The 142,521-nt window shown below is 42.4% G+C and overlaps 5 protein-coding genes and 1 pseudogene across 9 annotated transcripts; 2 read left to right on the top strand and 4 right to left on the bottom strand.

Annotated features, from left to right (window-relative positions):
- Window positions 1-1,804: 1,804 nt before the first annotated feature.
- On the bottom strand, window positions 1,805-7,520 carry LOC140710517 (uncharacterized). Its single transcript, XM_073012397.1, has 4 exons — window positions 7,433-7,520; window positions 7,050-7,324; window positions 6,118-6,882; window positions 1,805-2,215 (listed from the first exon to the last, which is right to left on the bottom strand). The coding sequence occupies exons 1-4, from the start codon at window positions 7,518-7,520 to the stop codon at window positions 2,111-2,113; spliced, it is 1,233 nt and encodes a 410-aa protein (XP_072868498.1). The 3' UTR covers window positions 1,805-2,110.
- Window positions 6,558-35,002, top strand: UGDH (UDP-glucose 6-dehydrogenase). 4 transcript variants are annotated; one of them, XM_008017609.3, is made up of 13 exons: window positions 6,849-7,170; window positions 9,014-9,138; window positions 12,594-12,762; window positions 19,883-19,984; window positions 23,206-23,406; window positions 23,516-23,713; window positions 24,168-24,315; window positions 25,406-25,500; window positions 28,362-28,492; window positions 29,057-29,190; window positions 29,916-30,007; window positions 30,427-30,537; window positions 33,823-35,002. In XM_008017609.3, exons 3-13 carry the CDS (start codon window positions 12,601-12,603, stop codon window positions 33,931-33,933), a joined length of 1,485 nt encoding a protein of 494 aa, XP_008015800.1. In that variant the 5' UTR covers window positions 6,849-7,170; window positions 9,014-9,138; window positions 12,594-12,600; the 3' UTR covers window positions 33,934-35,002. The 4 variants fall into 4 exon arrangements, with proteins under 4 accessions (XP_008015802.1, XP_008015799.1, XP_008015800.1 ...); XM_008017610.3 differs by having other exon boundaries at window positions 6,888-7,170; window positions 9,069-9,138; XM_008017611.3 differs by lacking the exons at window positions 6,849-7,170; window positions 9,014-9,138 and adding an exon at window positions 6,558-6,654.
- Window positions 35,003-52,505: 17,503 nt separating this feature from the next.
- Window positions 52,506-55,552, bottom strand: LOC103246200 (WD repeat-containing protein 5 pseudogene; annotated as a pseudogene).
- Window positions 55,553-56,874: 1,322 nt separating this feature from the next.
- On the bottom strand, window positions 56,875-74,934 carry LIAS (lipoic acid synthetase). 2 transcript variants are annotated; one of them, XM_008017613.3, is made up of 11 exons: window positions 74,799-74,933; window positions 73,301-73,473; window positions 71,959-72,052; window positions 70,627-70,707; window positions 69,029-69,185; window positions 68,889-68,946; window positions 66,567-66,695; window positions 64,111-64,256; window positions 62,968-63,038; window positions 61,385-61,496; window positions 56,875-57,394 (listed from the first exon to the last, which is right to left on the bottom strand). In XM_008017613.3, the coding sequence occupies exons 1-11, from the start codon at window positions 74,841-74,843 to the stop codon at window positions 57,342-57,344; spliced, it is 1,119 nt and encodes a 372-aa protein (XP_008015804.3). In that variant the 5' UTR covers window positions 74,844-74,933; the 3' UTR covers window positions 56,875-57,341. The 2 variants fall into 2 exon arrangements, with proteins under 2 accessions (XP_008015804.3, XP_037864548.2); XM_038008620.2 differs by lacking the exons at window positions 68,889-68,946; window positions 69,029-69,185; window positions 71,959-72,052 and having other exon boundaries at window positions 74,799-74,934.
- Window positions 74,935-75,017: 83 nt separating this feature from the next.
- On the top strand, window positions 75,018-79,722 carry RPL9 (ribosomal protein L9). Its single transcript, XM_008017615.3, has 8 exons — window positions 75,018-75,073; window positions 75,544-75,590; window positions 75,675-75,790; window positions 76,306-76,401; window positions 77,288-77,420; window positions 78,900-78,980; window positions 79,198-79,314; window positions 79,634-79,722. The coding sequence occupies exons 2-7, from the start codon at window positions 75,545-75,547 to the stop codon at window positions 79,302-79,304; spliced, it is 579 nt and encodes a 192-aa protein (XP_008015806.2). The 5' UTR covers window positions 75,018-75,073; window position 75,544; the 3' UTR covers window positions 79,305-79,314; window positions 79,634-79,722.
- A 5,348-nt stretch (window positions 79,723-85,070) lies between these two features.
- KLB (klotho beta) lies at window positions 85,071-129,870 on the bottom strand. The gene is made up of 5 exons (XM_008017616.3): window positions 129,046-129,870; window positions 100,942-101,452; window positions 97,544-97,812; window positions 86,283-87,426; window positions 85,071-85,472 (listed from the first exon to the last, which is right to left on the bottom strand). The coding sequence occupies exons 1-5, from the start codon at window positions 129,868-129,870 to the stop codon at window positions 85,087-85,089; spliced, it is 3,135 nt and encodes a 1,044-aa protein (XP_008015807.3). The 3' UTR covers window positions 85,071-85,086.
- Between the last annotated feature and the right edge of the window lie 12,651 nt (window positions 129,871-142,521).

Consider the following 142,521-nt stretch of genomic DNA (forward strand, 5'->3'; position numbering starts at 1 on the left):
GGCTGCTTTCATAGGCTGGCATTGAGTGTCTGCAGCTTTTCCAGGCATACGGTGCAAGCTGTTGGTGGATCTACCATTCTGTGGTCTGGAGGACGGTGGTGCTCTTCTCACAGATCCACCAGGCAGTGCCCCAGTGGTGACTTTGTGTGGGGGCTCTGACCCCACATTTCCCTTCTGGCACTGCTCTAGCAGAGGTTCTCCATGAAGGCCCCACCCCTACAGCAAACTTCTGCCTGGGAATCCAGGAATTTCCATGTATCTTCTGAAATCTAGGTGGAGGCTCCCAAACCCCAATTCTTGACTTCTATGTACTCGCAGGCTCAATACCACATGGAAGATGCCAAGGTTTGGGGCTTCCACCCCCTGACGCAACAGCCCAAGCTCTATGTTGGCCCCTTTCAGTCACTGCTGGAGCAGTGGAGACACAGGGCACCAAGTCCCTAGGCTGCACACAGCATGGGGACCCTGGGCCTGGCCCATAAAACCACTTTTTCCTCCTAGGCCTCTGGATCTGTGATGGGAGGGGCTGCCATGAAGACCTCTGACATGTCCGGGAGGTATTTTCCCCATTGTCTTGGGTACTAGCATTCGGCTCCTTGGTACTTACGCAAATTTTTGCAGCCAGCTTGAATTTCCTCTCGGAAAATGGGATGCTCTTTTCTATCGCATTGTCAAGCTGCAAATTTCTCAAACTTTTATGCTCTGCTTCCCTTATAAAACTGATAAAACTGAATGCCTTTTTTTTGTGAGATGGAGTCTCAGTCTGTTGCCCAAGTTGCAGTCAGTGGCATGATTTCGGCTCACTGGAACCTCCACCTCCTGGGTTCAGGCGATTCTCCTGCCTCAGCCTCCCAAGCAGCTGGGACTACAGGCGCACACCACCATGCCTAGCTAATTTTTGTATTTCTAGTAGAGACAGGGTTTCACCATATTGGCCAGGCTGTTCTCGAACTCCTGACCTCTTGATCCACCCTCCACAACACCCAAGTCACCTCTTGAATGCTTTGCTGCTTAGAAATGTCTTCCGCTGGCCAACATAGCAAAACCCTGTCTCTACTAAAAATACCAAAAATTAGTCGGGCATGGTGGCGGATGCCTGTAATCCCAGCTACTCGGGAGGCTGAGGCAGGAGAATTGCTTGAACCCAGTGAGCCGAGATCCCACCACTGCACTCCACCCCAGGCAACAGTGCAAGACTCCATCTCAAAAAAAAAAAAAAAAAAAGAAGAAAGAAATATCTTCCTCCAGATACCCTAAATCATCTCCCTCAGGTTCAAAGTCCCACAAATCTCTAGGGCAGGGGCAAAACGCCACCAGTCTCTTTGCTAAAACATAACAAGAGTCACCTTTGCTCCAGTTCCCAACAAGTTCCTCATCTCCATCTGAAACCACCTCAGACTGGATCTTATGTTCATATCACTATCAGCATTTTTGTCAAAGCCATTCAACAAGTCTCTTGGAAGTTCCAAACTTTTCCACATTTTCCTGTCTTCTTCTGAGTCCTCCAAACTGTTCCAATGTTTGCCTGCTACCCAGTTCTGAAGTCACTTTCACATTTTCAGGTATCTTTTCAGCAACACCCTACTCTACTGGTACCAATTTACTGTATTAGTCCATTTCCATGCTGCTGATGGACATACCCAAGACTGGGCAATTTACAAAAGAAAGAGGTTTATTTGGACTTACAGTTCCACATGGCTGGGGAAGACTCACAATCATAGTGAGGGCAAGGAAAAGCAAGTCACATCTTACATGGATGGCAGCAGGCAAAGAGACAGAGCTTGTGCAGAGGAACTCCTTTTTTTTTTTTTTTTTGAGGCAAAGTCTTTCTCTGTTGCCCAGGCTGGAGTGCAGTGGTGCAATCTTGGCTCACTGCAACCTCCTTCTCCCAGGTTCAAGCAATTCGCTCTGCCTCAGCCTCCCTAGTAGTTCAGATTACAGGTGCCCACCACCATGCCCAGCCAGAACTCTTTTTAAAACCATCAGATCTCATGAGACTTATTCACTATCACAATAACAGCACAGGAAAGTCTTGCCCCCATGATTCAATTACCTTCCACTGGGTTTCAAGATGACATGTGGGTGGGGACACAGCCAAACCATATCACAGCTACTCTGAAAGCTGAGCTGGAGGGTCACTTCGGCCTGGGAGGTTGAGGTTGCAGTGAGCCGTGTTCATGCCAATGCATTCCAAACTGGGTGACAAAGCGAGACCCTGAGAAAGAAAGAAAAAGAAAAGAAAATAAAAGAGAGAAAGAGAGAGAGAGAAAGAGAGAAAGGAAAGACAGAAAGACAGAAAGAGAGAGAGAGAGAGAGAGAGAGAGAAAGAAAGAAAGAAAGAAAGAAAGAAAGAAAGAAAGAAAGAAAGAAAGAAAGAAAGAAAGAAAGAAAAGAGAAGAGAAGAGGAGAGGGGAGGAAAGGAGAGGGGAGGGGAAGGGAGGGAAAGGCTTACGTTTTACCCAAACAAAACCTTATTATGATTGATATGGTTTGGCTCTGTGTCCCCACCCAAATCTCATCTTGTAGGTTCCATAATTCCTACATGTTGTGGGAGGGACGATAACTAAATCATGGGGGCAGGTCTTTCCTGTGCTGTTCTTGTGATAGTGAATAGATGGTTTTAAAAATGGGAGTTTCCCTGCACAAGTTCTCTCTTCTCTTGTCTGCCGCCATGTGAGACATGCCTTTCATCTTCCTCCATGATTGTGAGGCTTCCCCAGCCATGTGGAACTGTAAGTCCAATAAACCTCTTTCTTTTGTAAATTTCCTACTCTTGGGTATGTCTTTATTAGCAGCATGAAAAAGAACTAACACAGTAAATTGGTACCAGTAGAGTGGGGCACTGCTAAAAAGATATCCAAAAATATGGAAGCAACTTTGGAACTGGATTAATAGCCAGATGTTGTAACAGTTTGGAGGGCTCAGAAGAAGACAGGAAAATGTAGGAAAGTTTGGAACTCCCTAGAGGCTTGTTGAATGGCTTTGACAAAAATGCTGATAATTATATGGACAACGAAATCCAGTCAGGTGGTCTCAGATGGAGATGAGGAACTTGTTGGGAACTGGAGCAAAGGTGACTCTTGTTATGTTTTAGCAAAGAGACTGGTAGCATTTTGCCCCTGCCCTAGAGATTTGTGAAACTTTGAACTTGAGAGAGATGGTTTAGGGTATCTGACGGAAGAAATTTCTAAGCAGCAAAGCATTCAAGAGGTGACTTGGATGCTGTTAAAGGCATTCAGTTTTTAAGGGAAACAAAACATGAAAGTTTGGAAAATTTGCAGCCTGACAACATGACATAAAAGAAAATCCCATTTTCTGAGGAGAAATTCAAGCTGGCTGTAGAAATTTGCATAAGTGAAAGGATCTGAATGTTCATCACCAAGACAGTGGGGAAAATGGGTATGTCAGAGATCTTCGTGGCAGCTCCTCCCATCACAGGCCTGGAGGTTTAGGAAGAAAAAATGGTTTTGTGGGCTGGGCCCAGGGTCCCTCTGCTATGTGCAGTCTAGGGACTTGGTGCCTTGTGTCCCAGCTGTTCCAGCTGTAACGAAAAGGGGCTGAGGTATAGCTTGGGCTGTTGCTTCAGAGGGTGGAAGCCCCAAGCGTTGTCAGCTTCCACTTGGTGTTGAGCCTGTAGGTGCACAGTAGTCAATAATTCAAGTTTGCAAGTCTCTACCTAATTGATATAAAAAGCAGATAAACAGACCAGGCATGGTGGCTCATGCCTGTAATCCCAACACTTTGGGAGGACGAGGCGGGTGGATCACCTGAAGTCAGGAGTTTGAGACCAGTCTGGCCAACATGGCAAAAACCCCCTCTCTACTAAAAACACAAAAATTAGCATGATGTGGTGGTGCACACTTGTAGTCCCAGCTATCTGGGAGGCCTAGGCAGGAGAATCTTTTGAACCTGGGAGATGGAGGTTGCAGTGAGCTGAGATTGCACCATTGCATTCCAGCCTGGGTGACAGAGCGAGACTGTCTCAAGGAAAAAAACAACAACAAAAACAAAACAAAACAAAAAACAGATAAACAGAGAAAAGTTGAACTGCCATTAGAGGAAGATGGGGAGATGTGGGGACCCAGAGCCTTGTCTTTAACTTCCTACTAATTCTCTATCCTCACAGATTTCTTACACACTACCAGAGGATTTAGGGCTCCATGAAACATGATTTGAAAATAACTAGCCTACCTTGGCAGTTCTCAAAGTTTGTGGTATCAAGACCCCTTGGCATGTTTAAAAATTGAAGAGTCAAACAAATTTTTTTCATGTGGATTGTAACTATTGGTATTTACCATATTAAATATGAAAACTGATTATATATAAAAGATTATTTCCTTAAAATTGACAATAAGCCCATTACATGTTAACATAAATAGCATATTTTAATGAAAAATTACTATATTTTAAAAACAAAAAATAAGATTGGCATTGTTTTACATTTTTGTAATCTCTAATATCTGACTTAAAAAACAGCTTAATTCTATCTGCTTTGATAGCACATTATAGTCTCCACAAAACTTTATTGCACACTTGTGAGAGAAAAAGAGTTAAAAAAGCAAGCAACACATGAAAACGTTTTGACCTCATGGATCCCAGAAAGAACCATGGAGATTGTCTACAGTCCCCAGCTCACATTTGGAGAACCGCTGTCCTAAATCCAAAGGTCCATTCTAGCTGGCACTGATAATTGATTTAATTTCTGAAATCCTATTAACCATTTTGAAGAGTCTGATTCTACCAAAATACTAAAAAAAAAAAAAGAAAAAAAAAAATGTGAGGTGAATACTAAATAGAAAAATGTTGAATTCAAAATGAAGGGACTAATCATAGATAAGTGGTTTTTATTACAAAGCAAATTGTATTAGGTAACTTAAATCTACATATGTCCCAAGTTCAAAAAGATGCCCTACTATAGCACTTATGTACTGCAATTACTTTATATATCTCTTCTACCCAACCTGTCAGCTTTGCAAGAAGGCAATGAGTCTTTCTTGTTTGGTTATTTTTTTGAGACGGAGTCTCGTTCTGTTCCCCAGGCTGGAAGGCAGTAGTGCGATCTCGGCTCACTGCAACCTCCAGCCCCCGAGTTCAAGCAATTCTCATGCCTTAGCCTCCTGAGTAGCTGGGATTACAGGTGCCCACCACCTTGCCCGGCTAACTTTTTGTATTTTTAGTAGAGGCGGGGGGCGGGGGGGGGGGCAGGGTTTCACCATGTTGGCCAGGCTGGTCTGGAACTCCTGACCTCAGGTGATTCACCTGCTATGGCCTCCCAAAGTGCTGGGATTACAGGCGTAAACCACCGTGCCCGGCCAAAGGAATTGAGTCTTAATCCCTTTTGTATCTTCAGCCTTTAGGATAACGTCTGACACACAACAGGCATTAAATATTTGTTGGATGAATGAACTGAACTGCATAGAATGTAGAAAGCCTACATATTACTGGCCAAGCACCGTGGCTCACACCTGTAATCCCAGCACTTTGGGAGGCCGAGGCGGGCGAATCACCTGAGGTCAGGAGTTTGAGACCAGCCTGGTCAACATGGCAAAACCCCGTCTCTATTAAAAATACAAAAATTAGCCGGGCATGGTTGTGGGAGCCTGTCGTCCCAGCTACTCGGGGAGCTGAGGCAGGAGAAATCGCTTGAATCCGGGAGGAGGAGGTTGCGGTGAGCGGAGATCGCGCCACTGCACTCCAGCCTGGGCTTCCAGAGGGAGACTCCGTCTCAAAACAAACAACAAGCAAGCCTACATATCCTGCCACGTGTGCTACAATCCACAGCAAACTGTTTCATCCACATTCAACGACTTTCTTGAAGTCGCCTTCATGATCCTATCAAGAAAACCGTGATTTATATGGTATTTTAATGTGCCTTTATAAATTACTAATCATTTTCTTCATGATGTATGTTAAAATGGCTTACGTCACCTGATGTAATCCTTAATGAGGGAAATAAAAGGCCATGACTATGCCTGGCTTTTTTTTCTTATATCTTAGATTTGAGGTTTAGTTAAAAAGACCTCGAAGCGGCGAAAGAAAGGAACAGAGCTGCCCTCCATATTAAAAATGAGCAGGCTCCATAGGTGAATTGTACTCTTCCTCACGCACGGCACTTACATGTTGCATACTCTCTGCTCCACAGCATGCACAGACATCCCAAATCCCGGATTGGGACTGAGAACATCTCTGCAAAGAGCAACGGGAGGGCGTGGGGGTCCCGCCTCTCCCGCCAGGGACCAGGGAGTGGACACTCACTGGTCCAGTCATGAGGAACTCAGCATCCTCCTGACGGAAGGCGCCTCTTTCCCAGAAGCGATGGGTCTGGAGGAATCTGACTAAACCTTGGGTTGCCGGCCCGGAGGGCGTGGTTGACCCAGGGGCCTCGAGGTTGTAGGCGAGGATAATCCGCCGCCGGGACAGACCTGCAGAGTCCAGGGGACCGAAACCCGAGGGCGGCGCTCCAGGGTGCTGAGGCGACCGGAAAGGCGGCCAGGATCTTCCGGGCGCCCGGCCCACCCACCACCCACCAGCCGCGCAGCCCTGAAGCCTGGCAGACGCGGACCGCACGCGGCCTTTGCTTCGGCCAGGACAGGGCGGCGGGGAGACGGCTGCTAGACAACAAGTCTTGACCCCTCCGCTACCCACGACTGCCGGGTAGGCGAGCAAAGGGCCTACACCTCCGGTTGCCCCAGTCCTCTGGTCCAGCGGACACGCCACGCACGCAGTCCCGCCCAGCGCCGCTCGCGGTAGGGGCGGAGCGGCTGAGCTGGCCCAAGCGGATTTGCCTAGCTCGGTCAGGGGCGGGGCAGGCCCTCCCCGCCAGGACCAGCCCCCGTCTCGCCGCCCCTGGGCCCTGTAGGAAATAGGGACCCGGCCCTGGGCCTTGTGGAGTGGGATGGGGAGCTAGGAAGCGGCTGAGGGCAGAGTCCAGGAGGGCCTGGCTGCGGGGGAATGAAGCCTCCGCCTTCTCAGGCAGAAGCCTTTAAATACGGGCTGAGGCCCGGGACTCAGGAGTGTAGCGCGTGGCAGCCTGAGGGAGGGGCGTTCGCCGAGAGGGAGCTCAGACGGAGCTGGGCGCGGGTGGAGAAGCTGCGGCAGCGCGGCCCGTAGGAAGGTGCTGTCCGAAAGATCGGGATAAGAGCGGTCCCTGCGCTTGCTGCTGGGAAGTGGGTAAGCGCCGCTCCCAGGCTGGCCCCGCCGCCCGTGCGGGATGATCCAGGTCTGGGCGGGATGTGGAGGGAGCGGGGCTGGGGTGTGCGCTGCTCCCGGTTGCTCGCTGCGCTGGGTCCCGGGCTTCCCGACTCACGACCTTCGTCTCTTTGGGCTTTAGGGCGGGAACCGCATTTTGAAACTGCTGTCCTGGGGATGGGGTAGCCTGGGCTTCTTATTCAAGACTCGTGAGTCTTCCAGCCCCTTCTCTTTCTGCTTTTACCCACTTTCCTGACTTGGATGAGATTTCCCTGCCGCCTCCAAAGCCGAACGCCCACCACAGGAAGCGGTTCTCTCGTTGGGGACCACATTTTGGCCGCAGAATCGTAGTCTTTTGTTTGTGTTTAAGAGTCTGCTCACCTGAGGGGCTCCTGCTTTTCTCATGCCGCCTCTCTTAAGAAACCAAATAGAAACGAAGCCAGAAAGCCCTCTTGAGAGCAAAATCCTGAGACTATCGTGATATGTATCTGGGATGTCCTGGAATCCATTGTTGGACCTCCACACCATAGAATTACTCTGTTTGATGTCGGGGAAGGCCTTTCCTGGGTGTCTCGGGAGACCATGTTTGTGTGAGATCTTGAAAAATTATACGTCCTATAAATATACAGGAAGATAACTTAGTAGGGTTATGAATTCTAGTGTGGAGAAAAGAGGGGTTCGCTGGTAGGGATCTATTCATGGGCATACAGAGCAGTAGCTATCGACAGTCCTCAAAGACACAGTGAGCCTTTGATTTTCTTCAAATCCCCTAAGAAATGGAGAACAGTAGTCTTTCTTCAGGGGGATTCTGGAAATCAAAGAGCTGACTGTCTGCTCTGAGATGTGCTTGTTAGTGGCCAGGATCCAGTTTAAGGTAAGGGGTAGACAACCCTGGTTGAAAAGATCTCATTTCTTCTCCCATTGCCGTACTCGTTTTTCTAACAAAATCTATTAACTGGATAAGCATAATCCATCTTCCTTCTTGTTTACTTCCACAGCTTTACATGATAACCCTTAGACATAAAATTAGTACCGGCTTTCTTACTGATTAAATATTTTTCTCTGTTCAGGCATCTTTTACTGTTTAATTTCTGGAAATGATTAAAATGTTTGAAGCTGATGTATCCAACTATAATGCCTATCGTTAGCTCCTGGGTACCTATGCAAAGTATGCTGTAGAGAGCTGGGGCTAGAAGGATTATTTTCTGTTTAGATTGTAGTAGGGCATTTGTTATTTGTTAGTGACCCCTTCTGGGTTGGAGTGTTTATTTGAATTTATGAAATTTTACATGAAGAGTGGTTTTGGAATGGTTTGGTTTGTTGTGACTCTCCCAAAATACAGAGGTAAAAACTCATTTCAAAATAACCCATTTAATGAGGAGACACTCTCATGTCTCTGACAGCAGAATAAGAGTGCCAGAGGGTACATAAAAGTAGAAATAGCAAATGGGGCTGGGCGCGGTGGCTCACACCTGTAATCCCAGCGCTTTGGGAGGCTGAGGTGGGTGGATCACCTGAGATCAGGAGTTCGAGACCAGCCTGGCCAATATGGTGAAACCCCATTTCTACTAAAAATATAAAAACTAGCCAGGCATGGTGGTGGGTGCCTGTAATCCCAGCTACTTAGGAGACTAAGGCAGGGGAATTGCTTGAACCCAAGAGATGGAGGTTGCAGTGAGTCAACACGGTGCCACTGCACTCCAGCCTTGTGACAGAGTGAGACTCCGTCTCAAAAAAATAAAAATAAAAAAGAGAAAATGGAATTGGAAGACATCTGTGTCATGCGAGATGTGTCACTAACACTATGTCAAACTCCATGTTAAAGCTTATTGAAGATTTTATTGAAACTTCCAAGTGACCATTTATTTGGACTTGCACAGATCATACATCAGCCTCTTCATTGATTTTCCCATTGTCATCTATAAGCCGTATTTCATGGGAAATAGCAAGGTGAGAATACCCCAAATAAAGCTTGTGTAAAACATATCCAGTTCTATGATACAGGTTCACCGGCCATCAGTAGTCTACCCCAACTGATGTATGTAAAGCAAGTTGAAATGTGGTCTCACAATCAAGGCAGATAAGAAGTAACTCCGGGGAAACATGCTGAAGTTCTTTAGGTAACTCAGGAAAAGAACTTGGCCAGGTGTGATGGCTCATGCCTGTAATCCCAGTACTTTGGGAGGCTGAGGCAGGTGGATCAGCTGAGGTCAGGAGCTTGAGACCAGCCTGGACAACATGGTGAAACCCTGTCTCTACCAAAAAATACAAAAATTAGCTGGGCATAGTGGCGGACACCTGTAGTCCCAGTTACTTGGGAGGCTAGGTGGGAGAATCGATTGAACCTGGGAGGCGGAGGCTGCAGTGAGCCCAGCTTGTGCCATTGCACTCCAGCCTGGGCAACAGAGTGAGACCTTGTGTCAAAAAAAAAAAAAAAAAAAAAAAAAGAACCTGATAGTATTCTGGTCAATTACTGCAAAAATACTATGATCGGTAATCTGAACTAAAGCTGTTTACACAGACGTCTTCATCTCAAAAAGAGAGGCCTGTGTGGAGAGTTACTCATTCATTCAATTAATAATCATTGAGAGTCTGCTATTCTAGGAGTCAAGGATACAGCAGGGAGCAGCAGCAATCACTGTTAGCCTGGCTGTGCCTTACTAAACTTTGAACTCCTTAAGTCCGGGAACTAGAACGAGTAGACACTGATTCTCATTTAATAAATGTGTTAGCAGAACCTGTCCTGGTTGAGATTAAGGGTAAAGGCTACCCTAATAACTTTTGGGCTAGGAGATTAAATGGTAACCCTAAAAGATCCTCTGGTCCAACATTACTTTGAGATTCTACTTTTTAGGTATTCTAGATATACTGGGTTTAATTAAGTGAAAAAAACCAGGTGTTAATAGTATGTATGGTATTCTATTGCCTTTAGAAAGACAAAATTATTAGAATATATGTATATGTACTTGTAGCTGGGAGGATGTACAAGAAAACGGGTTGCTTGTGTGGAAGCAAAGTAGGGGATAGCAAAGTAGATAAGGAAGGGGTTGGAGTGAAACTTCTCATGTATACCTTGTTACAAAAGATTTAATTTTGAACCATATGAACATTATCTACTCAGAATAAATAATTCTTTTTTTTTTTTTTTGGAGATGGGGTTTCATGCTTGTTGCCCAGGCTGGAGTGCAACATGGCACGATCTCAGCTTACTGCAACCTCCGCCTCCTGGGTTCAAGCGATTCTCCTGCCTCAACCTCCCAAGTAGCTGGCATTACAGACAGGTGCCACCATGCCCCACTAATTTTGTATTTTTAGTAGAGATGGGGTTTTGCCATGTTGATCATCCTGCTCTTGAACCCCCGACCTCAGGTGATCCACCCTCCTCAGCCTCCCAAAGTGCTGGGATTACAGGCGTGAGCCACCATGCCCGGCCAGAATAAATAATTTTTAAAAATTTATTTCATATGGCTAAGAATATTCTTTTATTTAATTAAATCATATTCAAAATTCTGTCCATTTTTACTATTTTACCAAAATTCTATTTCTTTTCATTGTTTTTTAAAAATCATGAGGGACCTGGCACAGTGGCTTATGCCTGTCATCGTAACACTTTGTGAGGCTGAGGCAGGCAGATTGCTTGAGCTCAGGAGTTCCAGACCAGCCTGGGCTACATGGCAAAGCTCTTCTCTACTAAAAATACAAAAATTAACCTGGTGTGGTGGCATGCACCTGTAGTCCCAGCTACTTGGCGGGCTGAGGCACGAGAATCACTTAAACCCAGGAGGTGGAGGTTGTAATAAGCCGAGATGATGCCACTGCACTCCAACCTGTGTGACAAAGTGAGATTCTGTCTCAAAAAAAATAAATACCAGGGTGGCTCATGCCTGTAATCCCAGTACTTTTGGAGGCTGAGGCGGGCGGATCACGAGGTCAAGAAATCGAGACCATCCTGACCAACATGGTGAAACCCCAACTCTACAAAAAATATAAAAATTAGCTGGGCGTGGTAGCGTGTGCCTGTAGTACCAGCTACTCGGTAGGCTGAGGCAGGAGAATCGCTTGAACCCAGGAGACGGAGGTTGCAGTGAACTGAGATTACATCATTGTACTCTAGCCTGGCGACAGAGTAAGACTCTGTCTCATTAAAAAAAAAAAAAAAAAAAAAAAAGTCATGAGGGATCAGACTCCATGAGTTGATATCTGTACCACTAAAGATCAATGTATAAGCCAGATTAGTGGTTTATTAACACAGGCTACAAACAGTCCAGGATACTTACATGGATTAGTCAGCTCGTTTTCTTCTAGTAGGGAAATCTATCCAGAGAACTAAATGAAAATTTAGAATATTGTTTAATACAGATTCAAACCAAAAGGAATTGGATAATCTTAAGTATATGATTTGTCTTTTTTCATAATAGGGATATTCTTCTTGCCAGGCATTCAAATTAGGCCAGCCTTCCAGAGTGCGTTCTCTGATCCATACAGGAGTACACTAAAAATTCTTAAACTCTGTGGTTACCATTTTCCTTTTCTTTGGAATCTGAATGGGTTAGATTAGATGATGTCTGAGGTCTTGGCAAGGCAAAACCATTCTTTGCTTCTAAGAATCTGATCAGTTTGACAGTTCTCCTTATAACAGATAAATGAGCATAGTTATGTATAAATCAGTTCCTTGCCATGTTGATTAGTGTGAATCAGTTCACCTAATGCTTTTGAAAATCTATCAAAATCTGTGTAACCCACTTTTCTGCTGGCACTGGAAAGAAAAAAAATCTGCGTAACAGCTTTGGTAATTACAGAAATTACATTTTCTTTAACCACCTTGTGGTTTCTGATTAAAGTTGAAATGGAGTTTAAGATTATTGCCTAGTACCTAAAAGTAAACTTTGAAAGCCAAAGTAGTGTGTAGGGCATATAATCTCAGAGGCCAATTCTGGACTGTGGAACTAATCTTATTCCATATCATTGTAATCTAAACCTGTTATAAACACATCTTTGTACACTAGCATTTATTTAAGCAGAAATTGTACAATTATGTTCATCCTGGAACTTTCTGTCAGCAATCAAGGTTGTCCTAGTGTGTTATAGCTCTAAGGAATGTTTTGCTTTGATTCTTTACTTTCTAAATATTAGGTCATTATAATCTTTGTGGCTCCCTTTCAGTAATATCAGTTACTGTGATTATTTCCATATGTTTCATGCTAGTGCAGCTGAGAACAGGCTAGGTCATCCAATTGGAATGTTATTTTTTAAATCACTATTTTCATAATTCCTTAGAGTGAATCTAGGAAATCTTTCCAGATATCTGTCACCTTGACAGTTTTTATAAAGTAATGAGTGTACAATATGATTTCTTTAAATTTTCTGTTTTCAATACTAGAACAGTCTTACTTTTTTCCTTCTAGTACAATCATGTTTGAAATTAAGAAGATCTGTTGCATCGGTGCAGGCTATGTTGGAGGACCCACCTGTAGTGTCATTGCTCATATGTGTCCTGAAATCAGGGTAACGGTTGTTGATGTCAATGAATCAAGAATCAATGCATGGAATTCACCTACACTTCCTATTTATGAGGTAAGCTTATTAAACAACTCTGTGTTTTTATGCTCTTTGTTTTTTTACTTTCTTTATTAAATAATTTATATGCACTATTAATATAAAATCTATAACCGTAACTGATAAGAAATTAAATGAAAAAAATCTGGATACAAAACATATGGACATTAAAACACATTACTTTGGGTAATGTGGGTAGGAAAAATGACCAGAAAGAAGTCTATCAGAATGGTTGTATTAGTGCAGTGAGATTATGGCTAATTTTTTCTCTTCACTGCTTTCATTTTTTTTTTTTTTTTTTAGACAGAGTCTCGCTCTGGCGCCCAGGCTGGAGTTCAATGATGCAATCTTAGCTCACAGCAACACCCACCTCACAGGTTCAAGCAGTTCTCCTGCCTCAGCCTCCTGAGTAGCTGGGATTACAGGAGCCCACCACCACACCTAGCTAATTTTTGTATTTTTAGTAGAGATGGGGTTTCACCATGTTGGCTGGGCTGGTCTTGAACTCCTGAACTCAGGTGATCCACCCACCTCAGCCTCTCGAAGTGCTGGGATTACAGGTGTGAGCCACTGCACCTGGCCTTCTTCCCTATTTTCCAATCTTGTCTGTTAGTATCATTACCATATTATAATAAAGTTAAAAAGTGGTATCCTGTAAAAATAAAATAAATAAAACTTTTATAATATTAATATAAGTTTAATATATTTTTGGATTATTATACTAACATCACATAAACCTTAGATGGATAAATGGCATCTTTCATATTTAGAGTTTGGTGCCACAAATCTTTTTAACTGGAATTTCAAAATTTTTGTGAATTTACACAATTTAGAAAAATATGCTGCTAACTATTTTACTGAGCTATCTGGTTTCCTTTTTTTAATTTTTGATATTTCACTGTAAAAAGAGTTCATCATATTATGCTTTTGAAACTCAACAGGAAAGCATTTGAAAATTTGATGGTAGCATTTTCTAGCTAATATTAATATGTTTGTTTTTTTCCCCAAGAAAAGCTTGGTTATTTTTTGTTTGTTTTTTGAGACAGAGTTTCGCTCTTGTTGCCCAGGCTGGAGTGCAGTGGCCCGATCCTGGCTCACTGCAACACCTGCCTTCTGGGTTCAAGCGATTCTCTTGCTTCAACCTCGTTAGTAACTGGAATTATAGGTGCCCACCACCACTCCCAGCTAATTTTTGTATTTTTAGTAGAGACGAGGTTTCACCATATTGTCCAGTGTGATCTCGAACTCCTGACCTCAGGTGATCGCCCCTCCTCGGCCTCCCAAAGTGCTGGGTTTACAGGTGTGAGCCACCGCACCCAGCCAAAGCTTATTTATTTATGACTATTATCAACCATAGACTTTAGTTGCCTTAGACTTTTAGAAGGAAAGTCTCAATCCAGTCTTATAGGAATAGAAGATATGGGAATCTATGAAAAAGCACCCATAGAGTAGTAGTCACTCAAAAACACAGATTTACTTATTATATCTGAATCAGATTTAGGATTGAAATATTGGCGGCGCAGTGGCTCACAAGTGTAATTCTACCACTTTGGGAGACCAAGGCAGGCGGATTACCTGAAGTCAGGAGTTTAAGACCAGCCTGGCCAACATGATGAAAGCCCGTCTCTACCAAAAATATAAAAAATTAGCTGGGTACAGTGGCGCGCATCTATAATCCCAGCTACTTGGGAGGCTGAGGCAGGAGAATCTCTTATTCCCGGGAGGCGGAGGTTGTGGTGAGCCGAGATCACGCCACTGCACTCCAACCTGGGCTACAGAGCAAAACTTCGTCTCAAAAAAGAATATATATATATATATTACTATATTCGATTTAGGGTAATTTTTAAAAATGTTTTGGAAAGATAACTTCATGGAGAGTTCTGTAATGCTGATATTGATAACAGGGTTGCAAGTCATTTGAAACCCTGTAAGCCATACTTATATCCAAACATTCAGTAATGAATTCTGCCAGCAGTATATTCTAGTCTTCACAAATAAGCCAGGCGTGGTGGCATGGCCTTTTAGTTCTGGCAGCTCAGGAGGCTGAGACAGAAGGATCACTTGAGCCTAGGGGTTCAAGTCCAGCCTGGGCAACATAGTGAGACCCCCATCTCCAAATAAAAAGAAAAAAAAAATACGGCTGGGCACAGTGGCTCACACCTGTAATCCCTACACTTTGGGAAGCCGAGGTGAGCAGATCGCTTGAGGTCATGAGTTCGAGACCAACCTGGCCAACATGGCAAAACCTTGTCTCTACCAAAAATACAAAAATTAGCCAAGTGTGGTGGTGCATGCCTGTAAGCCCAGCACCTCAGGAGGCTGAGGTGAGAGAATTGCTTGAACCTGGGAGGCAGACGTTGCAGTGAGCTGAGATGGCACCACTGCACTCCAGCCTAGGTGACAGAGTGAAACTCTGTCTCCAAATAAGTAAATAAATAAATAAGAATAATGATACCCATCAGAATAGTTAAAATAATATTACTGACAATACCAAGTGTTTAGCAGTTAGAATTTTATGCTCTGCTTGGTAAGAATATAAATTGGTACAGTCACTTGGCAGAACTGTTTGACAGTATCTACTAAAGCTGAAAATATAGGCCAGGCGCAGTGGCTTACACCTGTAATCCCAACAGTTTGGAAGGCTGGGCGAGAGGATTGCTTGAGCCCAGGAGTTCAAGCCCAGCCTGGGCAACATTGCAAGACCCCTGTTCCTTTTCTTTCTTTTTTTTTTTTAAATGCCAACCGCGGTGGCTCACACCTGTAATCCCAGCACTTTTGGAGGCCAACGCCATCCTGGTCAATATAGTGAAACTTTGTCTCTACAAAATATTTAAAAATTAACTGGGCATTGTGGCATGTGCCTGTGGTCCCAGCTACTTGAGGAGTTGAGGCAAGAGAATCACTTGAGCCCAGGAGGTTGAGGCTGCAGTGAGCCCTGTTGGCACCACTGCACTCTAGCCTGGGCAACAAAGTGAGACCCTCTCTCGAAAAAACAACAACAAAAAACTATTAGTCTGTGACCCAGCAATTCCAAGTGTATATCCAACAGAGATGCTTACATATGTGCAGTAAAGGACAGAAGTAACAACCTAAATATTAATCAGCAATAGAATGGATACATGAAGCTGGGTGCGGTGGCTCATGCGTGTAATCCCAGCACTTTGGGAGGCTGAGGTGGGCAGATCACCTGAAGTCAGGGGTTCTAAACCAGCCTGGACAACATGGTGAAATCCTGTCTCTACTAAAATGATACAAAAATTAACCAGGTGTAGTAGTGCATGCCCGTAGCCCCAGCTACTCCGGAGGCTGAGGCAGGAGAATCACTTGAACCTGGGAGGTGGGGGTTGCAGTGAGCTGAGATTGCACCATTGCACTCCAGCCTTGGTAACAGAGTGAGACTCCATCTTAAAAAACAAACAAACAAACAAAAAGAATGGCCACATGAATTATGGTATAATACTGCAACAAAATACTGTACTGTGTTGAAAATCAAGGAAACTACTCCTGCACTTAAGAATATGGTTAAAATCTTACAAAAGTAGTGTTGCCACACACAAAGGAGTACATACTGCATAATTCCATTTGCATAAGGTTCAAAAATAGGCAAACTAATCTATGATTATAGAATTCAGCATGATGGTAATTTGGGAACAATAGTGACTCGGAGAGGGCATACAGTGGGCTTTGACTTACTGTTAATTGTTCTTTCTTCTCTCATTACATGAATTACTGAGAAAATAGTAGATTCTGTTAATATTTAACAGTTAAAACACATCCGTTTGTGTTACCATATTTATTGAATAGATATTGCTTTTTAAGCTTTGTTCATTAAAAAATACAGTGTAGGCTGGGTGTGGTGGCTCACACCTATAATCCCAGCACTTTTGGGAGGCCAAGGCAGGTGGATCACCTGAGGTCAGAAGTTCGAGACCATCCTGGCCAACATGGTGAAACCCCGTCTGTATTAAAAAAAAAAGATACAAAAAAAAATTATATGGGTGTAGTGGTGCACGCCTGTAATCCCAGCTACTGGGGAGGCTGAGGCAGGAGAATTGCTTGAGTGCGGGAGGCAGAGGTTGCAGTGAGCCGAGATCGCGCCACTGCACTCCAGCCTAGCAACAGAGAGAGACTCCATCTCAAAAAAAAAAAAAAAAAATTAATAACTACTTTAAAGAAAAAAAAAATGGATAATTTGCCTTTTTTTTTTTTTTTCATTTTACTGAGGATAATTTTACCCTGTGAAAGAATTTGAGTTCTTCCATTAAAGTACCATATACATTCTAGATACCAATTATGATAATTACATAATGAACCTAATAACAGATAGAACCTATATTATTAACTGCTTCTGCATCAGTTTTGGAGATCTACAAAGATCCCACTGATTTTAATAAAATTATGTAAGTCTTTATTAAAGTTTTATTATATGTATATGAATTCTGCATTGCTCTAATTTTAGTAACTTTAAATATTAGGAGATTATACACAGGACTGAATTAAATTTTATTCTCTGCAAATCCCGACTCTATAAAACTTTTCCCTCGTTTTCTAGAATCTAGCCAAAATAACCAAGGAAACCTGTTACTGTGATTGGTGACATCATATTTATGGTTGCAGTGGTTCATATATTTTGCTTGTCCCGTTATTTTAATCAAACTAATGGAAATTCAAATGTACATTTTTCACATCCTCCAGTTACTTATGTTAAGAGACCTTGGAACCATTGAAGAAAAGGGAGTTGCCTCTATATGTAATGCCAGACCTATGGCCCCTGAAGGGGCTTTCACTTTGCTATAGACATAGTTTTCTAAACATCCATAATATTATGGATGGATATTGTTTGAAGTTTCTCCCCTAAGAGTGAGCTTCAGTGGTTTAGGTCTGTTTTTTGCTTTTTATGATGGAAGATTTCAAGCATGTAATTAAAGATAATAGTACAATGAATCTCTGTGTGTCTATCATCTTGTTTCACCAGTTATCTACATGGCCAGTCTCCCTTCCCAACTACCACCATGCTGATTACTTATAATTTCATCCATAAATACTTTATCATGTATCTCTAAAAGATAATTTTGGTTTTCTTTGAGACAGGGCCTTGCTCTGTGGCCCAGGTTGGAGTGCAGTGGCTCGATCTTGGCTCACTGCAGCCTCCGTCTGCTGGACTCAAGTGATCCTCCCACCTCAGCCTCCCGAATAGTTGGGACTACAGGCACATGCCACCATGCGCAGCTATTTTTTAAAATTTTTTTCATAGAAATGGGATTTCGCCATGTTGCCCAGGCTGGTAGCCCACAATAGTTGGGTTTCAAGCAATATCTATTGGTTGAATAAACCAGTTTGTTTATTGGCTAGAAATTATCACAGTCTAGGCCAGGCACAGTGGCTCATGCCTGTAATCCCAGCATTTTCGGAGGTTGAGGTGGGTGGATCGCTTAAGGCCAGGAGTTCGAGACTAGCCTGGCCAACATGTAAAAACCCCGTCCCTACTAAAAATACAAAATTTAGCCAGGTGTGGTGGTGTGTGCCTGTAATCCCAGCTGCTTGGGAGGTTACGGCATGAGAATCACTTGAACCTGGGAGGTGAACATTACAGTGAGATGAGATGGTGCCACTGCACTCCAGCCAGGGTGACAGAGCAAGACTCTGTCTCAAAAAAAAGAAATTTTTCAGTCTAGATTTTGCTGGTTGGGTTCCTTGGAGTTTTTCAACTTATTCTTTATTTAATGTAAATTGGTAGTTAGGTCTAAAGGTACAGGTCCAATCAGATCTAGGCTTGAATTAAGAATATTTGTTAAGTGGTTTTATACCCCTCCATATTCTTAACATAAATATATCTCCTGTTAAACTGGGAATTTTTAAAAAATTAAAGGGTTCCTTGCAATAGGACTTAGAAAAATGTATATTTATTTAAGTATATATGGAGTAAATTGACTTTTACAGCCAGTTGTATTGGCCTGAATTATTGGGAGTAAAAATGTGCATTCATAATGACAATGCAAAATCATATATTTGCTTGAAATCAAAGAGGACCTTGAATTTTCTGAAAATTGTGTTGATACTCATAGTTAATAGTTAACTCTTATGAGTAAGGCACATGGTAAACAATGACAAAGCATTAAATGAGCTGCTCTTCTGATTGTAGCAAGTTTAATGGCAATTTCCATTTTGCTTTATTTACTAAAGTATACTTATGAGACAGGGCATGGTAACTTACTCCTATAATCCCAGCACTTTAGGAGGAGGAGCAGGAAGGATTGCCTGAGCCTGGGAGGTCAAGGCTGTGTGAGCTGTTATGCAGCTGCACTCCAGCCTGGGGGACAGAGTGAAACCCTGTATCAAAAAATAAAATAGGCCAGGTGTGGTGGCTTATGCATGTAATCCCAGAACTTTGGGAGGCCAAGGCAGGTGGATCACCTGAGGTCAGGAGTTCAAGACCATCCTGACCAACATGGTAAAACCCCATCTCTACTAAAAGTACAAAATTAGCCTGGTGTGGTAGTGCATGCCTGTAATCCCAGCTACTTGGGAGGCTGAGGCAGGAGAATTGCTTGAACCCGGGAGATGGAAGTTGCAGTGAGCCGAGATCATGCCACTGCACTCTAGCCTGGGTGACAGAAAGAGACTCTGTCTTATAAAATAAAATAAAATAAAATAAAATAAAATAGGCTGGGCATGGTGGCTCACTCCTATAATCCCAGCACTTTGGGAAGCTGAGATGGGAGGATTGTTTGAGCCCAGGAATTTGAGACCAGCCTGGATGACCCAGTGAAACCCCGAAACCCCATCTCTACCAAAAAAAGATACAAAAATTAGCCAGGCCTGGTGGCTTCTGTGGTTCCAGCTACTTGGGAGGCTGAGATGGGAGGATCATTTGAGCCTAGGAGGCAGAGGCTGCAGTGAGCTGAGATTGCACCACTGCACTCCAGCCTGGGCGACAGAGTGAGACCCTGTCCCTATTTAAAAAATGAGATGTGCACTTATGGCCTTTGGTATATGATCCTTAACTTTTCTACAAAGGTAATTTGAGCACAACCTAGACCTCTAAATTACAATGTTACCATCCCCTTCAACAAATGTAATTCTATACTATTAGGTTATCTCATATCACTGGCAAGCTATATGTCTTTTTTGTTTCTAGCCAGGACTAAAAGAAGTGGTAGAATCCTGTCGAGGAAAAAATCTATTTTTTTCTACCAATATTGATGATGCCATCAAAGAAGCTGATCTTGTATTTATTTCTGTAAGTATTTTCCTTTGCTGTGTGAATTTTAATGTGTTCTTGTCTATATAAAAGTTTCATCATACTTTAATAGTAAATCCATTGATATTAAGCCTCAACATTGCTGAGTATAGAGTTGTCCAGTTGACTTTTGGTTGTCACTTTATCTAACAGTTCACAAAACCCCATAATCATCTGATCAAATATATCATTTCAAGTCATTGAACAAGTAAACTCAAACAAAGTTCTGAGATTTAAAACTAGGAAATGGGCGGGTGCAGTGGCTCACGCCTGTAATCCCAGCATTTTGGGAGGCCGAGGCGGGTGTCAAGAGATCGAGACCATCCTGGCCAACATGGTGAAACCCTGTCTCTACTAAAAATACAAAATTTAGCTGGGCATGGTGGTGTGCCAGTCCAGCTACTCAAGAGGCTGAGGCAGGAGAATCGCTTGAATCTGGGAGGCAGAGGTTGCAGTGAGCCGAGATCGCACCACTGCACTCCAGCCTGGCAATAGAGCGAGACTCTGTCTCAAAAAAAAAAAGAACTAGGAAATGCTGGTAACATGAAACCACATGTAATGATAATATATTTCATATTATCATTATTTCTTGTTTCCAGTGGTTGGCAGAGGTGAGATGAAGAAAATCAGTTTGCAAACTTACAGGCATCTCCTCTCTAAATGAATTTTACATTAATTGTTTGTAACTTGGCATATGTTGGTTAGATTATCAGGCTAACCAACAGACATCTTTACCTCGTAATGTGGCTTTATAATGAAAAAAACAGAACCAACACTTGAGATTAAACTCTAGTAATCCACTATTTGAACCAAGGCAACTTACATCTTGTTGTCCTAGTAACCATCGGTTCAAATATTCTATGTGTAATGATATGGCTATCACCAGTTGGAAGCTGAGTGACAGTGTTATTTGACTTAAGATCTTTATGAGCTGGGCATAAGGGCTCATGCTTGTAATCCCAGCCAGCACTTTGGGAGACCAAGTCAGGCGGATCGCTTGAGCGTAGGAGTTTGAGACCAGTGTGGGCAACATGGTGAAACCCTGTCTCTAATTAGCTGGCCGTGGTGCTATGTGTCTGTAGTCCTGACTACCTGGGAGACTGAGGTCGGAGGATTGATTGAACCCCAGACCTTGAGGCTGCAGTGAGCCATTATTGTACCTTGCACTCCAGCCTAGGTGACAGGAGACCTTGTCTCAAAAAAAAAAAAAAAAAAAAAAAAAAAAAAAAAATTCAGTCTCCTCTTTTTGACCTCCTTAATAATTTCAGAGAAATTGATGCATGCAGCTTCTATGATTTACCTACCCATCCCCTATTTAAACTATTTAAACTTGCAGAAAGTTAGAGTAGAGGCATTAAAAAAAAAAAAAAAAAGAAAATATTTTGGAGTAGCTAGGTATCTGGAAAAAAATCAATGAGTTACTTAGTCTAATTTTTAGGTGACCAGAGCCTGGAATGGTAATAGAAGAATTTTCTGCAGAAAGGACATTTAAAAATAATCTGTTTTTGCATGCCAGACAGGAATTATTTTGTAGCGATCAGTTTTCAACTGTTGTTTTCAAAGCTCCTTTATCAGGGGAAGCTGTCTGGTCATCTCCCATCTCTAGCCAGTTTCACCCTACATCATGAGCTGTCTGCCTTTCTGTACACCATTATATCTAACTCTTGCCCTAAGTTGTTCCATGCATATAAACAACTTTTTCCTCCTGCTTTTCATACCTCAACTCAATCTTCAAGTTTTGATTTATTTTCACTTGGTTCCTTTATTTAGTCTCCCATTGGGTTATAATCTCATCAAGAGAAGAGAGTTAGTACTACTTACTATTAGTTCAATAATTCCTATTCCCTTTAAGTTTTAGACTTTTCAGAGCACTTTCATTTTTGTCAGAGCATCATAACGTTCATGTGTTAGTTTTTAGAGAGCCTGCTATCCTCATTTTCCAATGAGGTCATTGAGGCAGAGGCAGCCACACTTCTCCAAGGTTACATGTAATCCAAAACTAAATGCCTAGACTCTGGGCTCATGATTTTTTTTTTTTTTTCCCCCCTCTAAAGGAAAGTCTTCATCCATTGGCCGGGTGCGGTGGCTCATGCCTGTAATCCTAGTACTTTGGGAGGCTGAGGCAGGCAGATCACTTGAGGTCAGGAGTTTGAGACCACCCTGGCCAACATGGTGAAACCCCGTTTAAAAATACAAAAATTAGACAGGCGTGGTGGCACGCCTGTAATCCCAGCTACTCAGGAGGCTGAGGCAGGAGAATCGCTTGAACCCAGGAGGCAGAGGTTGCAGTGAGCCGAGATCGTGCCACTGCATTCCAGCCTGGGTGACAGTGCAAGACTCTGTCTTAAAAAAAAAAAAAAAAAAAGGCAAGTCTTTGTCCACATAGTATTCTATATCCTAAAGATGATAGGTAATGTTTAGCTTTAATGAGCTCAGAAAGCATTTGTGAATAATATTGCAATATTTTAAAAGACTGTTGATATAGGACTATAAAAATAGGGGAATAAGAAAGGAGACCAGGCGCGGTGGCTCACGCCTGTAAACCCAACACTTTGGGATGCTGAGGTGGACAGGTCACCTGAAGTCAGGAGTTCAGACCAGCCTGGACAACATGATGAAACCCTGTCTCTACTAAAAATACTAAAAAAAGCAGTGGGGTGTGGTGGCGCATGCCTCTAGTCCCAGCTACTTGGGAGGCTGAGGCAGGAGAATCGCTTGAACCTGGCAGGCAGAGGTTGCAGTGAGCCGGGACTGCACTACTGCACTCCAGCCTGGGCAACAGAACAAGACTCCATCTCAAAAAAAAAAAAGACTTTAAAGCTTATTTTTAAGGACTATAATGATATATTACATACAATAAAGAAAGAGAATAAGAAATAAGAAAACGCTTACGTTTCATTTCAGATTGTGAAGTCCTTTAGGATAACTGTCTCATTCATTTATATATCTTCAGGGCTTACCTGGAATCTGCCTGCCCTAGTTATCTGGCATATAGATAGTAGCTTCCCAACAAAAATTTATTGAGTGAGTTCTCTAGATGCTTCAAGCTATTTCTTCTGATGATTATATTTATAAAATGTATTATTTCTGTGGAACTAACAGAGGATTAAATCAGGACTACTGATGATTGTTAACTCCACACTTTAACCAGGACTTCAGGATATATCTTGAAATCCCTATCTCATAGGCACTCTGTTCTTTATCCCATATACTTTCATCAGGTGAATACTCCAACAAAAACCTACGGAATGGGGAAAGGCCGGGCAGCAGATCTGAAGTATATTGAAGCTTGTGCTAGACGCATTGTGCAAAACTCAAATGGGTACAAAATTGTGACTGAGAAAAGCACGGTTCCAGTGCGGGCAGCAGAAAGTATTCGTCGCATATTTGATGCAAACACAAAACCCAACTTGAATCTACAGGTATAAAAATGAAGCATTAGAATCTGGTTGTTCTTATGTAAATACTGATGTGTTAAAGTTGCCCAAAATTAATTCTAGCTTAAAACTTTCCTTTGCATTGGGATTCTAGGTGCTGTCCAACCCTGAGTTTCTGGCAGAGGGAACGGCCATCAAGGACCTAAAGAACCCAGACAGGGTACTGATTGGAGGGGATGAAACTCCAGAGGGCCAGAGAGCTGTGCAGGCCCTGTGTGCTGTATATGAGCACTGGGTTCCCAGAGAAAAGATCCTCACCACTAATACTTGGTCTTCAGAGCTTTCCAAACTGGTTAGTATATAGCATTCAACTCTCCATTAAATTAAAGCCAAATACTTATTTATTTTAAGCCTGATAAGCTACACAGATACTTTTTTAATAGTAGTAAGAGGTTATGCTTTTGAAGATCATATTCTTGCACATTTAAATTATGAAATAATTTTCACAAAGGAGATCATATATCAGGGTATAAAATATTCTGAAAAATTATGAAATCTTAAAATAGTAATTTGATTTTTATCACTCTTTCCTTCTCTTTACCCTTTTTCTTAATCATCTGTCCTCTCTAATTTAAAACATTTTCCCTTTCTAACCCATCCATTGTCTCCTCAAATTGAGCTCATCAGTATCTCATGTATCTCCCTCAGTAATTTGCATCAACGCAATGAAATATAAACTAGATGTGTAAAATTGCTGTTTTAGCCTATCTTACTCTTCTCTGTGTGTGTGTGTGTTTTTTTTTAAGGCAGCAAATGCTTTTCTTGCCCAGAGAATAAGCAGCATTAATTCCATAAGTGCTCTGTGTGAAGCAACAGGAGCTGATGTAGAAGAGGTAGCAACAGCAATTGGAATGGACCAGAGAATTGGAAACAAGTTTCTAAAAGCCAGTGTTGGTAAATTCAAATTTTTCTCTAATAAAGAGAGCTACTATTTACTGAAGGCATATTATTTGCTGGTACCAGTGCTTTATATATCTCACTGAATCCTTATAACCTGTTAGGAAGATGCTGTTATTTTCTTTTTTAGAGATGCTTCAGACCCAGGGAAATTTGTGCAACTTGCTCAAAGTCATGCAACTGAGTGACCAGATGTTTCTAACTCCAAAGCCATATTATTCCTTACTGCATACTGCATTGCACTAGAGCAAGCGTGGGCAAACTATGGCCCTTGGGTCAAATCCAGTCCACAGCTTGTTTTTGTAAATAAATTTTTTTGGAACACAGCCATGACCATTAGACTACATATTGTCTATGGCTGCTTTTGAGCTACAGTAGCAGTTTAATAGCCTCCTCAGAAACTGAATGGTCCACAAAGGCTGAAATATTTACTGTCTGGCCCTTTGCCATGAAAGTTTGCTGACCCAGGCCAGGCACAGTGGCTCATGCCTACAATCCCAGCACTTTGGGAGACTGAGGCCAAGGCAGGCGAATTGCTTGAGCCCAGGAGTTTGAGACCAGCCTGGGCAGCGTGGTGAAGCCACAGCTCTACAAAAAAAATAAAAAAAATTAGTCAGGCATGGTGGTGCACACCTGTAGCCCTAGCTAAGGTAGGCTAGGTAGGAGGATCACCTGAGCCTGGGAGGTCAAGGCTGCAGTGAGCCATGTTCATACCACTACACTTCAGTCTGGGCGACAGAGGGAGACTCTGTCTCAAAAAGAGAAAAAGTTTGCTGACCCTCTGCTAGAGTAAAGAATGTGGGGCAGTCATACTAGATGAATGAGAAAAAAATAGGCGATAAAAGGAAACAATATAAAAAGTTAAACGTAGTCATAATGAAACTTTAGTTAGAAAATTATTTGGAAGTTACTTGTGGAGTTGTTGCCTGCAAATTTTACATAATTTATAAGCCTATTATTTATCTATCTGAATTTTATTATTAAAAAGTCTTAGTATAAGGTTTCTGATTTATATAAAGAAATTTGTCACATGATTGAGTTTTCTCGTTCTTACATGAAAATACTGGTTATTTTTTTCTTTCTGTAGGGTTTGGTGGGAGCTGCTTCCAAAAGGATGTTCTGAATTTGGTTTACCTCTGTGAGGCTCTGAATTTGCCAGAAGTAGCTCGTTATTGGCAGCAGGTATTAATCTTTATAGGTAATAATTTCTGTTTAGCCAGGCGTAGTGGTTCACACCTGTAATCGCAGCACTTTAGGAAGCCAAGGCAGGAGCATCACTTGAGGCCAGGAATTTGGGACTGACCTGGGCACCATAGTGAGACCCCATCTCTACAAAAAATTTAAAAATTAGCCAGGCATGGTGCTGCACACCTGTAGTCCTAGCTACTCAGGAGGCTGAGGTGGGAGGATCACATGAACCTAGGAGTTGGAGGCTCCCGTGACTTTTGATCCCTCCACTGCACTGTAGCGTAGACAACAGAGTGAGACCCTGTCTCTAACATAATAATAGTAATAGCAATAATAATAGCAATTTCTGTTTAGCTTCTCGTTAAGCATGTCACTTTTTGTCCATGAAATATTTTTGATGGAATTTATTTATTCCAGGAAGTCAAACATTAGTATATTCAATTTGCTTATTTTATGTTTATTTATTGGGTATCTGTGTTTTTAATTTATCTTTCCTGCTAATCAATGTTGATGGAAGTTTGTGATAAACCAGTATTCTAATTTTATAGCTAAATTTGCTCCCAGAGTAAAACAAAAACAATTATCCTTAATTATAATTCTTCTCTTTTTTTTTTTTTGAGACAAGATCTCACTCTGTCACCCAGGCTAGAATGCAGTGGTGTCATCCCTGCTCACTGCAGTGACCTCCTGTGCTCAAGTAGTCCTCCCACTTCAGCCTCCTAAGTAGCTGGGACTTCAGGAATGCACTACCACGTTGGCGAATTTTTTTATTTAAAAAAATTTTTTTTGTAGAGACAAGGTCTCACCATATTGCCCAGGCTGGTCTCAAACTCCTGGGCTCAGCAGTCCTCCCGTCTTTGCCTCCCAAAGTGCTGGGAATATAAGTGTTAGCCAGTGAACCTAGCCTAATTCTTCTCTGTCTTGAAAGGCATAAAATCAAAGTAAAGTAAGAACCTATATTATAACGTTGGTCGGGCGTGGTGGCTCACACCTGTAATCCCTGCACTTTGGGAGGCTGAGGTGGACAGATCACTTGAGGGTCAGGAGTTCGAGACTGGGCTAGCGAGGCTGAGGCATGAGAATCGCTTGAACCCAGGAGGCAGAGGTTCTAGTGAACCAGGATTGCGCCACTGCACTCCAGCCTGGATGACAGAGCAAGACTTCGTCTCAAAAAAAAAAAAAACAAACAGAACCTATATTGTCATGCTTTCAAGTGGTTTTGTATTTGTTGTTATTTGTTTTGAAACTTTCAGACTCACAGAGCTAAAATTAGAAACCCTTCCCAAACTGGAAGCATTAAGCAAGCTCTGGGAAGTAGAGTTGATGTTTACTGAATGCTTACCCTGTACTGGGTACTCTTTTGGGCACTTCGCATACAGTATCATTTAATACTCATCACTAACATTATCCCCTTTATTTGATGAGGGAACTGACATGGAGATATTAAGTAATTTGTCCCAATTACTAGTTGGTATATATGCCTTTCCCAAATATTTTCCCCCTGAGTTTATAATTTTTCAGGTTTCAGCAGTAGATATGGGAGGGAATCTAAAGAAATGCACGTTTCTTTTTTTAAAATGTTTTACTTTTTAGAGACAAGATCTCACTGTGTTGCCCAGGCTAGATTCCAACTCTTGGGCTCACGTGATCCACCTGAGCCTCCTGAGTAGCTGGGACTACAGGCGCACCACCCTGCCTAGCCAGAAATGCACATTTTTAAGGGAAAACAGATAGACTTAGTATCATTCCAGTCAATCCATCATGATGGCTTTATCTCACTGTTCATCATGTGAAAATTGCAGATAAACTCTTAATTTTCCAGCACTTTGGGCTAATTGCTTAAGCTCTCAAGGTTTGATTGAGATGGTCCCTGGAAGCTTAAAGCCTTAAAAAAAAATTTCTTTTGCTTTGCCTACCTGGTTACCAACCTAAATTTAACAGATTAAGTGATCGGAGACTCTTCTCATATAACATTTTGTTCATTAAAAACCTTGTCAAATATTTGTGGTGGTATGGTTCATCCAGAGGTAGCTAGAACCATAATTGTTTGTTCCCTGCCCACTTTCCACTGAAACTGAATTTTTGTGAATAGTGGAGCACAAGCAAATGAAGGAATACTTTGGGGTTTGATTGCTTATAGCTTGTTTCCACAGAGTTTAGAGACACGGGCTAAGGAGAATATGGTTTCCTATGTGCCTTATTTAGGCTGGTCTCATAGCTGAACCTGAAATGCGCTCAGAATTAAAACTTGGTTGTGCACTCCAATTTTTGCATCCATCCTAGCCTTATGCATGGAAAGTCAAGCCAAATGAAATTACAAATTTTTAGGATGGCTTTTTTTTTTTTTTTTTTTTTTAATTTAAGACAGGGTCTGGCTCTGTCACCCAGGCTGGAGTGCAGTGGCATGATCTTGGCTCACTGCCACTTCTGCCTCCTGTGCTCAAGCCATCCCACCTCAGCCTCCCAAGTAGCTGGGACTACAGGCACATGCCACCATGCCTGGTGAATTTTTGTATTTTTTGTAGAGACAGGGTCTCACCGTGGTGCCCAGGCTGGTCTTGAACTCCTGAACTCGAGCAATCGCCCACCTCGGCCTCCTGAAGTGCTGGGATTACAGATGTGAGCTACCACTGCTGGCCTAGGATGGCTTTAAGGAAGGGGATGGGTGATTCTTTTGTTGTTGTTGTTGTTTTGTTTTAAATCCACAGGCACTAGAGTTTGGTTAATTTTTGCCTCCTGTTAATATGTAAGTGTTGTATTTGTACAATAGCACTCACCATAAAACTCTGAGTAATGTGTGTCATAGGCCATACCTCTTTTAACTAATCATTGCACAATTGTACATGTAATTTCAGGTGATAGACATGAATGACTACCAAAGGAGGAGGTTTGCTTCCCGGATCATAGACAGTCTGTTTAATACAGTAACTGATAAGAAGATAGCTATTTTGGGATTTGCATTCAAAAAGGACACTGGTGATACGAGGTATCAGTTTTTAAAAATATTTCAAGCCCTTTGAGATTGTGTTAACTCCTCATCTTAATTTTTTGATTGGTGGATGTGTGCATAAAATATATGTATATATATAATATAAAGAATAAAAATAAACATCCATATCTTCACCACTCCACCAGCTTAAGAAATATAATTTTACCTGGCTGGGTGCGGTGGCTCACGCCTGTAATCCCAGCACTTTGGGAGGTGGAGGCGGGCGGATCACGAGGTCAGGAGATTGAGACCATCCTGGCTAACATGGTGAAACACCATCTCTACTAAAAATACAAAAAAATTAGCCAGGCGTGGTGGTGGACGCCTGTAGTCCCAGCTACTCGGGAGGCTGAGGCAAGAGAATGGCATGAACCCGGGAGGTGGAGCTTGCAGTGAGCCAAGATTGCACCACTGCACTCCAGCCTGGGTGACAGAGTGAGACTCTGTCTCCAAAAAAAAAAAAAAAAAGGAAATATAATTTTACCTGTATCTTAAACTCCCTGGTATTAGAATATAATGCCATGTAAAGCTTAGCAATACTGATTTTTTTTTTTCCTATAGAGAATCTTCTAGTATATATATTAGCAAATATTTGATGGATGAAGGCGCACACCTCCATATATATGATCCAAAAGTACCTAGGGAACAAATAGTTGTGGATCTTTCTCATCCAGGTGTTTCAGAGGATGACCAAGGTAAGGCTCTGAGTCTCATGAATCATTTTGAGTACAGACCTTAAAACTTTTTATCTTCTGGAAACCTTAGGTTGTTCAGTTTTATCATTTATATCATTGGTAGGCCTTCTTTTAAACCTCATTTCTCTGAAATTAAAGTCTTAGGCATGTCATCAACATTGATTTGAAGTGATCAGCTGTGGATTGGTCCATTGATTTTTCCAACATATCCCACAAAGCCCCAAAATTCCAAGGAGATGATTCCAAGGCAGAGTTTGGGGCCTGCCACCATCACTCCCACTGATGCTAAAATCAGATTATTCCCAACTCTTCTGCAGTCCTAGTGTTAGAGTATCTATAGTACTATCCCCCTTATGTGTGGTTTTTCTTTCCATGGGTTCAGTTATCTGCAGTCAATTGCAGTCTGAAAGTACTAGAAAGAAAATTCCAGAAATAAACAATTCATAAGTTTTAAATTGTGTACTGCTTCATCCTGCCTGGGACATTTATCATTCCTTTGTCCAGCATATCCACATTCCACATGCACTCGCCCATTAGTCACTTAGTAACTTTTGGCAATCAGATTCAAAAAACAAGTATGTGTGTAAGTATATATAGGGGTTCAGTATTCTCCACAGTTTCAGACATCTACTGGGGGTCTTGGAATGTATCCCTGCAGATAAGGGGGGAACTACTGTAATGTCAAATAACTCCTTATTTCTGTTTTTTTGTTGTTGCTGTTACAGTGTCCCGCCTCGTGACCATTTCCAAGGATCCATATGAAGCATGTGATGGTGCCCATGCTGTTGTTATTTGCACTGAGTGGGACATGTTTAAGGTAAGGTAACAGAAAAGATACTAAGGAAAATTCTAGAGGTGTTCCACTATCAGCTGAGGTTGAGTATGTGTTCATGTATGTGTTTTTTTTTTTTTTTGAGACAGAGTCTTGCTCTATCACCCAGGCTGGAGTGCAGTGGCGCCATCTCGGTTCACTACAAGCTCTGCCTCCCGGGTTCTCGCCATTCTCCTGCCTCAGCTTCCCGAGTAGCTGGGACTACAAGCACCTGCCACCACGCCTGGCTAATTTTTTGTATTTTTAGTAGAGATGGGGTTTCACCATGTTGGCCAGGATGGTCTCGATCTCCTGACCTCCTGATCCACCCACCTCGGCCTCCCAAAGTGCTGGGATTATAGGCATAAGCCACTGCGCCCAGCTCATGTATGTGTTTTAATTGTTCCTATGGTTTGTCTTTACAGGAATTGGATTATGAACGCATTCATAAAAAAATGCTAAAGCCAGCCTTTATCTTCGATGGACGGCGTGTCCTGGATGGGCTCCACAATGAACTACAAACCATTGGCTTCCAGGTAATCATGATCCTGGACCCTTTTTCTTCTTTTTGTTTCATCTTTAGTGTTTGATTCAACAACTGGAGACTATAATCTAGTCAAGTTGACATCAAAAGACCATCACAGCAGCTCAGAATATGTTTGGCTGATTAAGATGATACCTAGGGAAGTTCTAGGGCAGTTCTTTTGGGGAACCAAATCAATATCAGAAGTTTATTTCAACAATTAGGAAAGTGCTCATTTGCTTTTTAAACCCATTGTGTGGGTTTTAGAATTTTCTTATTTTCCTTAGCAGTAACCTAACTCTGGGGCAACATGTCAGTTCTTTTGGAAGTCCCTTTGGGATTTTTCTGACTACTCTACTTCCTCCCTAAATTTGTGATCTAAAGGTAGAGAAAGAAAGAGGTCTTGGTCAATCAGCAGGTGTTCATCCTATACCTTCTGAGTACTCAGCACTGTCCCAGTGCTGTGAGGGGTCTGAATGAAATATATGGGAGTTTCAATGGTACTGGCCCGCTTCTGATTCAAAGTTTATCAACTGGCCAGGCATGGTGGTTCACACCTGTAATCCCAGCACTTTAGGAGGCTGTGGAGGTGGATCACTTGAGGCCAGGAGTTTGAGACCAGCCTAGCCAACATGGCGAAACACTGTCTCTAAAAAAAAATACAAAAATTGCCGGGCGTGGTGGCTCAAGCCTGTAATCCCAGCACTTTGGGAGGCTGAGGCGGGCATATCACAAGGTCAGGAATTCGAGACCAGCCTGGCCAATACTGTGAAACCCCATCTCTACTAAAAATACAAAAATTAGCTGGGCGTGGTGGCACACGCCTGTAATCCCAGCTGCTCCAGAGGCTGAGGCAGGAGAATCGCTTAAACCTGGGAGGTGGAGGTTGCAGTGAACCAAGATCACACCACTGCACTCCAACATGGGTGACAGAGCAAGACTCCATCTCGGGAAAAAAAAAAAATAGTAATTAGCCGGGCGTGGTGGCCTGCGCCTGTAATCCCAGCCACATGGGAGGCTGACGTGGGAGGATTACTTGAGCCCGGCAGGCAGAGGTTGTAATGAGCTGAGATCATGCCGTTGCATGCCAGCCTGGGTGACAGAGCGAGACCCTGCCTCAAAAAACAAAAAACAGCTTGTGAATTATGGAACATTTGGAAAGCTGACAGAAGCCTCCACCCAGAACAGTGTATTTATATGTTACATCTATTTCAGTTCTCCAAGGAGTCCCAAAAGTATTAATAAGAAGCTACTTTCCATTTCCTTAGAGCAGTGTGTATATGGGGATAGGAGGATGGGGAGGTGGAGTAAGTTAGGGAGAATAAAAAAATATGCCAGGGGGTTGCAGTCAACGTAGTGCCCACGCAGAGCAGAAAAGCAGCAGTGTTTGATAGCTTGCTACACACATCTCAGCACCAGCTGTCTTGGAGAGGTACAAGTAAGGCCTAATCTGCTATTCAAAAATATCTGATCTGGTTCTCTTAAACCTCTCACCAACTTGGTGAAGGTCCTTATTTAGAACTCAGCGCCCATTTCTCCTTCATGAGAGATTTGCTTGTGGAAAGAATCAAATGGCATCCTTGTCTGTGAACTCTTCCATCCAAGACCTTGGGGACTCTTCTATTCCACCCCTCCCTAGTGAGTAACAGCATGACTGTTTTCCCCGGTCATGACTAAACTCAGGAATGTTATTTTTAAAAGGTTATTTGCAAGGCATAGACACATTTTCTGTCATTCCTGTTTTACTCATCTAAGGGGAAACATATGTAGAGAAATACATATTTTAAATGATTTTAAGTTATTGTAAAAGTTAACTTTCCTAGTGAGGATTAAAAAAACTATTAGGAATGGAATCACTAAATAAGGAGAATTTGTAAGTCACTAAGACAACTGGTTAATATAAAGCAGAAGCCCTTTTTTGTGGTATGAGTCAGAATTAAATATTAATTTATAATTCAAAAGACAGGAAAATTGAGTAGTATATTTATCTCTGCTGTGGAGGGGAGATGAATTCATGACCGTTGAAGTAGTATTTTTAATAAGAAGATGATTTTGAATATATGGAATAAATGAAAAATGTAATAGACAAAACAAAAATTGATTGTCATTTAGTGAAGGCTGGCTTCTTGTATGCTAAGCACTTTACCTAATTTAATACTTACCACAACCCTTTGAGTTAAGTGGTGGTGACACAATTTACAAGTGGGAAGAAAGACCTGTAGAGTTTAGGTAATGCAGCAAGTGCCAGTCAGGATTCCAGACTCCGAAGTCTGAATTCTTAAGAATTATGCTGTTGGCAGCGCACAGTGGCTTATGCCTGTAATCCCAGCACTTTGGGAGGCCAAGGCGGGTGGATCACGAAGTCAGGAGTTTGAGACCAGCTTGGCCAACATAGTGAAACCCGCCTCTACTAAAAATACAGAAACATTAGCCTGGTGTGGTGGCGGGCGCTTGTAATCCCAGCTACTTGGGAGACTGAGGCAAGGAGAGTCGCTTGAACCTGGGAGGCGGAGGCTGCCATGAGCCAAGGTCGCGCCACTGTACTCCAGCCCGGGCGACAGTGTGAGACTCGATTTAAAAAAAAAAAAAAGAAAGAAAAAGAATTATGCTGTTACAAACAGGGCGTAGTGGCTCATGCCGGTAATCCCAGCACTTTGGGAAGCCAAGGCAGGCAGATCACTTGAGGTCAGGAGTTCGAGACCAGCCTGGCCAGCATGTAAAACCTCATCTCTACTAAAAATACAAAAATTAGCGAGGTGTGGTAGTGCACGTCTGTAATCCCAGCTACTCAGGAGGCAGACAGGAGAATTGCTTAAACCTAGGAGACGGAGGTTGCAGTGAGCCAAGATCGTGCCACTGCACTCCAGCCTGGGCGATACAGCAAGACTCCATCTCAAAAAAAAAAAGATTATGCTGTTAGCTTTTGCAGGATTTTTAGTACAAGGGAAATTGAAATGAGAATGGAGTTTGAAATAAAATATGAACTCACCGGAATTTGGTCAGTTAATTTCATGCATGTTTCTAAAGACAGTGGTGGCACATAATTGACTACTTTGAGGGAGTCAGGTGTGGGAATGACAGGAGTGAGAAAGTCTAGCTATGAATATTAAAATGAAGTGTAGATTAATTCTAGAAACAAAAAATAAGGAAGAAACCAAAGATCTCTCATAGCAACCCAGACAACTTGAGAATCCTTTTCTAAGAAAAAAATCTAGATTCCCCCTGCTCCCATTTCGGTACATTGTAAATTCTTACACTTATGTAATTGTTAATAGTTCTCTTAAAATTTTTTTTTCAGATTGAAACAATTGGCAAAAAGGTGTCTTCAAAGAGAATTCCATATGCTCCTTCTGGTGAAATTCCAAAGTTTAGTCTTCAAGATCCACCTAACAAGAAACCTAAAGTGTAGAGATTGCCTTTTTATTTGTGATTTTTTTTTTTTTTGGTACTTCAGGATAGCAAATATCTATCTGATATTAAATGGTAAACGAACCAAGTGTTTTTAAGGAAACAAAACTATTTTTTTAATCATCAGATTTATACTAGCTATATGGGTATTAGCATATCTGGTAATTATGAATCTAGAATTTTTTTACATATTTTTATAATACTGTTATCTCAGTTATTGGATGAGTAAAAGATAATCATGTTGGTTTTAATAGTGTCAATTTTTGTAAAATAAAAATTAAACTTCAAACACTTTATAAATTGTCCACAGGCCGCACTTTAATATCACATTATAAAGGGAAGGACAGTCTTCATTTTTCCTGGTTATTGGTTTGCTTGTCATTAAAGATGTATTTTGAATCCATGAAATTGCTATGCTAAATAGCCTTTACATGTATGGTCTGGTTAAAGTTCCTTTGTTCCTTTTGTTTTAATAAAATGTGTCTCTGATTTTTTAACTCAAAAGGATCATCACTGTTAATTTCTAGTCACCCCAAATATGGTTAAAAGATTTTTTTTTTAAATCATAAAGAGAAAATTAGTAGTAGTGTTTCTTTCTCTCCCCATTATTTCTTGGTTTTCCTCACTAATCTTTTTTTTTTTTTTAAGTCCAAAAGCCAAAAATATTTATCTTGGTTTTACATTTTAATTTCCATTCTTAATTGTAATTTTTTTCTTTAAGGAAACCAATATAATCTCATGTATAAAAACTTAAATATTTTACAAGTTATGTATAGCATCATTCTAAAATAAGAAATTTTTTTTGTTTTCCGTCTGCTTTTTTTCTTATGTCTCTTGTTGAGTTTTATATTTTCAGTGATTATTTTTGCTTGTGTTAGATCATTATTAAAATGTATCCGATGTCCATTTGATACTTGTGTTCTGCTGAGAATGTACAGATTGCATTAAACAGCCCAGGTCTCATCCTTCAGGAATTTTGCAGTTCAATGAGAAGAGGGAGACAAATATAAAGATGAGGACAGAAGCATCTGTACAGATAAAAATTCCATAAATAAAACGTTCTCCATCAACAACTGTATGGGTGTAATTTTTGTCAATGCACAAGTAACTGAGTCATGACAGCCTGACATTGGATGGGGAAAAAAAATGACACCTCACTTTTTAGAGAAAAGGATATTATATTCTCTCAAATGATGCAACAAAGGGAGGGAATTTAGCAAATAAACATTGGCAAACTGTAGCCCATGGGTCAAATCTGGCCAGCCACAAGTGAACTAAGAATGGTTGTTACATTTTTACATGGTCACATGTTAAGTGGTTTGACCAGGCATGGTGGCTCATGCATGTAATCCTAGCACTTTGGGAGGCCAAAGAGGGAGGATCACTTAAGGCCAGTTTGAGACCAGCCTGGGCAACTTATTGCCTAGGCAGTAAGACCCCGTTTCTACAAACAAAGCACAAACATTTTAAATGGTTATACAAATCCCTACATAATATCCTCAACTTTACCTCTTGGCTGGCAAAGCCTAAAATATTTCCTACCTGGTCTTTTAAGAAAGTCTGCATACCTCTGAAAATGACAAATACTAGAGTTCGAACATAAGGTGAGCGTTTACTCATAAGACTTTGAAGTAAGGATGAGTTTATTAATTAGAATTTGCTTTACATTTATGCTTGAAAATATTCTTGTATTTACTTAGTAATTTTATATTCTAGTAAAGGCATTGTAAATCCAAAGATATATGAAGATGTATGCTAAAGCAGATAGAATTAGGCACTTGTCCAAATGAGGAATTTTAAATTTTTAAATGTTTTTTTTTTTTTTTTCTATTTTTAGACATCTAATGCTATAGATTCTAACTTTTTCTCCTCTTGTCTAGACATGCCAAATGCTGGCAAAAAAAATTGCTTTTTTTGTTTTTTTTTTTCTTTTTTGTTTTTTTTTTTTTTGTTTTTTTTTTTTGAGACAGAGTCTTGTTTTATTGGCCCGGCTGGAACGCAGTGGCACGATCTTGGCTTACTGCAACCTCTGCCTCCCAGGGTTCAAGCCGCCACACCCAGCCTAAGAATTGCTATTTGGATATTGCCAAATCTGTAAAAACACAACAATAAGCAAAATCCTTTTAAACAAAGGAATCCTGAGTTCATCTCGTTGGTGGAATGAAGCAATTCTATAGCAAATAAATCCTTTGAAAGAACTACAAAAAGAAGAAAAAAGAAATAGGTACTTGGGCCAGGTGCAGTGGCTCATGCTTGTAGTCCCAACACTTTGGGAGGCTGAGGTGGGGGACACCTGAGGTTAGGAGTTTGAGACAAGCCTGACCAACATGGTGAAACTCGTCTCTACTAAAAATAAAAAAAAAAATTAGCCAGGCATAGTGGCACGCATCTGTAATCCCAGCTACTCAGGAGGCTGAGGCAGGAGAATTGCTTGAACCTGGGAGCGGAGGTTGCAGTGAGCCAAGCTGGCACCATTGCACTCCAGCCTGGGCAACAAAAACTAAACTCTGCATCAAAAAAAAAAGAAAAAAGAAAATAAAGAAATAGGTACATGTTTTAAATTGCAAGATGTTTCAATGCCTGGAACTGATAAGTAAACAATTATTGTAAAATATAGTTACTGGCCGGGCATGGTGGCTCATGCATGTAATCCCAGCACTTTGGGAGGTCAAGGTGGGTGGATCGCTTGAGCTCAGGTGTTCACGACCAGCCTGGGCAACATGGCGAAACCTCGTCTCTAAAAAAATACAAAAAATTAGCCAGGAGTGGTGGTGTGTGCCGGTAGTCCAAGCTAATTGGGAGGCTGAGGTGTGAGGATCACGAGCTCAGGAGGTCAAGGCTGCAGTGAGTCAAGATTGTACCACTGCACTCTAGTCTGGATGACAGAGTGAGACCCTGTCTCAAAATAAAACAAAAACAAGTTACTGGTAAATGGAGGAAAATGGGCAAAAGAGGGCTCATAGAGCCAGATAAACTTGCTGTTTGAAATGGGAGGAAAAACTCAGTAATTAGGCATGTAGCTTAATAACAATTTGAGACCTTCATGTGAAAAGCTGAATGAAGATGGTTAGTCTTTTTTCTTTCCTCAACCAGTTAAAGACAATTTTTTTTTAATGATACAAACTTTCAGTTTTTAAAAATATACATATTTAAATGTTTATACCTGATCCCTACCCCCAGGAAAAGTTTCGATTTTTTATTAGCTAACATATTTTTGGTAGGGCAGATGAATATTGGTAAGATTATTAACTGTACTTAAAACTGAAAATAACATATGGACATGATAAAAAGACATTCACATAGATACAAAAGAATATATAAACAAAATCTCTCTCCTACAATTTTCTCTCCTACAGTTCCACTTAAGACTTCTTGGCTAAGCTACCCGAAAGCCTTATTTTTCCGTCTGTAAAACAGATAATCCATCTCTAACTCGAGTTGTTATAAAGATTACATGAGATGAATGTTTACACCAAGATCTTATTGGCACAATCACTGGCAGGCAATGAGCACTCCTGTTAGCACCATAACAAGCTGGTCCCACCGCACCAGAACCACATGTAGGCTCTGAAATCACTAAAGGGACAGTAATTACCACTGAACATTTTGGGCAGGCACCGTGCAAAGTCCTTTAGGTGCATTTTCTCATCTGTTCCTCACGTAAGTCTCTGTTTCACTTCATTTTTTACTTCCCCATGTGATTCTAGGACTGATTTAAGTCTTTTGAGGTAAGTTCTGATCCTGTGTTTCAGACTGCAGGCAGAAGGCTCAAAAGATTTAGCAGCTTGCTCAGGGTCACACCTTAATAAGTGGCAGAACCAGAATTCAGGACAGACTATGTGACTTTTCTCTCCAACTCTTAATATTAGTCATTCTGCTTCTCTGGATATATAAAGGTGCCCAGGTAAAAGTCATTCTCAAATGCAAAGAGTTAACCAGCCGTCAGGCCAATACTTGTCATGCAGACTTAAGCCAATACTTTGTTATGCAGTACTTGTCACTGGTGCCTTATCTTCCTATTTCTCAAGAAAAAGCTAAAAATCTGGATTTGGTGGTTTGATTTTTTTTTTTTTTTTTTTTTTTTTTTTTTTTTTTTGGAGATGGAATGTCTGTCGCCCAGGCTGGAGTGCAGTGGTGCAATCTTGGCTCATTGCAACCTTCACCTCACAGGTTCAAGCTATTCTCCTGCTTTAGCCTCCTGAGTAGCTGAGATTACAGGCACCCACCACCATGCCTGACTAATTTTTGTAAAAAATCTGGATTTTTATATAAAATCTCTCAATTTATAAGAGTTGGCACAATGTTTAAAAATGAATTGTTATACTATACAGACCAAAATATCTTTGAAGGGCAGATCTAGATCAAAGGTTGCTGGTTTTTAAAAAAAAGAAAACCCTAAATTCTGACATAATTTTAGATTTACAGAAAAGTTGAAAGAATAGTACAAAAAATTCTGTATACCCTTCACATTCTGTAAATATTAATATTATATTTGCTTTGTTTTATCCTTCTTATATACATCACACATAAAATTTATATTTATATAATTTTTTTTCCTGAACAATTTGAGATTAAGTTGCAAGACCTGGTGCGGTGGCTCATGCCTGTAATCCCAGCACTTTGGGAGGCTAAGGTCAGGAGTTTGAGACCAGCCTGGACAACATGGTGAAACCTCATCTCTACTAAAAATACAAAAAATTAGCCGGGCATGGTGGTGCACACCTATAGTCCCAGCTACTTGGGAAACTGAGGCAGGAGAATCATTCAAACCTGGGAGGCAGAGGTTGCAGTGAGCTGAGATCATGCCACTGCACTCCAGCCTGGGTGACAGAGCAAGACTCTGTCTTTAAAAAAAAAAAAAAAAAAAGAGTAAGTTGGAGACATGATGCCCTTTTCTCCTAAATACTTCAGGGGTATCTCAGTTTCTGTGGGTCAGGAATTCAGGAACAGTTTAACCAAATGGTTCTGGGTCAAAGTCTGGTTGTAATCAAAATGTCAACCGGGGCTTTAGTCATCCAAAGGCTTGACTGGGGCTGGAAGATTGTCTTCCAAGATGGCTTGCTCCTATGACTGGCAAGTTAGTGCTGGCTGTTGACAGGAGGCCTCAGTTCTTTGCCAACTGGATCTCCTCATAGCACTGCTTGAGATCTTCATGACACAGCACAGCAAGCTGGCATCTCCAAGAGTGAACAAACCAATAGAGGACAAGACAAAACCTCCAATGTCTTTTATTATCTAGCCTCAGAAATCATACCCCATCATTTCTACAAGATCCTATTGTTTAACCAGATAGCTCTATTCACTGTCTGAAGAGACATGGATACCAGGAGGTGATAATCACTGAGAGCCATCTTGGAGGTTGGCTACTGGAGTTTTATTTCCTTAAAAAATAAGGAAATAGGGCAGGTGCAGTGGCTAACACCTGTAATCCCAGCACTTAGGGAAGCCAAGGCAGGCAGATTGCTTAAGCAATCTGGCACAACCCCATCTCTACTAAAAATACAAAAATTAGCCAGGTGTGGTGGCACATGCCTGTGGTCCCAACTATTTGGGAGGCTGAGATGGGAGGATCATTTGAGGTGGAGGTTGCAGTGAGCCAAGATCTCACCACTGTACTCCAGCCTGGGCGACAGAGTGAAACTGTGTCTAAAAAACGAAACAGGCCAGGCACAGTGGCTCATGCCTGTAATCCCAGCACTTTGGGATGCTGAGGTGGGTGGATCACCTGAGGTCAGGAGTTCAAGACCAGCTTGGCCAAAATGGTGAAACCCCATCTCTACTAAAAATACAAAAACTGCCAGGCGTGGTGGCTGGCACCTGTAATCTCAGCTACTCAGGAGGCTGAGGCAGGAGAATTGCTTGAACCTGGGTGTGCTGAGGCTGCAGTGAGCCGAGATTGTGCTACTGCACTCCAACCTGGGCGATGGAGCTAGACTCTATCTCAAAAACAAAACAAAACAAAACAAACAAGAATATTGTTACTCCTTTAAACTTTCATCCACTGGTTTTAGCATCTACTAATGATTCCTGTCTGAATTATGATGACAATGGTAGCTTCCAGTTTTTGATCAAGTTTGAATCTTGCTTTTACCACTTCGTAGAAATGGGGCCTTGGCCCAGAATGTCAACTTTCTTAAGTCAATTTCTTCATATATAAATCAAGGATAATACAGTATGCTTCAGAAGGCCATTTGTGAGGATTACGTTAGATAAGAGTGTAAAGCACTTGGCACAGGGTGTGGTACACAGTAAACACTCCACAAACGTTAGGGAGACTTTGTTGGTTGCCCATCGAGAAGGATCCATTCTCCCTTCTTCATTCCTAACAGAGCCCCAGTGTTCAGATGTTCATCCCCACCTGCTTACCTCACCTTCAGATCCAAGGATGGTCCATCTTACTTTTGTTTAACATATTTCCTTTGCTGATGATTTTTCTTGCCAATGATTGCTTCAGAAACAACCTTGTGACCAGTGCTGGCGATTGAGAATTGAGGGGTGGTTCGTTAGTAAGGCTCCTGGGACACATTCCTTAAACAGCTACAAGGAAAGTTGCCCTCTCTCCTCCTTCTGGATGTCATGGCTGGATATGGTGCCTGGATAACAGGTGTTTGGTTGTGACAGCCACAGCCACCATCCTACCAGACCGGGGTGAAGCCAACACCAAAGATGGCAGAGACAATAGAAGGAGAAAACCTAGATCCTCAATTATTTTGTTCAGTCCCCGAATCAATGAACCTTGAAGCCCACTTCCTGTTTGGTGATATAAGTGTCCTTCTTAATGACACGTTTGAATAGGACATTTCTTACTCGAAGCTGAAAATACCCTAATTTTAGAGGTATTGTATTAACATTATTAAGAAGAGTGGCCAGGCACAGTGGTTCACGCCTGTAATCCTAGCACATTTGGGAGGCTGAGGCAAGTGGATCACCTGAGGTCAGGAGTCAAGACCAGCCTGGCCTACATGGTGAAACCCCCATCTCTACTAAAAATACAAAAATTAGCTGGGCATGGTGGTGGGCATCTGTAATCCCAGCTACTTGGAAGGCTGAGGCAGGAGAATCACTTGAACTCAGGAGACAGAGGTTGCAGTGAGCAGAGATCGCGCCATTGCACTCCAGCCTGGGCGGCAAGAGTGAAACTCAGTCTCGAAACAAAAGCAAAAACAAAAATTAGCTGGGCATGGTGGCGGGTGCCTGTAATCCCAGTTACTCAGGAGGCTAAGGAGGGCGAATCACTTTAACCCAGGAGGCGGAGGCTGCAGTGAGCCAAGATCGCACCTTTACACTCCAGCCTGTGCAACAGAGTGAGACTCTGTCTCAGAAAAAAAAAAAAAAAAAAAGAAGAAGAAGTAGAAGAAAAGAGAAGAACAAGCACCAATGGCTTTAGACAGAATAATGAAGTAGCATCTCAAGGAAAGAATCAGAAGTTTGCTCCGGGTGCAGTGGTCACATCTGTAATCCCAGCAGTTTGGGAGGCCAAAGTTGGAGGATCAGTTGATGTCAGGAGTTCGAGACCAGCCTGGCCAACATGGTGAAACCCTGTCTCTATTTTAAAAATACAAAAATTGGCCAGGCGTGGTGGTTCACGCCTGTAATCCCAGCAGTTTGGGAGGCCAAGATGGGCGGATCACCTGAGGTAAGGAGTTTGAGACCAGCCTGGCCAACAGGGTAAAACCCTGTCTCTGCTAAAAATACAAAAATTAGCCGGGCCTGGTGGCAGGTGCCTGTAATCCCAGATACTCAGGAGGCTGAGGTGGGAGAATGGCTTGGACCGGGTATGCGGAGGTTGCAGTGAGCCGAGATCACGCCACTGCACTCCAGCCTGGGCAGCAGAGCAAGACTCCATCTCAAAAAATAAATGAATAAGTAAGTAATCAGAAGGTTGCTAAAGCAAAATTGCTTGAACTGCAGCTGAAATGGAAGTGAGCACATGGCCTCCACCCTCCTGGGGACTCCTAGCTATTAGAAAGGGTCTGAGGTTCTACAGGAGGTTTGGGGTAGGGGACATGGAGGAGGGTTCAGTAAGACAACTGAGCTGGTAAAGGTAAGGTCTAAGTGTAATGTGTAAAGTAAGTTCATTTGTACTCACCTTTAAGTAACTCTACTTAGAATATTTCAAATTAGGGCCGGGCACGGTGGCTTATGCCTGTAATCCCAGCACTTTGGGAGGCCGAGACGGGTGGATCACCTGAGGTCAGGAGTTCAAGACCATCCTGGCCTACATGGAGAAATTCCATCTCTATTAAAAATACAAAAATTAACCAGGCGTGGTGGCATGTGCCTGTAATCCCAGCTACTTGGGAGGCTGAAGCAGGAGCATTGCTTGAACCCGGGAGGTGGAGGTTGCAGTGAGCCAAGATCACACCACTGCACTCCAGTCTGGACAAGAGCAAAACTCCATCTCAAAAAATAATATTTCAAATTAGGTGTCTGTGCACCTACTATAAGGCAGATACTGTGCGATGCTAAGAAACAGAGGGCATAGATGAATGAGAGAGGTCTTAAGAGAGGCAGGTACACAAATAACTGGCCCAACCGAGAAAATAGCCATAAACGATTTTTTAAAATGCTGTGTGGGCACAGAGGTAATGCCTCCAGCTGAGGAAAACAGGAAGGCTTCCCGGAGGCAGGGTGGCTTTTGAGGTGGATCTTAATGGAGAGACGTGATATTAGTAGGGGAAGGGTGGGTTCCAATGGGCAGGTCCATGGCAGAAGCAATGGGAAGAAAAAGATGGAAGCAGGAAGATTCAGGCTGCTTTTAGGGAAAGCAAGTTATCTTTTTTCTGGAGTTGAAGGGAGTACGAGGAGGAATAGCTGGAGAAGACTGGAAGATTAGACCAAGGACAAATTGTAGAAGGCCCTGAACTCTACACTGAGCTTGGACTTCATTTGGTCGTCAAAATGGAGACACTGATGGTTACATAACATTGGCAATGTACTTAATGCCACTGAACTGTACACTTCAACATGGTTAAAATGGGCCGGGCATGGTGGTTCCTGACTCTAATTCCAGCACTATTGGGTCCTGACTTCTTACATAGTGTTATCAGGGGCTTGCCTTGGCCTGGGCTGTGTCTGTTACTGCTTTTGGGGATGAGACAGCCTAATACAGGAAAACTTGTTTTTCTCTTTTAGTTTTTATTTTTTCTTTCTGTAATTTCTGCCTCATTCCCCCCTTTGATGCTTTTTATAAATAAAGTTTAATAGAAAGCGTCACTATTATTTAATTCTTCATGGCAGCATAATTTTCTTCAGTTGGCAATGACTGGTACTTACAGCCATTAGTCGAGCGGTGGTTGTTTCGTCTACTAAGACTTCTATAGTCGATTGAATGGTTCTGACAAGCAGGGGTAAGAGGCAAGGGAGTATTAAGCAACCACTTAATATAACCAGCACCACTTCCATTAATGTTTTAAATCCACCAAAGGACGAAAACCAACCTCTGAAGAGGGAGTCTGGGGACTCTCTTGGTTTTCAGGTATGAGCTTGGGATTATAGCATATATAAGGCTGGCCATCTCTTGGGTCACAGACTGAATAAATTGTCTAGTTGTGCATGCAAGTCCCCAGATGGTTTCCTGTTCACTTATAATATGTATAGTACAATAAAGTCTTAACTCTTGTGTTTCTTAACCATGTGGTAGCAGGCAGTGCGGGCGTTGCTCTGTGAGTCTTTCTCTTTTTAGCATAGATATGGGAACTAGCAAGAGCAAAACAAGGATTGGCATGCTTCTATCTAGCATGGACAGAAGAGGTGTTTACCCAGAGAAGTGGGGTGGCTAAAGCGACAGAACAACAGCAAAACAATTAATATTATAAGGAAAGTCATGGGACTTAAGATTTCTGGCTACATTTACTTCCCTGATGATGATTCTTCAAGCTTCAGCCGTGCATAGACTAGTCAGCCTTTGGGGTGACTAGAGCAGGCCTGTTGTTTCTACCAGCTTCCACCGTGCGTAGACTGGTCAGCTTCCGGAGTGACCAGAGCAGGGCTGCTGTCTCTACTGGCAGCTTGGTTTTGTCACAGGATGAGTCGGGTCGGGTGGTCTGGATCTTGCTGGCTGCTCTACCGGTCTTGGGCCGCCGGTTTCAGCCGACTGTGGTGCATCTAAGGCACGATTCTTGCAACTTTAACAGCAGTGGGAGTGGACAAGATTACAGTATGGGGCCTGTCTCTTATGGGTCCCAAAGTGGTTGGATTCCATTTTTTTAACCTAAACAAAGCTCCCAGGTTTAAATAGGTGTGCTGGGTCTGTTAGACTTACAGGTACTCTTTCATGTACCCAGCTATGAACTGTTTACATGGCTATCCCTAAACCTGCGTTTGGTTTCTCAAAGTTAGTTTTCGTAGCTCACGGAGATCACCTTTAATCTGACCTATGATTAGGGGTGACCGGCTAAACAAAATCTCATCAGGCAAATACCCAGTTTGCTTAGTGGGAGTGCACCTGACTCAGAGGAGGACCATGGGCAAGACTTGATCTAATCTCAAATAAGTCTCCTGACAATATTTCTTCAGTAGCTGCTTGCGTGTCCGTCTGGTTCATGCGCTCCACTTTTCCTGAGCTTTGTGGCCGGTAGGCCGTGTGTAATTTCCATTTTATTTTTAACAGCCATGTTAGGTCTTGAACTATTTCAGCTACAAATGCCAGTCTGTTGTCTGACTCTAGAGTTAGAGGCAGTCTAAATCTGGGAATAATGTCTCTTATCAGTACTTTAGTTACTTCCTGCACCTTTTCTGTCTGGGTGGGGAAAGCCTCGACCTACTTTGAGAAGGTACAAAGGCCAACATGTACCCATAGCCTCCTGCTCGGGGCAGCTCGGGAAAGTCCAGAAGCAAGTTTTCACAAGGTGTGGCCTCTATTTCTTGAATTCCTGGGGGCCAGGTAGGCCCCTGCCGAGGGTTGTTCTTTTTTTTTTTATTTTTTGAGACGGAGTCTGGCTCTGTAGCCCAGACTGGAGTGCAGTGGCCGGATCTCAGCTCACTGCAAGCTCCGCCTCCCGGGTTCACGTCATTCTCCTGCCTCAGCCTCCCGAGTAGCTGGGACTACAGGCGCCCGCCACCTCGCCCGGCTAGTTTTTTGTATTTTTTTTAGTAGAGACAGGGTTTCACCGTGTTAGCCAGGATGGTCTCGATTTCCTGACCTCGTGATCCGCCCGTCTCGGCCTCCCAAAGTGCTGGGATTACAGGCTTGAGCCACCGCGCCCGGCCCCGAGGGTTGTTCTGAACACGGGTTAGACACTGTTCACAAACGGCTCAGGCAATGGCAGTGAGCCGTGGCACACAGAAATGGCGTCTAAGTACTGTCTCTAATGCCATTTTTTAAAAATATGAGTTCTTTGATGGAATTGTTTTACAAACTTAGGAGCTACCATTTCAGGAATGGCTAGCCTCCCATCTGAGAATTTCCACCATCCTCCTTCAATGTAATTTCCAGCCTCTTGGGCACATTACGCCCTTTCATTTGGAGAATAATTTGGGGCCTCTGGCAGGGGAAGCTCTGGGAGGAGAGGCAAAGCTAAGATCTCCTCTTTACAGTGCAGGGTAGTCACTTCTGCCCGTTTTGCCTCCCTGTCTGCTTTTCTGTTTCCTTTGGCCTCTAGTGTTCCTGCCTTTTGGTGCCCTTTGCAATGCATAATGGCTGCTTTTTTTGGAGCCCACATAGCATTTAAGTGCTGTAGAATTTATTCTTTGTACTTTATTTCTTTGCCTCCTGCAGTTAAAAGTCTTCTTTCTTTATATATAGCTCCATGCACATGTAATGTAGCAAAGGCATACTTAGAATCCGTGTAGACATTGCCTTTTTTTTTTTTTTTTCCTGAGACGGAGTCTCACACTGTCACCCAGGCTGGAGTGCAGTGGCGTGATCTCGGCTCACTGCAAGCTCCACCTCCCAGGTTCATGCCATTCTTCTGCCTCAGCCTCCCGAGTAGCTGGGACTACAGGTGCCCAATACCACGCCCAGCTAATTTTTTGTATTTTTAGTAGAGACGGAGTTTCACAGTGTTAGTCAGGATGGTCTCGATCTCCTGACCTTGTGATCCACCCGCCTCGGCCTCCCAAAGTGCTGGGATTACAGGCGTGAGCCACCGCGCCTGGCCAAACATTGATTTTTTTGTCTTTTGCTAGCAATAGGGCCCTTGTCAGGTCTATTAGTTCTGCCTTTTGAGCTGATGTTCCCGGTGGGCAGAGACTGTGCCTCTACTACTGAGTTTAATGTTATTACTGCATACCTGGCTTTTCGGGTCCCTTCCAGTACAAAACTGCTTCTATCCGTAAAGTATTCAACATCTGGGTCCCCAAGGGGTTGTTCTGTAAGATCTCTCCAGCTTGAGAACACCTTATCTACTACATCTACACCGCAATGAAGGCGGCCTCCTGGTTCTGACTCTACTACTACCAGTGCCTGATTTACAGCCAGCCCTGGTGGATTATCTTCAGTCCATACTCCAGGAATTTTAGTAAGTAACCTATACATTTCATTTACTCCCAGTTCTGGAGCCTTTTTTGCATATAGTCTCCATTCCTCAGTCTGTGGGACAGTAAGGGTTAACATCATGGCCTTCGGCTCAGTTAGGCTCAAAGTCACATTTCCTTGTGGCCCAAAAGCAATCTGTGCTTGCAGTTTTTGGAGTAGGTCTCTTCCCAGCAAGGGAACTGGACAATTTGGGAGGTATAGGAATTTATGTTGGACCCCTCGTCCTCCTATAACGTACCTCCTTGACTGACAGAAAGGCCTTTTCTCTGAGACTCTAGTGGCTCCTAATTGTGTAGCTCTTGGTTAGTGGCCCTAGAGGTCAGGTCACTACTGAGTGTTCAGCCCCAGTATCTACCATAAAGTCCATTAGCTGGCCCCCAACTTCTAATGTGACTGTTGGTTCCTGGGGGCCTAAAGAGAAGGAGCCCAGTCTGTCCTAGTCTTCATATCCTTCAGCCCCTGCCAGTCTGATTAGATACTTATCTGGTTCTCTCAGGGTGCAGCAGCCCATGGCCGATGACCTCTTCATACCATGGCCCTGATTACTCTCCTCATTACCTTCTGGACATTCATCCTTCCAGTGTCCCTTCTTTTTGCATCATGTACATTGATCTCTCTCTAGCCTCAGCCGGCTCTCAGATCTCTGCCTAACTTGATCTCTTCTACATCCATGTCCACGTCCACATCCTCTTACAATACTGGTTTCCCTTTCTACGAGGGCTACCGCTAACAGATCGGCCTTTTTCTTTTTTTTTTTTCTTTTCTTTTTTTTGAGACGGAGTCTTGCTCAGTTGTCCAGGCTGGAGTGCAGTAGTGTGATTTCGGCTCACTGCAAACTCTATCTCCCAGGTTCACGTCATTCTCCTGCCTCAGCCTCCCGAGTAACTGGGACTACAGGTGCCCGCCACCAAGCCCGGCTAATTTTTTTATATTTTTAGTAGAGATGGGGTTTCACAGTGTTGGCCAGGATGGTCTCGATCTCCTGACCTCGTGATCTGCCCGTCTCGGCCTCCCATAGTGCTGGGATTACAGGCGTGAGCCACCACCTGCCTTTTTCTTAAGCCTCTGATCTGCTTCCTTCTTTGCCTCTTGGTCACGGTTAACATACATCTTAGTGGCCACCTCTATAAGCTGGGTGGCATTCATGCCTGCATAAACCCTTCTAGCTTTTGCAGCTTCCATTTGATATCACCCTGGGCTTGTCCTACAAATGCCATGTTCACCATGCGCTGATTTTCAGCTGCTTCAGTGTCAAATGGAATATAAAGCTGAAATGCCTTACACAGTCTTTCATAAAACTGGCTAGGGCTTTCATCTGCTCCCTGGAGCACCTCTGAGATTTTCCCTATATTGATTGCCTTTTTTTCTGCCATTTCTCAACCTTTGCAGGATTGCCTCTCGGTACCTCTGCAGGTGCTGAAACTGGGTGACATCATTTGGGTCCTAGTGCGGGTCTGCTTCTGGGAACCGGCCTTGAGCATACGCTGAGCATTCACTGTGCCTGCTAGTACATTGGCTTCTAGCCAGTGGAGGGCTGCCTGAGTTATCCTCCGGCACTCCTCAGTATTAAACAGCATCAGGAGGAGCTGTTTGCAGTCTGGCCAAGTTGGATTGTGTGTTAGAAAGATAGACTGCACCAGATCTATAAGGGCCTTAGGTTTCTCCTTGTAGGAAGGGGTATGGTGCTTCCAGTTTAGGAGATGAGTAGTTGAAAATGAATGAAGGTTCGTTCTCTTCCCTGGATTTGACCTTGTTCATTATGATAGAGGGGGGTCCTCTTGTCTCCCTGAGAGGTATTTGCATAGCCTGAGTGCGGCCTGACTGGAGAAGTCTTGCCTGATTTTCCTGATCTTCCACTTTAACTTCCTGGAGCTCTGATTCTTCCCTATTGGGTGAGGTTGGGGGCGTGTACCCATCTGGACCTAACCCCTCAGGGGCTGCTCGTCTCAGTAGAGGTGGGTAGATTGGAGTATAGGGAGGAAGCGTTTTTTGCCTTCTCTGGAGCTTGCAAAACTGGTTTTTCCTGCTCTCCTTGAGACTTTTCCTTTGTCTCCCTGTTGGCCAGCAAAGCTGATTTTACTTTCACTTTGGGCATGGCTCCAGCTAGGAGTGTTCTGCAATAAGCTGCTAGGCAGGGCTGCATTCAGCCATGAGTGGATATTAGGTGAATTGGTCCAGGTGCCCTGGCTGTCCTCCAACCCCGGTTACAACCCTAAATACATGGCCAATTGCTTCCCTACCTATAGCCTTTTCAGCCGGCCAGCTGACATCAAAAGAAGGCTATTCTATTTCACAGAGGGTCCTCAACCCTTGGGGGGTTAACTTGATCCTATAGTCCCCTGCGTAACCCTTTCTGAAGTTCTTTAACCCCATTCTAATGGGGTAGGTTTTGACGATTTTCCTCCCATTTCCTCCTTCCCAGGCATAGCATACTCACTCTTCCTTTGTTTCAGACCAATTAGACCTGGTGGGTCCCACTTCGCTTGGAGCATACAGTCTCTACTAAGAGACCTGCAGGCCCCACATGTCACTCTCCGCGTTGGTTCCTCCTGGAACAAACTTTCACACACCTTCACACATTTCCCCTCTCCCAGTTCCCCTTTCTCAACTGTGTTTGCGAGCCACTCTCGCGTCCTGGGTTGGCTAGGGTGTAAGTTTCCCCGACCTTTACAAGCCATTCTTGCATCCTGTGTCGGACTACTAGTTGCAACCTGGGAGGTGATCAGCTCCCCTTTCGTCCTTGTGGGACGGATCCTGCGTTGGGCCCCAATACCTTACCGTGGTCCTGAAGTGCGCTGTCCCTGGAATCGTCCTGTACCCCTTAGGTTCCCTTGCACTGTCAGGGAAGGGACGCTGCTGGGTCGCAGAAGAGCTGATCTCCCCTCCAGGTTGAAGTTCTCCTGATGGCACGCCTGGGGTCACTGGTATCCTGCCAGCCCAGGGCTCCAGCCCCACAGGCAAAGGAGACAACAAACCTGTCGTCTCCTCTCCTGGATGGCTCACCAAAATGTTGCAGGGATCAGAGGACCAGAGAGACCAAATGGGTGTTACAGGAGGATTTTTATTAAGGTGTACACCAGCTCAGTGGACTCACAACCAAAAAATTGAGACCAGAACAAAGACAGGGCTTGATTTTTGTAAGCAAGCTTACAGAAGCAGAATAAAGACAGTTAATCAAGCAGTGACACGTCTTGTAATCTCTAGCACAGCTGTGTTACAGCTGTGACCTTGCAGCTGCATTGAAGCAGAAACAGGAACTTACAAAACTTGCAAAATATTTGTGGGGAGGGGGTAAAGGATTAAAAGAGGAATTTTGTTTTTCTTATCCTTATATTGGGGGGTGCTGGGAGAGTCTCCAGAGCACATTCCTTTTGGGTTCTGACTTCTTAGATAGTGTTATCAGGAACTTGCCTGGTCCTGGGCTCTGTCTGTTACTGTTTTCTGGGATGAGACAACCTAATATAGGAAAACTTGTTTTTCTCTTTTAGTTTTTATTTCTTCTTTCTCTAATTTCTGCCTCACTATGGGAGGTCGAGAAAGGAGGATCACTTGAGGCCAGGAGTTCAAGACTAGCCTGGGCAACATAGTGAGATCCCAACTCTACAAATACTAGAAAAAAATTAGCAAGGAGTGGTAGCATGTATCTGTAGACCCAGCTACTCAGGAGGCTGAGGTGGGAGGATCACTTGAGCTTGGGAGGTCAAGATTGCAATGAGCCGATCTGTGCCACTGCACTCCAGTCTGGGTGACACAGCAAGATCCTGTCTCGAAAAAAAAAAAAAAGGTTAAAATGGTAAAAGGAAACATTGAGGTGTTTTTTATTTTTGTAGTCACTTTCTTTTTTTTAATTTTAAAATTTTATTTACCATGTATGTGTGTGCGTGTGTTTTTGACAGAGCTTCACACTCCTGTTGCCCAGGCTGGAGTGCAATGGTACAATCTCGGCTCCCTGCAACCCCTGCCTTCTGGTTCCAGCAATTCTCCTGCCTCAGCTTCCCAAGTAGCTGGGATTACAGGTACCCGCCACTACGCCTGGCTAATTTTTGTATTTCTAGTAGAGAGAGGATTTCACCATATTGGCCAGGCTGGTCTCAAAGTCCTAACCTCAGGTGATCCACCCACCTTGGCCTCCCAAGGTGCTGGGATTACAAGCATGAGCCACTGCACTCAGTCGATTTTTTGTGCTTTTTTGAGATAGAGTCTCACTTGCCCAGGCTGGAGTGCAGTGGCACAATCACAGCTATCACATTAAAAAAACAACAAAAAAACGCCAGGCGCAGTAGCTCATGCCTATAATCCAAGCAGTTTGGGAAGCCACAGTGGGTGAATTGCTTGAGTTCAGGAGTTTGAGACCCACCTGGGCAACATGGAAAGACCCCATCTCTGCCAAAATGACAAAAAAAAAAAAAAAGGCAGGTGTGATGGTGGGGACCTGTAGTCCCAGTTATTTGGGGGCTGCAGTGGGAGGATCACTTGAGCCAGGGAGGTTGAGGCTGCAGTGAGCCAAGATTGTGCCACTGCACTCAAGCCTGGGCAACAGAGTGAGACCCCATCTCAAAAAAAAAAAAAAAAAAAAGGCATTAACTTTGTTAGTCATTTAGAGACTCATCCTAGCTTTCCAGAGCATGTGGTCCCCAACTAGCTGTTATCATCACCAGATACTGGCAGTGTGTTCAAGTTTTAGACCAAAAACTCAGGTGTGTTCTTGCAGTGTTTTGTAGTGTTAGCCTTGCAAACTAATACGTATAAGCAGACTTAAAGCTTCAGAGGATAAGTTGGATACAGTGACTGCTTGCTCCCTTCCTCCCTTCCTTTTTCTTGAATACAGACATGTAAGAGACTACTCACTAGATAATGCTAGTAACATGGGAGATTATTTTAGGTGCATATACATCTTTTTTAATTTTAATAGGCATTTATTTTAGGAGCATTAGAATAAACATAATTTACAAATTACATTAGCATATAAACTTGGATGCTCCAAGAGGGACCCAATATTACAGTGTCTTAAGCAGAATAGTAATGTATTTCTCTCTTACATAAAAGTCCAGGTAGGTGGTCGAGGGCTGGAAAAGGCCCAAGCCTTCCTCATCTGGTCGCTCTGCTGTCCTTGACACGAGTCTCCCATTTCATGTCCAGGGTGGCTGCTCCCACTCTGAGCATCATGTTTTCATTCTAGCCAGCAAGGAAAAGGGAAAAGAGGAAGGGAAAGGTACCGCCTGCTCTGTAAAAGCAGATTCAAAAATAGCAGCCCTGGCTGGGCGCAGTGGCTCACGCCTATAATCTCAGCACTTTGGGAGGCCGAAGCGGGTGGATCACTTGAGGTCAGGAGTTTGAGACCAGCCTGGCCTACATGGTGAAACCCCATCTCTACTAAAAATATAAAAAATTAGCTGGGAGTGTTGGCGCACGCCTGTAATACCAGCACTTTGGGTGGCCAAGATGAGTGAATCACTTGAGCCCTGGAGTTCCAGACCAGCCTGGGCAACACGGTGAAATTCTGTCTCTATTAAAAACACAAAAATTAGCCGGGCATGGCTGTGTGTGCCTATAATCCCAGCTATTCAGGAGGCTGAGGCACGAGAACCACTTGAGGTGGGGGTTGCAGTGAGCCCACATCGCATGACACACTCCAGCCCAGGAGACAGAGTGAGACTCCGTTTCAAAAACAAAACAAAACAAACACATCTCCTGCTACTCCTCTTTCAAGTTTCTGTATTAAATTTAACTGGAAAGTATCCAGAGATTCCAAGATGAGGTGTTTTACAATTTTTAAAAATTATTTACTATTTTTTTTTCTTTTTAAGCTATGCTACTAACTGAAATTTACTATTATTTAGCTATATTGGAACTGTTCTCAATACTGTGCAACCAAAACAAATAAGTAGACTCTTGAGGCTGAAGACTGCAACTGTTATCCATAAATCCCAATTTTGCATGTGTATCAAAATAGCTTCATTTTTCTTATTCACTATTTTTATTTACAGAGTAAATGTTACAAATCTGAAACTTTAACATACACTGTGCTAATAAAATGCCATTTTAATTATTTTACATTGATGTTCCATGAGATTTTTATTTATTATATTTATTATTTTTTAAAATTGAACTTCACCCTTTTGAAACAAAAAATTAAAAATTTTTGTTCACTCTGTTTGAACACAATAGACTAGGAACTCTTCCCTAGACGGTATTAGAAGGCACTTCCCTAGACAGTGTTACAGGCATGTGCCACCAATGTTAGAAGAATTAGCGAGAAATGTCACCAGCAACTTTTAGCACTTTCCAGTGGTCCACACTCGGCCAAATAGTCTTCAAAAAGGAGGCTCAAATCAGGCCCCGTCCTGACCCCCAGGCACAGACCCCGGGGGGACCACCTCTGAGATACCATGTTTCTTGCCAATCCGGGTCAACTTCCTGACAGTCTATCACGTAAGGGAGCAAAGGGATTTAACAGTCACTCTTCCACAGTTTAATTGTTTTGTCATTTTCTAGCGCGGCAGAGGTGATGTTTTCTGTTGGGTGACAAGCTGTTGAGATCACACCACCTGTGTGGCCTTGTAATTTCTGTACAATGTCTTTCGTCTGAAGGTTCCAAATGTAAAGAAGGTTATCCTCCGAGCCAGACACAATCCACTTCCTGCCAGTAACAGAGAAATTGGCAAATATGCAGTATTTCTCGTTCTTGTGGCCAGTGTACGTCTTCAGGCAATTCCCGTTGCTGTAGTCCCAGAGCTTCAGAGTGTTGTCCAGCGTGGCAGCCAGCATGTATCTGCTGTTCTGGGAGAACGTCACAAAAGACACTGGGGGTTGTCATCATCAGTGAGCGTCCTCAGGCACTGGCCCGAGGCGGTGTCCCAGATGGACAGAGACCATCATAGCTACTTGAAACTATCAAGAATCCATCACAATTAAAATGAATGGCCGAGACTGGATCTGAGTGAGCTGGCAAAATCTTGAGGCACTTCCCTGTTTTCACATCCCATATCCTCACATTTTCATCAAAGGATCCTGAGACAGTAAGGTTGGACTGGGGATTGAAGTTACAGCAAAAGACATAATTACTGTGTCCTTTCAGGGTTTTCAGACACTTTCCCGAGCTTACGTCCCGTATTTTGTATCTTCAAGGTTTTGTCATCTGAGGTGGAAACAAAAAGGTTAGAATCTGAGGACCAGGCTACTTCGGATATTCCCAGCTTGTGACCAGACGGTTTTCACAAATTTCTCGTCATATGCACCCCAAATGTTAATGAGTTTATCAGCAGATGAACTTGCCAGCCACTCTCCATTCGGGCTGAATTTCATGAAGGACACTGCGTTGGTGTGGCCAGCAAGGGTGAACTTTAGAGCACAGTTTGGCTTCACAGGTGTAGGCTTGCTCTGAGTGGCGGATGACGAAGGGGTCGGCTGTGCTCTGGTGGCCTCTTCTCAGTCGCCATGGCTCTGACGCTGGCCGCACAGGGGACGTGGACAGAGGGTCCTGGTGACAGAAGCAGTCTGCCGGCCGAAGGGGCGGGCCGGGTGCTCGGGGCGTCGGCGGACCCCGCCTGGATGGCAGCGAGGACTATTCATTTATATTTTTTTGAGACAGAGTCTCACTGTGTTGCCCAGGCTGGAGTGTAGTGGTGCATTTTCCGCTCACCACAACCTTGAACCTTCCCGGTTCAAGTGATTCTTGTGCCTCAGCCTCCTGAGTAGCTGGGACTACAGGCACGTGCCACCACACCCGGCTAATTTTTTTTTTTTTTTTTTGAGATGGAGTCTCGCTCTGTTGCCCAGGCTGGAGTGCAGTGGCCAGATCTCGGCTCACTGCAAACTCCGCCTCCTGGGTTCACACCATTCTCCTGCCTCAGCCTCCCGAGTAGCTGGAACTACAGGCGCCCGCCACCTCGCCCGGCTAGTTTTTTGTATATTTTAGTAGAGACGGGGTTTCACTGTGTTAGCCAGGATGGTCTCGATCTCCTGACCTTGTGATCCGCCCGTCTCGGCCTCCCAAAGTGCTGGGATTATAGGCGTGAGCCACTGCGCCCGGCTGAGAATTTTATTTCACCAAACGATTCTCTAGCTAACAAATGTTTAACTGCCATTGGCCTACACTGTGCAAAAGGCCTATTAGATAATATCTAGAAATGTCAAAAAACTTAGCCTGAAAAGTAATCCATTTTTTTCCTGTAAAATAAGTTAAGGTAGCTTGAGCTATTTCTATTTTAAGTTGGTAAGGTTAGGCCTGGTGGTGGCTCATGCCTGTAACCCCAACACTTTGGGAGGCCAAGGCGGGCAGATCGTTTGAGGCCTGGAATTTGAGGCCACCCTGGCCAACACGGTGAAACCCCATCTCTACTAAAAATACAAAAATTAGCTGGGCATGATGGTAGGTGCTTGTAATCCCAGCTACTTGGGAAACTGATGAAGGAGGATCTCACGGCAGAGATTGCAGTGAGCTGAGATCACGCCACTACATTGTAGCCTGACAGAATGAGACTGTCTGAAAACAAAATAGGGTTAAATTTACATCCCAAAATGTACTCGGATCTATAAAGACATGCATTACTTTTTTTTTTTTTTTTTTGGAAGAGTTTCACTCACCCAGGCTGGAATGCAATGGTGTGATCTCAGCTCACTGCAACCTCCACTTCCCAGGTTCAAGGAATCTCCTGTCTCAGCCTCCTGAGTAGCTGGGATTACAGGCATGCACCACCACACCCGGCTAATTTTTTATTTTTAGTGGACAGGGTTTCACGATGTTGGTCTTGAACTCCTGACCTCAGGTGATCCACCTGCCTCGGCCTCCCAAAATGTTGGGATTACAGGCATAAGCCACCGTGCCTGGCCCATGCATTACTTAAAAAATTTTTTTGAGACACAGTCTCTGTCACCCAGGCTGGAGTGCAGTGATGTGATCTCGGCTCACTGCAACCCCTCCCTGTCAGGTTCAAGTGATTCTCCTGCCTCAGCCTCCCAAGTACCTGGGATTACAGGCACGCACCACCACTCAGCTAATTTTTTGTATTTTTGGTAGAGATGGGGTTCTCACTGTGTTGCCCAGGCTAGTCTCAAACTCCTGAGCTCAACTGATTCGCCCGCCTCAGCCTCCCAAAGTGCTGGGATTATAGGCGTGAGCCACCACACCTGGCGAGGACATGCATTACTTTTCTAATCCTGGCTCGTTATAAGAATTCAAAATAGAATTGGCTATCCACTTTACGTATTTTACAACATGGCCACCTAAAAGTGTCCTTTTTGATATGCAGAAAAAGTAGAAAGGCAGGATTCAGTCAAAAGATGAATCTGAGTTATTAGTATTTTGGAAGGAAATTCCTTTCTCAGGTCTTTATCATCATATATCTCAACCAATGTGAGAAATGAAAGGAATAGTGCATGTGGATTTAGCAAGCTACTATACAAATAAGGGTTAATATTTCCAGGTTCTATTTCCATGCCTTAGGCAGCATTATGGCCTTGGTTTTTTCAGAGGGACTAAATGTGATCAGCATAAAACGATTTTGCAGGTTCTGAAGTAGTCACACCAATGTAAAAAATTAACATTTACAGTTTTTTTTTTTTTTGAGACAATCTCACTCTGTCGCCCAGGCTGGAGTGCAGTAGCACGATCTCACCTCACTGCAATCTCCACTTCACAGGCTGAAGTAATTCTCATGCCTCAGCTTCCCGAGTGGCTGGGATTACAGCCACTTGCCAACCCGCCTAGCTAATTTTTTTATTTTTAGTAGCAATGGAGTTTCACCAGGTTGGCCAGGCTGGTCTCAAACTCCCGACCTCAGGTGATCCGCCCACCTTGGCCTCTCAGAGTGCTGGAATTACAGGCATGAGCCACCACGTCTGGCCAACATTCACTCTTAAGCCTTTCTAAATTATTCCAGTATTATAAGGACAAATGTTAATCATAACTGATCACAGTTTCAACCTATGAAACTGTGATTATGTTACTGTGACTGTTCCATCACAGTAACAAATGAAGTTTTTATTTTTCATAAATGAAATGTAATGACGATGTTAACAGTGGACTGGAAAATCTGGAAGTTGTTTTTTTTTGAGACAGAGTCTGGAGAGCAGTTACAGTGTCCAGGCTAGAGAACAATGGCACCATCTCAGCTCATTGCAGCCTCTGCTTCCCAGGTTCATGTGATCCTCTCACCTCAGCCTGAGTAGCTGGGACTACGGATGCATGCCACCACATCTGGTTAATTTTTTAATTTTTCTGTAGAGATAGGGTCTCACCATGTTGCTCAGGCTGGTCTCGAACTCCTGGGCTCAAGTGATCTGCCCGCGTTGGCCTCCCAAAATGTTGGGATTATAGGTGTGAGCCACCATGCCTTGTCTCTGGAAGTTTTTAATGCATTTTAAAATTATTTAACAGAAAATTCTTACAAAGATATTTTAAGATTACATCACAGCAAGCAACTGTTTATTGGGACAAAGAAGATATACAAAAAGCCAAATGAATTACTGTAATTAAATCTGTAGTTTATTGACTTTTTTCCTTTTTATTTATTTATTTGAGATGGAGTTTTGCTCTTGTCACCCAGGCTGGAAGGCAATGGTGTGATCTTGGCTCACTGCAACCTCCCCCTCCCAGGTTCAAGTGATTCTTCTGCCTCAGTCTCCCGAGTAGCTGGGATTACAGGCACCCGCCACCACGCCCGGCTAATTCTTGTATTTTTAGTAGAGACAGGGTTTCACCATGCAGGCCAGGCTGGTCTCGAACTCCTGACCTCAGGTGATCCACCCGCCTCGGCCTCCTAAAGTGCTGGGATTACAGACGTGAGCCACTACGCCGGGCTATTGACATTTTTTTGTTTTAAGCAAAGAGGTGGGGTACATCCACTGGAGTCCAGGCATTCTGGCACCACCTCTGTTATTAACTGGAATCAAATTTTAAAAATTTCTGTGATCTTGAAGGTCTTGAAGTTTTAGAGGGCTTTTATTTTTCTTTTAGCCACTAGATTTTTCAGGAAAAATTCACCTATTTAGGAAAAAGGAAAACACATTAATATCAATTTAAAGTAAATAATAGTGAGACAACTATTTCAGAATTATATTTTTGGTGTTTCCCCTTTAAAGAAGACGTTTGTATTTATTGGCACTTCCCTCTTCTCAAACCTCAATGGCAATATTTTTCTAACGTAAATATCCCCTATATCTTTGGCCTTTCTCCCCAGCAATAATGACTACAGTCTCCTACTACTATTCTTTCTAGTAACTCAATATTACGAAGGGTGACCCTACTGTATACATGGGTCTGCATATTTATTCTACTTTATGTGCACTATCTTTCCCTCATCACTGTCAAAGTATTGCTCTTGGCAAAATTCACTTCCAAGAGCAATTTTGCTACATTATTAGGCTGGATCTGATGTTTATAAAACAGACCTCGTTGCAGTTGAGCAGACGCATCTGATGGAATCTCTTTAGCTTATTCCCCTCTAGGGAAGCAAGAGCTCTTCACTTGTAATGGGCTTTCTCCCCACCACCTGAGTTGTGCCTATGCAGTAAGTTAGCAGCTTAGAGGGCACATTCTCTTTTTAGGCCATTAGCATTCCATTTAGTCTATTGCTCTTACAGCATGACTCAATGCTTACTGGTAGAGCGCAGCACTGGAGGCCTGATTTTACGAGGAGTCTGATTAACTTCTCTTTGCCATCTTACATATGAGTAGAACTGTGATGAGTGTATCTACATATAATCTCTGCAAATCCCAAGGCTCATAACCCAGCCAAGTAATCCATGCTGCTCCATACCTCCTCCGAATGTCGTGGGAGTAGCACCGACTTTACCAGACCCTAATCCATCATTTTAGTCTAATGCTCATCACGTACCAGAATTTGATCTTTTCCTGGTAATTTAGAAAGCATCAAAAAGTTCATAATTTACTTCCTTTTATATGTTAGAAATTTTTCTTTAACAAAAGAAACACTCCTTTCAAAGGATATTACTCTAACCATTCTAGAAGCTGATAGTGGCTCTATCCTTCATACGTATTTTTAGCTTGCCAGTAGTGCTGCTTGAAGATTAAATCACTTGCGATTACTGGTTTTCAAAATCCCCACATCCTGTCAGTCAGCGCTGAATCAAATTCTTGGGTTTCTAAACTATGATGAGCTATTAGTTCATTAAAATGTTTTAAATTACTATTTTTATTTATTTATTTATTTTTGAGACAGCATCTCACTCTGTCACCCAGGCTGGAGTGCAGTGGCATGATCACAGCTCACTGCAGCCTCAACCTCCTGGGCTCAGGTGATTCTCCCACCTCAGCCTCCTGGGTAGCTAGAACTAAAGGTGCCCACCACCACCCAGCAAATCAGCCACCCAGCTAATTTCTGTATTTTTGTAAAGATGGGGTTTTGCCATGTTGCCCAGGCTGGTCTTGAACTCCTGGGCTCAAGTGATCCACCCACATCGGCCTCCCAAAGTGCTAGGATTACAGGCGTGAGCCACTGCACCCGGCCTTAAATGTCTTTATAGGAACATACTATAAAGCATACTATAAAGACATATTACTAATTTGTATTACTAATACTGGAGCATTAATTTTTTCAAATAGAATTTGTTTAATTTAAACATATTTAAGATTTAGACTCCAATATATAAAGCAATCATTTAAAACATCACTTTAGATCGAAAAAAAAAACAAACCAAACCTAGCTTATTTATTTATTTTTGAGACAGAGTCTTGCTCTGTTGCCCAGGCTGGAGTGCAGTGGCGTGATCTTGGCTCACCACAACCTCTGCCTCCTGGGTTCAAGCAATTTTCCTGCCTCAGCCTCCCAAGTAGCTGGGACTACAGGCACACGCCACCATGCCCGGCTAATTTTAGTAATTTTTTTTTCTTTTGGAGACGGAGTCTTGCTGTGTTGCTAGGCTGGAGTGGAGTGGCAGGATCTTGGCTCACTGCAACCTCCGCCTCCCGGGTTCAAGCTATTCTCTTGCCTTAGCCTCCCGAGTAGCTGGACTACAGGTGCACGCCACCATGCCCAGCTAATTTTTGTATTTTTAGTAGAGATGGGATTTCACTATGCTGGCCAGGATGATCTCGATCTCTTGACCTCATGATCCACCCACCTCCCAAAGTGTTGGGATTACAGACATAAGCCACCGCACCTAGCCTAAATTTTTGTATTTTTAGGACAGACGGGGTTTCACTATTTTGGCCAGGATGGTCTCGAACTCCTGACCTTGTGATCTGCCCGCCGCGGCCTCCCAAAGTGCTGGGATTTCAGGCATGAGCCACCACGTCCAGCCAATACCTAGTTTATTTTTAAAGAGACAAGGTCGGACAGGTGTGGTGGCTCACGCCTGTAATCCCAGCACTTTTGGAGGCCGAGGCGGGCGGATCACAAGGTCAGGAGATCGAGGCCATCCTGGCTAACACAGTGAAACCCTGTCTCTACTAAAAATACAAAAAATTAGCTGGGTGTGGTGGCATGTGCCTGTAGTCCCAGCTACTCGGGAGGCTGAGGCACGAGAATGGCGTGAACCCAAGAGGCAGAGGTTGTAGTGAGCCAAGACTGCACCACTGTACTCCAGCCTGGGTGACGGAGAGAGAGACTCCACCTCAAAACAAAAATAATAATAAAAAATAAAGAGATAAGGTCTCACAATGTTGCTCAAGCTCTATTTGAACTCCTGGGCCCATGCGATCCTCCTGCCTCAGTCTCCCCAGAAGGTGGGACTATAGGCACACACCACCTCAGCTGGCCTAGCTGTTTCTTTTTTTTATTTTATTTTTATTTTGAGACACAGTATCTTGCTGTGTCGCCCAGGCTGGAGTTGTAGTGACATGATCATAGCTCACTGCATCCTTGAACTCCTGGGCTCAAGTAATCCTCCTGCCTTCCAAAGTGATGGGATTAGAGGCATGAGCCACCTTGCCTGGCCTCTTTATTCTTTTTGTTTTGAGATGGAGTCTTGCTCTGTCACCCAGGCTGGAGTGCAGTGGCGCAATCTCGGCTCACTGCAAGCTCTGCCTCCTGGGTTCATGCCATTCTCCTGCCTCAGCCTCCTGAGTAGCTGGGACTATAGGCGTCTGCCACCATGCCCAGCTAATTTTTTGTATTTTTAGTGGAGACGGGGTTTTCACTGTGTTAGCCAGGATGGTCTCGATCTCCTGACCTTGTGATCCCCCCGCCTCAGCCTCCCAAAGTGCTGGGATTACAGGCGTAAGCCACCGCACCCGGCCAGTCTATTTATTCTTAATAATTATAATTGTTAAGTCCAACTGACAGGGACATCATAAACACTTTCTAGATTAAATTCAGTCTTCAGATATGTTCTATGGATCCTCTGACAATCATTATCACATGACTTTTTATCCCTTGGAAACTGATTTTATTTTCATAAATCAATTCAAGCTATTGATTAAAGTAAGAGCTGAAATTCCAAAGGTAAAAAAAAAACTGCATTGTAGCTAGTAAAACCAGTAAATGTTTCTATGGAGAAAAATAATCTTATGGATATTTTTCTGTTGCCTCTGGGGGAAAAATACAAAGAAATGTAATGACGCAAGCAATGCTATCAAACAGATACTTTTCAGTGCTTAAATTGATTGAAATTGGTAGTCTGGAGATGCAGCTGGCATCATTTCCAAATAAATATGTATTTCTCAGAAAACCCTATCAGATGCTTGACATGCTCTGTCATTTCTGAATAATCTACTACTGAAAACTACACATAGAATAAATCAATAAACTAATTGTTTCTGCTTTTACTATAGTAGCTGAGTTACAAAGCAGGGGGCTGAATTTGTTTAAGAAACAAAGGATTAAGAGAAACTTTTCCTTAACATGATCCCCATGGAGCAAAGCTCCTAAGCATGTTCCAGAAAAAAAAACTACGCCCTCTACCAAGACCACCAAAGGTATTACAATTTGTCAAGAGTTTTAGTGATTGGTGGTAGAACTTAATGTGGAAAGTTAATGGCCTAAATAAAACCATGCCCCGCAATCTAACTTACCTGCTTTATATGAAGAACGCACCAAAGGGCCACTTGCAGTATAATGAAATCCAAGTTCATTTCCTACTTTTTCCCAGTATTTGAATTTTTCAGGAGTAATATATTCTTCAACCTAGATTTAAATAATTACTTCTGATCAGATTTTAGAATTCCTCTTTGATTCTGCAGAAAGTCTATACCCATTTATGCAGAACACTCTTCACTGCATAATTTATCTTGCCTCCACCTCCAGGCTTTTGTCCTCTCCCTCCTCCCTGTTTACTGGTTACTTGTTTGGCCACTCTACTGGGATGTAAATACAGGGAATTATAGAGGCAGGGAAGCATATCAATTTTGTGCTACATTGGCTGTTCCAAAGGACAGAGAAGAGATTATCTATAGAGATTATTTATCTATATTTTTCCTTCATTAACAGGTAAATCCAAGAATTACTCATGCCTATCTGATTCTTGAGGACAAGACTGTCTTACTCAATTTGTATCTTCTGCTTAGCACTGTGACTGGCACATGGTCACTGCTCAACACAAGCTTCTTGAATGAATGGATAAACGTCCATGATAGAAATAGAAACAATGGTTTCCCATTCTTACTTCGCCTCTGGCTCTAACATAACAAAAAACGAATTACACAATAACCAAGTGTAAATGAGTGCCATTTCCCAACTTTTAAATTCTTTTACTCTAGGTTCACTTGAGTTGTGAAATCTGTGGAGAAAATGGGGGAGGTAGCAAATATGTGCCAATGTAGCTGATTTATGTAGATAATAAAACTGGGACTTACCAGTATACAGCTGACCCTTGAACAACATGGTAACTGCACAGGCCCACTTATGTAATATACAAAATGTGTGTTAATTGACTGTTGTTATTGGTAAGGCTTCCGGTCAACAGAAGGCTATTAGTAGTTATGATTTTTTGGGAGTCAAAAGGTATACATGGGCTGGGCGCAGTGGCTCACACCTGTAATCCCAGCACTTTGGAAGGCTGAGGCGGGCAGATCACCTAAGGTCAGGAGTTCAAGACTAGCGTGGCCAAAATGGTGAAACCCTGTCTCCATTAAAAATATTAAAAAATTGACCGGGTGTGGTGGCTCACACCTGTAATCCCAGTGCTTTGGGAGGCCAAGGTGGGTGGATTGCCTGAGCTCAGGAGTTCAAGACCAGCCTGGGCAACATGCCAAAATTTCGTCTCTAAAAATATAAAAAAATTAGTCGGGTGTGGTAGTTCATGCCTGTAATCCCAGCTACTCAGGAGGCTGAGTCATGAAAATTGTTTGAACCTGGGAGGTGGAGGTTGCAGTGAGCTGAGATTGCACCACTGCACTCTAGTCTGGGTGACAGAGCGAGACTCCGTGTCAAACAACAACAAATATATATCTATATCTATATCTATATAGATATAATTTAGCCAGATGTAGTGGCACCCGTCTGTAGTCCCAGCTACTCAGGCGGGTGAGGCAGGAGAATCACCTGAACCCAGGAGGCAGAGATTACAGTGAGCCGAGATCATGCCACTACACTCCAGCTTGGGCGACAAGAGCAAAACTCCGTCTTAAAAAAAAAAAGCAAATCAAGATATGTGTACCTTAAGATGACGCCTTGTTGGCTGCATATATTGTCCTAAAGTCAAGCAGTCTACATCTGCCTCACGAAGTGCTGTAGGAAGAAAAGCACAAATTACATTAGCAAATACTTTAATTGTAGACCTAACCATAATTTTCCTGAGGAATATTTAAAAACGGTGTGAACTTTGTGACAGTCCATAATCCTCATGTTGGGGAATAAGATAACACCTATTCATTCAAAAGTATTATGTGCCAGGGACTGTAGTAAGGACTGAAAACAGTAATAATTAAGACAGTCATGTAGGGCTTATAGATACAAGGATAAATACTTCTAATAGTACAGAATAAATGTTAAAATAGTCGTGGAGGGTGTTTTAGAGTAGGAGTCTGTTTGGCAGAAAAGGTATGAGAAATGGTATATGCAAAAACCTGAATGCACCTATATTATAGAGCAAATGTGTTGCATTAGGTTTTTACTCAATGCACAAGATATGCTATGGGGGCTGTGATTTAAACTGTGACGTATCAGAACCTTTCTAATAAACTGCGTGCAATTTGGTAAACAGCAGCTCTTAATTACTATATGAACTTACTACTCTTTGAACCACTAAATAACTACAAGCAATCTAAGGATCCTCTGCTAAAATTAAAACTTTTATTCTCAAAGTTTAAAAAGTCCAAGAATCACAAAGTACATGGACTTATGGGACTAAGGTTCAGCAAAGTCCGAAGCACACCATGTTATGTGACAATGCTACAAGTAAGCTCTTTCTCAGAGGCTTGGATTAGTCTCATTGATCTATGAACTGTCAGTGTCTGGTACCTGGCTGGCTCTCCAAAAGTGTCCAATGACAGAATGAGAAAAGTGAATGAAATCATGCTATCAGTGGATGCAAGGATGGGGAATAAAATGGGATATAAATTTCATATCCTGAGTTTCATGCATGTCACTCCATGAAATCCCCAGAAAATGTATTTCCTTTGCTTTATTTTCTTTTTTAACTTGTATTTTAGATTTGGGGGTGCATATGCAAGTTGGTTTTCTTTTTATGCTGCCATTTATAACCATATACTTTGTTCTTAGAAGGGCCTTCAAAGTGAGTGGGTTCCTGCTATTACTCAAATTAGATGGGAAAGATTTTTTCATTTTTCAATTTCTTTACCTTTCATTGTTGCATATACTTGCTCATCATTCTCGCCTAAACCCAACATTATAGATGTTTTAGAAATAACATCAGGCTGAACCTTCTTGGCATGTTTCAGTACATGTAGGGACTGATCAAAATTGGCCCGAGGATCACGAACCTTACTGGAAAACAGCAGGACTGTTGTCAGCAAGAATTACAACAAGTTCAACCAAGTACATAGTTATGCAAGCAACCTGAAAGACCAGAGAAGTACATTCTGCACATTATCTTAAACCACATAGTTGAAAGGTAGCATTTATGCACAAATGCCTAACTGTTAATTTAGGAAAGAAAAGGCCTCACTGGGCTCCCTAGCTCTGCCTCAAGCCTGGGGCAGAGAAAAGTACAATGGAAGAAATTACTTCAGTTTATGCATTGAGAAACCAGAATTCTGAAGCGAAAAATTAGGAGAGAAAGGAAAAAAAAGCAGAAGTAAGAGAGTCTCCGTGCTGAACAAAGAAAAAAATAAGCTGAACCCACGTCAGAGGGTTGAAACTTTCATGTTCATTTCTTTTCTGAAGACTAAGCTGCCCTCTGCTGGTGAGTACACAACACTGCCACCTCTTAGGTAAAGAAATGCATGATTCTGGAATTTTCACTGGAAAGGATCATGTTTCTTAAGTGAAACCAGGGAAACTGGCACCCACTGGTGGTGGTATCACGACAAGGTTGCAACAGGCTGTGTACCGTGGCTTAAATGACATCATTTAAGCCAAAAGGCCAGAAAGCTTCTGATGTTAAATCGGATTTCATTTCAATTCTAATGCAGCTTTATTTTCTGTAATTGTTTTTCATCAGACACTAGTTAACAGGAAAGAAACAAATTTATGAATTTAAAAATAACTGAAACTGACAATATAGAAATTACTTTTTAACAGAATTTCTCCACTGAAATTAAGTATGGTCTCTACTGTTTATGATTTAGTGAAAATGATGGTTATTGTTTAACTTATTTCAGGTCCTATGACACAGATCATATGTACAAGCTAATCAAATCACCGCTAAATGCTAAATTAAAGAAAAAATGATATTAATCTTGCCTGAAGCTTAAAATGTTCATTTTTCTAAAATTTGAATGGATGTGGATAATAATCCTTACTTTTTACATCAGTGTTACTTGCCAAAAATTACTCTTAATTACTGAAATTATTAGGAGTAAGAAAGCATAGTGTCTACTTTTTTAAAAAAGTACATTTGAATGATATGAGTTTTTCTTTTTTTTTTCTGAAGTCTCGCTCTGTTGCCCAGGCTGGAGTGCAGTGGCACTATCACTATCTTGGTTTACCGCAACCTGCACCTCCCGGGTTCAAGCAATTCTCCTGCCTCAGCCTCCAGAGTAGCTGGAATTACAGATGCGCTTCACTGCACCTGGCTAATTTTTTGTATATTTAGTAGAGACGGGGTTTCATCATGTTGGCCAGGCTGGTCTTGAACTCCCGACCTCAGGTAATTCGCCCTCCTCGGCCTCCCAAAGTGCTAGGATTACAGGCGTGAGCCACGAGTTTTTCTTCTGCATCATTCATTACATATATTAGTGCTGCGTATGTGTGTAAATATATATATATATATATATATATTTTTTTTTTTCTTTCTTTCTCTTTCTAGATGGAGTTTTGCTCTTGTTGCCCAGGCTGGAGTGCAATGGCGCGATCTTGGCTCACTGCAACCTCCACCTCCCGAGTTCAAGCGATTCTTCTCCTGCCTCAGCCTCCTGAGTAGCTGGCATTACAGGCATGTACCACCACGCCTGGCTAACTTTGTATTTTTAGTAGAGATGGGGGTTTCTCCATGTTGGTCAGGCTGGTCTCGAACTCCCAATCTCAGGTGATCTGCCTGCCTCAGCCTCCCAAAGTGCTGGGATTACAGGCATGAGCCACCACGCCCAGTCGAATACATTTTTGAAGCCTTTTCTTTAGAATTACAACCAAAGCAATTGCTCTAGTGTAATTTTTCCCTCCTTCGAAAACTTTTTTGTGGGGAGGGGGAAGTAAACAACTCATTGAAATTTGCAGTCTGATATTATTTTTAAAAAAAAAGAAAAAAAAGATGTTCATTATTTGTGTGTATTAAAACACACACAGTAACTGTTAGTAATATGAATTATTAACACCTTAATGTTTATAATATAAAAATTAAGTATATTATAAATATAAAAATATAATTATGCAGTATAAATATAGTGTTTATAATATAAACACTAAGTAACTGATATTGCTGGGTGGAAATACTATTATGTATATTTATGCTGTTTTTGTTGGTGATATTTTCTGATTTTTATGTACTAGACATAGACTGAGTTTTCCTAAAAAACAAAAAAGAATAGAGTTTCCTTTGTAAAAGTCGATGGCAAAGTTCACCCCTGGAAAAGGTAAGTATATATGGCATATTTTGACCCACGTAACTTTCCAACATTACTTTGTACACGTATTCACCTCTGTAATTCCGGGACTGTTTCTACATTATGTGCATACACGTCTAATCCTGACAGAGCAACTTTTTCTATTGCTTTGAGATCACCTCGAAAATCAGGAGTAAGACATTCCACAAGGATTTTTGGATTCCTAGGGGGAAAAAAGAGAATTATCAAACAGAAAGAACTGACATACCTGTTGCTCAAAACAGAAATTATCGGTACTCATTCAGTATGTTTCAATACAGTAACCTTTAGAACTTTGCCAAGCAAAGTATGAACATACAGATGTTCATACATGAACCATTATAAGAAAAGAAAAAAAAAGCGGAACATTAAATACTATGTACGCAGTGGTTAAAACACACCTGTAGGCAAACTGAATAAAATTTCAAATTATATATAGTAGACTTTTAAACCTAATTTGAGTAGGTTTTATAAAAAGTAAATAATTGTAAGAAACTAAAATATGAAATATTAAAACATTAAATATAAAACTTTACTCTTTGGAAAGTAAATTGAGATATTTCTTATATAAATATGAATATTATTTGATTGCTTTAATTTTGCTTTCTTTAAAAAGTCATCAAATCATGCTCTCCTCCTTTCCTCTAGGCAAATATTTCACAAGTACTATGGGTTTTAAAAACTATTTTCTGGGTTGCTGAGTCATGAGCTTTGTTAAACAAAGTACGAGCTAAACATTAATCTTCCTATTTATGTTGTGGCTATATCTATTCATCCAAGCAATATAATGTGAACTGGGTCACAGAGCTGTTCCCTTTGACACCAGCAAAAATGACTGAAACAGCTGACAAATTTTTTCATAAACCCACTGGCAAAGTGTCTGGAGTTGTTCCCTGAAAGAACAGATGTAGAAAAGACTACATGTACACCCTTATCATGAACATACGAGATGTTCAAAGAACATATCCTATAATTCTGGGTTTTTTTTTTTTTAAATAAAAACAGGGTCTTGCTCTGTTGCCCAGTGCATCATAGCTCACTGTAACTTTGAACTCCTGGGCTCATGCAATCCTTCTGCCTCAGCCTCCCAAGTAGGTAGGACTATAGGCGCATGCTACCACATCCAGCTATTTTTTTTTTTTTTTAATTTATTTTTTGTAGAGACAGCATTTCCCTGTGTTGCCCAGGCTGGTCTTGAACATCTGGCCTCAAGCAATCTTCCTGCTTTGGCCTCCCAAAGTGCTAGAACTATAGGCGTGAACCACTGTGCTTGGTTCTACTGTTTTTTTAAACTGCAAGCTAAGACCCATTGAAGCTTGTAAAATAAACTTAGTGGGCTGCAAACAGATTTTTCAAAAATGAACTATAGTAAATAGAAAACAGAAAATACTAGGGAATCATTTAAAAAATTTACTAAGCGTGCTTAGGTGCCAAACTACTACTGAGTTGTAGAAAATTAGAATCATCCCAGCACTTTGGGAGGGCGAGGCAGGAGTATTGCTTGAGGCCAGGAGTTTGAGATGAGCCTGGGGAATGCAGCAAGATTCTGTCTCTAAAAAAAAAATGAAAAAAAAAAATTAGCCGAGCGTGGTAGTGTGTACCTGCAGTCCCAGCTACTTGGGAGGCTGAGGCAGAAGGACTGCTTGAGCCCAGAAGTTTGAGGCTGCAGTGAGCTATGACCAGGCCATTGCACTCCAGCCTAGATGACAAAGCAAGACTGTCTCTTAAACAAAACAAAACAAAAAAAACCAGGCTGGGTGCGGTGGCCCAGGCCTGTAATCCTGCACTTTGGTAGGCTCAGGTGGGTGGATCAATTGAGGTCAGGAGATCGAGACCATTCTGGCCAACATGGTGAAATCCTATCTCTTACTAAAAGTATAAAAATTAGCTGAGCGTGGTGGCATGGGCCTATAATCCCAGCTACTCAGGAGGCCGAGGCAGGAGAAATGCTTGAACTAGGAGGTGGAGGTTGCAGTGAGATGGTGCCACTGCACTCCAGCCTGGGCAAAAGAGTGAGACTCCGTCTCAAAACAAAACAAAACAAAAATCATTACTAAGAAGACCAGGTTTATACTTTTTAAAGAAAATTATTCAAAGTTTAGACTAATGCTCTAATATGAGGGAGGGATTCTATGGGCTAAAGGTCTATAGATAAGTTCATGTTACTGACCCCCTAAAATTCTCTGCAAATATGTATCTGTACATACAAATATGCTTTTTCCAAAGAAATGTGTACATAATTTCCAGTGAATTATCAGAAAACTATGAAACTCCCCCAAAAGTGAATAATCCCTGCTTCAAGGTAAAGAACTTAAACTAAACTCATGTGGGTCCAAAACGGTCCTTAAATTACACAAACAAATGCAAAAATAAGTACCTTTCCTTTAAATATGATACAGTCTTTGCAATGTGTTCAGCTCCCCCATCAGGCATATCTAGAAATAAAAGAATCCACTGCTCAAGATGATGTCACCATTTAGAGCCAATTTCTGGTAGAGGCCACCATGACACACTAACCGTCTCGATCCACAGATGTCAGGACAACATAATCCAGACCCCATTCTGCAATTGCCTTTGCAGTATTGTAGGGCTCACTGGCATCCAGTGGAGGAGGATTTCTTGCAGTCTTAACAGAACAAAATCTGCAACCTCTTGTACATGTATCACCCATCAACTAAAATAGAAATGTTACAATTTAAATCAAATAGACAGATGACCCTTAAGGACATAATGTTGAGAGAATAAAGCAAGTTGCAAAGAATGCATACAGTTTGGTTCTATTTATAAGAAATTTGAAACATTCGAAACTAAATGATAGTCAAGGAACACAAATATATGTGATACAACTAAAAAGAAAGGGAAATAATAAACTCAGCAATAAGAATAGTGTTCAGCGAAGAGAAAAGGGGATGGGATCAGGAAAGGACACAAAATTTAAATTTAAAAAACAAAGCAGGGTGCAGTGGCTTGCTCCTATAATCCCAGCTACTCTGGAGGCTGAGGTGGGAGGATTGTTGAGAGTTTGAGACCAGCATGGGCAACACAGCGAGACCCTGTCTCTAAATATTAGCTGGGTGTAGTGGCATGTACCTGTAGCCTCAGGTATTCAGGGAGGCTGAGATGGGAGGATCACCTGAGCCTAGAGTTCCAGGCTGCAGTGAGCTATGACTGTGCCACTGCACTCCAGCCTAGGTGACAGAGTGAGACCCCCATTTCTTAAAACAAAATAGAAACATAACTGAAAAATGGGATTCTAAAATACAGTTTAGGGGCTACAGAGGGGGATTCAAAGATAATGCTAATGTTTTAATCTCAAACTGGAGGTATGAAGGTGTCTGTTCTGTTATTCTTTATAACTTACACAGTTTATAAGATGCTTTTTTTTTGAAATAGGGTCTTGCTCTGTAGTCTAGGCTGGGATGCAGTGGCATGATCATGTCTTACTGCAGCCTCAACTTCTTGGACTCAAGTGATCCTCCCACCTCAGCCTCCCCAGTAGTTGGGTATACAGGCAAGTGCCACCATGCCCAGCTAATTTTTTTAAAACTTTTTTTTGTATGGACAGGGTTTTACTATGTTGCCCAGCTGGTCTCGAACTCCTGGGTTCAAATGATCTGCCTGACTCAGCCTCCCAAAATGCTGGGATTACAGGCATCGGCCACTGCACCTGGCCTATGAAGATACATTTTATCTACTCAATAATCAAAAAAGATGATTTTAAAAGACATAAAATATGTAATAGATCAATGTGCAGGTCTCCATGAATGTGAAAACAGAAAGCACAGCTCCTTCTTGTAGAATATATTAAACAGAAAACACACAAAAAGTTAAGCAATCATGAATAATGTTTCCAAAAATTGATAGGAGAGGTATCTCAAGGCAGCGTGTGATTAACTATCACATAAATGAAAGAACCAATAACAGATTTATGCAGAGAAGAGTGAGATCACAACAGGTTGGATTATTCCATCAGGTTTTTTCTTAATATTTTTCATAAATGTAAATGTAATGAAAAATCTGACCAGAGATTCATAACGCACATTTTTAGGAAGAAGACAGAACATATTCCCTTTCAGTTTCTAGACTAAAGCTGTAGAGGCTGAGGCTGGCCCTACCATGATCGTGGCTGTAGCGGTGGCATATTCTCCACCTCCCCAACACTCTCCAATATTGGGACATCGAGCTTCCTCACATACCTGTGTACAAAAGGAAATGGAACACCATTAGGTTGACAATATCCACCAACTAAACAACTGGTGACTGTGATTAGACATTTTAAACTGCTTATTGTTTACAACATATTTTTGAAGACATCCACTATTCAAAAATGCTGTTAAGACCAAGTGCGCTGGCTCACGCCTGTAATTCCAGCACTTTGGGAGGCTGAGGCGGGAGGATTGCTTGAGCCCAGGAATCTGATACCAGTCTGGGCAACATAGTGAAACCCCACCTCTACAAAAAATCGAAAAGTTGGCTAGGCATGGTAATGTGCATCTATACTCCCAGCTACGCAGAAGGCCAAGGAGGGAGGATCACTTGAGCCTGGGAGGTCAAGGCAATGGTGCCACAGCGCTCTAGCCTGGACAACAGAGCAATGCCCTGTCTTAAAAAAAAAAAAAAAAAAAAAAAAGAGGCTGTTAAACTGCCAAACCCTATATTAAAATTAGAGTGTGGTGAGCATGTCCTATAGAGGTGTACTCCCTTAGACAATTATATAAGAATGGACAGAGTTGAATTCTTATTTTTTTAAAGATGGAGTCTCACTCTGTCATCCAGGCTGGAGTGCAGTGATGCCATTTTGGCTCACTGCAATCTCCACCTCCCGGGCTCAAGTGATTCTCCTGCCTCAGCCTTCCGAGTAGCTGGGACTACAGGCTCACGCCACCAAGTCCAGCAAATTTTTTATTTTTTTATTTTTAGTAGAGACGAGGTTTCACCATGTTGGCCAGGCTGGTCTTAACTCCTGACCTCAGGTGATCCTCCTGCCTCGGCCTTCTGAGTGCTGGAATTATTGGTGTGAGCCACCACACCCGGCCAAACTCATTTTTAAATTAAAAACTTCATGAATGTATATACTTCATATGTGCAAATAAAAAAGTCTGAAAGAATATATACTGAACAGTTAAAGGTAAAAGAGCGTGCTTTATATATGGCATTGTGTATGTGACATAGCTTCACATTTAATTTTATATTCTTTCCAATGAAACATGTATCTAATTTGCAATATAAAACAAACAAAGCTTTGTTTCCAAACTTGTAGGGCAAAAAATCTTTTTGTTTGCAGGAAAAATGATTCTAAATATATTTCCATTCCTGGTAGTAATGTATCACTTAACATATTTACTTTCTTTGCTATTATTTATATATTTGTTAATAATTTTTAAGCTATATAAATGTAGAAACATGGCTTTTGGTTAAGAGGGATAGTTTACACTTTGACAACTTACTGTATGGAGGTTTAAATTCCGCAAAGTGTTTTTCAGTTTATTGTAATTTTTCCCCATGGGAATCTCTGTCTTTAGCCATGGAGGTAGTCTTAACCTAAGGAAAGTCAAACATAACGATTAACAAATATGCTGCCAAATAATTACACAGCTTTGAAGTTAATTTCTTCTATTACAATTCCTAGTTAATACTTTTTCTATAATCTTAGAATAACTCTTATAATTTCTGTCATAAGAGTAAGAACACAGAATCAAATTCAGCCTTGCTCAAACCACTTTAGAAAACACCAATAATGGGGCCAGGCACCGTGGCTCACGCCTGTAATCCCAGCACTTTGGGAGGCCGAGGCAGGCGGATCACCTGAGGTCCGGAGTTCGAGACCAGCCTGAACAATATGGAGAAACCCCGTCTCTACTAAAAATATAAAATTAGCTGGGCGTGGTGGTGCATGCCTGTAATCCCAGCTACTCTGGAGGCTGAGGCAGGAGAATGGCTTGAACTCTGGAGGCGGAGGTTGCTGTGAGCCGAGATCGCGCCATTTGCACTCCAGCCTGGGCAACAAGAGTGAACTCCATCTCAAAAAAAAAACAAAAAACAAAAAAAAACAAAACAAAACAAAAAAAACACCAATAAAGGAGTATAACAGGGCACTATGCTCATGTCTACCTTTTTTGCAGAGCCAGAGTTACACTATTCTAATAAGAGAATGAGTTTTTGAATATCTCATCCCTCATGAATGATACTGCCAAAAAGTACTCTATTTGTTTAGAGTGAGGTTAAGATCACAACAGTGCACTGTCTGCTCTATATTCTAGATTTTATAGTGGTTACTCAACGTAAAAAAGATCTAAAATTTGGAGTGGAGACTGTGAATCCTTGGTTCTCCATGACTTCCATCCACTTGTGATATAAAAGGAGCTGGATTAAGTTCTCTCTCAACACAATCTACCTTCTACATAAAATTCCATAACTCTTTTAAATTAAGGTAAGGTATCCATAGGTCAAATGTAAATTGACTAGGAGAAGCACACGTTAGATCATCAACACCTAGTAACCCAGATCTAAGAGACTAGTAGTAAGGCAATAATCTCTACTCTGAAGAAGTTGGATGTTGGGTAGGAAATGGGGAGATGGCAGTGTAACATAGTAAGGGCACAGAGAAAAAAGAAAGAGTCCAACAATTTCATCTGCTTACCTGTTCTATCTAGTTGTCCATCACATCTTTCTAATGACTTTTAGCTAAATTAGTCTGATATAAAAAACAGATTCTAGGGGTTGGTTATATCTGAAAATAATGCACAACAAAGGAATGGGACGTTAAAATTATCTCAAATTTTCAATTACCTTTCTCCTTTCTGGCGTTTTAGGTTTCCTTTATATTCATCCCAGGTGCTCCTGTCTGCAAGATCACCAGATACAAAATCTTGAAGGTCTGGTCCATTCTGTAAGAGTTCCTTTTTTTCATCTGGCAAGGAACTTAATGGTCTGACTGGGCTGCATAAATATCTCCCAAATACCTAAAGAAAGAGTTCATTATGACATTTATTTAGTGGAGTCCGGAATAATTTAGTTTTAACCCATGATAACACCTAAAAGTAAGCCTTTTGGTAAAGCTAAAAAAGTGTTTCAGAAATTATGTCAAACTAGGAGCTCTAGTATTCTAGGGCATTAGAATGTAATATAAAAGATGACTGAAGGAACCAAACCTAAAAGAGAATAAGAGTTGACTGTTTAGTACTGAGTTTAGAATTGATTTGGAAATCTCTGGAACTATCTAACATACATCACACTTTCACGTACTCCACCTACCAGTAACTACATGTTTGTCTTTCAACAAGATTGAACTGCAATAACTGAAGAAGTTGCCATAGTTTAAAATTGTTCTGGTCCTGACTTGAATCAGGGGCGTTTAAAGTGAAGTGTGCAATAAATCTCTCGAGTTTTGAATAAGCATAATTGTTGAAAAGCAGGTTAATAATGCCCAGTTGGTTTCAGATAACTGGAAGGGGGAAAACTAAGCCTAACGTTTTTACCTTTTTTTTTTTTTTTTTGAGACGGAGTCTCGCTCTGTCGCCCAGGCTGGAGTGCAGTGGCGCGATCTCTGCTCACTGCAACCTCCGCCTCCCGGGTTCAAGCGATTCTCCTGCCTCAGCCTCCTGAGTAGCTGGGATTACAGGCGCGCGCCACCACGCTCAGCTAATTTTTGTATTTTCAGTAGAGATGGGGTTTCACCGCATTGGCCAGGATGAACGATTTTATTTTCTAGGTTACATTTTTTCTGTGTTTGAACATGGCAGTCAGTAACATAAGAAATCACGGTATTCGGCTTTTACATCTGAACACAAACATGCATGAGACAGCCAGAACACTACAAAATCCGCGAGTCTGCACATGTAACGCAAAAGAACCTTCGACAACTCAAGAGTGCCTGTTAGGGTGTTGCACGATTGCTACTGCACTTCTCAGTGTGTGCAGCTAAAGCCTAGAGGACAGGTTTGTGTTCTCTGTGGCTAGAGTGGTGTCTTACACACAGTAAGAGTCCAACACAGAATAGCTATGTAGGGTGCTCACTGCAGTGCTCCATAAATATACGGTACAAACCACTCTAAACAGAAAATAAGTCCTTAGTGCCGGCCCAGAGAGACTTTCAAACAAACTGATGCCAGAGACTCTATATCAATATCTTGCGGTTGGTGGAAGAATTACGTGAGATTACACGAAAAATGTTTAAAACTGCCGTTGGCTAGAAGTAAATGCACTGACCTTTATTATTGGGCGTGGGCGCTCTGAAGGGAGAGGATCCCCCCACCCCACGCCCAAACCCGCTCGCCCCGCCGCTCACCCGGGGCCCCAGGGTGCGGGCTGCATCCCCGCAGCGTAGAGACATTTCCTCTTTAGAGCTAGCGCAGTGCAGGGATTGAGAGACCGCTAACTCCTGGGAAAGGACAGGTAGATAACACGTCGCTCCGTTTACGACAAACAGCCGAGCTGCTCCATGATTGGCTGCTTTAGCCTTACGGGGCGTCGCGCACTTATGACGCAATACGCAGCCCCCCCCTTAGGGATACAAGTACGTAATGACGAAATACGTTCTTTCTTTGTTGCGTCTACTGCAAGGTAAGGATGTTTCTGTGCTCGCGGGGCATTAGGAATCTGAAGCCATCTGCTCTGGGAAAGGCTGTGGCGCGGCTCCCCCTCTCGGAACCTTGTCCTGTTTGTCCCCCAGCTCGGCAAGCGCCATATGAGCCTGGCGGCGCCGGATGCGAATCCTGTTTTGGGCTTTTTGGCCTATTCCCGCCCCTCAGCCTTGCCGGGATGGCGCCGCCTGGATAGAACTTCCAGGGTTGGGCTGAGCGGGAGTTCGCCTGCTGGGCTTCGTAACTCTCGCTTTGGGGCTGCTCCTTCCGGGCTGGGACGCACTGGGGCCCGCTGTCGGTGTCCCGTCCTCCAATATCGTCTCCGGAACTTCCACCTGGCAGTCTCCGGTAGGAGTGGAGCTCTGTGCGGCGGAGTGGAGCTCTGTGCCGCGTAGTTTGGTGGAAAAAACGGGCCTTGGGTCGGCCTCACCCCCAGTGTTTGTGTTTCAGAATGAAGACCATTCTCAGCAATCAGACTGTCGACATTCCAGAAAATGGTATGAGACTTGACATCTTTTTCATACATTTTTACTACACGTTCCAAGCGCTGTGTGGCCTGACGAGTGTGTTCTGTCTTCTAGTCGACATTACCCTGAAGGGACGCACAGTTATCGTGAAGGGCCCCAGAGGAACCCTGCGGAGGGACTTCAATCACATCAATGTGGAACTCAGTCTTCTTGGAAAGAAAAAAAAGAGGGTGAGGGTTTTTTTTCTGGTAATTCACTTGCTCGTTGGACGGTGGTTTATAACAGCATCACATTTGGTTACTTTAACAATTTTCGAATTGAGGTTCAGTGTTTTAGCTTTAAATGTTGCTGTCCAGAATACCAGCCAGTTTTCCGTTAGTGAAATTGAAAAACCAGATTCTTAACACAGCGAATTATATAAAGCTCAAATGTTGTAGTGGTCGTCAGTGACACGTCTTAATAGTGTTAGAAGTTTGGTTTATTTTCCTAGTGGTTGCTTTGTAAAAATCCTAGGAACCGGCAGTAGGTCTGTAACACCTAATGATTTAATTTTCCAGAAGGGAAGTTTGTTGCAACTTGTACAAAGCTTAACTTTTTGGGAGGTTTTATAGGTGGTTGGATTTTTCCAGTTGAAAATCATGTGCTTTGATTAGGGTTAGTTCTGGAATCTTAAAGTAATTGGGTAAGTGGTCTGTTACCTTTTAAGCCTGCATATTTCTGGAAAGAATACGTTTTTCTATTACAGCTTCGGGTTGACAAATGGTGGGGTAACAGAAAGGAACTGGCTACCGTTCGGACTATTTGTAGTCATGTACAGAACATGATCAAGGGTGTTACACTGGTAAGCAGATGAATCAGACTTCTTTGTTTTGGAAAGGGAGGTTTCTCAAACCTTTGCTTTATACAGCATAAATGTCTCTTTCAGAGAATGGGTTACACATTTTATTTGGTGTAATACACACGAACTTGGCAAAAATAGGCGTCTCTGGGTCTTCAAGCGATAGAGCTGAGAGTAAAGACCAGATTGGTACAACATGTTTGTTTTTTCTTTTTGGGGGTGGGGGGGTGTTTTTTTTTTTGAATCAAGACTGGGGTCTCCCTGTTTTGTCCAGGCTGAGCTTAAGGGATCCTCCCACATTGGCCTCCCATAGTACTGGGATTGCCGCATGAGCCACCATGCATGGCTAGATGGGTGCAGTTTTTAAAAAGTAGGCTAATGGTGAATTTTCACATCTTCCGAATTTTCTTTTTTTAAAATAGGAAATCTACAGTTGCAGTATTAGGTGGCAATGAAATCTCACCATCAGGACCCCTTGTTGGGATAGAAAATGATGTAGTTTCTGAGTTTTCTGTCTGTTGGTCCCTATTCTTTCCAACCCACCTTCTCTCCCCTCAGGATAAAAAGTTCATGCTGAAATGGTTTTCAATTCTTGGCCGTGTGCTGTACCTTAGTACTACTCAGTAAATGTTACTCAGTAAATGTTACTCAGTAAATGTTAGTCTAATGTCAGACATGAGGGCTTTGGGGTTCTCATTAAAAGAGGGCAGCATTGTTCATTGAGGGCATGAGAGATAGTGAAATAAATGCCTCTGTAAGGAGCTTTACAGTCCACTGAATAGACAGAACAATGTTTATAAGGTTTGGTTCAGGTGACAGTTCTTAACAAAATTTTAAAACTATTAAAAATACTCTTCAGCATTGGTAATAGCTTGCTTATTTAATATAGGGCTTCCGTTACAAGATGAGGTCTGTGTATGCTCACTTCCCCATCAACGTCGTTATCCAGGAGAATGGGTCTCTTGTGGAAATCCGAAATTTCTTGGGTGAAAAATACATCCGCAGGGTTCGGATGAGACCAGGTATGTGCATACCCTCAGATAGAATTAAGAAATTTTTCCTTCATATTTTTTTTTTCTCCTTTTCCACTCCCAACCTCTTTCATACTTCAGTTGGCTGGTGTTTTGTGTTTGTGCTGAATAAAACCAGATTTGTTTTAGAATTCTCTTGATTACACTTGTAACTGTTGGTGCTACTTGAGGGTTTATATCATATTGATTACAATTTCAGAAAGTTGATACATTGGAGTAGTTTGTAGTGGTGGTTGTATTTAACTTGGCAAATGAAATACTTTTAAGACTTGTAATTTACAAAAGGTGTGTATTTATGGGGCACAATGTGATGTTTCAATACATGTATATTCTGTGGAATGACAAAATCAAGCTAATTAACACATCCATCACTCCGTTTCTTTGTGGTAAGAACCTTTAAAATCTAAAGAGAAAACTACATGAGTAGTGGTTAATAGCCTAGCTTAAATTTCAGCTCTCACTGTCCACCTTGGGCGTATCATCTCTCCGTAGCTTAAAATTGCAAACATCTTTGATTAAATGACTTAAAGTTGAAAAATAACAGTGCATGCGTAATACATAGTAAATACTGTAGGTTTAAAAAAAATTTTAAAGATTGGTGCTTTTTATCTGAGGCAGCGTCTTGTTCTGTTGCCCAGGCTGGAGTACAGTGGTGTGATCTCAGCTCATTGCAGCCTCCACTTTCGTGCTCAGGTGTTTCTCCCACCTCAGCCACCCCACTAACTGGCACTACAGGTGTCTGCCACCACACCCAGCTAATTTTTTATTTTTTGTAGAGACGGTTTTGCCACATTGCCCAGGCTGATTTCATGATTTCAAGGAATGCTATTGTGCCTGACCCCAGCTAATTTTTAAAAATTTTTTGTAGAGGGAGGGTCTTGTTATGTTGTCCAGGCTGGTCTAAAGTAAGACTTGGCAAATTGAATACCTTTATTAAATCATCGAAGGAGTAACCACCGTAGGACTGTGATTCATTCAAGTAGGAACACAAATAAGATTTTGGCACAGGTAAGGCAGGTGCTGTAAAACCAAAATGGTTTTTTTGTTTGTTTTTTGAGACAGAGTCTCGCTCTGCCACCCAGGCTGGCATGTAGTGGCACGATTTCGGCTCGATGCAACCTCTGCCTCCTAGCTTCAAGTGGTTCTCTTGCCTCAGCCTCCTAAGTAACTAGGATTATAGGCACGTGCCACCACACCCAGCTACTTTTTTGTATTTTTAGTAGAGATGAGGTTTCACTGTGTTAGCCAGGATGGTCTTGATCTCCTGACCTCATGATCCGCCCTCCTCGGCCTCCCAAAGTGCTGGGATTACAGGCGTGAGCCACTGTGCCTGGCCCCAAAATCTTAAGACAAGGTTCTTTTGGTGCATGGAGTTTTACATGGAATAAATTAGTGCCTCTGCAATTTAAATATTTTTTACACAGATCTAGTTTGGTGTTGATGCTGTGCACGTGCCCTCTCCCCTTTTAGGTGTTGCTTGTTCAGTATCTCAAGCCCAGAAAGATGAATTAATCCTTGAAGGAAATGACATTGAACTTGTTTCAAATTCAGGTTTGTATGTTTACTATTTCTAATTACGCCTACAAGATTTTATCTAAATCTTGTTGTTTAAAATACAGTATTTTGCTAATTTTTATTTGGTTAGCTTTTTAAATTGTGAAGTTAAAAAGGTAACATTCTGAAATTTTAAGTAGAGCATATAATGAAACATATTCTTTTTAAGATGGGTTAGGCTGATGTATTAATTGCTGTATCTTCTCTCCTGTAGCGGCTTTGATTCAGCAAGCCACAACAGTTAAAAACAAGGATATCAGGAAATTTTTGGATGGTATCTATGTCTCTGAAAAAGGAACTGTTCAGCAGGCTGATGAATAAGATCTAAGAGGTAAGTTCTTGTAGTATCTTAAGTTTTATTACTGCTTTAGTTGAATGAAGCTCTAAATTTACTAAAAGACTTAAACTGGAGTTGTAGTCATACAAAATGGAGAGTTAAGCATTCTGGAACACAGTAAATTTGACCGAATAAAAGATGGAATTGGCATGCATTTCACTATGTATAGTTTACCATGAATCAATAAGTCATAGTCCTGAGGTATGTTTTAGATCATTTAGAATATAGTACAAAACAAAAGATTAGTACTTTTCTGGGCAAGTGTATTGATGGGAATGACCGATTTTTTTTTTTTTTTTTTTTTTCTACCCAGTTATCCAGCTACAGAAAGAAGATGCCAGATGACTCCTAAGACCTACTTGTGATATTTAAATGATGCAATAAAAGACCTGTTGATTTGGAGCTTCTTAAACCTGTTATCCTTGTTAGCTAGTTTTTCTCCCTTGTGGAACAAGGAGCTTTAATCTGGTTCTTGAAGGAATAGCAAGGATATATTTTAGGCAAGAGGAATATTGTACCAGTGACAGGCAAACATGAGGCCGTTGGTCATTGCATATAGAACTTTAGGAATACCCTGAAGGTGTCTAAATTTCCTGAGGCATGAATTTGAGTATTTGGTAAGGCAGATGTTGTCTTAGTCATCTTTGGAAAAACAGCTGAGGAGTAGAACAAAGTGATACAGCATCAGTTAGAAGGTGCATTTGGTTTGGTTCATGGTCTCAATAATCTTGTCCTTTACCCTCCCTCAGCCATTTACTTCCATATCCTAGAACTTGTTTTTGAAAATTGATAACCCTTCCATAATCTTTTAATTTCACGTGTCATACTTTAAATATGGTACGAGGCCACCATAACTAGACCTAGGTCAACATGGTGACCCCCAAACCTTCCTGAATTCTACATCTCATTTGATGGAAACTGCAATTTCTAAGGCAAGATGTAACATTCATTCTTGATCAAATGCATCAGGAAAATGTGCTGAGTACCTTCATTGTAAGGTATGGTCAGATAGTTCCATCAGAAAGATTAAATGACAGAAGTAGCAACCAGTTGGCATATATGTTATCTTGGATCTTACAATGGCTTGCTCAGTTGCCCAGGCTGGAATACAGTGCCATGGTCATAGCTCTGTAACTTCAAACTCCTGGACTCAAGCAATGCTCCTAGCTGCCTCAGCCTCCTTAGTAGCTAGGACTATAGGCAGGCACCGTCACGTCTGACTTTTTTAACTTTTTTAAAGTATGTATGGGGTCTCATGTTGCCCAGGCTGGTCTTGAACTCCTGGCCTTAAGTGTTTCTCTTTTGCCTCCCAAAGAGCTGGAACTACAGGCATGGGTCACCATGCCCTATATATTTTAGATCTTGATTCAAGTGCACTAGTTGAACATACATTAAGGAATCTTGCTGACTATGTGGTTAGGTTTTTAAGAAATTTGGAGGTAATGATGAATCTAGGATTTGCTCAGAAGCTTCCAGGATGGGGTTGTAGGCAATGAATGGGATCAACATGAAGTAAGATCACATCCCCAAAAGGTTGGGAAATACGGGTCCATTAGAGGAATTTCTTACAATGCAGAAAATGAAAAACCTGCATATTTCACCTGGGTTACTGTGACAGTCTCAACTGGTCATCTTCCCTGTATTTAAGCATCAGCCAGGGTACTGACTTTGAAATGGATTATAGCACTGCTTCAAATCCTGCAACAGGTTCTTTTCAATTTTTTCTTTTTAAAATAGTTTCCCCATTCTACCTGCAGCTGTTTTTAACTCAGTTTTTCTGACTTCTGCACTAGAGCTGAACTGACCTGGCTATTCCTCGATACCAAGTCCTCTGTCATTAAGCATTTAAGTTGTCTTTTCCCTTTGGAATGCTCTCAGCTGAGCTGTGTCTAACTCGCTTACCTTCAGGTCTATTCAGTGAATCCTGCCTTGACCACTCTATTAAAAATAGTGGACCTGCTCCTTAAACTTGTCCTACTGTCTCTTTACCCTTCTCCACTTGTTTTTGTCCATAGCATTTGTAGTTCTGATATTTACAATGTGTGTATTCGTTATATGCTTTTTTTCTGCTGGAATGTAACTTTAACAAAGATGTAATTTTGTACTCTGGTGTATTCCAACTACCTAGAACGATGGCATGTAGCTGTTTACTGAGTCAGTGGTTCCTGGATTGCCAGGGAACTCAGTAATGGCAGTGGGACTGGAAGATGTTTTGGAAGGTATTGACAGGATTTCAAAACAGTAAGAGGCTTGTGGGAGAAGTTTCCAAGTGGCAGTATTACAGTTGGGTGGAGATGTTCATGAGAGGATCAGCTTATGGGTAGTAGCTGCTGTGGGAGTAGATGGGATTTATTTGAGCATGAAATGGACTGGCATGCTGGGTCTGACCTTGATAGGATAACTTACAGGCTGGTTGTAGCTAAGCTGGTTTTTTTTTTTTTTTTTTTTTTTTTTTAAATTTGGGTATAATAAATGAGCCGTTGTTCCCCAGGGAAAACGTTTCTTCTTCTGTGTCTATGGATAAGCACTTGTGCACTATTTTTGCAGTTTTTAGATGTAGGTGTCCACATATTTTTGAGATGGGGTCTCTCACCCAGGTTGGAGTGCAGTGGTGCAATCTTGGCTCATTGCAACCTCTGCCTCCCAGGCTCAAGCCATCCACTTCAGCCTTGTATAGCTGGGACCACAAATACGTGCTAATCTAGCTAATTTTTTGTAGAGAGGGTTTTGCCATGTTGCCCAAGCTGGTCTCAAACTCCTGGAGTCAAGCAGTCTGCCCGCCTCAGCCTCCCAGTCATGGAGTTACAGGTGTGAGCCACCACACACCGGCCACATTTTTTGAGAAAATATGCCCAGAAGTAACATACTAAGTTGGCACACAAACTAGGCAGAAGGGTTCATGGGAGGCAGTCTTGGGCAGAGCCCATTTACATTCAGCAGTTCTTACAATTGACCAGGTTGTTAGTTGAATTCAAGTAGTCAGCATGAACCAGTTTATTTGGAATAAATACATTGAAAATTAAACATGTCACAATGTACTGGCCTCATTTTCCAGAGGCTCTGTAAATACCATAGTTGTGATGTTTCCAGATTGTTATATTGAATATACAATAAACACAAGTTAAATTTTTCACAATACATCTCAGAAAAGCTTAAACTCGAAAGATCTTACCTGTTTGCTCCTTTCAAGAGCTATCAGTTTCTGGTTGACCTTTGATGGTTTTTAATGAGTTTATGATAAACCTGAATATTTAGTATGGTAAGGGCATGAGCCAGATTAAATGCTTAACATAATTTGCTGTACATATTTGCCATTGGTTAAAAAATGTAAGGGTTTTTGGATTCTTGTGCGATGACGGCTTAAAAAGTAGTAAAATCCCCAAGTGGCAGAGGACTGTCAGTACTGGGTTAGGAATTTTATTGTTTATGGGAGTTTGGTAAACCAGCAAGTTAGAAAAGGGGGACATGCTTGAAGCATAAGCTCTTAATGTGAAAAAGACATAGTGAAGGTTAATAGGTACGTGCTGTGAGTACGAGATACTTTAAACAAAGGCCAGTGAGAAAGAGACAAGAAAGCAAAACCTGAAAGATAAATTCCAGGTTTTTTTTATTCCTGTGGCCAACCATTTTTTTTCAAGGCCTTGAAGAGGTCTTGAGAGGTTCATGAGTTGCTCAGTTGACACTAAAGAATTTTCCCTGGAGTTCTTGGGTCAGGGTGAACCCATGTGACACAACGGGGAAAAAACCCAGCCAAGTGATTATTTTAAATGACTTCCTGTTTATACATAGAGTAATAAAAACAGTTGACTAGTTGTATGCATAACCTTAGGCACATAGTTCTCAGATGGAAATATTAATACTAAAAAATTCCTTGAAAGTCATAACCTCAAAACTGCCAAGTATGGGGTAGTGGGTGCAGCTGGGGCAAGGAGACTAGAGGAGAGTAAAACAATTTTACTGTGTCTTTTGCCAGGCCAAATAGCAAATTGATTTTCCATCATGTTTGCATTTACTCGAATTCACTAATTGTATTTTCTTTTTACAGTATTTTGGAAACTTGTTCATTAGCAATTAGAATTTCAGTTGGGAACTGAATTTAACTTCAGACATAGGTGGACCTAGAATATAATCAGACCTACCTTAATTTACTAAGGCTTTATAACAGAAGAACATTTCCTGTGACTGTTAAGGTCTCAATTGCTGGAGTGAGCAGACAAAGACAAGTTACTGTGTGCAATGGGTGTTAAATGTAGGTTTTCTTCCTCGAATGTTTAAAATAAACTGAACAAGGCTCAAGGACAGAGTTCATTTCCCAAAATGTCAGATTATCCAAGTCAGATCTCGTAAATAACCCTAGCCCAAAAAGGTGCTATATAAAACAATTTAAACTCATTCAGACCATCAGCATTCTGAATTGTTGCTTTACTTAAGAGTATAGCAACTTCTAGTCACAGAGTTGAATCTAGCTTTCCTTCATCCTGTGATCTTTCCATGAGATGAGGTTTTGGAAATTACTTTTTTTTATTATTATTTTTTATTTTGAGAGACAAAGTCTCGCTCTGTCCCCCAGGCTGGAGTGCAATGGCACAATCTTGGCTCACCGCAACCTCTGCCTCCCAGGTTCAAGCGTTTTTCCTGCCTCAGCCTCCCGAGTAGCTGGGATTACAGGTGCCCGCCATCATGCCCGACTGACTTTTGTATTTTTAGTAGAGATGGGGTTTTGCCATGTTGGCCAGGCTGGTCTCGAACTCCTGACCTCAGGTGATCCAGCCGCCTTGGCCTCCCAAAGTGCTGGGATTATAGGTGTGTGCCACCATGCCTGGCCGGAAATTACATTATTTTAAAAAATCAGATCTAGTAAAAGATCACAAATTAGATATTCTGTAGGTGATTTTTTGTTGTTGTTAGAAAAATGAAGGGCTTGATCCCCTTAAGATCAGTACTTAAGCCAGTGTTGTAACTGGCTTAGACAAGCACTACTTACCCTATTACTGTGTTTTCTTTCCATTTAGAACCACCCTGACCTAAAGGGGAAAGCACCTTATTAGAAGTGACAGAATATATATTATGTATCACTGACTATCCAGTTACAAAGTTTTGCTTTTGCTTTTTTTGGTGGTGGTTTGAGATGGTCTTGCTGTTGTCGCCCAGGCTGGAGTGCAGTGGCACAATTTTGGCTCACTGCAACCTCTGTTTCTTGGGTTCAAACAATTCTGCCTCAGCCTCCCAAGTAGCTGAGATTATAGACACCACTGCCACCACGCCTGGCTAATTTTTGTGTTTTTAGTAGAGACAGGGTTTCACCATGTTGGCCAGGTTGGCCTTGAACTCCTCACCTCAGGTGATGTCCCCGCCTCAGCCTCCCAAAGTGCTAGGATTACAGGTGTGAGCCACCGTGCCCGGCCCAAAGTTTTACTTTTTAAAAATAATTTATTGTACCACAAGTAGCTATTGGTAGAGATGAAAGCTAGAGCAGAATGATGGAATACAGTTCATCAAACTTCAAGAAGCAATGTATCATGTAATCCTCATAGCTTACTGTCAGGATGAAGCCTTTATGTTTACATCCAATAACTGAATTCACTGATGTCAATACCTAAGGGAAAGTTCTTTGAACCACACAGCAGAGGCGATTGTCATCACCTTGGTTACAGCTGTATCTCAAATTGTCTTTTCTATAATACAGGTATATCTCCTGTCAGTTACCAGCATATGGAACTGGAATGAATTTGTAAGCTGTCTGTCATGCAGACAAATAAGATCAGGTTAGCTGAGAACTCTCTTGCCTTTCTTTAACGGTATGTGTTGTAAGTTTTTTGCTTTCCAAAACTTTCTTCTCTTTTGCCTATGAAAAATGGTAATTGATAAGAGTAGAACCAGGGTGGAGAAGAAGCAACAACCCAAGAATATCAGTGGTTTCTTCTGCACAAGGAATAAGCAGACAGTGCACTCTGTGTTTTTTTGGGTCTGACTACATCTAGAACTACTGTTCTCAGAAGGGAAGCCACTGCTGCTGATCACTTTGTTGTAAAACTGTATTGAGGATTTAGCTTTAAAATCAGATGTGAAGAATCCAAATCTGGGTTTAGATTTCTCTTCAGCCAGTTTGAATGCATAATAACCTTTGATTCTGACTTTATCAATCAGGTATGCTGAAAAAGATCAGAAATTAACATTAATCATAAACGGACTGAAATATCTTTGAACAAGAATTTAGTTTTCATTGAAACAACCTAAAATTATGCCCATAATAAAGGTAGTGATTTTTATTGGAGGTTTTTTTTTTTGACATTTATTCTTTTATGATCTATGTAAAGGAGAAGGTGAAAATGTGTATAAAGTAAATTTGTGAAACTTTGATCCATAAATAATCCAAAAACTCTTGGAGGAGAAAGCAAATTTAAGGAGCAGAGCAATGAAGGTTGTCACTTTTGTTTAAAGGGTCACAAGCAGAAAAATGTTGCCTATTTGGCCTGATTGTGAACCTCAGACGTGCTCTTGGTGCAGCCCGGGAATCACAGTTGGTTTTCCCCACTCGCTCGCTCACTCACTTAGGCTACCATGATGTGGTTATTTCACATTGCATGGCTGTATGGAAACATTTCATGTATCCCATAAATTTATACACCTACTATGTACCCACAAAATTTTTTTTTAAAGCCTAGCAAGCATGCTGAAAATAAGTAATCCACAATAGTGACTGTTTATCCTGGGGAGTGAGATTTCAGGTGATTTTTAAAAAACTTTTCTCAACGTGCCCAGTTTTCTATAATGGGTGTGTGTTACTTTTATGATTTAAAAAATTTTTCAAAAATCCATAGGCCAGTTTTCAAGACAAAATTCAGTTGACAGGACTTGGGTGCCACAAATCGGATGCCGTGAGGCACTAGCCTGCCCCCCTCATTCTTTGTTCTTGTCAGAAATCTCGCTCTGCCCTGTGTCTGAAGGGGCCCCGCCCTTACCTTTCAGCACCTCCTGAAGGTACTTTTCCAGGTAGTACTTCCGGAGCCGGTCATCCTCCAGAGCCTGGTCGTCGATGCCGCTGGCCGTGATGTAAATGTCCATGTCGCCGTAGTTCCTCCGGACCCACCGCAGCAACTTGCGCACCCCCCAGGGAATCACAGCCAGGCGCGTAGGGGAGCTCAGGCGGGTGATGTCCTGCAGAAACTGGATGTCCCTGTCCGAGTCGTAGCGGCTGCCGGCCAGCTGCTCGTGCATCACGAACCTAGTGGTGAAGTGGTTGAGCGCGCAGAAGTCGACCGTGCCCTTGAGCAGCCTCCTCTCGGCCTCGGTGAGGCGCGGCAGCGCGGAGCTGGAAAGCCCCCGCCGGTGCTTGGAGGCGATGTATTCCCTCATGGCCGCGGGGTAGTCCCCGGTCTTGAAGAGCGGCTCAGCGAACCAGGCGATCTCGAACTGCAGGAAGCGCTCGGCCGCCCTCCAGTGCGAGTCAGCATAGGGGTTGGCGGGTTCCGCCCAGTCCGCGTGCAGCGACAGCGACACGGCCCCGCGCTGTGACGGCCTGAACTGCCGGTCGTAGAGGCGCCAGGCCAGGGCGTGGGCCACCAGTAGGTTGTGCGCCGCCCCGTAGGTGTCGTTGCCAGAGCGGTTGTAGATGTCACTTAGCCGATTAGGCTCATTGATGGTGATCCAGAGCTTCACCAGGTCCCCTAGCTCCTGGAAGCACAGCCCAGCGTAGGCCTGGAAGGCCTCCACCGTCAATGGGTTCAGCCACCCGCCGTCGTGCAGCAGAGGCTCGGGGAGGCCTAGGTGGGCGTGGGTCGGATAGTACAGGGTGACCATCGCGGAGATGCCAAGCTTCAGCCCCTCACTGACCACGCATCTGTAGTACCTCAGGGCCTGTCGGTTCACCGCGGACAGGTTGCCAGTGGGAAGGACCGAGGCCCAATCCAGAGCAAACCGGTAGTGGGTGACTTTCATTCTTGCCAACATCTCAAGTTGTTTTTTGATGTTTACAAAATCTGTGCATTGAGCGGGTCGTGTTTTCAGCCTCACCCCTTCCACTCGGTGCAACAGTCTGTTGCCAGTGGCGTTCCACAGGTACAGGTAAGGATCGCTGAACTGTGGGGACGAAGCCACAGACTCGGGCTGTGAAAAACAAGCTCATTCAGGTCAAGCATGCGCTGGCAGGTGGAGGCTCAAGTGATCTGCCCACCTCTGCCTCCCGAAGTGCTGGGATTACAGGCCTAAGCCACCGCCAGGCCTCTTCCAGTCCTTGAAATCTCCCAGGGAGACCAGAAAACAGAGAAGGAGCCACACCCAGGCCCTGGCTTAGAAAACAAGTTGTTGGAGAAAACATTGGGAAGCCATTTTCCAGTTCGTTTGACTTTAAACCCCAGGTTACATGGTGGGGTTTGATGTGATTCTGTTCAAATGCATCAGGAAATTGGCTTGGTACACTCAGTTAAAAGCAATAACAAAAGATAGATTCTAAACCCTGCTATAAATTGAAGACAAAGTTGAAATTCCTGTTGTAGGCCGGGCGCGGTGGCTCAAGTCTGTAATCCCAGCACTTTGGGAGGCCGAGACGGGCGGATCACGAGGTCAGGAGATCGAGACCATCCTGGCTAACACGGTGAAACCCTGTCTCTACTAAAAAATACAAAAAACTAGCAGGGCGAGGTGGCGGGCGCCTGTAGTCCCAGCTACACGGGAGGCTGAGGGAGGAGAACGGCGTAAACCTGGGAGGTGGAGCTTGCAGTGAGCTGAGATCTGGCCACTGCACTCCAGCCCGGGTGACAGAGCATGACTCCGTCTCAAAAAAAAAAAAAAAAGGAAATTCCTGTTGTAGAGATTTCACTGAGAAGAGGAGGCTGGTTGACCCCAGGCACAGTTCCTAAAAGAGGCTGGTACCATAGGGTAGGCAATGACCCCTTGCATTTGCTGAATGCATATCTCTAAATTCTATTTTAAAAGTCCAGGCTGGACGCAGTGGCTCACACCTGTAATCCTAGCACTTTGGGAGTCTGAGGGGGGCAGATCACCTAAGGTCGGGAGTTTGAGACCAGCCTGACCAACATGGAGAAACTCCGTCTCTACTAAAAAAAAAAAAAAAAAAATACAAAATTAGCCAGGCATGAAGGCGCATGCCTGCAATCCCAGCTACCCTGGAGGCTGAGGCAGGAGAATCGCTTGAACCCGGGAGGCAGAGGTTGCGGTGAGCCAAGATCGCGCCATTGCACTCCAGCCTGGGCAACAAGAGCAAAAAAAGAAAAGAAAAGGAAAAAAAGAAAAGTCCAAGCGAAATCACATTTGCATCCATCATGTCTTCCCAACCCATGTGCCTGTGAGAACATAGTATTTATTAATCCAACAGAATGCTGACACGTTCTCTATGCAAGGCGCTTGGGTTATGGGTGGAAAGGACAGTAGAATATCCCCAGAAACTCCCAAGGTTGACACTTGGATCCGACAGTGTCTCATTCTTTGTCTCTCCACGAAGGAGAGAGCCCTGGACTCCTGTTCTAGTTCTGCCCCTTTGAAACTCAGACTTGGCAGCTATATAGTGATGGAGTAATCTCACCCACTTCACAGGTGTGCTGTGAGGACTCAGTGACCCTGGGAACTCTAATGCACTGTACAAACACAATGTAGTCATGACGTGGGTTTCATTTTCCCTAGTGGCAATAATTGCCTGCTAGGCCCTTGAGTCTAAACTAAAAGCCCTTAAGAAAAACATTTCCAAATTCAAGATTAATAAGGGAAAGTAAAAGTTATGTACTTGTTTTAAAGTACTTTTTTCTCCCTCATGACAGAATTTAAATACACCAGGAAAAAAACTATAATTAACCTTCGGTAAATAAATACACCAGGAAAAAAACTATAATTAACCTTCGGTAAATATTTTCCCTCTAATTGTTTTTTCGTGTGTCATCTTTCATAGTTTAATTACAAAACCATATCACTGCCCATTTGCCATCTGCCAACCAGTTATCTAGAACATTAAACTAAGAGAACATTGATCATGTGAGCATGAAGTTAAATCTGTATATAATTAATTATTTGAGTAAAATCCTCCTAGCCTAGATGGTCAGTTTCAGTGTTTTGAAAACTCAGAACATGGTATTGAAAGGATGTTTATAAAAGGCAGTCTTGCTATGGGGCAAGGCAAGATCAAATAAAAATGTCTTACATTAAAAACCTTCAGAAAGCATTAGTCTCGGCAAGTGTGTATGATTAATCTGCTAAGAGGTTGATTTTCTAGTTAAAGATGATGCATCCCAATCCCAACCCCAGCTCCCAGAGCTTGTTTCTAAAATCCCATGTCCCACCAAAAGGACCTTGTACTCCTTGGAGAAATGGCTTTATCTAGGAGAAGAATGAGATGAAGCTGGGGCATCTTGTGCCAGAAAATAAGGAAGTGCTTAAAAACTGAAAGGGAAATGTGGAAAAGACAGGAACCGCTTGAGGGGGTCCCATTGACTAAATTAGAAACAATTTGAGCATCAAAAGGAACAATATCATAATGACAATAATGAATTACAAGACATCAAATTTAAGAGAATCCAGCTAATAAATGTAGAGGGAATAATCCGATTAGAAATTTACCATTTTACAATCTACAAAGTAACAATTAAGGCAAGGTTCATGAAAGAATGTTTGTTTGTTTGAGACAGTTTCGTTTTTGTCCCCCAGGCTGGAGTGCAATGGCACAATCTTGGCTCACTGTGTCCTCCGCCTCCTGGGTTCAAGCGATTCTCCTGCCTCGGCCTCCTGAGTTGCTGGGATTACAGGCACCTGCCACCGTGCCCGGCTAGTTTTTTTTGTATTTTTAGTACAGACAGGGTTTCACCATGTTGGCCAGGCTGGTCTTGAACTCCTGACCTCAGGTGATCCGCCCACGTTGGCCTCCCAGAGTGCTGGGATTACAGGTGTGAGCCACTGGGCCCGGCCCGGCCCATGAAAGAATGTTAAAACCATGGAGTGAAATGTTGTTGAGGAATAGGATATTCATAGAGTCCCAAGTATCAACATCAGATTACTTCTTCTTTTTTTCTTTTTTGGACAGTCTCGCTCTGTTGCCCAGGCTGGAGTGCAATGGTGCGATCTTGGCTCCCTGCAACCTCCGCTTCTGAGGTTCAAGTGATTCTCCTGCCTCAGCCTCTCAAGTTGCTGGTATTACAAGCCTGTGCCACCATGCCTGGCTAATTTTTTTTTTTTTTCTTTTTTTTTAGTAGAGACAGGATTTTGCCACAATGGCCAGGCTGGTCCTGACCTCAAGTGATATGCCTGCCTTGGACTCCCAAAGTGCTGGGATTACAGGTGTGAGTCACTGAGCCTGGCCAACATCAGATTACTTCTTAATTAAAAATGGAAAAGTTACCACATGGCAAATGTCACCTTTTTTTTCTTTTTTGTGGGGGGGAGTGGGGAGGAGGGACAGGGTCTTGCTCTGTCACCCACACTAGACTGCATCCTCGACCAAAGTGATCTACCCACATTGGCCTCTCAAAGTGCTGGGATTACAGGAGTGAACAAGTGTGCCTAGCCACAAATGCCACCTTAGCCAAGAAATCTGGTGATACTACTTCAACCACAGTAATATCTTCAGTAATGAAACAAATTGACATCATTGACTTCCTGATGTGATAAAAAGGCACATCATCTATGTAGTATTATTTCCAGAAATGGTTAACTGAGTCATTAGACTCAGAAGACAACCAGAGAAATCTACAAGCAGTTGGCCTGGACTCTTCAAACAGGGCAGTGCCATGAGGTGATTGCCCTGAATTAAAGGAGGCTAAAGATACATGACAACCAACGTTTGATCTTTGTTTGCATTCTTAATCAAAGATTTTTTTAATCCATAAAGGACATTTTTGGAACATTAAAAAAATTGAATATGGATTGTATTTTAGATAGCGTTGAGTCAATGTTAAATTTCCTGGGAATCATAAGAATGTCCTTGTTCTTAGGAGAAACATGCTGAAGGCCGGGCGCGGTGGCTCAAGCCTGTAATCCCAGCACTTTGGGAGGCCGAGACGGGTGGATCACGAGGTCAGGAGATCGAGACCATCCTGGCTAACACGGTGAAACCCCGTCTCTACTAAGAAATACAAAAAACTAGCCGGGCGAGGTGGCGGGCGCCTGTAGTCCCAGCTACTCGGGAGGCTGAGGCCGGAGAATGGCGTGAACCCGGGAGGCGGAGCTTGCAGTGAGCTGAGATCTGGCCACTGCACTCCAGCCTGGGCTACAGAGCGAGACTCCGTCTCAAAAAAAAAAAAAAAAAAAAAAAAAAAAAAAAAAAAAAAAAAGGAGATACATGCTGAGATATTTTGGGGTGGAGTATAATGATGTCTGCAATTTATCGAAAGTTTATGAAAGAGAGAGGCAGAGGCCGGGTGTCTCATGCCTGTAATCCCAGCACTTTGGGAGGCCGAGGTGGGTGGATCACGAGGTCAGGAGTTCGAGACCAGCCTGGCCAAAATAGTGAAACCCCGTCTCTACTAAAAATACAAAAAATTAGCTGGGCGTGGTGGCAGGCGCCTATAACTTGGGGGGCTGAGGCAGAAGAATCTCTTGAATCTGGGAGGTGGAGGTTTTTTTGAGACCCTGTCTCAAAAAAAAAAAAAAAAAAGGGAGAGAGGCAGAATTGAAACCAATATGGCAGCATGTTAACAGTCAGTCTTGATGAAGGGAATATGCATTTCTATTGGATAAGTTCGAAATTTTCCAAAGTAAAACGTTGGAGGAGAAAAGAATGCTAAGAGGCTAGGGAAAATAAGACAGAAATGTGCAAAGTTAGGCTTCATAATTTTTTTTTTTTTTTTTGAGACAGGGTCTTGCTCTGTTGCCCAGCCTGGAGTACAGTAGCACGATCACGGCTCACTGCAAACTTCACTTCCTGGGCTCAAGTGATACTCCTGCCTCAGCCTCCCGAGTAGATGGAATGATAGATGGAATTACAGGCCCACACCACCACACCCAGTTTTTTTTGTAGAGACAGGGTTTTTCCGTATTGGCCAGGCTGGTCTCAAACTCCTGAGCTCAAGTGATCCTCCCACCTTGGCCTCCCAAAGTGCTGGGATTACAGGAGTGAGTCAGCACGCCCGGCCTGGCTAAGTAATATTTTTCAAGTATTACTTTAATTTTGTCAGTCTCCCTATAGAGGACATCTAGTTTTCTGTGTACACAGTGTCTATTCATATATTTATTGGCTGATTTTTCAAAAAGCACCATAATTTTTCTTGGCAAACCAGTCTTCTTTCTTTCCTTTCTTTCTTTCTTCTTCTTTCTTTCTTTCTTTCTTTCTTTCTTTCTTTCTTTCTTTCTTTCTTTCTTTCTTTCTTCTTTCTTTCTTTCTTTTCTTTCTTTCTTTCTTTCTTTCTTTCTTTCTTTTCTTTCTCTCTCTCTCTCTCTCTTTTCTTTTCCTTTCTTTCTTTCTTTTTCTTTCTTTCTTTCTCTCTCTCTCTCTCTCTCTCTCTCTCTCTCTCTCTCTCTCCTTCCTTCCTTCCTTCCTTCCTTCCTTCCTTCCTTCCTTCCTTCCTTCCTTTCTTTCTTTCTTTCTTTCTTCCTTTCTTCCTTCCTTTCTTTCCTTTCCTTCCTTTCCTTCCTTTCCTTCCTTTCCTTCCTTTCCTTCCTTTCCTTCCTTTCCTTCCTTTCCTTCCTTTCCTTCCTTTCCTTCCTTTCCTTCCTTTCCTTCCTTTCCTTCCTTTCCTTCCTTTCCTTCCTTTCCTTCCTTTCCTTCCTTTCCTTCCTTTCCTTCCTTTCTTTCCTTTCCTTCTTTCTTTCCTTTCTTTCTTTCTTTCTTTCTTTCTTTCTTTCTTTCTTTCTTTCTTTCTTTCTTTCTTTCTTTCTTTCTTTCTTTCGGTTTAGGCTACCCAAATGAAGCAGTGGGAGTAGAGAAGGAACAGAAATCTACAACTGGTTGTAACCAATAAGTTGTAAACACCAGTGCACTCGAATCAGCCTTATCCTCATTCTTAATCCAAGTGGTTCAAGTGAAGCTGGCTCCTCGCTGGGCTCCAGAGATGAGCATGAAACCCAGACCTGACAGATCACAGAACTGCTTTTCCCGACCCCATGGTCAGTTCTTGCTCTGAAATGTAGAAGGGGCAGACATTCACAGTATCTAAGGAACAGGTGGGTTTTAGCTGAAGCAGGAACTTGTAGGTTGGGTCTCCCATACAGGCAGGCAAAGGAACTCTTATATCTCCCGGGGTCTTTCTTTGCTAGGTCTGGAATTTTGAAAAATATAAACTCAATTGAAGTGATAGGGAAAAAGACATTTTTGGAACACTCAGCAAAATCTGAACATGAATAGTATTGAACTCTCCTGCCTCTGCCATGTGAAGGAAGAGGCAGGAACTGGCTCTGGAGGGGACACAAGCTGAAGATGAGACACTGTGTTTATTCTGCTCTCTATACCTTTCCCCCTTCATCACCCTGAGCTCTTGCTAAAGTCTTGTTTAAATATCCACAGGGAGCTGGGTGCAGTGCCTCACACCTGTAATCCCAGCACTTTGGGATTCTGAGGCAGACAGATTGCTTAAGGCCAAGAGTTCGAGACCAGTCTGGCCAACATAGTGAAACCCTATCTCTACTAAAAATACAAAAATTAGCTGGGCATAGTGGCAGGCACCTGTAATCCCAGCTGCTCTGGAGGCAGAGGCAGGAGAATCGCTTGAATTCAGGAGGCAGAGATTGCAGTGAGCTGAGATCACGCCACTGCACTCCAGCCTGGAAGACAGAGTGAGACTATTTCAAATAAATAAATATCCACAGCTGGGCACGGTGGCTGACGCCTGTAATCCTAGCACTTTGGGAGGCCGAGACAGGTAGATTGCCTAAGCTCAGGAGTTTGAGACCAGCCTGGACAACATGGTGAAACCCTGTCCCTACTAAAATACAAAAAATCAGCTGGGCAGGGTGGCAGGCGCCTGTAATCCCAGCTACTCAGGAGGCTGAGGCACGAGAATTGCTTGAACAGGGGAGGCAGAGGTTGCAGTGAGCCGGGCAACAAAGCAAAACTCTGTCTCAAAAATAAATAACTATGGCCGGGCACGGTGGCTCATGCCTGTAATCTCAGCACTATGGGAGGCCAAGGCGGGCGGATCACGAGGTCAGGAGATCGAGACCATCTTGGCTAACACAGTGAAACCCCGTCTCTACTAAAAATATAAAAAATTAGCCGGGTGTGGTGGTGGGCGCCTGTAGTCCCAGTTACTCGGGAGGCTGAGGCAGGAGAATGGCATGAACCTGGGAGGCGGAGCTTGCAGTGAGCCAAGATCGTGCCACTGCACTCCAGCCTGCGCAACAGAGCGAGACGCCATCTCAAAAAAAAAAAAAAAAAAAAAAAAAAATTAAATACATAATTATATAAATATAAATAAATGTCCATAGGGGTTGAGATTCATAACCTGAGAACTTTGCTAATTCATGGTTTGAACCCTTTTGTCTGGTCTCAATCCTTGTACATCTTGTTGTCTTTCCATATGCTTCTATTAATAGAATACAAGCATGTCTGGGCACAGTGGCTCACACCTGTAATTCCAGCACTTTGGGAGGCTGAGGCAGGCAGATCACTTGAGGCCTGGAGTTCAAGACCAGCCTGGCCAACACAGTGAAACCCCATCTCTACTAAAAATACAAAAATTAGCTGGGCGTGGTGGTGGGCACCTGTAATCCCAGCTACTTGGGAGGCTGAGGCAGCAGAATTGCTTGAATCCAGGAGGCAGAGGTTGCAGTGAGCCAAGATCACACCACTGCACATCAGCCTGGGCAACACAGTGAGACTCTGTCTCAATAAAGAAAAGAAGAGAAGAGAAGAGAAAAAAGAAGAGGAAAGGAAAGGAAAGAAAAGAAAAGAGAAAGCCAGGCACAGTGGCTCACGCCTGTAATCCCAGCACTTTGGGAGGCCGAGGTGGGTGGATCACCTGAGGTCAGGAGTTTGAGACCAGCCTGGCCAACTTGGTGAAACCCTGTTTCTACTAAAAATACAAAAATTTGCCTGGGCGCGGTGGCTCATGCCTATAATCCCAGCATTTTGGGAGGCCAAGGTGGGTGGATAACCTGAGGTCAGGAGTTCGAGGCCAGTTTGGCCAACATGGTGAAACCCCGTCTCTACTAATAATACAAAAATTAGCCGGGAGTGGTGGCACATGCCTGTAATCCCAGATACTTGGGAGGCTGAGACAGGACAATTGCTTGAACCCAGGAGGCGAAGGTTGTAGCAGTGAGCTAAGATCCTGCCATTGCACTCCAGCCTAGGCGATGAGCAACAAGAATGAAACTCCGTCTCCCCCGCCAAAAAAAAAAAAAAAAAGAAAAAGAAAAATTTGCCAGGCATGGTGGCAGGTGCCTGTAATCCCAGCTACTTGGGAGGCTGAGGCAGGAGAATCATTTGAACTGGGGAGGTGGAGGTTGCAGTGAGCCAAGATGGCACCATTGCACTCCAGCCTGGGCAATGGAGCAAGACTCTGTCTCAAAAAGAAAAAACAAAACCAAAAACAATGCAATAGTGTGGTACTGTGAAGTCTTAAAGCATAGCGATTGGAAGACAGACCTAGGTAACTTGGGCAAGTTATGTAACCGCCCCCTAAATTTCAGTTGCGTTGCCTGTAAGATGAGGGTTTTAACATTAAGTAGGTTGGATGGAGTGGCTTGCACCTGTAACCCCAGTACTTTGGGAGGCTGAGGCAGGATGTTTGTTTGAGCCCAGGAGTTCCAGACCAGTCTGGGCAACATAGTAAGACTCTGTCTGTACAAAAAATCAAAAATTAGCTGGGCATAGTGGCGTGAACCTGGAGTCCCAGCTCAAGGTTGAGGTGGGATGATCACTTGAGGCCAGGAGATTGAGGCTACAGGGAGCTGTGACTGTGCCACTGCACTCCAGCCTGGGTGACAGAGCAAGATCCTGTCTCAGAAAAAAAAAAAAATGGTGAAGTAGAGAGAATGTGCATACATAGCAGTTAAAGGACTGTGCATCTGGGGCCAGGCGCGGTGGCTCAAGCCTGTAATCCCAGCACTTTGGGAGGCTGAGACGGGCGGATCACGAGGTCAGGAAATCGAGACCATCCTGGCTAACACGGTGAAACCCCGTGTCTACTAAAAATAATACAAAAAACTAGCCGGGCGAGGTGGCAGCGCCTGTAGTCCCTGCTACTCGGGAGGCTGAGCCAGGAGAATGGCGTAAACCCAGGAAGTAGAGCTTGCAGTGAGCTGAGATCCGGCCACTGCACTCCAGCCTGGGCGACAGAGCGAGACTCCGTCTCAAAAAAAAAAAAAAAAAAAAAAAAAAAAGACTGTGCATCTGGAAGCTTGAAGACGGGATGTTAACAGTTCTGCCAGCGCTCGTTATCTCAGCAAGTTGATAGGTCTCACTTTCCTCCCCTGCAAAATGAAGGATTTGGAATGGGAGGTCTTTAAGGTCTCATCTGGCTCTAAAAGGTGATTTCTTGATTTCCAGGTAGCATAGTTAAAATAATAATAAAACTAAAAGGTGATCTCATTCATTCACCTGGTTCTAGAAGACGAGCACCTGCCATGTGCCAGGCACTGCCCTAGTGAGGCATATAGCAGGCATCAAAGCCTCAGGCATTTCTGCTCTTATGCAGCTTGCATTCTAGTAGGGGAAACAGGTGATAAGTATGGCAAATGTGGAAAGCACAAAGTATGTCAGGTGGTGGCGAATATGCTACAGAAAAGCAGGAAAAGAAGAAGAGAAGTGACAGGAGGATGGTTTTTGGAGTGGAGGGAAGCCTTATGGAGGAGACGACTTTTGAGGACAGCTGAATGGGGTGAGGAATGAGACGTGTGGGAAGGCTCCATTGGGATATAGAGACCTCAGAAGGCAAATTACCCAACTCTGTGAAACAGCAAGAATCAGTTAAACAAGGCACTGCGAATAATTTGCTTTTGGCAAAACAAAAATCTAAAAACAAATTTCCTATCATTTTGACATTACTATTATAACAAAAACCTGACACAGAAATGACAGTAAGTTCCCTCTAGACTGTATGCTTCTTGAGGGCAGCCTCTTCACCTCTCCATCTCCATCACCAATTATGAGTTCTGGCCCATGAAAGGCTCTCAGCATCTATTTACTTCTTTTTCTCCCTTCTCTTTCCCTAGCTCTCCTTCATAACCTCCATACAATTGTGGTATTTGATATTGTCTGACAGCTATCTCTCAGCTGTCATTGAGTAAATGAAATAGTGTGTGCTGTTTGCCCCAGTTTATGGTTAATTTGGAAGTAACCACTTACCTTAAGAACAGACTCGGTGACACCCCAGGAGAAGTCACAGGGAAACTGGCCCTGCACATCTGGCGTGGCCTCTTTTAAAGAAAAACCATTTTCTCGTATGATCTGCTTGTAGTAGTGTGCCGAAGACTTAGGTTTCCGCTCTTTCTGTTTACTGTTAAAATCCACATAAAATAATCCTCGGCGGATGGTGTAAGCATCTTGCCATTCAAAGCCATCCAGGAGAGACCAGGCAGTATAACCAAACACTCGTATTTCATCTAACCTTATTGCTGCACAGAGAAAAGAAAGCAGAGATGTTCAGAGGCCTAAACATTCTAGTTCGTGTTTACAATTTCACTAACGTGCCAGAGGGCAGCATATTGTAAAACGAACCTTTCCCCTAATTTTCAGGTCTGCTGTGTCAAATAGAAAATTCATGTTTATACTTCAAAAGTGGCAATTATTTTCATCCAGACTGGTATCTCCTGATCCCTCGACTCCCGCTTGGACCAACTGAATGTCACAGTTAAAGGATCACACCTTAAATACTCCTGAGACTTGGTGTGCAAATCTGTGTCAGAGGGCATGGTAATTTCCAGAACTCTTTGGGATCAATGCATATGTCCGCTCATGACCAAGAGTTTCTTATTTCAAGTCTGAGTTGGTTCTTGTTTATGGATAAGCTATTAATTCTAGGAAACTATCCAGGCCAAGAGTTTCTAAGAAATGTGTTCAACAGGCCCTGGTTCTAGTCTATAGCTGCTGTCGGGCCCTAAGGGGAAGTGAAATGGTAACACCTGGGGCATGGACACTCCTGCCCAAGGAGTTTCTAAAAATCTGCTTTTAGAATTAACGTAAATGAGTGTAGACATAAGGAGGTAAAAGAAGAAAAGTGATGTAAGAGAATGGGAACTGGCCGAGCTAAGGAGCAGGGTGCTGAGGCGCTTACCCTGCTATGCTCTAGGGAGCATGCTATTGGGCAAGTTTCTTGGCCTCAGTTTCCTCATTTGTAAACAAAAAAGATTGGAAAATAGGATCTCTAAGGACGTTTCTAGCTTTAAAACTCTTATTCAGTAACTTGTAGGAATTGTGTAAAAATGAAATATGAAAATCAACAGACCGGGCACGGTGGCTCATGCCTGTAATCCCAGCACTTTGGGAGGCTGAGGTGGGTGGATCACCTGAGGTCAGGAAACATAATGAAGCCTCGTCTCTACTAAAAATACAAAAATTAGCCGGGGATGGTGGCGGGCACCTGCAATCTCAGCTACTCAGGAGGCTGAGGCAGGAGAATCACTTGAACCCAGGAGGTGGAGATTGCAATGAGCCAAGATTGTGCCATTGTACTCCAGCCTGGGTAACAAGAACAAAACTCCATCTCAAAAAAGAAAAAAAAAAAAAAAAAAGAGAGAGAAAAGAAAATCAACAGCAGCAATCCAAACAACAAATACCCAAATTAGCCCTGAATCCTTTTTTCTTTCTTAAAAGATTTCACTTCTCTCATAGAAATGCCTCCTCATCTCTGCATTTTTGGGATTTTTATCAATGACATTCTTTTCCTTAAATGAGGAAAATCCAGGCCCAGAGTTTCCAAGAAGATAAATATGTTCAACAGGCCCTGGTTCTAGTCTGTAGCTGCTGTAGGGCCCTAAGGAGAGGTGGAACGGTAACACCTGGGGAGTGGACACCCCTTCTGCCCAAGAGCATGGCGTTTGACCCAGACCCTGTAGGCAGAGCCCTCAGCCTTGGCCCCCACGTGCATGGCCTGTAGCTGGGCGTGGCTCGGTTCCATGCTGTTCCTTCCTGCAACTTGGGGTGGCAGGGTCTGGTTCTCCTTCAGGACCCTCCCTGAAGGCTCTCTCCAGCGGCACCTAGGATTTTCTTCCTGGCTTGTGACTTTTAAAGAGAGCAACAGAATTTTAGAAAGATCCACAGAGAATTCCTTTTTTTTTTTTTTTTTTTTTTTTTGAGACGGAGTCTTGCTCTGTCGCCCAGGCTGGAGTGCAGTGGCCGGATCTCAGCTCACTGCAAGCTCCGCCTCCCGGGTTTACGCCATTCTCCTGCCTCAGCCTCCCGAGTAGCTGGGACTACAGGCGCCCGCCACCTCGCCCGGCTAGTTTTTTTTGTATTTTTTAGTAGAGACGGGGTTTCACCGTGTTAGCCAGGATGGTCTCGATCTCCTGACCTCGTGATCCGCCCGTCTCGGCCTCCCAAAGTGCTGGGATTACAGGCTTGAGCCACCGCGCCCGGCCAGAGAATTCCTTAATATGAGAGTGAAATAGAGCCCAACTCCAGGGAACAGAACCATTGTAACCTCAGCTTGTCTTCTGCTCCATTGTTTCTGTTACCCACCTGTAGATGTCACTACTTGAGTAACAGAGTAAGGAGTGAGGGGCTAAGTGGGGGCCAAAAGTCACTGGGAGCAATAGAAGCAACTCATTTTGTCTTCAGACCTTTTCATCATACCTTCGTGTAATAAGAGTATAAAGATCACAATTTCAAGAAACACTTTTAACATCTCAGAATAAAGTACTACTGTGAGGAAACTTTAAGCATACCTCTTTTAGCACTATGTCCTTTATAAAGAATGAAACGCATCTTCTTGCCAATTAAGGATGTAGCTCTAGTCTGAAAGGATTCTGTTCTCAAACTTTTATTTTAAAAAGAACATGGAAATAACATGAAAAAGTTCTGTCAACATTGGACAATACAATGGCTGGGTGTGGTGGCTCATGCCTGTAATCCTGGCACTTTGGGAGGCCGAGGCAGGTGGATCACCTGAGGTCAGGAATTTGAGACCAGTCTGGCCAACATGGTGAAACCCCATCTCTATTAAAAATACAAAACTTAGCCGGGCGTGGTGGTGGACACCTGTAATTCCAGCTACTCAGGAGGCTAAAGCAGGAGAATCACTTGAATCCAGGAGGCAGAGGTTGCAGTGAGCTGAGATCGCACTGTTGCACTCCAGCCTGGGCCACAGAGTGACTCCATCTGAAAAAAAAAAAAAAAAAAAATTGGACGATACAAAAGGCCAGGCCGGGCATGGTGGCTCATGCCTGTAATCCCAGCACTTTGGGAGGCTGAGTCGGGTGGATCACTTAAGGTCAGGAGTTCAAGACCAGCCTGGCCAACGTGGTGAGACCCTGTCTCTAGTAAAAATACAAAAATTAGCTGGGCGTGGTGGTGGACACCTGTAATCCCAGTTACTCAGGAGGCTGAGGCAGGAGAATCACTTGAACCTAGGAGGCAGAGGTTGCAGTGAGCCACGATGGTGCCATTGCACTTCAGCCTAGGAGACAGACAGAAACTCCATTTCAAAAAAAAACTGCCCAACAATAATAGTTACATATTCAAAGGTGATTTTAAATATCCTGCAAATTTTTAGAATTTTTAAAAAATTAAGCAAGTGTACAACCAACCTTGAAGCACCTGGCTGAGGAAATTCTTCATCATGTAGATGGCCGTGGTGTCTTCTGTTTTCACATGACTGTCTGTGAACCAGCCATTCTCAGCAATCAAGATTCGAGGGTTGTTGTATTCCAGTTTAATCCAGTTCAGTGCTTCTCTTAAATTGAGTGAAACATTTTGCCCCATTTTAGCCATGGTGTTTAGGGGCTTGAAGTTGTTGGGTCCAAAAGAAAAGGCAAAGAAATCAGCTGTGCCTCTCACCTCATTCTTCTCTGCTTCAGAGAAAAGGGGTAGAATGGAGAGCAACTTCTTTTTCATCCCTTCTGGATAGTCGCCATCCCCATGGATAGGGTTGGCAAACCATCCAAGCACAGAAACCATGGACTGTTGACATTTGAGTATATCCATCGTGTTTTCCGACCGGTTTGGCTCGATCCAGTGAGATCCCAATGTGATCGATAACCAACCCTTCTGATGTGGGCGGAAATGTGTGTTGTAGTTATGCCAAACTTTCGAGTGAGCCTAAAAGAAGAAAATATTATTGATCTTTGTTGTCCTCACAAGAGCTGTAACGTGGCTGGTAAATGGTCTTTTCATGGATAAAATGAATGCAGCATAGAGTGATTCAGGGGAAAGTGCCAGGGAGCCCCGATGACCTCAAAGTCTGTTCTCTATGCCCCTGGTGCTTCCAACCTAAAATTTCTGCTACAGGAGAGCTGGAGGCTGGCAGAGAGCCTAGTCTAGGCTCTTATTTCCCCTCTGCCTGGCTCCCTTCCCGGGTCCTCTTAGGGTTTCCTCCTCTACACAAGAAGACACAGAGTAGTGATTTTTTTTTTTTTTTTTTTGAGATGGAGTCTCACTCTGTTACCCAGGTTGGAGTGTAGTGGTGCGATCTCAGCTCACTGCAACCTCCGCCTCCCGGGTTCAAGCAATTATCCTGTCTCAGATTCCTGAGTAGCTGGGATTACAGGTGCACACCATGACCCCCGACTAAGTTTTGTATTTTCAATAGAGACAGAGTTTCACCATATTGGTCAGGCTGGTCTGGAACTCCTGACCTCAGGTGATCCACCCTTCTTGGCCTCCCAAAGTGTTGGGATTACAGGAGTGAGCCACCGCGCCCGACCCAGAGCAGTGATCTTTCACCATTCTACAGAATCTTCCTTTGGTCCTAATTTAGAAGTCCAGGAAAACACAGGCCCTGAACCTATAAATGAATAATAATAGAGCCCACCTCCTAGGGATGTTGTGAGAATTGAGTGAATTAACCTGTGTGAACTGCTATAGAATCATGCCTGGCACAGAGTAAGCTCTATATAAGTCTTAGCTATTATTGCTATGATTATTAAAGGGCGGTTGGCACTGCCCACAGCAGAAGACCAATGGAAAGAGTGTGAGCTTTGGGCTCAGCACACCTAGGCTTGAAGTTCACGTACTTATTGTGTAACCTGAGGCAAGTCACTTAACCCTTCTGAAATCTCTTAGTAGCCTCCTTTGTAGAATGAGGTTAATAAAAACAATATCCACCAGGCACGGTGGCCCATGCCTGTAATCCCAGCATTTTGGAAGGCCGAGGCAGGCGGATCACCTGAGGTCAGGAGTTCGAAACCAGCCTGGCCAACATGGTGAAACCCCGTGTGTACTAAAAATACGAAACTTAGTTGGGCCTGGTGGCAGGCACCTGTAATCCCAGCTACTTGGGAGGCTGAGACAGGAGAATTACTTGAACCCAGGAGGTGGAGGTTGCAGTCAGCAGAGATCGTGCCACTGCACTCCAGGCTGGGCGACAAGAACAAAACTCTGTCTCAAGAAAAAAAAAAAAAAAAAAAAATTCAGGCTGGGCGCGGTGGCTCAAGCCTGTAATCCCAGCAGTTTGGGAGGCCGAGACGGGCGGATCACGAAGTCAGGAGATCGAGACCATCCTGGCTAACACAGTGAAACCCCGTCTCTACTAAAAAAATACAAAAAACTAGCCGGGCGTAGTGACGGGCGCCTGTAGTCCCAGCTACTCCGGAGGCTGAGGCAGGAGAATGGCGTAAACCTGGGAGGCGGAGCTTGCAGTGAGCTGAGAACTGGCCACGGCACTCCACCCTGGGCGACAGAGCAAGACTCCATCTCAAAAAAAAAAAAAAAAAAAAAAATCCTCTATAAGGTTGTTGTCAGATTTAGAGCTAATATATGCATGAAATAGGTAGCATAGAATAGAGCACGCAGGAGGTGCTGCGAAAAGGTGGAAGTTATTATTGGTCCTCCGGAGTTTGCATTTCCAGTTGAGCTCTCTTACAATACAGCTTCGTGATGGGTTTCTGGTCCATTTAATATGACACATACTTCCTGAGCACTTACTTCCATGCCTGGCTTGCCCTGGGCTGAGAGACTGAGATAGATAGCACAGGAACTTACCCTCAGGAAGTTTCTTATCAGGAAAATAAGGATGAAACATGTGAAAGAGAAACATAAAACGGCATAAAATATGGCATTAAATAAAATAAATAAAAAAAAGAAACCAGAAGCCATGGCTCGGTTAACAGTCACAGCCACAGCTGAAAGAGCAAACATTAAGGACTCCATGCCAGTTAAATGCCAAGGCCACTTCTGTGTCCCAGTTAGCTGTGGAATTGTCCTTCATCTGTGTCACAGCCACTCTCTTCCCCTCAGCATTTGACTTGCTTGTCTCTTGACATCTCTTCCCTGGTCTCTCAATTTCTCCACTATTAGAGTATTTTTTTTTTTTTCTTTGAGACAGAGTCTTGCTCTGTCACCCAGGCTGGAGTGCAGTGGCACCATCTCAGCTCACTCAGCCTCCACCTCTCGGGTTCAAGTGATCCTCCCACCTCAGCCTCCCGAGTAGCTGAGACTGCAGGTGAGCACCACCAAGCCCAGTTAATTTTTGTATTTTTAGTAGAGATGGGGCTCCACCATGTTGGCCAGGCTGGTCTCAAACTCCTGACCTCAGGTGATCCACTCGCCTCAACCTCCCAAAGTGCTGGGATTACAGGCATGAACCACTGCGCCTGGCCTCCACTATTTGCGAGTTTCTAAAACGAATGCACAAACTCGTTATCTTTAGCACACAGAGCCTGCTTTCAGTTTTGTTCCTTAGCTTTTCTTTTGCTCACTGGAGATATTTTATATCAGGATAAACTGTCTGAAACTGCCTTTTATGTAGGTCAAAGACAACCAAATATGAACAATGGATTCAAACCAGATTGATCCTATGGACCCTGAAAATATTCCATAAACCCTGTTAGATGGGGAAAGTAGCATTGAGGTAAGGGGTGAGGATTCTGAAACGTGCCATCCTGCTTTAGGCAAGAAAACACAATTTAAATAAATTCCTGGAAGATTTTCCAGAGAAATAAATGCCTTGAGGTATACCTCTGTCCACTTGTCCTTACTCAATTTTCATTGGAAGATTCTGGTACCATTTAGCACCCAGATAGTCCCAAGGATCCTTAAGAATGCTTTCCTCAGGCCGGGCGTGGTGGCTCATGCCTGTAATCCCAGCACTTTTGGAGGCTGAGTCGGGCAGATCACCTGAAGTGGGGAGTTCCAGACCAGTCTGACCAACATGGAGAAACTTCGTCTCTACTGAAAATACAAAATTAGCTGGTCATAGTGGCGCATGCCTGTAATCCCAGCTACTCGGGAGGCTGAGGCGGGAGAATCGCTTGAACCCGGGAGGCAGAGGTTGCAGTGATGCAGTGAGCTGAGATTGTGCCATTGCACTCCAGCCTGGGCAACAAGCGTGAAACTCCATTACAAAAAACCAAACAAACAAACAAACAAAACAAAAGAACGCTTTCCTCTTGGAAAGCTCACACCTGTAATCCCAACACTTTGGGAGGCCAAGGTGAGAGGATCGCTTGAGCTCAGGAATTCAAGATCAGCCTGGGCAACATGATGAAACCCCATATCTACAAAAAAAAAAAAAAAAAAAAGCCAGGCATGGTGATGCACGCCTGTAGTCCCAGCTACTCAGGAGGCTGAGGTTGGAGGATCATTTAAGCCAGGGAGGTGGAGGTTGTGATGCGCCGAGATGGCACCACTGCACTCCAGCCTGGGGGACAGAGCGACACCCTGACTCAAGGAAAAAAAAAAGCTTTCCAGTCGGGCACAGTGACTCACACCTGTAATCCCAGCCCTTCGGGAGGCTGAGGTGGGCAGATCACTTGAGGTCAGGAGTTTGAGACCAGCCTGGCTAACATGGTGAAACCCCTTCTCTACTAAAAAACATACAAAAATTAGCTGGGCGTGGTGGCATGCGCCTATGGTCCCAGCCACTCAGGAGGCTGAGCCAGGAGAATCACTTGAACCAGGGAGGCGGAGGTTGCAGTGAGCCTAGATTGTGTCACTGCACTCCAGCCTGGGTGACAGAGTGAGACTCTGTCTCCAAAATAAAAAATAAAAAAAATTTCCTCTCGGAGAAGTGTTCAGAATGTAGCCTCCTTCCTTGTCTCCAAGCTGAGATTGCAACTTCTGGAAGAATCGCAGAGGAGCCTGGGACAGGCACTACCTTAAATGGTTTCAGCTATTCTTTCTGGATTTTTCTGGGGCTAGAATCACGACAGAAATTCTTGAGAACCACTTTTTTTTTTTTTTTTTTCTGATTAGAAACAAAAGCAGTCAGGCATTACTAGGATTTAAAGGTGGGCATTCTTTGCTTTTTTCTAACAAGTCACTTAATCCCTTGGTAGGCTTAGGGCTATCATCCACGGAAGACCCAGTGATCAGTACCTCCCTTCAGGCCTATCGTGCACCTCTCCATGCAAACTGGAAAGCACTGAGCCCCTGTAGCCCAGATTCTGAGCCTTAAACTTGTTGCTTTACAAATCTAGTGTCTTGCCTTTGCAGACACTAAATTTCAGTGATTATATGAAAGATGACCTAAGTTGTGACAAAAATCTTGGTTACATCAGCCTTTGAATGAGAAACAGTAGCGCTCAGAAGACATATCTCTGCAGTAGCTTTCCATGCGGGTTTTCTGGATATACCTATGGATGTGTTGTCAAGGTGACCTTCACGTTCCACAGTGTCTCTTTCACCTTTGCTGCTATTTACATAGGCTATCAAGGTATCTAGGGTTATCTTTGCTCTGGGCTGAAGACAGCCTCTTCATTCTCATGTAGAGAATGTGGGGGAGGTCCTCTGTGCAGTACTTTTGGTTATAACTTGATCCTATTTGCCAAGTAACAAGGTAAAAAGTTTTGCTCCGAGATTGTGAGTTTGCCATATCCATCTATGTGTGTTCTTTGGTTGGACACTCAAAGGAGATCTGTTGGGAAAATTAAAATAAGGTTAGTAGGGGAGTGCAACCTGGGACCTGCAACCTTGCACAACAGCCATTCTACAATTTTCCAAGGTCACTCTCTAATTTGTACAAAGCCATCTACCTTTGTAATGATTGATTTAAGGGAGCTTCAACCTTTGTTCTTTAGATTCAGTAGCTTAAAGGGAAAGTCAGCTTCTTTTTCTTTTGGAGCCAGCTATCAGGGCCTAATGTCATTGAGAGACAACCAGGACCTAATATCTCATTCTGTTCCCTCCTCCAGTCTAATGTGGCAGCATTTTTTTGATGCCCCTGGAAGTCCAGACTCAGATAAATCCTGTGGATGATAGGAAACAAATAAGATAGCAGGCACAACTTCAGAAATAGATGAAGAAGGGATTAGGAGCCAGAGGAAGACATGATGGGACACTGTTGGAAAGATGGGTTCAAGACAGATGAGCAAGCCGAACACATCACACCGGTGTATTCAAGGAACCCTCAGTCATTCGTCAAAAGTTCCATTTCCAAATCTGTGTATGAGTTTGGTCACATTTTGGCTGAAATATCTTCATGTGTACTGTAAAAGTGTCTGTTGTTAAAGCTATTTAATAGACTATTAAATAACAACGGTTAAAGAAAGTTTATTTAAAAACTCCACAAGCATAACAAAATAAGTTTATATGTCTGTGTTCCCACCCAGGCTTTCCAAATATATTTCCCAGCTAAAATCACTTGAAGGCCGGGGCCGTGGCTCATGCCTGTAATCCCAGCACTTTGGGGGGCGGAGGTGGGCAGGATCACCTGAGATCAGGAGTTTGAGACCAGCCTGGCCAACATGGTGAGACCCTGTCTCTATCAAAAATACAAAAATTAGCCGGGCATGGTGGCGGGCACCTGTAGTCACAGCTACTTGGGAGGCTGAGGCAGGAGAATGGCTTGAACCTCGGGAGGCGGAGGTTGCAGTGAGCCGAGATTGCGCCACTGCACTTCAGCCTGGGCAACAAGAGCAAAACTCTATCTTGAAATAATTAAACAAACAAATAAATAAATAAAAATTTTAAAAATAAAATCACTTTAAACATTTTTCCATGTTGGTTTTGGTTTTCAGAATATCTTAGTATAACAATGATTTACTTAGTCATCTCTCTCTTTTGATAAACATTTATTTTTCTTCGTTCTTTTGTTCTTTCTCTTTTCCTGTCATAAATGTTTCAATAGCTAACTTTGGGCATATAACTTTTAATTTATTTTAATCATTGCCTTTCATTAATGCCAGGAATGGACTACCTATTTCTTTTCTTTCTTTCTTTCTTTCTTTTTTTTGAGATGAAGTTTCACTCTTGTTGCCCAGTCTAGAGTGCAATGGCGTGATCTCAGCTCACTGCAACCTCTACCTCCTGGGTTGAAGTGATTCTCCTGCCTCAGCCTCCTGAGTAGCTGGGATTACAGGCATCCACCACCACACCTAGCTAATTTTTTGTATTTTTGGTAGAGACGGGATTTCACCATGTTGGCCAGGCTGGTCTTGAACTCCTGACCTCAGGTGATCCACCTGCCTCGGCCTCTCAAAGTGTTGGGATTACAGGGGTGAGCTACCACGCCAGGCCTGGACTACCTATTTCTAAAGTTGTTTTAAATATTCCCAACATTTCCATACATTTTGTCCATTGGTGTGAGTGTTCTGTGACCATCTGATACAAAACATTGATAGCTCTTTAGGGGGTAAATGGCATTCGAGAATGATATAAAGGTGCTACTCGTCTGCCGGGTACTACATGGGAAGTAACACTGGTCTTGAAAGCAGGAGACCTGGGCTCTTGTATTATTAGCTCTACTGACTCATTAGCTTTATGATCTTGGACAGATCATTTCACTGCCAAAGACCTGTTTTTCTCTTCATTCTACTGAGCTAAAAATAAACACCCTAGAGAATTTTCGTGAAGGTCAAACGAGGTAATAATATCTGTGAAGACCCTGTGAAAATGACACAAACATAAATCTGAAGTACTTTGAAAGAGCAAGCTGAAAATAATTCAACTTGGTCTAGAAAATCGTGATGGAGACTGTGTGGACATGAAGAGTGTTCTGCAAAGAGCTCCTAAACCTTTATTTACCAAGGCTCATGGCTGAACATGTTTGCCCTCATTTATTGTTTGCAGCTTACTGAGTTTCACTTGTTGTCCTTTTGGGATTAATTTCAATTTGATTCATTTTTCATCTACTCAGCCCTTCTTTATTTTGGTATCAAGTTGATTTTTTTTTTTTTTTTTTTTTTTTGAGACAGAGTCTCCCTGAAGCCTCTGCCTCCTGGGTTAAAGTGATTCTTCTGCCTCAGCCTCCTGAGTAGCTGGCACTACAGGTGTGCACCACCACGCCCGGCTAATTTTTGTATTTTTAGGGTTTCACCATGTTGGCCAGGCTGGTCTCGAACTCCTGACCTCAAGCGATCCGCCTGCCTCGGCCTCCCAAAGTGCTGGGATTACAGGCATGAACCACCGCGCCCGGCCTCAAGTTGATTTTTTTGTGTATTTGTTTGTTTTGTAAAGAAATGTCTCACTATGTTGCTCAGGCTGGTATCGAACTCCTGGCCTCAAGTAATCCACCAGCCTTAGCCCAGCCTACTCTCAAGTTTTAATTACCAAATGCTGCTCTTCCAGATTGTTTAACATTCACTCATTCATTCATCTATGCTGCAGTCTACACATATTTATTGGATGCTGTGGCTCACATCTGTACTCCCAGAACTTTGGGAGGCCGAGGTGGGAGGATCACTTGAGGCCAGGAGTTCAAGACCAGACTGGGCAATATAGTGAGACTCTCTTTCTCTACTAAAAATTAAGAAAATTAGCCAGGCCCGGTGGCATGCCTGTAGTCCCAGCTACTCAGGAGACTTAGATGGAAGGCTTGCTTGAGCACAGGAGGTTGAGGCTGCAATGAGCTATGATCATGCCACTGCATTCCAGCCCAGGCAACAGAGCAAGACCCTGTCTCTAAAAAAAAAAAGAAAGAAAAAAAAGAAAAATTATTGGATTATTGGATGCTTAAGGTATGTGACCTTTATTATTTATTGCTAAAAAATTATAAAATTATATGACAATTATTTCTTTAATTATATTATGTGACTATTCTTTTTTAAAAAGTTTTTGGCAATCTTGAAACTATTTTGGAATCATTATTTCACCTTTGCTTTTCTTAGGAAATAATTTAAATATTAACAAAAGTTACAGCCTTTCATAAAGAAAATATTTACCATCCTATTTTTAATGGTCTGAATTAATGGCATTTTTTTTTTTTCTTTTAGACAGGAGTCTTGCTCTGTCACCCAGCTGGAGTGTAGTGGCGTGATCTCAGCTCTTTGCAACCTTCTCCTCCCTGGTTCAAGCCATTCTCCTGCCTCAGCCTCCTGAATAGCTGGGACTACAAGCGTGTACCACCACACCTGGCTAATTTTTTTTTTTTTTTTGAGACGGAGTCTCGCTGTGTCACCCAGGCTGGAGCACAGTGACACAATCTCGGCTCACTGCAAGCTCTGCCTCCCGGGTTCACACCATTCTCCTGCCTCAGCCTCCCGAGTAGCTGGGACTACAAGCACCCACCACCATGCCTGGCTAATTTTTTGTATTTTTAGTAGAGATGGGGTTTCACCGTGTTAGCCAGGATGGTCTTGATCTCCTGACCTCATGATCTGCCCACCTCGGCCTCCCAAAGTGCTGGGATTACAGGCAGGAGCCACTGCGCCCAGCCTAATTTTTGTATTCTTAGTAGAGACGGGGTTTCACCATGTTGGCCAGGCTGGTCTCAAACTCCTGGCCTCAAGTGATCCGCCCACCTCAGCCTCCCAAAGTGCTGACATTACAGGCATGAGCCACTGCACTTGGCCCAAATTCATGTTTTCTATAGTTGAAATAACTATACATTTTAATGAATTTCTCCCTATTTTTTTTTCAATCATTATATTTTCAAATTTTCTGGCTGGGTGTGGTGGCTCACGCCTATAATCCTAGCACTTTGGGAGGCCAAGGAGGATGGATTGCTTGAGCCCAGGAGTTTGAGACCAGCCTGAGCAACATGGCAAAAACCGATCTCTACAAAAAATACAAAAATTAGCTAGGCATGGTGACATGTGCCTGTAGTCCCAGCTACTCGAGAGGCTGAGGTGGGAGGATCACTTGAGTCCAGCAGGTCAAGGCTGCAGTGAGCTGTGTTTGACCTGTGTTCACACCACTGCACTCCAACCCGTGTGACAGAGCAAGGCCTTGTCTTAAAAAAAAAAAATTATTCTAACAAATTATTGATTATTCTCAGTTTATATTGCTTCAGAATTTTCCTGAAGGAATGTAAAAACTAAACTCTAGCATATTTGTTCCTTTAAAACAAGTGTCTTGTTAAAGAATTCTGATTTCAATGATAATATTACTAAATTAGACTAGTGGCTGAACCAGAATCTATACCTGGCAACACAAAAGGAAAAAAGTCTAGAATAAAGTTCATAATTTGATTAAATGAAGCATCTGGTTTCCCTCTATCAGAAATGGGAAGAACTCAGTATTAGTAAATTAGTGCTGTAGTGAAGTTCTCTTTGCCGGAGGAGAGCATTTGCATGCCATCTTTGTAGAGGGTGTAATGATATTTAAGGCTTTCTGTTAGTGATCCTGATAGTAATTTTTTCATGCAAAAGGACCATATCTCATGGTATAACTGAAGCTAAAATGGTCTGGGTTGGTGACTTGAAGCCTTTCCTCAGGATTTAGGAATACAGATAGTCAATATATAAACCACCATGGAGGCTGGGCACGGTGGCTCTCACTTGTAATCCCAGAACTTTGGGAGGCCGAGGAAGGCAGATCACCTGAGGTCAGGAGTTCGAAACCAGCCTGGCCAACATGGTGAAACCCCATCTCTACTAAAAATACAAAAATTAGCCAGGTGTGGTGGCACATGCCTGTAGTCCCAGCTACTAGGGAGGCTGAAGCAAGAGAATCGCTTGAATCCGGGAGGTGAAGGTTGCAGTGAGACAAGATAGCGTCACTGCACTCCAGCCTGGGCAACAGTGTGAAACTCCATCAAAAAAAAAAAAAAAGAAAAAAAGCAACAAAAAAAACCACCATGAAGATTACAAATTAATAAAAACAAGGACCATCATGTGTAGAGCCTGCAGCAAAGCCATATTTACTGTGAGCCCAGTGAAGCTTTAACTTCAGGACGCCTTGCTTGCTTAGGTCCCTAGAAATGCCCTGGGTGGGTCGGGGAGCCTAGTTGCAATTGGAAGCACTTCTAGGCGAGCAGTTCTGGCAAATTCCCTAAAGAGACTTTAGAAATAAAAGGACTCTAGGACTACAGTAATTTATTGTGCTAGGCGTGGTACTCACATCTGTAATCCCAGCACTTTGGGAAGCCGAGGCTGGTGGATCACTTGAGCCTAGGAGTTCAAGATCGGCCTGGCCAACATGGCAAAACCTCCTCTCTACAAAAAATACAAAAATTAGCTGGGCATGGTGGTGTGCACCTGTAACCCCAGCTACTCAGGAGGCTGAGGTGGGAGGATCACCTGAGCCCATGGAGGTTGAGGCTGCAATGAGCTGTGATTGTGCCACTGCACTCCATCTTGGGTGACATAATGAGACCTGTCTCAAAAACAAAAACAAAAAATGACTATAGTAATTTATTGTGATGTTTTTCTCATTCTAAATAAAGATTCATTTATTTATTTAATATATTTTTGCAGAGACAGGGTCTCACTATGTTGCCCAGGCTGGTCTCAAACTCAAGCAATCCTCCTGCCTTGGCCTCCCAAAGTGCCTGAGCTACTGCACCTGGCCAAATATTTACTTTTGTATTGATTTTTGTCTCCGTTTAATTTTTTTTTGTTTGTTTTAAAAAAAGGATCCCTCCCTGCTATTGTAAAAGTCTCAGGCTCATGCAGTGTGGCTCCACACCAGGCCTATTAGCTTCTTGAGGGCAGAGACTGACTATATTTATTGTGCTCACAGTTGTCCACACAGATGCCCAACGGAGGGCCTGGCCTAGAATATTTGTTGAATGAACGCCCATTATGGATCAGCTAGTTTGTTGGTTACTTGATGTACCTTGTTGATAATACAGCTTCTGCAAGACAAGTCTTATTTTTCCCATTTTAGCAAAGAAATTGAAGTTTACAGTTGCAGAGCTGGGATTTGAACCCACTTTACTATACCATCCTGCTTTCTGTATGTCCTGCCAGTTCTAAATTTTGAAGCCGTTGGGGAAAGACCATTTGACATATTGTTTTAAAATTACATTTTCTCTCTGCTGTACTTAGTTATTAAAAGAGCTAAATAGTCCTAGAATGAGGGTACCACATTCCACAATTGCATGATGAGAGAAAAATATCTATATACCTTTGGAATTCAGTATCATCTAGAGAGGTCATGGAGGACCTGTCAGCAAATCTGGGGTGTTCAGAAAACGGTTAGTTGTCCAAGTGCCTAGCACAGCACTTCTATGTATACCACTTATGTGTAATTTTCTATTCACCTCTCTCCTAAAACCAGTAACGTTAGCATTGGATTATTTTCCTCACTGATGTCAGAAGCTAAGTAAATCCCTCAGGCACCACCCCTGTGCTGGACTGTCTTCCTTGTGAATGGTGATCCTTACACCATTGTCAATGTTAGACTGAGGCCAGGCACGGTGGCTCATGCCTGTAATCCCAGCACTTTGGAAGGCTGAGATGGGTGGATCACTTGAGGTCAGGAGTTCGAGACCAGCCTAGCCAACATGGTGAAACCCTGTCTCTACTAAAAATACAAAATTTAACTAGACGTTGTGGCACGCGCCTGTAGTCCCAGCTACTCTACTCAGGAGGCTGAGGCAGGAGAATTGCTTGAACCCAGGAGGTGGAGGCTGCAGTGAACCGAGATAATGCCACTGCACTCCAGTGTGGGTGACAGAGCAAGACTCTGTCTCCAAAAAAAAAAAAAGAAAAAAAAAAGTTAGACTGAAAGAGCGGAGATACTTGTCTTCATAGCATTTAGAACAGCATGGCATTCAATCAAGTCATAATTAAATGGTTCTTAGAGATGAGTGATTTTCATAACTGAATATAACAGAACAGTGATGGAAATAAGAGCCACAGAAATTGAATAATATAAATACTAATAAGAGCTAACACATATCTAGTACCAAATGCGCCAGGCACTGTTCCAGGTGTTGTGTGTGTACTCTCTCATCTAATCCTCACTGAAATTCTGCGAGGTAGGTACTGTGATCATTTCCACGTAGAGGAAACCAGAGGGTGGAGAGGTTAGGTAACTTGCACAGGATGAATCAGGCCCAGACTGTATCACCCCACGTGCTCCAATTAGAGGTAAGAGTATGGACCTCAGAGGTCATTTTGTTCAATTAAAAAAATTTTTCTGTTATAGATGAAGAAGCTGAACCTCCCTCTCTCCCACATAAATGACCTGCCCAAGGTGTCAGTTAGTAGTAAAGCTAGAAATAGAACTAAGTCCTTCAGCTTTCTAGTTCACTGTCATTCCAGGATATTATGCAAATTAAATACGTGCCTTTGAAACACACTGTTACACCATAGACTGGAACGTGATTGAACAGGCTGTGAAAATGCAAGGGGTAAGTAACAGACATGGCACAAAACCAAGGGATAGTAGACTGAGAAACCAGAGAAGAAACACTCAGAGGCAGCCGGGTGCGGTAGCTCACACCTGTAATTCCAACACTTTGGGAAGCTGAGGCGGGTGGATCATTTGAGGTCAGGAATTCGAGACCAGCCTGGCCAACATGGTGAAATGCTGTCTCTACTAAAAATACAAAAATTAGCCAGGCAGTAGTGGCACACACCTGTAATCCCAGCTACTCGGGAGGCTGAGGCAGGAGAATTGCTTGAGCCTGGGAGGCAGACGGTAGGGTGAGCTGATCGTGCCACTGAGCTCCAGTCTGGGTGACAGAGTGAGACCCTGTCTTTTTTTTGATAGAGTCTTGCTCTGTTGCCCAGGCTGGAGTGCAATGGCAGATCTCGGCTCACAGCAACCTCTACCTCCCAGGTTCAAGCAATTCTCCTACGTCAGTCTCTTGAGTAGCTGGCGTTACAAGCACAGGCCACTATGCCCAGCTAATTTTTTTTTGTATTTTTAGTAGAGATGGGGTTTTGCCATGTTGGCCAGGCTAGTCTCGAACTCCTGACCTCAAGTTGTCTGCCCACCTTGGCCTCCTAAAGTGTTGGGATTACAGACATGAGCCACCGTGCCCAGCCGGAGTCATGGTTTTGATTATGCCTGCATCCCGCTTCACCACCTGGGGCACCCCTCTGAACTCAGTCAAATGGAGAATTCATCAGCATTACCTTATGTTTCATTCTGTTCATTATACAAAGTTATACACATCAGCAAAAACATGTTTAGATAAGTTATTTTCATTTATCTAAGTTTCCTTCAACCCCCGGCTATTATTTTATTCCTTTTGTCACATTTCATCCATTTACTTTGATTATTTACTTAAATTCAAGTCTACATTTATTTAACAAATACAAGGCCCTGTAACAGACATTTAGAAAAGCAAGGTAGCCCCTGCCTTTAGATGACCTATGATGTCTAACAGGAGAAAAAAATACAGAAATGAGTGAAATAAAAACAGTATGCTTTTACGTTTTGATTATTGAGAAATAATAACTGAAACTAAATGTAATAATATGATTCAAAAATCACTATATGTATGTATATGTTATGTGTACATATATACATAGAAAAAAATTTGGACATTGAACAAATTGCTAGCAGTGGTTACTTCCGTGGTGTGGGGTTAGGGAGTAAGGAAAGAAGAGAACCTTTATTTTTAACAATGTCTTTCTATGTTGTTTGAATGTTTTGCAATACAAATGCATTATTTTTGTAATTCAGTAAAGTTGGGTTGGGCATGGTGGTTCATGCCTGTAATCCCAGCACTTTGGAGGGCTAAAGTGGGAGGATCATTTGAACCCAGGAGTTCAAGACCAGCCTGGGCAACAAGAGCCAGACCTTGTTTCTACAAAAACTAAAAACGTTAGCTGGGTGTACCAGCTAACTCGGGAGGCTAAGGCAGGAGGATCACTTGAGCCCAGGAAGTTGAGTCTACAGTGAGCCATGATCATGCCACTACACTCCAGCCTGGGCAACAGAGTAAGACCCTATCTCGAAAACAAAAAGTCAAGGGTATTGGTTGAAACAGTTCCTGTCAGTGACTTTAATTGTTCTGTGCTATCACTGTTTAGCTTCCCCCGACTTCCAAAAATCTCAAAAGAAAAAAGAGACTTAAAAGTAAAGTTCGGCTACTCTGAATTTCATTCTATATTAAGGAATATTTTGTCCTCTATAATAATACGTTGATGTTCAAAACAATGTAAGGAGGAAGTCATGTCATATTAACATGAAAGAAAAACTCGTAACAGTAGACCCTGGCCCTTTACTTAAGACTTTGGTCATGTAATCTCTGGTCAAGATATGACATTAAGCAGAACCAAGCAATTAACTCCCCCAAATACTAAAGGATCCTGGCTTTCACCAGCCTCAGGGTTACCAAAAAACATTTTCAAGTAACACTACTAGATCACTCAAGGATTACTTTAATTACTTCTTTTTTTTTTTTTAATTTTTTTTTTTTTTTTTTTTTTTTTTTTTTTTTTTTGAGACAGAGTCTCGCTCTGTCCCCCGGGCTGGAGTGCAGTGGCCGGATCTCAGCTCACTGCAAGCTCCGCCTCTCGGGTTTACGCCATTCTCCTGCCTCAGCCTCCGGAGTAGCTGGGACTACAGGCGCCCGCCACCTCGCCCGGCTAGTTTTTTGTATTTTTTAGTAGAGACGGGGTTTCACCGTGTTAGCCAGGATGGTCTCGATCTCCTGACCTCGTGATCTGCCCGTCTCGGCCTCCCAAAGTGCTGGGATTACAGGCTTGAGCCACCGCGCCCGGCCCTACTTTTGTGATTCACTCTTCACTGGCCAGTAAATTAGAAAGTCAGAACCTTCTATTTTCAGCTTCTCTACTACTTTTCTGCAACAGAATTGTTAATGTTCAGTAGTTTTAATCACACATTTTTCTTTTAAAATAGCATTTTTTTTTTTTTTTTTTTTGAGACGGAGTTTTGTCCTTGTTGCCCAGGCTGGAGTGCAGTGGCACGATCTTGGCTCACTGCAACCTCTGCCTTCCAGGTTCAGGCGATTCTCCTGCTTTAGCCCCCTGAGTAGCTGGGACTAGAGGCACCCATCACTACGCCCAGCTAAGTTTTTTATTTTTTTGAGACGGAGTCGCTGTGTCGCCCAGACTAGAGTGCAGTGGTGCGATCTTGGCTCACTGCAACCTGCGCCTCCTGGGCTCAGACAATTCTCCTGCCTCAGCCTCCCTAGTAGCTGGGATTACAGGCACACGCCACCACGCCCAGCTTATTTTTCTTGTATTTTCAGTAGAGACGGGGTTTCACTACGTTGGCCAGGCTGGTGTTGAACTCCTGACCCCAAGTGATCCACCCACCTCAGCCTCCCAAAGTGCTAGGATTACAGGCATGAGTCACAGTGCTTGGCCTAAAACAGGCTGTTTTCGAATGTTGAGTTTGCTTAGTAAAACTTTATATATGTTATTAAATGACTTATTTTGTATTATAAAGTCATGTAAAGTTTCCCTCTGTTCATAGTTTCATTATGTCCAGCACTGTTTCCATTACTTAAAATATTTTCTGATCTCCATTTGGGCCTAATTTTCCATGTATGAGAGTGCTCATATCAAATCAAGCTGTTTAAATAGGATCACAATATTATTCTCTGAGCATTTATAATTACATTTATTTAAACTCTTGTTAATCATTTACTGAAGTATAACTTTTTCTACTTAATGGTTAGAAAAAGTAAATATTGCCCTCTTGAAGGTTTTAGAATACCTGTTGTAGTCTGAAAAATTTTTTTTTTACACGACTCTTATTACTAACAATGGTATTCTGGTTATAGAAACTCTCTTTGGCAATTCTCCACAAGCAGTTTTCATAATTTATTCAAACTTAGTTTAAAAACATCTATAATAATAATAGTTTTAACGTATTTGGTCAGTATTTCTTTTTTCTTTCTTTCTTTCTTTTTTTTTTAGAGCTGGCGTGTTTGACACCCAGGCTGGAGTGCAGTGGCACGATCTTGGTTGACTGCAACCTCTGCCTCCTGGGTTCAAGCGATTCTCCTGCCTCAGTCTCCCAAGTAGCTGGGATTTCAGGCTTACTACCACCACACCCAGCTAACTTTTGTACTCTTAGTAGAGATGGGATTTCACCAGGTTGGCCAGGCTAATCTTGAACTCCTGACCTCAAGTGATCCACCTGCCTCAGCCTCCCAAAGTGCTGGGATGTACGTGAGTCACTGTGCCCGGCCTGATCAGTATTTCTTATATGGTATTTTCTAAGAGGTGTCTTAGATCCTGATGGAGATGGGTTGGCATTATATGCAGGTACCATGCATTAGCTAATCAAATGAAAAACTATGCTAACTCTAGATGATATGGCCGGGCACAGTGACTCACATTTGTAATCCCAACACTTTGGGAGGCTGAGGTGGATGGATCACTTGAGGTGAGGAGTTCGAGACCAGCCTGGTCAACATGGCGAAACCCTGTCTCTACTAAAAGTACAAGGCCGGGCGTGGTGGCTCACGCCTGTAATCCCAGCACTTTGGGAGGCCGAGGCAGGCGAATCACGAGGTCAGGAGATCAAGACCATCCTGGCTAACATGGTGAAACCCCGTCTCTACTAAAAACACAAAAAATTAGCCAGGTGTGGTGGCAGACACCTGTAGTCCCAGCTACTCAGGAGGCTGAGGCAGGAGAATGGCGTGAACCTAGGAGGTGGAGTTTGCAGTGAGCCAAGATTGTGCCACTGCAGTTCAGCCTGGGCAACAGAGCGAGACTCTGTCTCAAAAAAAAAAAAAAGTACAAAAATTAGCTGGCGTGGTGGCTCATGCCTGTAGTCCTAGCTACTCAGGAGGCTAAGGCAGGAGAATCGCTTGAACCTGGGAGGTGGAGGTTGCAGTGAGCCGAGATTGCACCTCTGTACTACTCCAGCCTAGGTGACAGAGCGAGACTCTTCAAAAAAAATAAAAAAGATATTGTCAAGGGCACACTTAAGTGATTTAACATCACTTTAATGGGATGCTAAATTTTGAGCAAATAATTAAAATCATGAGGACAAATGAAAAACCCAACTTTTAATATATGAGTCAGGGGATAAATAGTTCATAGATTTCATGGACAAATTAAACACATACATAGATTGTTTTGGTCTTTTAATAAGCAAAGCAAAGTAAAATATCTGCTGAGACAGTATCAAAACAAGTGAAGGACATGGGTTTTGAAGCTCTAAATTTTTTTTCATTGAAGCGGGGCAGCTGATTTCTGTCCTCAGACCTTGCTAGCTTGGATTGACACAGATCAGGCTTTAATTTTGTGTTTGACACTTTATCCACTATGTAACCTTGGGCAAATTTCTCTGGGCCTCAGTTTCATCAATTGTAAGTTGAGTCTCAGAACACCTACCTGGCAGAGTTGATGAGTGAATTAAATGAGATCATATATTACAGGTACCTAGTATGTTTCTGATATTACAGTATGTATGCAATAAAAATTCTTATAGTAATTTAAAAGAATATGATGGGATGTAAAAAAGTTATCTGTAAAAATTGTCTTAATCCTTCACTTTAAGAATTAAGATTGTTCTTTGTTCTTTCTTCTCTTTTAAAAAAAAGCATTTTTGGCTGGGTACAGTGGCTCATGCCTGTAATCCCAGCATACTGGGAGGTTGAGCCAGGCGGATCACCTGAGGTCACGAGTTCAAGACCAGCCTGACCAACATGGAGCAACCTTGTCTCTGCTAAAAATACAAAAAATACAAAATTAGCCAAGCGTGGCGGTGCATGCCTGTAATCCCAGCTACTGGGAGGCTGAGGCAGGAGAATCACTTGAACCCAGAAGGTGGAGGTTATGATGAGCTGAGATCACACCAGGCACTCCAGCCTGGGCAACAAGAGCGAAACTCTGTCTCAAACAAACAAACGAACAACAACAACAACAACAAACTACTTTTTTGATGTGAGAGGGGAAAGTGGTGGAAGGAAGAAAGTAATAGGTTTTGTTGTTTGTTTCAACCCTCTTTCTCCCATCCTTTGTTGAAAAAAAAAGCTTGGCTAATTTTTTAGCCACTAAGACTTAGCACAAATTAATTATGATATGTTATTCTCCTGAAATCTGACTTTACCAAGGGAGTTTTTAAAAAATCCTTTTTTTCAGTGAAAGAAAATAATTTCAGATAATCCTTGAAGATTTTGCTTCTATATAACCAAGACAAACTGAAAAGGCTCCAACGAGTATTTCCATTTCAAAATATTACACTTAATCTTCAAGACATTGGTGGGGGATTGGGCAAAAGAGTCTTTAAAATGACACTTTGTTTATTTAAATATGCCTAAGAAACACTGCAGCCTTCTTGTTGTTCAAAAAAGCAGTTGCAGCAGTCTATTGGCAAAGAAGGCTTAGCTATTAATCATGTGAATGGTGGCATTTTCACGGCTATTTTTGCAGTTTTATTATTTACTTTTTGAGACAGGGTCTCACTCTGTCACCCAGGCTGGAGTCCGGTGGTGCCATCATAGCTTTAAACTTGAATTCTTGAGCTCAAGCAATTCTCTCACCTCAGCCTCCCCAGTAGCTGTAACTACAGGCTCATACCACCATGCCTATCTGATTTTTGTTTTATTTTTTGTAGAGACCGAAGTCTCACTATGTTGCTTAGGCTGATCTTGAACTCCTGGACTCAAGCAATCCTCCTGCCTCAGTCTCCCAAAGTGTTGGGATTACAAGCATGAGTCACTGCACTTGACCTTTATTTTTGCAGTTTAAATACTAAATTTTGTTTAATAATTTTAAGAGAGCCTTTAAGAAGAGAACTATATGAAGATTAAAAAAATTTTTTTTTTTAGTTTCTTGGTGGAAAAAGTCTTTTATCTTTAAATGTAAAATATTCTCTTTACCTTCTTATTTTACTTATTTTTTACTTTTAATTATGGAAATTGTCATAATACACAAAAATAGAAACAATAATAAACCCTCATAAACACATCACTGAGTTTTAACAGTCATCAAAATGCTGCAGCTTGTTTCAAGATGGGTTTTTAATATACAATATTTTAAAGAAACAGACATATCTAATTGATTTGCATGTTCTGAAAAGGCTAATGTTTATGCCTGTGAGTGTGTGTGTGTGTGTGTGTGTGTGCATGTGCCTGCAATCCACTTTTTTGTTGTTGTTGCAGGTTTAAATCCTTTCTGGAACAAGGTAGATCTTCCTTAAATTGAAATGCATTGAATGCCTAACACGTGTCCAGCATGTGTGAGCTTCTGTGAAGGAATTATGCCAAGAAATGTTAAGACAAAGTTACTCAAAGAAGTGGAAAAATAGGAAAGCAATCCAGTTGTATCCTAGGCTCAAGAAAGAGCTGGTGAGGCCTTGACCTAGAGTAGGGTTTCCCAACATATCTTATCCTGAAAGCCTCTTTCACAGTGTTAAGCAATCTCTTGAACCCACGAGGAATTTTAAAAATTATTTCATCATTTGTGTGTGGTAATAAAAAAATACAAAAAGCGTTGACATATATTTTATTTTATATAAATATATTTATTGACTATTGTATTTTAAGGCCTATTTAAATTTAAAATATGAATAGAATAAATAAATATTTTAAATGCTAATAATATATGCACATAAATTTGGGCATTTAACCATCTAATAAATAATACACATTATTTAAATTATTTTCATTATGTAATAAGGAAAAACATTTTATGACTTAAATATTTTTAAAATTTTATTTATTTTTTATTTTTTTAGAGACGCAGTCTCCCTCTATCACCCAAGCTGGAGTGCAGAGGCATGATCACAGCTCACTGCAGCCTCGAACTCCTGAGCTCAAGAAGTCCTCCTGCCTTGACCTCCCAAAGTATTGAAAATACAGGCATGAGCCACTGCACCTGGCCTCAAAATAGATTTCTAAAAGAAAAATATTTTAGTAAACAAGAGTACCTAATGACACTTAGATATATCTAGATATGTATATAAACAAAAAACCAGAAAAATAGAACACAAAGTGACACATAAAAAACCAAACTTTGGCCAGGCGCAGTGACTCACACCTGTAATCCCAGCACTTTGAGAGGCAGAGGCAGGTCTGTCACCTGAGGCCCAGAGTTTGAGACCAGCCTCATGGTGAAACCCCGTCTCTACCAAAAATACAAAAATTAGCCGTGAGCGGTGGCACATGCCTGTAATCCCAACTACTTGGGAGGCTGAGGCATGAGAATCACTCCTTCTCAAAACACCAATCAAAAAAGCCACCCCCCACCAAGCTTTGTGAAATACAAAGGTATAGCATCAAAAATGAATAAATATTGCTTATGTAACGTTTTGTTTGAATAGTTGAATTTTGCTTTTTTTTTTTTTTTTTTTTTCTGAGACAGATTCTTGCTCTGTTACCCGGGCTAGAGTGAAGTGGTGTGATCTCGGCTCACTGCAACCTCCACCTCCCGGGTTCAAGCAATTCTCCCGCCTCAGCCTCCCCAGTAGCTGGGATTAAAGGCACCCACCACCACGCCTGGCTAATTTTTGTATTTTTAGTAGGGATGGGGTTTTACTATGTTGGTCAGGCTGGTCTCGAACTCCTGACCTCGTGATCCGCCCACCTTGGCCTCTCAAAGTGTTGGGATTACAGGCATGAGCCACCGCGCCTGGCCAAATTTTGCTTTTTAAAAAAGGACAAGTTTTTTTAAAAAAGTAAGATTAGTGTTTTGTTCATGAATAACTAACGATTAATATAAGAAAAATAGTTTGGGGGCAGCTTCTTCAAGTATTTCACAAATAAGGCAAAGCCAGGAGGGACAGTCTTTATTCTCGATATGTGAAAAGCCAAACTAGATGTAATCATGTTGATGATTAAATATTATTTCCTCTTTCAACATTTTAAAAGCACTGTTTTTTTTCCCCTAAAAACAGAATAGGCCATACATTAATTTTGAGCTTCTGTATGCAACTTATACATCTGGTGAAGATCTCCTTGAGGCAATCGTGTAAAATAATCATCTTTATGCCCCTCATACTAGTTACATGTCAATGTCCTTATTCTTTGTGCTTCACGTCTTTAACCAGTTGTCTACTATAGAATAAGTCAGTGGTTTTAAGGGTGGAGTGAGCGGGAGGAATTTTGACTGCCTGGGGACATTTGGCAAGGTCTGCAGACATTTTTGATTGTCACAACACTGAAAATGGGGGAGCTACTGTCATCTAGTGAGTAGAGTTTAGATGCTGCTAACCTCCTCCATTGCACAGGACAGCCCACCACAACAAAGAATTACCTGACCCCAAATGTCAATGGTGACCAGGTTTGAGAAATCTTTGTACTCTGTAAACAGTATTTATCTATGAAAGATAACATTTTCCCCCCTAATCCAATATGACTAGTAAAAGACAAAGAGTTTTAAAGTCAAGAAATGGTCAAAACTATCATGGAAGTTGGCAGTATTTTTCGTTTTATTTAATTAATTAATTTATTTATTTTTTTCCTGAGACAGGGTTTTGCTGTGTCACCCAGGCTGGAGTGCAGCGGCACAATCACAGCTGTTTGCAGCCTCGACCTCCCGGGCTTAAGTGATCTTCCCACCTCATCCTCCCAAGAAGCTGGGACTACAGGCATGTGCCACCACTCTCAGCTGATTTTTTATTTTTTGTAGAGACAAGGTTTGTCTCGTCTCTACAATAAACTATGTTGCCCAGGTTGGTCTTGAACTCCTGGACTCAAGGGATCTTCTTCCCTCGGTTTCCCAAAGTGCTGGGATTACAGGCAGGAGTAACTCTGCCCAGCTTTGGCAATATTTAGTAGAGTTATAAACAGAATGAGTTATTGTCTCATGAGCAAACTCACCTTCCCAAACCTCTGTGCATGTTTACTCAGAGACTCTCAAATGTTCCATTCTAAAAGGGAAATGTACAAATTTAAATTATTATATGTGTTTATTGATTTAAAAATAGAATGAAAACAGACATTACTGCCTTTACTAATGTGAACCCTCAGGGCTTTGCTGAATAGGCCAAATACGTTTCTGGGATTTAAAAAACTAAACTTGGGAGAGAGAAATCTTCCCTCTACAAAGGAGAAAATGACACAACCCGAGGAAGAAATAGACGTGAGAGGCTGAGATAAAGGGCCTTTCTGGTCACTGAGCCCATTCATCCCTGTGGTCTGGTTACTGAACCAGGAAATTGCCCCTTTTTGCTTAAGCCAATTTGAATTAGATTTCTGTAACTTACCACCAAAAAAGTCCTGACTAATATACTACTCGATTAATATAAGCAATATTTCAACAGTTTGCAATAATGCAATGAAATATGAAGATTGAACTTGAGACTGGTTTTTGATTACAGTATTTAAGACCGAAATCCTAAACCACTCATTTAATCAACATTTACAACTAACGTGTATAAATATTCTGTGCTAGGTGCTGAGAACATAAAGGCAAATTTAAAAGTTGTCTCTCCTTTTTGAAAGAACTCTCAGTCTAGCTGGGGAGATGAAAAAGTATCATGTCGTATGAGTGTTATGCTAGAAACAAACCCATCTTATGGGGAACCTGCAGAAGGGGCACTTAAATCTTAAAGGGGCAAGAATAACTTGGAGGTGGTGACCATCACGAAGTGAAGAGGGCATTTGTGCTAGACAGAGTGAGATAGTTGAAGCTGGTGGAGAGAAATAGTAAGGAGAGATTGAGACACTGGCAGTAGTAGTGTGTTATGATAGAACATGAAGTGCAAGAGGATGGGAGAGTGGCCAGGAAGGAGGCTGGGAATTGTGTCTCAAAGGTCTTGGTGAAAAATTGAGACTTTATCCCCAAAGCTTGGGGGAGCCACTAATGGATTTTATATAGGGGAGCAATATGACACATGTCCAAAATATCACACTGTGAGATGAGGGTAATAGTTACCTGGCAAGATTGTTGCAAAGAGTATAGATAATATTTATTTACTCATGTCTTTTTGAAATGTAAATGTTCATAATATTTCTCTTTTTAAAAATATTTTTAGGCCGGGCGCGGTGGCTCAAGCCTGTAATCCCAGCACTTTGGGAGGCCGAGACGGGCGGATCACGAGGTCAGGAGATCGAGACCATCCTGGCTAACATGGTGAAACCCCGTCTCTACTAAAAATACAAAAAACTAGCCGGGCGAGGTGGCAGGCGCCTGTGGTCCCAGCTACTCGGGAGGCTGAGGCAGGAGAATGGCGTGAACCTGGGAGGCGGAGCTTGCAGTGAGCTGAGATCCGGCCACTGCACTCCAGTCTGGGCGACAGAGCGAGACTCCGTCTCAAAAAAAAAAAAAAAAAAAAAAAAAAAAAAAAATATTTTTAAAATTTCAATAGTTTTTGGGGTACAAGTGGTTTTCAGTTACACGGATGAATTGTGTAAGGGTGAAGTCTGAGAATTCAGTGTACTTGTCACCAGAGGAGTATACATGGTATCTAATATGTAGTTTTTTATCCCTTACTCCTCTCTCAGCTTCCCCGTTCTGAGTCTCCGAAGTTGATTATATTCTTCTGTATGTAGGTATATATCATTCTGTATATACAGTCCATTATGTCATTCTTATATAGTGGGAGCTGAGCTATGGGTATGCAAATGCATACATAAGCTCAATATACCCATAGCTCAGCTCCCACTATATGAGAGAACATATGGTATTTGGTTTTCCATTCCTGAGTTACTTCACTTACAATATATAGATATTTTTTTTTTTTTTAAATAGAGATGGGGGTCTTGCTATGTTGCCCAGGTTGGTCTCGAACTCATAGGCTCTGGGATTACAGGTATGAGCCACCATGTCCAGCCTAGAGATGATATTTAAAGTGATGATTACCATGCTTAAAAATGGCCAAGCCAGGGCCAGGTGCAGTGGCGCTCACACCTGTAATCCCAGCACTTTGGGAGGCTGAGGTGGGCAGATCACCTGAGGTCAGGAGTTCGAGACCAGCCTGGCCAACATGGTGAAATCCCGTCTCTACTAAAAATACAAAAATTAGCTGGGTGTGGTGGCACTCGCCTGTAATCCCAGCTACTCAGGAGGCTGAGGTGGGAGAACTGCTTGAACCCGGGAGGCGGAGGTTGCAGTGAGCTGAGATGGCATTACTGCACTCCAACCTGGGTGACAGAGTGAGACGCTGTCAAAAAAAAAAAAAAAAAAAAAAAAAAAAAAGGCCAAACCAAAAAAGACATCCTCATTCTATTTCAAATACTGTTGAAAACAGCATTGAGGCCGGGCGCGGTGGCTCACGTCTATAATCCCAGCACTTCGGGAGGCCAAGACGGGCGGATCACCGGAGGTCAGGAGTTCCAGACCAGCCTGACCAACATGGAGAAACCCTGTCTCTACTAAAAGTACAAAAAATTAGCCGGGCGTGGTGGCACATGCCTGTAATCCCAGCTACACGGGAGGCTGAGGCAGGAGAATCCCTTGAACCCAGGAGGCGGAGGTGGCAGTGAGCCAAGATTGTGCCACTGCACTCCAGCCTGGGCAACAAGAGCGAAAACTCCGTCTCAAACAAAACAAAACAAAAACAAAAACTTAGAATTGAGGCGTCCAATAGTAGATGTGATTATGGAAAATTTTTACCTGAGTCTTAGACTCGCATTAAGGTACTCCCTAGATCTGCAATAAAGTGGAATCTAAATTGCAGGTCAGTCTCGGGACCCTCTGGACCATTCAGGTTTCCTCCAAACGGGAACATTTCAAACCGAGATGGAGTTTTCCAGATCATTCTGGAATGAAAAGAACCCCAATAGCCACCATGAAACCTTTTCTCTATCTGAGAAGCAGGGAATGAAGGGGTCCATAACCCCCCAGAATTCAGTTTTATATTAGGCTTGTGTAGCTCAATAAATGTTTTCGGTCTAAAAACCATTCCTAAAGAATGCTTCTTCTGGGTCACAAGGGGGCAGGATAAGGAAGAAATACTTCATTGCAACATAAAATACCAAATTAATGTTTTCTACGTGAAAGTCAAGACAGCGAGGGGACAAGTGGGAAAAACAAGTTCACCTCAGGCTACCAAATCATTGCAAGATTTCTTTAGTGCTATAAGTCACTGGGCCATGCAGTGTATTTCACTTTCTGACTGATTTCAAGGACCCCTCACACCATTTATTTAGTCTAGTGATTTAGAACTTTTAAGGCAATACAAACGTTATTTGGAAAACACAATAGTTGAAAAACATATCCCTCCATTTAAAATAATAAAATTTATCTCACGACCAGAAAGTGCTAATTTTGTGTTAAAGGCAGAGAATATCTCAAATTAGAGGAAAATGAAAAACATCTGAAAATATGTCATTTTATCAACTACATTTGGAAGCAACATCTGTTAAAGCTTTTTGTCTGTTTATTCTTATCAGCCAATTTTAAGGCTTTAATCCTTAAAATACATTTTCATGAAAACTCTAATTGTTGACATTTTTCCAGGTAATGACTTTTCAACAATTTAGAATATTTTTCTTTATACAAAGGTTAAACATATTCATGCATATATTTGCATAGAAAACTTTAAAAAGAATGTATAAGAAACGACTAACAGTAGTGTCCTTGGCCTGGGATTGTCAGGTGGAGAGAGGGAGAGGGATTTAACTTTTTCCACTTTAGATCCTTTGGTACAATCTGATATTTTTATTTTTTATTTACTTATTTTTTTGAGACAGAGTCTCACTCTCATCCAGGCTGGAGTGCAGTGGCGTAATCTCGGCTCCCTGCAACCTCTGCCTCCTGGGTTCAAGGGATTCTCCTGCCTCAGCCTCCCCAATAACCAGGACTACAGGCACGTGCCACCATGCCTAGTTAATTTTTGTGTTTTTAGTAGAGAGGGGGTTTCACTATGTTGGCCAGGCTGGTCTCGAACTCCTGACCTCGTGACCCACCCACCTCGGCCTCCCAAAGTGCTGGGATTACAGGCATGAGGCACTGCGCCCCGCCCAATCTGATATTTTTAAATGTACATGAGCATGAATTGTTTTAATAATTAAAAGGACTGGCTGAGGTTCACACCTGTAATCCCAGCACTTTGGGAGGCCGAGGCGGGTGGATCATGAGATCCGGAGTTCGAGACCAGCTTGGCCAACATAGTGAAACCCCTGTCTACTAAAAACACAAAAATTAACTGGGCAAGGTGGCACGTGCCTGTAATCCCAGTTACTCAGGCGGCTGAGGCAGGAGAACTGCTTGAACCTGGGAGGTGGAGGTTGCAGTGAGCCGAGACCACACCATTGCACTCCAGCCTGGGTGACAGAATGAGACTTTGTCTCAAAAAAAACCAAAAAAAACAAAAAAAAATTAAAAGGACTAAACGAAAGGAATATTTTTCTAACTTTTGCATGCATAATCTTGATAACTTTTAAATACTTATACAATTTCTCCCCTTTAAGGCCTTATTTTGTCAAATCATAGTATACCCACACATTAATATGTTCTATATACAACTCTAGTTAAAAATGTACAAATGACCTTGAAATTATAATGCAATCTGTTTACTCCAAGGGCAGATGTGTCTGAAACCATAGTACAATGCACATGTGTAATAATCCAGAAAAGTTCAAAAAGAAAAGAAGTGATAGCAGATATTTTTGTATGTACAAATTCAGACATGGAATTATTTTATGTTGCTCTTTTTAAAAATTTCTGTATACTTAGCTTTTGATTATTAATAATTAAATTACTTTTTGTAGCACATTATAAAATTGATAAAAGTTTTTTCATTTTTAAAATGTAACAGGTGTGCAGAATAACTTATTTTTCCTAATTTTAAATCTCTTGAAAATTCCTGAGTCTTCTTTTCAAAACATTCTTAATGAAGACAGTTAGTGTTAATTATGTTGTCATTTAAAAAAACCATGTCCATAACAGCTGTATTTTACTCCTTAACCTTGGGAAAATTATTTAATCTCATTAAGCTTCAGTTTCCTCATCTTTTAAATGGGAAGAATAAGAAGACTAGTTCATAAGGCTGTTAAGAGGATAAGAGGATCAATTGTGACGATGCATGTAAAATACTTAATGTAGTCTGTGGTGCATAATAAGTACTCAGTAAATATTACCTATGATTTTGCTTGCATTTTCACTATCGTTTTACTAATGTTAACATTTCTCAACATAATCTCTAGCTTTTGAAATACACTGCTTGAAAATTGCTTTAGTACATAGAGCACATTCTTCCCAGTTCTTATGGGAAGAAATGTGTTTAGCTCCCATAACAATTAACCCTCTCTTTTTTGCTATGTAACACAAATAAAATCAAATGTGAAGTACATTTAAATTTCTGCATTTAATATGCATAAGTTAGCTAACATTTATTTAACTTACTTATTTACTTACTTTATTTACTTATTAGCTAAGTTAGCTATCCTTAACAACAAATATATAGTTGAAATGGTTGTGCCTTAACATAATTCTGAAACAATTGCACGTTGTCAGAAAAGCGTTCCAACAATTAAATTTATGAAGCACTGTTTTCCCACAGAATGAAAGTAAGCTCAAGTGTATGATGGTAGATTTAAAAATAGCCTCAAAGTGCGACTTTTGAAAAAAACTGATTGGATTAATACATTAAAAATAGCTTAGATAAATAAAACATACACTAACTTAAATACAAAATTTGAGGATAGATCTTGTGAATTAGCCTGAAATCAGTTGCCTTGATTTCAATAAGAGAATTACTGAGGCAGAAGGTAAATTGTTAGTGTTTTCTGAAGCTATAATAAGAAGCGAGCTGTACAGTACCTTGATCAAGTTGTGTCCCACAGTGTAGACAGCTGCTAAATTTCCCTTCTCTCCAGGGGCATGCATACCTGTCCCGTACCCATGCCAAGCCACTAGATATGGGTTGTGAATTGTAATCCAATATTTGACACGGTCCCCAAATGTCTGGAAACAGTATGTGGCATAGTCATTGAAGATATCTATTATGGTATCATTTTTCCACCCCCCATATTTTTCCTGTAGGGCCAAAGGCAAATCCCAGTGGTATAAAGTAACTATAGGTTCGATGTTTCTAAGCACTAGAGAGTCCAGAAGAGTATTGTAGTACTGGAGACCTTTTGCATTGGCAACCGTTACTATTCCATCAGGGAAAAGCCTTGGCCAGGAAATTGAAAATTGATAAAAAGAAACTCCTATAAAATCCAGGGCTGATAAGTCTTTTTCCAGAAAAATGTAACTGTCACTGGAACCATTCGTGCTGCTGACATTTTTAAGGTGTGTGTGGACGAAATGATCCCATATAGAAGGTCCTTTTCCATCCTTCTTCCAACTCCCTTCCACTTGCAATGCTCCAGTCCCAACACCCCAGAAAAAGTTTTTAGGGAAAGTGTCATAGAGAAACAGCTGACTTTCATTTACCGGAGTAAAATTAGGATTTTTAGACCATATAGCTCTTCCATCTCCAGAGAATCCAGTAACAGCTCGTAGCAGAATAAGTGCTGACAGGATGACAGATCTTTGCAGTCCCCCGTTGGACATTGTATTCCTATAGCGTATGGTTATTTCATCAGTGCTGAAGAAAATCCATTCATTCCCTGGAGATCCTGCCGCACAGCCTGGCTTCATTTGCCACCAACTGCTGGACTGTCTTATCAAAGCTTCAGTAAAAGCTTGTGATTGTAAAGCTCTGTCAATGATTAGCTTGAACTGGGAGACTGAGGATGGGTCATAGAGAGCAACGTAATTTGAGGGAGGTGGCCCTATTGCAGTCACCAATGCGTCTCCTTCTCTTTCATTATGGGAAAAATTAGATGAGAATGCATTGGTGACAAGAGTTTAAATGTGTAACTAACACCTATGTAAACACTGAATTACAATCACATTATATTCTGTGTAGCCTTTCATATTGACCCAAACCTTTTCTGAATGTTTTGAACATTATTGAATAAGGTATATACCTTTTCTATTTTTACAGTTTTTGTGTGGTAATTTTATAATCTCACCTATCAAGAAAAATAACATATATAAGTATACAGCATTCCTACATACTAACAGTAAGGAATTAGAAAACACAGTCAGAAATGACACTTCTCCACAAAATTCTAACACACCTAAGAACAAGCTTAATAAATGTTACCTATTTCAAGAAAATTTATCGGTAGACTTGAAAGACTTCAATGAGAAAATATAGCACTTTGTGGATGGAAAAATGGAATACTTTACAATTTAATACACTTAACTAAAGTCCTCTAATCTCTAATTTTATTTTTAAATTTTATTTATTTAACTAAAATTCTCCAATCTCTAATTTTTTAATTAATTAATTCATTTTTAACAAGAGTCTCGCTTTGTAGCCCAGGCTGGAGTGCAGTGGTGTCATCAGAGCTCACTGCAGCTTCAACTTCCCAGGCTTAAGCAATCCTCCCACCTCAGCCTCCTGAGTAGCTGGGACAACAGGTACATGTCAACATGCCCAGCTGATTTTTGATTTTTTGGTAGAGGTGGGATCTAGCTACATCCCCCAGGCTGGTCTTGAACTCCTGGGCTCAAACAGCCCTTCTGCCTTGGCCTCCTAAAGTGCTTGAGATTATAGGTGTGAGCCACCATGCCCGGTCTAATCCCAAATTTTAGTTCAAGAAAATTATTATGAGAGGCCAGGCACAGTGGTTCATGGCTATAATCCCATCACTTTGGGAGGCCAATGCAGGCAGATCACTTGAGGTCAGGAGTTCGAGACCAGCTTAGCCAACATGTTGAAACTCCGTCTCTACTAAAAATACAGTTATCTGGGCAAGGTGGCAGGCACCTGTAATCCCAGCTACTTGGGAAGCTGAGGCAGGAGAACCTCTTGAACCCGGGAGGTGGAGGTTGTAGTGAGCTGAGATCGCACCACTGCACTCCAGCCTGAGCAACAGACCAAGACCCGATGTCAAAATAAAAAGAAAAAAAAGAAAATTGTTATGAAAGTTCACTTGAAGAATAGGCAATATTTGTTTTTAAAAAGGAAAGAAAAACCTGAAAAAGAAAATAGCAAAGGCATAGACAACCTTCAGCATGATTCTGGAATAAAGATAAACATACAGAAAGAAATACATGCACCTACAGAAAAAAATATTGTGCCGAATCAATAGCCTCCAAATAACCTGTAAAAGATTTAATGTTTTACAGCCTGGGGAACATAGTGAGGCCCGATCTCTACAAAAAAAATTAAAAACCACCTGGGTGTGGTCGTGCATGCTGTAGTCCCAGCACTTTAGAAGGCCAAGGTGGGAGGATTGCTTTGAGCCCAGGAGGTCGAGGCTGCAGTGAGCCATGATTGCACCACTGCACTCCAGCCTGGGTGACAGAATGAGACTCTGTCTCAAAAAAAAAAAAAAAAAAAAAAAAATTAATGTTTTAAATATTTGAAGTATCACATATGAATGAGAGGCAGAGTGGTTAATAGTCTGGTCTCTGTGCCAGATGAGGTGGCTCACACCTATAATCCCAGCTACTCAGGAGGCTAAGTGGGGAGGGCTGCTTGAGGCCAGGAGTTTGAGACCAGCCTGGGTAATATAGTGAGACTATCTTCATCTCTTAAAAAATATGACTGGGGCCAGACACAGTGGCTTGCACCTGTAATCCCAGCACTTTGGGAGACCGAGACGGGAGGATCACCTAAGGTCAGGAGTTCGAGACCAGCCTGACCAATATGGTGAAACCCTGTCTCTACTAAAAACACAAAATTAGCTGCGCATGGTGGTGCATGCCGGTAAACCCAGTTACTCAGGAGGCTGAGGCAGAAGAATTGCCTGAACCCGGGAGGTGGAGGTTGCAGTGAGCTGAGATCGTGCCATCGCACTCAAGACTGGGCAACAAGAGCAAAACTCTGTCTCAAAAAAAAAAAAAAAAAAAAAAAAAATTGAGCCTCTAGAGGCAGACTGCCTGAGTTTAAATATAGCTGTGTGACTTGCCCTCAATTTCCTCTTAACTAAGAAAAGGCATAATAATAATATGCACTTCATGGATTATTGTAAGAATTAAACGAGTTAATACGCTGAACCAAATGGTTTTCTCTGGAATAAAGAAGCAAATGAACCAGTACATGTAAGACACTTGGAACAGAGACTGACATGTAGTAAATGCTCAATAAACATTATTTTTATGTGATAGGGAAAGATTATTCAGGAAGTGATGCTAGGATTTAGCATAAAAGACAATTTGTTCTGGCTCCTGCCACATTTTTAGCTTCACTTCTCTCAAATGACTAAGTGGTACACAGCCTGCTCACTTGCACCACTGTACCTTGGTATGGTGGTATGTGTGTCCTCTACACAGAGTATGTTTCTCCCTTCATCTAGCTCATGTCTTCCTTTTTTTATTTTTGAGACTGAGTCTCGCTCTGTCGCACAGGCTGGAGTGCAGTGGCGCAATCTCCACACCCTGCAATGCAAGCTCCGCCTCCTGGGTTCACACCATTCTCCTGCTTCAGCCTCCTGAGTAGTTGGGACTACAGGCGCCCGCCACTACACCCGGCTAATGTATTTTTAGTAGAGACGGGGTTTCACCATGTTAGCCAGGATGGTTTCGATCTCCTAACCTCGTGATCCACCCGTCTTGGCCTCCCAAAGCGCTGGGATTACAGGCGTGAGCCACCGTGCCCGGATGTCTTTTTTTTTTTTTTAAACTTTTAAGTTCAGGGGCACATGTACAAGTTTGTTACATAGGTAAACTTGTGTTATGAGTGTTTGCTGTACAGATTATTTTATCAGGCAGGTATTAAGCCTAGTATTCATTAGTTATTTTTCAAGATCCTCTCCTTCTTCTGACCCTCCACTTTCTGAGAGGCCCCAGTGTGTGGTTCCCCTCTATGTGTCCAGGTGTTCTCATCATTTAGCTCCCACTTATAAGTAAGAACCTGCAGGATTTGGTTTTCTGTTCCTGCGCTAGTAAGGCCTTTCTGACTCCCTGTGACTCCCTAGCCTGAATGGATTTAGATGGATCGTCTCTGTTTTCCCATGGCAGCCCATGTTTTCTCTACTATGACACACAATAAATCAGCAAATCACACAATAAATGTATCTGTATCCTCTGTTTGAGTGTAAGTTTTCTTTCTCTCTCTTTCTCTTTTTTGAAAGCCAAAACAGGGACCATGACTGGTTCCCTGTTGATCATGGACCAGTACGGTACTTGACATATACCTTACTGAAGTATATATATATATATATATATATACTTACTGAAGTATATATTGAATGAATGAGAGTATCTATAGTAGGCTGGGCATGAGGGCCCACACCTATAATCCCTGCACTTTGGGAGGCTGAGGCAGGAGGATCACTTGAGTTCAGGTGTTCAAGACTAGCCTGGGCAACATAGTGAGAACTCATCTCTACTAAGGAAAAAAAAGTACCTATAGTAGACTATGTATACCTCTATCACTGCATTTATCACATAATCCTGGAGTTGTTTGTCTCCTCCACCACACTGTAAGAATACCTCCTATCTAAATTTTTATCATTGCTTATCAGAGTAAATGATTAATAATTATCTATTGAATGAATGGAGTTGGTACAACATTACTTATGAAAATAAAAATTTAAATGTAATAACTTAGACCCTCACAAATATATTTAATTCAAAAATGTATAACCACAGAAATGGTTAAGATGGTAAATTTCATATTACTTGATTTTACCACAATTTGAAAAATATAGCCACAGAAAACTAAAAGAAAACAAAAGTAAATATTAAATTATGTAAATGTGTAGACTATATATGTTATTCTATTTACATATGATGATATAGAAATAATTTATAATTAAAATATAATAAAATAAAATTTAAAGGCAAATAACAAACTTAGAAAATGTCAGAGCAAATCTAGAAGGCAAATGGCCAAAGTAAAGCAAATGGCCATAATTCATGCAAATCAATGAGAAAGCCACTAAATCTCTAACAGATAAATGGCCAAAAAGCATGAATAAAAAAATACACAAAAGAGGAAATGCAACTAATGAAAAATACGGCTAACAAAAAATTAAACCATAAGTAATTAGAAATATACATGAAAAGAGGCATATAATATTTAATCTTTTTTTTTTTTTGAGACAGAGTCTCGATCTGTTGCCCAGGCTGGAGTGCAGTGGTGTGTGATCTTGGCTCACTGCAACCTCTACCACCCGGGTTCAAGTGATTCTCCTGCCTCAACCTCCCGAGTAGCTGGGATTACAGGCATGCACCACCATACCTGGCTAATTTTTGTACTTTTAGTAGAAACGGGGTTTCACCATGTTGGCCAGGCTGGTCTCGAACTCCTGACCTCAGGTGATCCACCTGCCTCAGCCTCGCAAAGTGCTGGGATTACAGGCATGAACCACCGTGCCTGGCCAATATTTTATCTTATAAAATTAGCAAAAATAAAAATAAGTGATGAAAACCAATGTCGATTGTTGATTGCAATGTAAGTTTGTACAATACTCATGAAAAGTGTGTGTGTGTGTATATATATATATTTATTTATTTTTGAGACGGAGTCTTGCTTTGTTGCCCAGGCTGGGGTGCAGTGGCGCGACCTCGGCTCACTGCAAGCTCCGCCTCCCGGGTTCACGCCATTCTCCTGCCTCAGCCTCCCGAGTAGCTGGAACTACAGGCGCCTGCCACCATGCCCGGCTAACTTTCTTTTGTATTTTCAGTAGAGACGGGGTTTCACTGTATTAGCCAGGATGGTCTCGATTTCCTGACCTTGTGATCCGCCTGCCTCGGCCTCCCAAAATGCTGGAATTACAGGCGTGAGCCACCGCGCCCGGCCTTCTTTTTTTTTTAATTTTAAAGATAGAGTTTTGCTCTGTCGCCCAGGCTGGAATGCAGGGGCACGATCTTAGCTCACTGCAACCTCTGGCTCCTGGGTTCAACCGATTCTCCTGCCTCAGCCTCTCCAGTAGCTGGGATTATTTAAACGCGCACCATCACAGCTGGCTATTTTTGTTTGTTTTTGAGATAGTCTTGCTCTGTCACCCAGGCTGGAATGCAGTGGTGTGATCTTGGCTCACTGCAACCTCTACCTCCCAGGTTCAAGCGATTCTCCCAACAATTTGTTTTTAACAGCTTTATTGAGCTATAATCCCCAAACCAAACAGTTCGTCCACTGACAGTGTTAAATTGAATGTTTTTTTTTACTATATTCACAGAGTTGCACTACCATCACCAATCAATTTTAGAACATTATTTAACTGTTTTAATATTTTACATGTGCAAAAGTTTTTTTTCAGTTTTGTGCAATCAAATATCCCCATATTTATACTTTATGTAATATGCAAATACCATCTTTCGTCTCATCAATTTTATTTTTATTTTTTAATTTTTTTTTGAGATGAAGTCTTGCTCTGTCACCCAGGCCGGAGTGCAGTGGCGCCATCTCAGCTCACTGCAACCTCCGCCTCCTGGGTTCAAGTGATTCTTGTGCCTCAGCCTCCTGAATATCTGGGATTACTGGCATGTGCTACCATGCCAGGCTAGTTTTGCATTTTTAGTAGAGAAAGTGTTTCACCATGTTGGCCAGGCTGGCCTTGAACTCTTGACCTCAAGTGATCCACCTGCCTTGGCCTCCCAGAGTGCTGGGATTGTAGGTGTGACCTACCATGCTTGGCCTCAACTCATCAATTTTAGATTTTGTCAATTGATTTCCTATTATTGTAGATAAAGATTTGGCTTTCTTATACAACCATTTCATATTGGTTAAAAAAAAATCTACCTTTGTAGTTAAATCAATATTTAGACTCTAAATTATGTTTATATAAGCATTATTCAATGCTAAGTATTATAATGTACTTTGTCTCATTTTTTACTTTTTGTTTGTCCTATAGATAGTTTAATAATTGCCCTGTTTTTTGTTTTTGTTTTTTAATTGAGACAGAGTCTCACTCTGTCTTCCAGGCTGGAGTGCAGTGGTGCGATCTCGGCTCACTGTAACCTTCACCGCCTGGGTTCAAGTGATTCTCCTGCTTCAGCTTCCTGAGTAGCTAGGATTACAGGTGTGCATCACCATGCCTGGCTAATGTTTGTATTTTTAGTAGAGACGGGGTTTTGCCATGTTGGCCAGGCTGGTCTCGAACTCCTGACCTCAAGTGATCCACTTGCCTCAGGCTCCCAAAGTGCTGGGATTACAGGTGTGAGCCACTGCACATGGCCAATTGCCTTGTTTTTTGATTTGCTTAGTCATATTTCCATCTATTGCTAAATCTTCCCATACCTGCCAATAGCTCTTGGGACAATTTCCCACAAGGTCCATCTCCTCAATACATATATTCGTTTTAATTATCTCCTGGAGATCTTTGTTCCCCTCTATCTAGTAATGTCGTATGCCTGCTCTCAGTTGCCTATTCGTCCTCTTGAGACTTCCCTTTGCTGGCATCTTAGGAATTCCTTTTACCATCCTCCTAATCTGAATTCTGTTCTTTGAATGATTTCATTTTTCTTGGTTTACTGTGTCATTTTCATGGAGCGTATGTCCCAGTAGCTTTGTCCAGAGGGTATAGTGGTGACAAGTATTACTGTGCCTGTCCCTTGAGTGACACTGTTGTAGTCCAGACAGTTTGCCCTCTCCCCTTAATGCACAGCTGTGATTTGGGGATTCCCTTCCTTTTTCTCCTGTGCTGGCTTGCCTGTTTTCTGTTTTCCATATCTGCCTCTTCTTTGTTTACCCCACATTTTGATAAAGCATATTTTCCAGTAGCTTCCTGAGAAAAATTGCAGAGGAAACACATTTAAAAAAATGTATTTTTTGGCCAGGCGCGGTGGCTCATGCCTGTAATCCCACCATTTGGGGAGGCCAAGGTGGGTGAATCACGAGGTCAGGAGTTCAAGACCAGCCTGACCAACATAGCGAAACCCCGTCTCTACTAAAAATACAAAAATTAGCTGGGCATGGTGGTGCACACTGTAATCCTAGCTACTCAGGAGGCCGAGGCAGGAGAATCGCTTGAATCTGGGAGGCGGAGGTTGCAGTGAGCCGAGATCACGCCACTGCATTGCAGCCTGGGTAACAGAGTCAGACTCTGTCTCAAAAAAAAAAAATGTATTTTTCTTCCCACACGTGTGTTTGTTTGTTTGGCTGGGTTTAGGGTTCTAGATTGTGGATCATTTTCATATAAACTTTTGAGGGAAACAGAGATGCTTCCTGGGTGGTGGAGGCTGAAGGATTCTCTCTGGTATGCCTGAGAGTTTTCAGGAGCCAGTTCCACATCCCATAGAATGTCTCCAGATTCATGAGTGCGCAGAGGCTGTGGCAGTGGCCGTGACAGTAGCAACAGCAGTTGTACCTTCTAAGTGTGACCTTAAAGCTAAAAGTCTAGTGATGGTGTCTGGCATTGTTCCTTCCGTTCCTGCCCCCCACCCCACCATATTAAGTACCAAATTTCCCGAAAACAAAACAAAACAAAAACAAAACACTTTTTTGAATGAAATACCTGGAGTGATTTCTGTTTCCTGCGCTGAAGGCCAACAGATACTGTTCCGTTTGTGATTACATCCATAAATATGTCACATGTGGCTATTCCATATTTTGAATTGTTAATCATTTGGACTCTAAATCTGTTTTGTCTGTCTGTGTCTGCTGAGTCTTATGGTGCTGGTGCTTGGTCGTATTTATTGTGAGTAGATTTTGCAGTGGTGGGGGTGGTGGTGATATGTACAGATCACAGTAGAGAAATAATGAGGAGTGAGCGAAAAGCCCTTGAAGTAGAAGCACGTCGGGCACCTTCAGGAAGTAAGAGGTCAGTGTGGCTGCAGTGGCATGAGCCTATGGCAGGCAGTAAGTTCGGAGAGGTAACGGGCTGGATGGTACAGGGATAAGGGAAGCAATTTGTCTTAGACTCTTAGTGAGAAGAAGAGCACTGGAGAGTCTTCAGCCGAAAGAGTGAGATGATCTAACTTATATTTTATTTATTTATACATATTTTTTGAGACGGAGTCTCGCTCTGTCACCCAGGCTGGAGTGCAGTGGCGCGATCTCGGCTCACTGCAAGCTCCGCCTCCCGGGTTCACGCCATTCTCCTGCCTCAGCCTCCTAAGTAGCTGGGACTACAGGTGCCCGCCACCACGCCCATCTAATTTTTAAAATATTTTTTCAGTGGAGACGGGTTTCGCTGTGTTAGCCAGGATGGTCTCAATCTCCTGACCTCGTGATCCACCCACCTCGGCCTCCCAAAGTGCTGGGATTACAGGCATGAGCCACTGCGCCTGGCCACTAACTTATGTTTTATAAAAATCACTCTGGATGCCATGTTCAGAGTGTACTGTAAGGGGAACAAAAGCAGAATCAGGGAGATCAGTAAAGAGATAAAAACGAGATGCAGAGGATGGTAGCTTGGACCTGTAGGTAATATTGGAGGCAGTGAAAATTGTTGGATTCTAGCTGTGTCTTGGAGATTCAGCCAATAGAATTTGCTGATGGTTTAAATAGGAATGTGTGCATATATTTGTGTGTGTGTGTGTGTGTGTGAGAGAGAGACACACACACACAGAGAGGAGAGGAGAGGAGAGGAGAGAAGAGGATTACTTCAAAGTTTTCAGCCTGAGAAAATGGCAGGAGGTGTTATCAGTTGAGTTGAGATGCAGGCTTGTGAAAGAAGATCAGGAGTTTAGTTTTGGGCATATAACTTCGATATATCTATTAGGCAGCCAAATGGAAATGTGAAGTTGGAAAATGGATACGTAAGTCTGAACTTCGTGGAAAAAATCAGCAGTTGATAGGAATTTGGAAATGTCAGTATTCAGATGGTATATAATGCTATGAGATTGGATGAGATCACTAGGTAGTGAGTGTAGAAATGAGTTCTAGGGCAATTAAGTATTAAGAAGACAGGAAAATCAGGAACAATGAACATGACCATCTGGGAAGGAGTGGTTATCAAAGAAGAAAACTAACCCATTGACGTCCTTGAAACTTAGTGAAAAAGTATTTCATCAAGAGATATTTCTTAGGCCGGGTGTGGTGGCCCATGCTTATAATACTAGCACTTTGGGAGGCTGAGATGGAAGGATCGCTTGAGGCCAGGAGTTAGAGGCTGCAGTGAGCTAGGATCATGCCACTGCACCACTCCAGCCTGGGTGGCAGAGCGAGACCCTGTCTCTAAAAAAAGAAAAGAAAATCCTCAGTTCACATGGAGAAGTGTTTTGTTAAAATCATAGAGACTTAAATTCCAGATTATTACCAATTTTCTCTTTTTTTGAGAGAGAGTCTCACTCTCTTGCCCAGGCTGGAATGCAGTGTCAAGATGATCATGGCTCACTGCAGCCTCGACCTCTCAGGCTCAAGCGATCCTCCTGCCTCAGCCTCCCTAGTAGCTGGGACTACAGGCATGCACTACCACACCTGGCTAATTTTTTGTATTTTTGGTAGAGATGGGGTTTCACCATGTTGGTCAGACTGGTCTCAAACTCCTGGACTTAAGCGATCCTCTCACCTTGGCCTCCCAAAGTGCTGGGATTACGGGTGTGAGCCATGGCACCTGGCCTAACAATTTGCTAGTTATACTTTTTGTTTTCCAAAGGATCCTTCTTAAATATTTAGTGAAACTTCACAAGCATATTATACATTAGACAGAAAATAATACAAATTTTCTGATCTTCTTCTCATGATTTTTTTTTTCTTTTCTTTTCTTTTCTTTCTTTTTTTTTTTTTTTTGAGATGAAGTCTCACTCTATTGCTCAGGGTGGAGCGCAGTGTGGCGATCTCAGCTCACTGCAAGCTCCGCCTCCCGGGTTCAAGCGATTCTTCTGCCTCAGCCTCCCAAGTAGCTGAGACTGCAGGCACACGCCACCACACCCAGCTAATTTTTGTATTTTTAGTAGAGATGGGGTTTCACCATATTGGCCAGGCTGGTCTTGAACTCCTGACCTCGTGATCCGCCTGCCTTGGCCTCCCAAAGTGCTGGGATTACAGGCTTAAGCCACCACACCTGGCCTCTTTTTTCTTTGTATATGTGTAAGTAGAGATGGAGTCTCGTTATGTTGCCCAGGTTGGTCTCAAACTCCTAGCCTCAGGTGATCCTCCCGCTTCGGCCTCCCAAAGTTCTGGGATCACAGGCTGAGCCACCACATCTGGCTCCAAAACACAAACTCTTATCTCTTACCTCCAATCCTAATCCTGTTTGGTCAAAAGTACATCATCCATCTTTGGATTACCTATTGTTTTTATTCCAAAAAAGTTATAGAAAAGTTGCAAAAATAGTGCAGAGAGTTAATATTATATCTTTTACATAGTTTTGCTTCATGTTAACAATTTCCATAATCATATACAATTATGAAAGACAGAAAATAAACATCAATATGATACTATTTACTAGAGTATGGGCCTTATTCAAATTTTACCCTCTTCCCACCTGTGTCTTTTTTCTGTTCCGGGATCACACATTGCATTTAATTGTCATGCTTTGAATCTGTGACAGATTGGACAAGCAAAGACAATGAAAGTCAGGGAAAGACAATCTTTCCTTGTCTTTCATAATCTTTACGTTGATGAATCCTGGTCAGTTATTTAGTAGCATGCCTTTCAGTTTTGGTTTATCTGTTGTTTTCTCATTATTAGATTTAGATTATGCATTTTTTTTGGCAAGAATACCATAGAAGTGACGTGGTGTACCTCTTTATACATTATACCAGGGGATACATGATGTTAACATGTGTAATTACTGGTGATGTCAACCTTGATGATATCTGCCTGCTCTCTTCATAATAGTCACTGTTAAAGTGACAGAAAATGACTGTTTTCCCCTTTGTAATAGATAAATATCTTGTAGGCAATACTTTTTTTTTGTCTTTTGAGACAAAGTCTTGCACTATTGCCTGGGCTGGAGCGCGGTGGCGTGATGTCCACTCACTGCAACCTCCACCTCCTGGGTTCAAGAGATTCTCCTGCCTCAGCCTCCCAAATAGCTGGGATTATAGGTACCCACCACCATGTCCAGCAAATATTTTGTGTTTTTAGCAGAGACGGGATTTCACTATGTTGGCCAGGCTGGTCTCAAACTCCTGACCTTGTGATCTGCCCCCTCGGCTTCCCAAAGTGCTGGTATTTCAGGCATGAGCCACCTCGCCCGGCCCTTCGAGGCAATACTTTTAGACCATGCAAATAATCCTCTTTCTCCTCAAACTTTCTTCTTTTTTTTTTTTTTTTTTTTTTTTTGAGACAGAGTCTCACTCTCCCCCCAGGCTGCTGTATTGTAGTGGTGCGATCTCAGCTCACTGCAACCTCCGCCTCCTGAGTAGCTGGGACTACAGGTGCACGCCACCATGCCCAGCTAATTTTTGTATTTTTAGTAGAGGTGGGATTTCACCATGTTGGCCAGGATGGTCTCAATCTCTTGACCTCATGATCCACCCACCTCGGCCTCTCAAATTGCTGGGATTACAGGTATGAGCCACTGTGCCCGGCCTCTCCTCAAACTTTCATCCATTGATTTTAACGTCAATTGGTAGCTCTTGCCTGCAATAATTATTATTGTGGTGTTTTCCTAGTGGTGATTTTGTATTTCCCTCATTCTTTCTATATATATTAGTTAAAATTTTTCTGTAAGAAAGAGCTGTCCTTTGTTTATTTATTCAATTACTTATTTCACTATGAGTTTAAAGATATTTTATTATATGGGTTTAGCACAAATATGTGTATTATCTTTATATACATATACACACATGTTCATATAATAGTATTATTAGCTATTTTGTTGTTCAAATTGTTCTAATTTTGGTCACCAGGAGCTCCTTTAGTTTGGATACTATGTCTTTTTCACATACTCCCATCCTTGATCACTTTCTTGTTTTTTGGCACCATAAGATGTTTCACCCTCTTCTGTATTTTTCTTTCCCAGTTATGAAATCAACTGCTTGTCCAAGTTCCTTTTATTGGAGAATAGTACTTAGAAAAAAATATCTGGGTTTTAGGTATGCTCATTGCTGCTACTGGGATGTCATTGCTCCTAGGACCTTGTAGTGGACAGAGCTAAGAGCTAAGGAATATAAGTATGTATATTAATCCACACATTCATATTTATTTCTATGTCTATCAATCAATTGATCAGTATATCTATTAAAAATCATATCCTTGGCCCCGGCCGGGCGTGGTGGCTCACATCTGTGATCCCAGCACTTTGGGAGGCTGAGGTGGACGGATCACCTGAGGTCAGGAGTTAGAGACCAGCCTGAGCAACATGGTGAAGCACTGTTTCTACTAAAAATACAAAAATGAGCTGGGTGTGGTGGTGCATGCCTGTAATCCCAGCTACTCAGCAGGCTGAGGCA

This window comes from Chlorocebus sabaeus, chromosome 27, assembly GCF_047675955.1.
Source record: "Chlorocebus sabaeus isolate Y175 chromosome 27, mChlSab1.0.hap1, whole genome shotgun sequence".
Classification (NCBI taxonomy): domain Eukaryota; kingdom Metazoa; phylum Chordata; class Mammalia; order Primates; family Cercopithecidae; genus Chlorocebus; species Chlorocebus sabaeus.

Coding starts and splice junctions, on each gene's coding strand:
- LOC140710517 (XM_073012397.1), bottom strand. CDS start 7,520: ATGTGGTCCCCAACGAGAGAACCGCTTCCTGTGGTGGGCGTTCGGCTT. Junction 7,325..7,432: donor CATCCAAGTCAGGAAAGTGG/GTAAAAGCAGAA, acceptor CCCGCCCTAAAG/CCCAAAGAGACGAAGGTCGT. Junction 6,883..7,049: donor TCCGTCTGAGCTCCCTCTCG/GCGAACGCCCCT, acceptor CCACTCCACAAG/GCCCAGGGCCGGGTCCCTAT.
- UGDH (XM_008017611.3), top strand. CDS start 12,601: ATGTTTGAAATTAAGAAGATCTGTTGCATCGGTGCAGGCTATGTTGGA. Junction 19,985..23,205: donor CTGATCTTGTATTTATTTCT/GTAAGTATTTTC, acceptor TACTTTCATCAG/GTGAATACTCCAACAAAAAC. Junction 30,008..30,426: donor CTGAGTGGGACATGTTTAAG/GTAAGGTAACAG, acceptor TTGTCTTTACAG/GAATTGGATTATGAACGCAT.
- LIAS (XM_008017613.3), bottom strand. CDS start 74,843: ATGTCTCTACGCTGCGGGGATGCAGCCCGCACCCTGGGGCCCCGG. Junction 66,696..68,888: donor GTATCATATTTAAAGGAAAG/GTACTTATTTTT, acceptor TTTTCCCCCTAG/GAATCCAAAAATCCTTGTGG. Junction 63,039..64,110: donor AGTATATGCAACAATGAAAG/GTAAAGAAATTG, acceptor TTCTTCCTACAG/CACTTCGTGAGGCAGATGTA.
- RPL9 (XM_008017615.3), top strand. CDS start 75,545: ATGAAGACCATTCTCAGCAATCAGACTGTCGACATTCCAGAAAATG. Junction 75,591..75,674: donor TGTCGACATTCCAGAAAATG/GTATGAGACTTG, acceptor TCTGTCTTCTAG/TCGACATTACCCTGAAGGGA. Junction 78,981..79,197: donor TGAACTTGTTTCAAATTCAG/GTTTGTATGTTT, acceptor TCTCTCCTGTAG/CGGCTTTGATTCAGCAAGCC.
- KLB (XM_008017616.3), bottom strand. CDS start 129,870: ATGAAGCCAGGCTGTGCGGCAGGATCTCCAGGGAATGAATGGATTTTC. Junction 101,453..129,045: donor TGGGACACAACTTGATCAAG/GTACTGTACAGC, acceptor TTCTTCTTTTAG/GCTCACTCGAAAGTTTGGCA. Junction 85,473..86,282: donor CCTTCAGGAGGTGCTGAAAG/GTAAGGGCGGGG, acceptor GATCTTTTTCAG/CATACCTGATTGATAAAGTC.